The following is a 144,179-nucleotide window of genomic DNA, read 5'->3' as shown; positions in this document are numbered from 1 at the left end:
ACTTTTTGGACTAAACCAAAATCTACAACTAATTGGACTCTCATAACATAGAACTATAAATAGCATTGTAGACGCAATGAAGCATTCAGACTTATTTGGATAAAAGATGCTTAATCATAAGTCTATTTCACCTATTTTAGTTACCAAAGAGCTATAGTAGGTAGCCAATATAATAATAATTTAACTTACAGTTTGACATAATATTCAGTGGAAAACAATGCACTGTCACTGTGCATCAGGATATCTGATTTTGACAGTGTAAAGCCTTGAGTTCTAGTCTTTATTACAATTTTTGAGAGATTGCAAACATCTGCCTGAGAATGTCTATGCATAAATCACTTTAATACATTCAATCCATCCGGTTCCAAATAGAATTTGGTGTCTCCAGCCAAAGGAGATACACAGTGGCACTCATAAGAGCTCTTTTTTAGAGACATATCAAGCTTGTACAAAAAACAAACTTTCTGTATATTCAGTCTTTCCCAATTATACAGAAGTGCACTACAGTGGATTAAATTAGCTTTTAAGCAGTATGTTATGCTATAAAAGGGAATGGGGAATGATCTTCCCAATGACCTTCCAATTTTCCCTTGCATATTTTATTAAAAGAATGGTCTACCATGAATCAAATGCAAGAAAACATTTGCCTGGCAAGCCAGACCTACATCAAGATGTTGAGTCTGGGAACTCACCATTGGCATGCCTCAATCCGAGGGGCGGGATAAGCGGTTGTCTTTCAAATTCCCTCTGCATGCAATAGGATAGCGCTACAACCAACCAGAGCAACGAATAGTTGTGGCTGAGTGAGTCCCATGCATTTTCCCACCATGGGAGCTAGTTGATATATTAAACTTTTGCCGTATCCGGTCGGCAAAACTCCGAACACATCTTCCTTTTTTGAGGATGACTTAAGTGCAGTTATTTGTTCTTTTCCTCCAAGTCGCGGCCAAAGATAATTCGAAAGACCGCTCTTCGCCAGCAGCAGCAGCATCTTCTTTGTTTTCAAGTAGCAGGGTTGTTCTATCTAATCAAAAAGTGTTTTTTAAACCGTTGCTAAATTGCAGTAGACCCTGGCATTTCTGCTGTAACATGACAAAAACACTGCTTGTTGTGGTCATTTTAATTAATAATTTACATATATATTATATAATTAAAATTAAATAATTTTAAATCATTCTGTGTCCCCTTTGGAAGGTTCCCAGGTTGAACATCACTGCCATGGCATAAGTATGATAGGTTATTAGACTGACTTTAGCAGTATGCTATGATATTGGGCTAACCGCAAACTAAAAACACAAAGAATGAGAAATATTTAAAGGTGCAGTATGTAAGAATGACATATACTGCAGTCGAATTCAAAATATCAGAGATCGTCGTTTCTCCCGCCACCTGCTCCTCTGACTTGACGGCACTCACTCGGGTTGCCAGTTTGAGCACACGCAACAGGAACGAGCACAATGGACAATGAAAATTGCCAAATTGACAAGGTGCAGTATCACAGACAAAACAAAAACAAACAATCCAGCCTGGAAACACACATTTCAAAGTAAAATAACTGGCTTTAAAAGTGTTTTTCAGAGAAACGAGAATGTGAACTTAGCATGTTTCCTAAATATCTACAAACATATTATGGTATTTTTATGCTTTAGTAGAGTGAAAAAGTTGCATACAGCACCTTTAAGTTGAGAATTTATAGCTTTAGTTCAGCCATGAAAACACTGTAATGGGTATGGCCATGCTGATATATTTGGTCTTGGCAGAAGAGATCTGCTATGCTGATGCTGCGGAGCAAGTACAGGACTTGCTACTGCCAATAAATGCACGACAAGCTGGTGCTGTACAATATAGCGTTCATGAATTACCCATAGCGAATTTATAGAGGTGTATGTGGGGAAAGAGAGGGTTTCTGAAGCGCGCTGCACTGCTAAGACAAATGCTAATCAAGTATTTGAAGGTTGAGCACACAAGCTCATTGGCTACTGATACAGCAGGACTCAATCAGCTGTGGCCTAGAATGATGTGATTGCAAGCAGCTTGAGTTAAGGATCTATTAGCCTGCACCATCTAGAGTTTTATGACAGAACCTACTATTTATATAATGTGATATGTGTATGATCTAAAAGATATTAACCCTCATGTGGTGTTCAAAACCCTATAACACCTGTGTTGTTCCCGGTCAAAAATGACCGGACCATAAAAAAAACTTATAAATCACTCATTATACCATATTTTCACCCAATCTTGGATTCAATCTTTTTGTCAACATGTTCTCTTTCAATTAGGACTGGTTTTATATTTTGATTGGCATCTGAATAATCATAGGCCTCATTTATTTGAGAGTAGGCATTTCATTTTTTGAGTAATTTAAAAAACAAATTTGAATAATTTTGGAAATATTAAATAAAATCTGAAAAAAATTAGTATTGTTGATCACACTAGTCAACTTAAAATTTTCACCAGGAATTTTGTTTTGAAACTTTTTTTTTGTAAAAAATATGGCACATAGTCACACTTGTGGTGTTCCCGGTCAAAAATGACCGGCCTATAAAAAATAGCTTATAAATCACTCATTATACCATATTTTCACCCAATCTTGGATTCAATCTTTTTGTCAACATGTTCTCTTTCAATTAGGACTGGTTTTATATTTTGAGTTGCATCTGAATAATCATAGGCCTCATTTATTTGAGAGTAGGCATTTCATTTTTTGAGTAATTTTTTTTTTTTTTAATTTAAATTTTGGAAATATTAAATAAAATCTGACATTGGCTTTTAGAACATTTACTGAGGTGCAACTCAGGAAGAAATGAGAAATAAACAGCATTTTCCCAAGGTTTTTGTAAACATTTGCTGTCAGGCATGACGTGTGTCTCACATAAGTGCACACAATCAAGAAAAAACGATGGGTGAAAGTCCACTTAGTCAGGAATGATTATGAAATATCAATTTATCTATTAACAACACACTTTCGAACATTAACAAAAACTAGTATGGCCTTGCAGTGTGGTATCAGTAAAAGTCAAAAGATCACACGATAAGTCAAGCTCACTGGAAGTGATTTAAACTAAACACATAACATCCATTGTATTTGAAAGATAGGTTTTCCATTATAATACTTTAAGAAGAGACAAACAGAGTTTCAAGGCAGAACTTACAGACTTTTGATCTTGTTCCAAACCTGAGACACATTGGACACAGGAAGCTCCCAGGAGCCAAAACAAACACAGAGACTGACAGTGTGGAGGCTGTTGCCCGAATAACAGAGATCTCCTCCAAAACCTATGTGATTATCCTTCAAAAAAAAGACAAGTCAATTTAAAGAGTAAGCATCAACTTGTTGATACACTTAGAATCAACAATGTTTTATAAATGTTTCTGTAAAAATTCATATTAATTGTGCAAAATAAAATGATGCCAATCACCTTTAAAAGGTTGTGTAATATCGCCTCTGATTGTCCAGCTTGGTGATGCATTTAGTAGTAACAGCAAAGAGAATTTCAAAGAAAACTAATTATAGCACAGAGTAAACTCTGGTAATGGTAGATCCACTGATTTTCAGATTAAGCAATGGGAAATGAGTGCTTTTTAGAAAGAGGGATAATGAGAAATTAACCATTGAATTGCTTCTGTCTTATCTCTTTTATTTCTCTGTTTTTATTGTATATTGTAAGAACCACGCATTGGCCCAACAACAAAATGCACTGGTATGGGAGAAGGTATAATACCTGTAGTTCTTTTATTTGCGGTTCTGTAAAGTTCACTTAATTTATTCATTTCAATTTCATTCTAGCCCTTAATCTGACTCCAATTTCAATTTTTTTAAACCTTAAATTAAGTGTTGCTTTAATTAGGATATTCTATTATTCTAGTATCCCCTTACTCTTCAATTATTCGTTCATGAGGGACCCGATGACACACGCCGGCCGGCCGATTTGGGATCTCACAGTCACAAACTCGCCAGTCTGATCTTAGTCAAGGGATGTAAGGTTGACTAATATGTTTAAGTCGACCACCACATGGCTGTTCATAACAAAAAGTTAAATTGTCTTAGTCACGCTCATACAACTTGCAACAGAATCAGTTCAGAAACCGAAAGGTCCAGATGATGTGCCACATGCTCCATTAATTCATGGCCTTCATTTTGATCTATCCAGGACACAGATTTGCTACTCCAGACTCCACTTGATCTACTAGACATAACAATTTTTGAATAGTGCAAAGTGAAATTGAGACAATTTTACCAATCCCTCTGAGACATTTGAAATGATACCAAACAATGAATTCACAAGATACATCATCTTTAGGTATTCTTAGTGAACTTTCAGTGAATAGTTTAAGACAATGGGAGGGAATAGGGAGATGAGTCGCATAGATGGGCGAGGAGAGTAATGGCTTGGCTTTGGGCATGGCTTTTGTCCAGTGCTTTTCTTTCCAAATTAGTCAGTTTAATGTGTTATTGCATGCTGTCTGTTCTTGTAAAATGATTGTATTATCATTTTATCAGGAACTGTCTTATCAGGAACTTCAGCCTTACAATATCTTTCTCAGAATCAGTTTTGAAAGTTTGCCGGTTGCAGCCAAAGAATCACTTGAAAGATGGTGGGAATGTATTTCACCAAGTCCACCACTAGCATCAGAGGAACAATCAATCCAAAATGATGGTCTTTTCTTAGGAGATTTGAACAAAGTGGAATGGCAATCACTTTTGTTATCAGATATTTAAATCACATTGCATGTCATTACATAATCATCTTCAAACATCAGCAAATGTGATGCAAGATCACAGGGTTTATTTCCCCATGTGAAAAAAATCCATCAACATCTGTGACAAGAGCAACATTGAAGGAAAACAAACAAAGAACTGGCTGGAGTCTGGATGTCATGGACCACAGTTGTTGTTGTTGATTGGTTTAGATGATATCGTAACCCTTTTAGGCCGAAAGAACCAACAGAGACACACAACAGAGAAAGCACAGAAAATACATTCTCTTCTCACTCCATAAAACTCTACCTGCAAATTTTTTCCTTGAATTATGGAAGTAACTTTTTTCCAAATTATGGAAGCAACTTCTGTTAAACTGAAAATAATAATCATATATATCAACATAAATCTATGTTCTGTTAAATTACCCCTATTATGCTATTTTTGAAGGTTCCTCATTTTGTTTTGGAGGTCTCCTACAACAGCTTTACATGCATCAAAGGTCAAAAAACACTTTCATTTTCTCATAATATACAGTACATTGCACATCACCACATTTCTTCAATGATTCTCAAACAACTCGTCGGATGAAACAGTCTCTCTAAATCCCTCCTTTCCCCGAGCCTATTCTGCTATGATTAGCCTGATTAGCTTACAGCGCTTGTCGGAAGCAAAACGCCCATTACCATAACTGAACCTCAGTTCAGGCTAAGATGAAACAAACAAAAAAAAAGCTTTTTTGGCAGCAAACACTTCAGATGTGTTTGGTTTACACAGGGATAAAAAAGCACCCCATGTGTAAAATTAAATACTCTGCTGTATCTTTAATGCAGTGGGCCTAATTTTCTGCCAAAGGTCCTGGACATCTTGTTCAGTTACATGGCATCATGGATTCTACAGATAAAAAATCACAACCTGACAACCCCTGCTAGAAATCTTATAATAGGCAATGTTTGGATCTTCCAACAGGACAGTGATCCAAAATCAAACATCAAAATTAAAACAAAAATGGGTCACTGAGCAAAAAACCAAGCATTTGCAAAGGCCATCCCAGTCCCCAGACCTGAACCCAATAGAAAAAGAGTGGGCTGATCGAAGAGAAGAAGCGTTAACATAGATCTGGGAATCTCAAGAGATTCTGTATAAAGGAATCTGATCTCTTGTCATGTGTTCTCCAAACTCATCAGGCATTATAGGAGAAAACTCAGAGCTGTTTTCTTGGAAAAGGGAGGTTGCAAAAAGTATTTAATAAAAGGGGGCAAATAATTGTTCCCAACATGTTTTGGAGAAAAACATTTATTTCATAATGTGATTAACAATGCAGATTTATTTTTCACAGCAATCTTTGATCATATTTACCAAGGGGGCAAATAATTCTGACCAGCACTGTATATTTGTTTTTTGTGCAAAAAAAAAAAAATCTTTATTAGCATTATAAGTTAACCTCAAGGAACATATTAAAAAATGTTCATGCTTACTTTAACGGCGATGTCCACTTGTGATTAGGGGGCGAATCCTAATACCTGGTGTAAACATAGCCTTTGAGTCAGTCACTCCTCTCTCTTTTTCTAAAAGTATTTCTTTGTTGAGAGCTTACAGCTCACTTGACACTAAAGTAAGTCCTAGTACAGAGAAAATACACAGACTGACTGTTTCACTGTCATGTTTAGTCACAGCAGTCTTATGGAGACAGACGACCCAAATGCAGAATGACAAAGGGATGGAATTAATATGAAGACACAATAATCAAGGTCAAGGTGTCTTTATTAGTACCCGAGGGTAAAATTTTTGTGCAGACAGGAGAACTTCGGCAATCCATACATAAAAACATCAAACAAAAAGCATAAAAGATAATAAAGTATCCACAGCCTAAAACTTCTAGAAGGAACATGGCAGTGTACCACCACCCCCTCTCCCTACCCACCCACCCACCCACCCGACCCCCCCTGGTTAAAACACATAAGGTGCCATACATAGCAAAGAGTGTCATCTACTGCTATTTTTATTCATTAATTAATGAATAAAATATTTCCCCATCCCCAATAGGGATGGTAAAAGTGAGGATGATCCAAACAGTAGGACAGGACAGACAACAGGTGAAAGGGAAGACAGATGAGATCCGACCCAGGCAAGGCAATGCTGGAGAATCGAGGAGATGGAGAAGCACCAGATAAATGATTGGAGATCAGGCAGTAGCTTGAGGAACCAGAGGCTGGAAACTTTGAGCTGCAACCAAAGCTGTATCAGTCACACTTCCAGGTCTTGAAAGCAGCAGCCAAGGTGGATCAGGATGGAGGACAGGACAGACACAACAACACAAGAGAGAACAAGAAAAAGCAAAATAGAAATAAAAACTGACTCAGCACAGCGACTACAGGAAAGAAATAAACTAATGTAACTGAAAATAAAAAAAACCAAACGTAATACTAGAAATGAATAACTGAAGCTACAAACAAAAAACATCAAAAATAGAAAGCAAAAATAAGGCTTGAGAAACCTTGAGCAAAAGACAGGAACTAGACTAAAGTTAATTCAAAAGAATAAAATGCAAAAACTACAACTGGCAGGAAATAGTCTAAAGGAACAATAGACAAGCAAGAATCTCATACGCATGCAACAAGCCAGTAGAGACATGAGGGAAAGGAGCACAATATAAAGGGACCAGAGCACATGAGGATCAGGTGAGCACAATTAGTGAAACAAGGACCAGGCAAGGACTAAACAAGGGGGCGTGGTACAAGAGGAGCAAATGGCCAACACAAACAAAGACAAAGCCATGTGCTCAGGCACAAGACAAACAAAGAAACATTGAACAGAAACGAGACTGTCAGTGCAGAACCCTGACATTCACAAGGACAATACCTTGAAATTTACATTATTTGTAAATGTATTATCGTGTGTAGCTTATTTATTTCTAAATAAATTAACCATTAAAATGAAACATTTCTACCTAATATTGCAGACATTATAATGTAAACACACAGAGCCCCGTCAAGGCATATACACGAGCACATCAAGTAGTTAATACAGCATCTGAGAGACATCTCTTTAGTCCTTCATTATAAGTTTATTCCTGCTGGATGGTCATTTAAGAAACTCTAATACTGCTCTCATGCTTACGGTGGTCTGGTAGTCTGCGTGAAAGGGAACTCTGCAGCTACCAGATTTATTTTAGTTTTATTTGGCTCTCAGTCAAAAACACTCTGTCAGTGATAGTGGCCGTTCAGATGGTAATCAATTATAGGGCTGCAAATTCCTAGGGCCTTAGGGTGCCATTGAAAAGGATTTCTTGACTTTGAATTACTTTAGGACACATAAAGCTGCAGGTGAAGCTGGGCTGGATGTAAAAGGGCATCAGGTGACTGAGTGATATCGGAATCTGATAAATGGGAAATGTTTGTCACTTTTGTAAGAGTAACTGATGAACAAGCATGTCCTTTTGGCCAGACAGTTCTTCACTGTCAAATCAACAGGCCGTATCAACATGCCATATAAAAAAGCAGCAGTGTCTGATTCTGTTAGTTTTTGTGGTTGAGAGCCAAAGTGTTCATCTTCATCTTAAAATGTTGTGTAATTGCTCTTCTCTGCTCCTGTCTGCCTTGCTACCCCTGGGAGATATCATTAGGAAGCATGGGATTAGTTTTCACTGTTATGCCGATATTACTCATCTCTATATTTCTTTGGACCCCGACAAAACTTGCCAATTCAAGAAATTAACAAAGTGCATAGCTGATATAAAACTTTGGATGACTAGTATTTTCCTAATACTTTATTCTGAAAAAAACAGAGTTTCTAATGATTGGACCAAAAAACCTCTGCACTAGAGATGTGCGGCTAGCGGTTATAGCCGCGGACTCCGCGGATAAACCGCGGATCGGGCAGATGACGTGACGAAAAAAAATATTTTAATTAAATTCGGGAGGGTGGCGGGCGGTTTCTAGTCTCGCGGCTGTCATCAGCAGCGCCTTGTATTAGCGGATGGCGGGCGGGTGTGGTTTTGAAAATTGGTCAAAAACGTTGGTGTGGATGGATGGCGGACGGATGATGAGTTTTGTGATGCGGTTGGGGATGAAATAATAGCCCATCGCGCATCTCTACTCTGCACGTACTAACCTAGAATACTGTCTAACACTTGATGGCTGCTCTGTCAAGTCTTTGTCATCGGCTAGGAACCTGGGTGCACTCTTTGATACCAACCTTTCATTTGAAAGCCACGTTTCTAGCATCTGTAAAACCGCATTCTTCCATCTTAAAAATATATCTAAATTACGACATATGCTTTCAATGAAAAATGCGGAACACTTAGTTCATGCGTTCATGACCTTAAGGCTAGATTATTGTAATGCTCTTATGGGTGGTTGCCCTGCACGCAAAATAAACAAACTACAGCTGGTCCAGAACGCAGCAGCTAGAGTGCTTACTAGAACCAGGAAGTATGACCATATTAGCCCGATTCTGTCAACACTGCATTGGCTCCCTATTAAACATCATATTAATATTTAAATATTGTTGATTACTTACAAAGTACTAAATGGTTTAGCTCCCCAGTACTTGAGCGAGTCTTAACGCATTATAGTCCAGAGCAGACACACTCTGTCAGTTTAAATCTAGACTAAAAACACATCTCTTTAAAGGGTAACTAAACCCCTGGTCAGAGCCTGACTCCACCCACTGGCAATATTTGAAAAATGCTGGAAAAGTGGGCAGAGCACAGCGGAGGGGGGCATGCAACTGAGACGCATCTCTCTGTAGGCAAGGGTGTGGTTAGCTGGTACCCTCTGACGTCAGAGGGTACCACAACTTCCAATAGGAAAATTTAACTGCAGTAGCCACCGTTCAACCTGAAGAGGGCAGCACTCACACGTTTTTACTCCATATATTGTAGAATTAAAACACTTTAAACCCAAATGTCAAAAAATTTACACAAATCAATGAACAGCATTTATGAAGCTCCATTCTTACAGATCATTAATTAAAAAAAGTTGTTTTAATGTTTAGTTAACCTTTAACCTGGCATACACATAAAAAAGTATACATTCCTATTATTCAAATCATTTAAGTGATTATTAGGCTGCATAAATTAGGTCTGCCGGAACCGGGAACACTTCCTATAACACCCGATGTACTCGTTACATCATAAGAATAATGGCATCTACGCTAATGTTAGTCTTTCTGCTTATTCCGAGGTTTACTGTAATCAGTTGGATCCGGGCCGTATCCAGACCAGATGGAGGACCTGAAAATGCACCTGCACCTGGACACAACCACAACGCATCCCTGAAGTGTCAGCAGGCATTGTGTCAACTAGACTCTCATCAAAGGCCTTATCGACACAACAGCCATCAACACTGATCATCAACAAACCCGTCTCCATCCCGGCGTGATGACTCTGATCTTAAACCAGATGAAACTGGATAATATTCTGATTGTTCCAAACCAATCTGACTTCTGACGCTACCTGAATCATAATCATACATTGTTCGTTCATTGGCCAGAGGAGAACTGGCCCCCGACTGAGCCTGTGTTCCCTCAAGGTTTTTTTTCTCCATTCTGTCACGTGATGGAGTTTTGGTTCCTTGCCACTGTCGCATTTTTCCACCTTTGTTGCCATTGGCTTGGCTTGTTTAGTTGGGGACATTCAATTTAACGTTTCATTTAATATTCAACAATAATATTGATCTGTCTGCATTGACACTATCATACAAGAACTGAACTGAGCTGGACGATGACATCACGGTTTAGGCCTACTCCAGAGCGGCTATAATTAATCACTTTTTTTAAAACAAAAATGAAACATCACTGAACTTACTTAACTTGGACTGTGACGCTATCCAGCTAACAGTTACGTTGAAGTGAAGACGTAACCGGACCAAATTCGTTGTAGCGACGTATCACATAACGTACCAGCGATGTAACTTTGTGATTCCCATAATCGTCGTGGCGACGTAATAGTGGTATGTCGCAAGAACGTGATGAGTAGGATACGTCTTAATGACCAAACTGGCATGTTGCGAGTACGTAACATCAAAGGACCATATTAGACGGTGCGAAGTCCCAAATAACGTTCCAGCAACGTAACTTTGTGATTCCTGTATTCGTTGTAGCGACGTTATAGTGGTAAGTTGCTGGAGCGTGGATGGTCCTCCGCATTTGTTTTTAATATAATTCTCACCTTTAGTCCTGGGAATTAAGATGTGCTTGATCCATAACCTTGAAATCAGCATAGAACTGATAAACTCAAACATTTCAATCTCTGCTGTGAAACCTTATAATTTCTAATAGGGAATTGTGTATTGTTTTCAGTTAATACATTTAGGGATTAATATGTAATGGAAACCAATACAAACCCCTATTAAATTCTAAATACAAAATGGCCCAAAACCATACTGCATTCATTTATTAAATCATCATTTATTCAGTGTTACTTCGTACAATTACTAAGCCAATACATTTTAAACATTGACGATTTTTACCCATTTAAAGTGTTAACAAGTTATGAATACATAAATTTAACACGTCAATTAATTAATCAAAATACCATTCAATGAATAATGTTACTAAATATTTTTATTGAAAAAAAGTGTCTTGTTAGGGATGGGTGTAATTAAATAATGATTTTTGTAACTGATACTTAATACTCTTATAGACATTACTCTCTTTAATTTGGCGCAAAAACAAAGACATAAAAAAATAGATAAATAGATAAAAAAGATTCAGCAGTTTCTTTATTATTCATTTTATTTGAAGAAATAGGTTAAATTGTTTCCTGAGTGTCCTGTGAGGCTCCTGATGTCTGGTGTTGATGTGCTTGATTGATTCACTACCAGTAGCAAAACCTGAACAATCTGACAATTACCAAAGATCTATAGTCCTTGAGATTCTCTGATGCTAACAAATAAAAAGAAAATCATCCATAAAGAGTAGAGATATGTAAAAAAACGAAGTAAATAAATAAATAAATAAATAAAATCTTTCTCAGAGAATCTGAGATGTCTCATTCCTGACTGTGTCCCAGCTGTGGGAAACACTCTTTCAGAAAGTGTTGAGGAGGTAGAAGGAGATGATGAAGAGCTGTGAGAGAAGAGGAAGAGTCTCTCTTACCCCACCAGCGGAGAGCAGGGTCTTCTGAGGCAAGACTAGGTTGGAGGGTCTCAATCTATATATTCACTGGAAGCTGAAATATAAATTGTACCATACTATTGTAATCAGGTTTATATCTTTTTGTTATAAATGTATAAAAAAATTGTCAAACTTACGCGTTCATCCTCCTCTTCCTTATCCCGAATTGCACTGTCACTTCATCGTCCTTTTTAGGCAGCTAAAACAGAGGAGTACTTTATTAATGTTTTGAAAGTCATTTATGCTCACCAAGGCTGCATTTATTTGATTGATTTGAAATACAGTAAAAACTGTAATATTGTGAAATTGTATTACAATTTAAAATAACTGTTTTCTATGTGAGTATGTTAAAATGTAACTTATTCCTGTGATCAAAGCTAAATTTGCAGCATGATTGCTTCAGTCTTCAGTGACACGATCCTTTAGAAATCATTCTATGATGATTTGAGGCACAAAAACATTTCTGATTCAGTGTTGAAAACAGTTAAATGCTGCTTCAGATTTTTGTCTAAACCATGATGCCTTTATACAAATACACACAAAATACAAAGTTAAAAGAAAAGTTTGAAAGTTAAAAAATCGTATATCATTATAAAAGTCTTTACTGTCACTTTTGATAAATTTTATACATTCTTGCTATTAATGTCTTCCAAAAAAAGCTTACTGACCCCTAATGTTTGAATTGTAGTTTACACAAAAACATGAAGCAGCACAACTGTTTTCAACATTGATAATAATCAGAAAAGTTTCTTGAGCATCATATTAGAATGATTTTTGAAGTATCGTGTTACACTGAAGACTGGAGCAATGATGCTAAAAATCCAGCAAATTTGATTACAGGAATAAATTGTATTTTACAGTATATTCATATAGAAAACAGTTATTTTAAATTTTAATATTATTTCACAATATTATCGCTTTATACTGTATTTTTAATCAAATAAATGCAGTCTTGGTGAGCATTAGAGACTTTTTTCAAAGACATAAAAAATTGTACCAACACCAAACTTTTGAACATTAGTGTATGTTTGAGGTTTTCCTTACTAACTTAGTACTTACTAACAAAATTAGCCAACTTCAATCACCCGTTCAACTGCCAGCAAAACATTAAACTTACAAAAAATCTAATCTACACATAAATATGTGATTAAAAGCCCCAGCTTTTATAAACAAGAGCTTAGGTTAGCCTAAAGCTGCTTAAAAAAAATCCTGTGCACACATGCTCGGTTTAAAACAAATCTCTCAAGCGCTGTCGACATAGACATAATAAATACATAGACGCCCTATTGGCCACTGGAGCTTACGTTAGCGGCACCACCATATTGCGGAGGGCAACTTTCCCATACCTCTCATTACGGGAATTGAGAAAAATGCCTGTTTAGTGTGCTGCTTGGAGCTGTACAAATCGCCACACAATTGAAAATAGGTCTCGGGGAATTACCTTTCACAAACAAGACTGAACATTTTTTTCTGGGAGTATTTGGTCATTATATAATTAGTAATAGTATCGTAAACCACGTACAAACCACTGAAATCAGTTGATAAATGTAAACGTTTTTATTGTTTTTATCCAGGAAAACGTATCGATTACCTAACGTAACCTCGGTTCTCTCTAGAAGAGGGAACGAGTATTGCGTAAGTTAGCTTACGCTACGGGAAAGATTAATCTTTTCGAGATATTGAAGCCAAAAAATTATCCTTAATCTTTGTATCCATTGTCAATGCAGTGCAGCAGCTAGCAGACCTAGAGCAGGCTGTCTAGCGTGCTCATAGGCTGCCCTGCGGGAACTGCAGCAGCCTACCACTGAACCCGACGTGAAGTCATGTCCAATGAAGGGCGCTCGCGCCTTCACAGCGTCAAAGTCCGCCAGTATGGGCGTGGCTTAGCGTATATAAGCAGAGCTCGTAGGCTGTATTTTCTGGTTTTCATCGACTGAAGCGAAAGACGCTTGTGGCGCGAGCACGGCAGGTTACGCAAAACTTGTTCCCTCTTCTAGAGAGAACCGAGGTTACGTTAGGTAACCGATACATTCTCTTGCGAGAGGTTCTCTCGTATTGCGTAAGTTAGCTTACACTACGGGAACCCTTTGTCAACGGCGTGCGCGCCAAGCATCCACACATGAGTCCCAGGGTTTTCCGGGGAACTCAAATAAGTGGGAAAATAAGGCGGCCAGCAACGCGGACCAGCACTTGTACATAAGCACTCATAGGGAATGCAGAGCGGCGCCGCCGGTCTGCATAAGCATATAGCACATACCCATTAGTGCAGCTCAACCAGAAGAGCTAGTATACGTGAGAGTAGCCTGCGCACAAACATATCTGGACAGAAAGTATATCTCACTTAGACTGACAGAAGTTTTGCCTGCAGAGCAGGAACTCCTAGGTTATAAAACCTTACAAAGGTTCACGGGGAGGCCCGCCGCCACACATATGTCGTGAATAGAAATTCCGCTGGACCATGCCCACGATGAGGCCATGCCTCTGGTAGAATGAGCCCTGATGCCCAAGGGGCATTGCAGACCTGTCGACCCGTAAGCGGCTGCTATAGCGTCCACAATCCATCTGGATAGGCTTTGTTTCGAGGCGGCGACACCCTTGGTGCGCCCACCAAACGAAACGAAAAGCTGCTCCGAGCACCTGAAAGGGGCGGAGCACCTAATGTAAACCCTCAGCGCCCTGACTGGGCAGAGGAGATTAACGTCGCTCTCGTTATCGTATGAAGGCAGAGCCGATAGAGAAATGACCTGCGCTCTGAAGGGAGTGCCAATCACTTTAGGAACATAGCCGAGTCTAGGTTTGAGGATGACATTTGAGTCATTTTGCCTGAATTCAAAACACGGGGCGCTGACAGACAGCGTGTGTAAGTCCCCCACACGTTTCACTGATGACAGGGCTGTCAGGAAAACGGTTTTGAGTGATAGGTACTTTAACACGGAATCTAGTGGTTCAAAGGGGAAAGCTTTCAGGGCCTCGAGGACCAATGAAAGATCCCACATAGGAACCGACGGGGGCACGGAGGGTTCATCCTTCTGGCTCCTCTAGGGAAGCGGTTGACAAGCTCGTTTCTCCCTAGTGACCGGCCGCACGTCGACTCAGCGAACGCTGCAACGGCCGCCACATAGACTTTAAGCGTGGATGGGGACCTTCCCTTATCCAACAGCTCCTGTAGGAAACTGAGCAGCCGCGAGACCCCACACGTCCGTGGGTCCAGGTTTTTGTCGGTGCACCATTTGGAGAACACAGACCATTTTGACGCGTAAAGTTTTCTGGTAGAGGGAGCTCTAGACTGCGTGATCGTGTTCATCACTCCTTCTGGCAGGGCAACGGGTACCCGTTGATTAACCATGCATGCAGAGACCAGCGCTCTGGATGGGGATGCCAGATTGAGCCGCGAGCTAGCGAGAGGAGATCCATTCTCACCGGAATCGGCCACGGGGCTGTTAGTGACAGCCGCGTCAGCTCCGGGAACCAAATCTGAGAGATGACATTTCGGTACGAGACCGCTCCCATCATCACACCCCGCTGATACCAGTCGGCTGTTAACCAGGGCTGCACCAGAGTCACTCTGATTCGTTTGCAGCAAGTGGCCCAAGCTCGCCGAGACGCTCGAGCATTGAGCCAGCGTTGTAGCGGGCGCATGCGCATTAAGTACAGGTGAAGCACCGCTGCAGCTGAAGCCATACAGCCCAGCATCCTCTGGAATGTCTTTAGAGGGATGATGCTGCCCTTCTGGAAAGACGTGGCTAGGTGTCGAACACGGCGCGCGCTGTGATGATAAACGAGCCGTCATAGCCACAGAGTTCTATCCAGTTCTATTCCTAGAAAAGGAAATTGACTGACTGGGCAGTACTGAGCACTTGGTCCAGTTGACCGTGAGACCCAAGCTTTCCATGTGACTGAGGAGCACAGTTCTGTGAGATAGCAGTTCTGCCTCTGACTGTGCCAAAATCAGCCAGTCGTCCAGATAGTTCACGATTCGCAAACCCTGATTTCTCAAGGCAGGGAACTACACTAACATTTTCCACTGGTGGCACTTGCGCTACTAACTTTTTCAGTTACTAGCGCAAAACATGATTTGGTCGCACAAATTATTTATATAGTAAGCCGATGTGCTTTTTATTTTACTCTCCATCTTTTAAAACACATGCCTTCTTGTTTTCTTTAAAAATGGTTGGGATAGATTTACTGCAATAGAAAATACAGTAGCCTACACAATAAAGTGCTAAATTAATTTCTTTTGGATTTCACCATGCTATGGTTGGCACAGATGGGCAGACTTCTGAAATCTTAAGGAAAAGTAAAATAAATATAATATGTCATTGTGAAGCTTCAATGATTCGTGTTTGAATTGTTTTGACGCAGTTACAAATTTGGACAGTCCTGCAATTGAAGGCCCACAGAATTTACAGTAGGGCTGCACGATATTGGTAAAAAAATGACATTGCGATATTTGATTTTTCTGCGATATATATTGCGATATAAAAACAATTTCACCAGATGACTTGAATAGCTCTACTTGGAAAGAATGAATCATTCTAGAATGACTCTTGAGTTCAGTGTTGGACAGATCAGTTGTTATTTTAACCATTCATTAAAGTGAATCGGTTCAAATGAGTCAGTTCGCGAATCGGACGTGTCATTAACGGACCACGGCACACGTTGTGTGATTATCCAGGCAGTTTAGGACATCGCACAAGATTTGTCTCAACACAGAAAACATTTCATCACCAGATAGATTTTTTGTTTTGTTTATTGAAAGAGTGGTTTATGCCATCTGAATGTGTGGAAAGCTTTTCAGAGAAGATGAGGCAACGTTATTTTAGCACAATTCACAACCAGTGGTAGTTCAGAAAAAAAAAAACTTCGGTCTTCCGACCTTTTACCATCGTGTATTCTCAAAGATATTCAGTCAACTCAATTCATTATTATGAGCGAGGGAGGGAGAGAGAGCGCGCGCGCGACTGGGGCTTTCACTCTCTCTGCTCGTTCTCTCAGTTAAACAAGCGCGAATCCGCGAAGCACATTTGATGTGTTGAATGCTCAGAGCGCGTTATAAAACGTATTCTTAAAATACACATTTCTGTTTTAATAAATGCTCATAGTAAATCATAGCATATTGCCTAAAACATTAGGTAGGTACAAAAATAATCAAACGGTGATACATTTGCGACCCATTAAAAATTAGGGTCGCAATGGCATTTCAAAAGGTCGCATATGCGACCATTTTGGTCGCAGTGTAGTTCCCTGCAAGGGGGCGAGAGCCGCGTCCATGCACTTCATAAATGTACGGGGTGCTAGAGACAGGCCGAACGGCAGGACGGCGCACCTTTCAAATCGAGAGAGATAAACCAGTCCCTCTGGCGAACGTGCGCAAGGAATGTCCTGGTAGTAAGCATTTTGAACAGTCTTTTCATAAGCACTTCGTTCAAATGTCTCAGATCTAAGATTGGCCCGAGGCCTCCGTCCTTCTTGGGCACGAGAAAATAACGGCTGTAAAAGCCTTTCTCGTTCAGAGAAGGCGGTACCAGATCTATAGCCCTTTTGCACAGCAGCTTTGCTATTTCTGCGCGGAGTAGATGTGCTACCTCCGCATTCACTGTAGTCGCGGTCCGTGCTCGAAGCGCGGGGATCGGGAACGAACTGTAGCGAATAGCCCTGCCCTATTGTGCTTAGCACCCATTCTGAAACCCCTGGGAAAGCTTCCGATGCTTTATATATGTACAGCTAGGGGCCACCGGGTTCTGATCGCCACACTGCGTGGGCTCGAGAAACTGAACCGGAGCTTTGGGCGCGAAGCCTGCGCCCTCTGTGCTTGAATACGGCGGCTCGCTGACAGCGGTGACAGGCTGTTTCATATATGACGTCCCGATTGCCATGAATGGGGAGCGTCTTGTGATCACTTTATGATGCGCGAGCAGCGCCTTGGGCGAAGCGTTTACTAGTAAGCCTGAGTACTTGTGAGCAGGTACGAGACTTATATATTCGACACCCCGATCGTTTAGATGGCGAGCGTTTTACGATAGCCCTGTGACGCGCGCACGGCGCTTTGGGCAAAAATGTTTATTAGTAAGTGTGAGCGCTTGTGAGCGGGCACGAGACTTGTATACGTATTTGACGTCCCGATCGCTTTGGATGGGGAGCGTTTTATGATAGCCCTGAGACGCGCGCAAGGCGCTTTGGGCAAAGTGTTTATTAGTAAGCGTGAACGCTTGTGAGCGAGCACGAGACTTACATACATATTTGACGTCCCGATCGCTTGGATGGGGAGCGTTTTATGATATCTCTGTGTCGCTTGGGGAGAGATGTGTGTTAGTAAGCGTGAGCGCTCGTGGGCGGGCACGGGACTTACGTTTATATTCTGACTGATATGAGTCTTAATGGCCGTGTGATAGAGCGGGCAGAAAGTAGGCGTGGGCACGGACTCGTGGAACCATTTCCTACGTTTAACACTCAAGTGGCTATTTTCCGCTTTATGGGAGTGGGCTCTGTGAGTGAAACAGGGATTGCTGTGCTTGTGTGTAGGGGTGAACACTGAGATGTGGGCACCTTTTCTACACTAAAAACACCACCGGCGTGAGCCGGATATGAATACGGCAGCTCGCTGAGGAGAGCCGCATAAATTTTATCTGCTGCGAGAGCCGGGATCTTCACGGGTCTTTGGCGCGAAAGCCCTGGGTTTCACCACTCGCATTTGTTTGCAGGCGTGCATGTTATATAACAGGCTCCTTGCTGCAATATTGACATTTCCAGCCGCTCGAACTAAGAGGACCTGAGAGATGTTTGAGGAATGGGGGATAGTCCGGCCTCGGCGGGACTAACACACTCTTTCCTCATTTTGCCGGCGACGCATGCGCACGGGATGGGGTAGCTTTCTTGTAACGTAAAGAAAGCTAGCCGTGGTTATAACAGCTGTCAGCGGCACGTCCTCATCCATATCAAGCGCCTCGTCCCCTGAGGCGGTGGCAGCACGGGCGGGAGCCCGCAGGAAGTGTGAGGCATCTTGAAAAAGATGCTCGCTGCTCTTTTAGACAGTAAGTTTTGCAAGAAAGGATATGTCGCCGGATAGCGTAGCTCGCACGGATGGCTGAAGGTGGCGAAGACGGCCGGCTTCTTCAGGCGCTGTCCTAAGCTGGCTTGTCGGTTCCTCGACGGCAGCGACGACTTCTCTCTAGATCCAGCGATGCGGAGAGCTCGCTGAAGAGATGAAAATCAGAGAATACAGCCTACGAGCCCTGCTTATATACACTAAGCCACGCCCATACTGGCGGGCTTTGACGCTGTGACGCTTCATTAGACGTGACGTCACGTCGGGCTCAATGGTAGGCTGCTGCAGTTCCCGCAGGGCAGCCTATGAGCCAGCTAGACAGCCTGCTCTAGGTCTGCTAGCTGCTGCAATGTAACACCTAGGCACAGAAAGCGTTTTCTGTGCCTAGGTGTATCTCTCCGAGAACCCCTTCACCGCCGGGCCGAAGAGGCCGGAGTTGGATACTGGGGCGTCGAGGAACCTCGTTCTCTCCGCGTCCTTAATGTCAGTGAGGGTAAACCAGAGGTGGCACTCGAGCACGACCAAACTCGCCATATTCCTCCCGATAGCCTGCGCTGTGGCCTTGGTAGCTCTCAAGGCCAGGTCCGTGGCGCTTCGAAGGTCCCGAAAGGCCTCAGGGTCTGGGCCAGCCTCCTCCATAGACCGGAGAAGTTTGGCCTGGTAAACCTGCAGCACGGCCATCGTGTGCAGGGCCGATGCAGCCTGACCGGAGGCGGAATACGCACGTCCAGCGAGGGCTGAAATCTACGTCATGGCTTGTTGGGATGAACAGCTCTAGCTCGCCAACTAGCAGCTGTGTTCGGGCAGATATGAGCGGCCAACGCCTCTTCGAGGGGCGGCAACATCTCCATCGAACAGGACCGGAGATGAACGAGCTGGAGAGAGTGAGGCACGCAGGGACGTGGCCGGCATGCGTTCACAAACATCAATGCTCTCCGGTTGCCGTTGGCTGCGGCGCTTCTTCCTCGGCTGAAGTAGGGCCGGAGAGGGAAGCGCGGGAGAGGCGGCGTCACCGTCACGGGAGAGGGCTAGCCGAGTTCGCAGGACGGAGATAGGCATGCTCTCGCAGGCCGCACATCCGCCGGCAGACAGTGCATTCTCTGCGTGGTGAAGTCCCAGGAATGGAATGCAGCTAGCGTGTTCGTCCGCCTCGTGCAGCTTGCATCCGCACGTGGCGCAGGTCTTGACACGAGGAATTTGAAACAATGCTCGTACAGATTTAATACACAGAAATACAATGAATAATGAAAAGGATATCGCCGGATAGCCACAGGAGAGACGGCGTCAGGAGAAACACGGTTGAAATGTGTCGTCTGCTGAACTGTAGCTTGCTCAGGCTGAAGGCTTGTTCGACGGCGAAGGCTCAATAAATGGTCAGAGACGTGAAGTTTGTTGCTGAAGGAGTAAAATCTGCTATAATGGAGAATTCGGGGACTATTATAGAGTGAGGTCACGACCCCCTTGGCGCCCGCGCCGTTGGATGTGCAGTTGCCGCAGCGCAGACTATGAGCGAGCCAGACGCTCATGTTCTATCTGTGCAGCTGCAAATGCGCTTTACATAAAGGCTTCAGTAAATCGAGGAAAAGGAGTTTCCCCACTGCGTATTCATACTTTGCACGTGGCGTCAGAAGTACTGGCTGGCGGGCAAGAATGTCGTTCTCTAGCAAGGAAACCCAGTAAACTAATCAAGGATCTTGCCAGGACGTCGCCAGTTTTAATATACAAAAGTTGGTGTTTTGAGGTGTAAACGACATGCCAGATAGTTGTTGTGCGATTGGATGCACTATTATTCAGCATAATCGGGTTCTCAGAGACGACGATGGATTATAACGATATAGCGACGACTATCTTAATTTACCGGCTTAATATTTCTCTTGTGGACCTACATTAATGACAGTAAAAAATTAGAAGAATATTTCTTTTTAAACAAGTTTTTGAAGCGGCTTTTGTTTTTCACAAATGGCAGAGTTGTGCTGTTCGTGAACTAAAGACTGTTTTTAAGCCTATACCATTTTAGTGATATTATTCATATTTAGTAATTGTATTGTTTTTAGTGTTATTAGTGTCATTAAACATTTTGTTAATGTGTTATGGAAACAAAATAGCCTCACTATATAATTGATTGTAGAATTGGCCATTTTGGTAGTCACATGACTGCAAAGTATGAATAGCTGAGCAATACGAAGTGACCGTTCGAAAGGGAACAACGGTGCGTCTCTCAGGTGCTGCGTTTATCACTCCGCCCAACTAGCAGTGCTTCACCTTCTGAGAATATAGTTCCCAGTATTTATACGGTTAAAAGATGTCTGTGTCTCATATGACCTTGTTATTTGTACACTCTGTGACTGTACAAATCACAACATGTAAATAGGAAAATGTTTGCGTTATTTTGTCACTTATTGGGATTAGTATGCTAGCTGTAGCCATTTATATCCAGTCTTTGTGCTAAGCTAGGCTAGCGGTGGGTGCTCAAACAGAGTTACAGCACGCACGGAGATGAAAAGGGTATGGACTTATCTAACTCTGGGGGATACGGTGAATAAGCTAAAGTCCAAAAAAGTTGTCGTGTTCCTTTAACCAGTCAAAATCCATTCATGCCATGTAGCCTACATCCAAGTTCACTCAACTATATAGCCTACTCATGGCGTCATACACATAATCACACTACAGTGAAACAGCACGAAATAAACTCATAACACAGCACCCGCGCGCGTGCGCTAATCGCGGCACGTTTGCTACCATGTCTACAGCACTAAACAGAGTTTACAGACAACAGTCTCATATGCATCTAGAAACAATTAATGCAGTGAACAGTCCTTGAGGCTATAAGAACAACAATGGTGTGCATTTTATGCATTTGATACCTGTAAAGGATAATATTAACACACGTCCAAGCGGTGCTTCGTCAGCGTTGCTTGAAGCGTATCGTGAGAAGAACTCCTACAAATACACTCGTATAACCAATCAAACCCGTGCACCTATAAACAGAGAATGTCTTATATGGGGAGAACGTTCACTCAGTAAACTTCCGGCTTCTGAACATGGTTGCAGTTCCACTTTGGCTCCATATGAGGGCGCTCACAGAACGAGTGCAGAATGAATGGATGTCAATGGAGCTATACCCCTAAAAATCCACTTTTCTCAGGATATAATTTTTTGTCTAGTAATTTGAATGTTGTATTCGAAAGAGGATGCAAAGAAATTACTCATTGCTGGGTGTTAGATTTTTTAGAGTCACTCATTTGCTTTAAAAAGTATTTTAAAATGTCAATGACGACATACACAACGTTCCACCAGAGATACTGCTTTATGGCAATCCTTCAGTCACTTTGGTGCTTTCGCGCTCTGCACTTTCTATTCATCAACAACACCGCTGACACAGGTAAATACACACACTAGAAGAGTTTTTGTGTTGTTGTTTTAAAAGACCACGCCGAAAATACACACAAACATTCTGGTCCTGCTTAGGATGCCACGATGCCATCAAGCGGACCAATCACCATTCATTAGCAGAATGCTAGCGTGTAATGGGCAACAAGAACTCAACTGTAAGAAATCGAAAGGACATAAGTACTCGTTCATTCAACTTTCGACCTATAAACCATGTTGAACTTGCAAAATCTACAATCAAATCTGAGATTTCTCAATGGCAATCGGTTGAAAGAGCCAAATTTAGCCGTCTAGCTCCATAGACTCCCATTCATTTTGCACTCAGGGCGATCGCCCCCCAGTGGAACTCTGGTGGAACTACAACCAAAATTCGGTACAATAGGGCTTAATAGGGAGTGAACAGGCTTTCCGTATTCTGGCTTTGACTATAACAATATATTGAATTAATTCGAAGCAATTGTGCTTAGGCTATTATAGAACCCAAAATATTTGCAACAAGTATTTAAATGAAAACAATAATGATGATAATAATATAAATCGAATATAAATCTGTAAATAGTCACTTAGCAGAAACAAATGAAAATACATTAGAAAGCTGATAGTGATATTAATTATGCACTTATCATCAGGAAAAAAAATATAAAGAAATAAGCTGTTAATTATAGTGAGGTTTATTATATTATTATTCAGTATACCACAAAAACAACAGCGAGAGAGGGAGTTTTGCTGCTTGTCAGTTGCAGTGGTGATACGTCGTTTCCATGGCAACTCTGCACCGCTCCAGTGTTTGAAAGCGACTCGCATGTGTACGCGCACGCCCATAGTCAGTCAAGCAGCATTTACATCAATAAACATCTAGAATTAACACATTATGCAACATGAATAAAAATCTCATGAATTTAAAACTCACTTTGAAGTTCTTCCACCCGCTCATTATGTGAAAAATGCCACTCCTCCACGTGAAGTGGCACTTTTATAATTTAAGATTTTGTTTTGTATACGAACACTTAACCTCCTTAATAATAATATTACTATATATTTTTGGGGGGGGGGGGGGGGGCTATACCGTTCCAGAAACGTTGTGTGCACGTCCCAAAGACGTTGCACGTTTATTCCAAGGAGAACACTTTAGAGACATGGTCCACTGGTCTCTTGATAAATTTGATGAATTAAGTAGCCTAAATGTCCAATATAATATCCAAATGGCATATAGGCCTATCACTAGGATAATAGGCCTACTTGTAATGCAATTTTCTGGAAAGTTACGACCACCGACCACATCGCTACAACGTTCTCCATTGGATAAACTAGCGCAGTATTTTGAGGACGGGCCCACAACGTTTCTGGAACGTTAGCCAGCCCAAGATAAAAAAAAAAATTGGAACTTTATCAGGACATCCTCACAAAGTAATGTCACACTGACCAAATGACGACTAGTGAATACGTTGTCACTGTTAGCAGGGTATTTTCTTCTGGAAACAAACTTTTTTGCATTATTTTCCTGTTATCTCTGTAAAGCTGCTTTTAAACAAATGTGACTTGACTTGACTCCGCGTTGCAAGAATGCTGTCCCGACGAAGCCTCAATTCCCGCTAATACTGCATTATAAATGATATACCATTTTAATTAAATATATTAATTAGTCAGAGCGTGAATCGAGTGTTTGCGTCAGCTGTCACGACAGAGATAAAGCCACAGTAAGCCCGCTTGCATAAACACATTTTTGTACGCTTTGAAATGTTAACTTGTGAAACCAAAACGAACCAAGAAAGTGCAACATTGTAACAAATTAAGTCCCTGTTTCGGAACAAAGCAAACGATCTATTAGTCTGAAAACGGCAGACAACACGTGGGCCTACTTCCTGATAATATGGACTTTATAAAATCAGCCTCAAAAATGAATTAGGTCCAGTAGGAGACTAACAAAATGTTCCAATAAAGAAGACATATGATTTCATCTATTGTGAAATAATAAGAGTGTTACATTTGCGTGAATGCTTCAAAGTTTACGGTACGATATACACCACTGAGCAAACAACGCCCTCTTGTGGTTGCTGGAAGAAGTAAGCAATAGTCAAAGTGTTGACTTTAATAGAAGAACATTAGCGACATCTACAGTGCAGTAGATTAAATTACATTGATCTACGTTTAACAATGCTGCATTGCATTTAGATTTAATATTATTGATATACAAGTGTAACCCAGTAGAATACAATTCTTCAGGTAATGGGTTATTTCAATTTATTTGTTTTTGTTTGGTTCTAATCCAGAGCTAAAATGTGAATGACATATACATCTCAATATATTGATGTATAAATTTGTTTGTGTTCCTTTAAGAATGTCGATCAAGTTTGATTGATATAGGCTTATACATGTGAAAAACGTGGTATTAACAAACAAGTTAAGTGTTTCTATATTTTATTGGTTTATGAGGGTCGGGCCCTCATGAGGTTTTGTGTAAGGTGGTTGTTCTGAAGGAGACGAGAGAGATTGAAGTTCAGCTGATCGGAAAGAGACGCTGCGAGATTGCGGTAGCCTAACGAAAAGTTGTTTAATGGATAATTCATAGAATCAAAACACTGCTGTGCACAGTAACATAAGGCACACAAGTTTAGAACGAGTGTTAATTTGTTTTGTGTGTATGTTCGCTCGCGGCCTTTCTTCATTCTTTTGCGGTTCAGATACACAGACAGTGTTTCAAGTTATTAGATAACTGTGGACAGTCTCAAATACTGAATAAACTCACTTTATTGGCGGTTTGTTGATATGTGTGAGGACTGGGTATCGGGAGTTTGCTATCTGCAAGAGAGCGCGCACTGCAGAAAGTTTCGCCGGAGACCTACTATTGCTGCAGGTAGGCCTACCTTCATTTGAGTTTATTTTCCTCGCTCAGGAGAGTAAAGAGGCCAGTTTACCGTTTCCCTGGCCACTACCCAAGCAACGTATCAGGCCTACAACTGTGGGCCCACAGCTTTTCATGGTTGTTATGCACTTAAAACTGTGTGATTTTTTTGATCAGATTTTGATATGAAAAATTTGGTACAAATTCATTGTTTTGTCATTGATTTATTGCACTACCTAGCCTATATGTGATATTGTCCCGTTTTGTGATTTAAATGAAATGTGACAGTGTGAATTATTTCATATAAGCTACTGATCAGTTGTTTATTGGAAATAATTTTACTTTTTATCTTATCTTATTTTATACAAATTGAAATCTTTACATTTGTTGTTACTTTTAAAGAGTTCAGAAAACATTTGTATATATGGCAACTCTGTACCACAATGGTAAATGGTCAAAAAAGTAGTTTTTCTTTTCCATTTAAATGCATATTTATTTTAGAAATTGATAGATTTATATAGTTGGAAACTCATGCAAACCAAAAATAAGTAGATCCCTATCATTCCCTATCATTTGGCTAACTCATCCTTACTCTCATTACATGGAAGAGCTAACTCTGCACTCTTCCTATTGCCCTTTCTGTAAAATATTGCTGTTGCCTACATTTTCTGAAAAAAAGTCATTTTGTTATTTATACATCTACAACTTTACTACAATAAACACGTCAAATGAATAAATAACTGCAATCATATTGTTGATGCTACATCTATAAAAAATCCCAATGGGGAAATGCATTACTGAAATTCCACTGTGGTACATAGCGTTGCCATACGGCAACATACTGTAGGCCTACCTGTTTTTCCATAGTGGTACAGCGTTGCCATATGGAAACATTGATATTTTCTCAATTTACAGTAAACCTATGTTAGGCTGCATAAACTACAGTAGGTCAGCCGGAACCGGGAACACTTCCTATAATGGTGCATTCACACCGGACGCGAATAGAGCGTCTAGCGCAAGTGATTTCAATGTTAAGTAGGGATGAAACGATCCATCGATTAACTCGATTACAAAAATTCCTAGAGGCAAAAACTCTGCCTCGAATCCTCGTTAAATTCCTATGATGTGCACTATACGCGCAGGGATCACACCATAGCACGTGATACATTTTGAATTTAGTTGGCGCGATGGCGGAGAGTAAAGATGTTAAACTTACAAACTTAAAAAGGACAACAAGGTGCAATGTGTCTACTGCAAAGTAGACCTGACATACCACAACAGTTCGACTTCAATGATTCAGCATCTGAAACGAAAACATCCATTCCTTGCTGTTTCACCAAGCGTCGCTGAAACAAGGTAGCTAACGTAGCCAAAGCGATACATTGATGTTCGCTGGCGATGTCGTGATGCGGTTTTACTAGATATGATGTTTAGCTTTGATGTTTTTAAGTAGTAAACGTATTCACATTCAATTGCAAGAGAGTAGGCTATAGCCTAAAAAAAAGAACCCCTTCACACACACACACACATGCACCCTCGTCTCTCTCACGCGCCAGTCAGACCAATTGCGGCAATGCATCACATATGCTTAAACTTTTATGTAGCCACGCAACAATCCTTTCAGCATGCATTCACTGTATACACCGGGACGTGATGGAGGAACAAATATTGTATTGCAGTCTTTGCGAAACCTTGTTTGTATGTCACGTCTGCCAAATAGTTACAGACAACAACAAAAAATGAAACTGCCCAGCCTGCTTCTCCAAATCCACTTATACTTTTGAGGAGTTTGTATTCATAGTTTTACATGTTATACATGTTTTACAGTAAGTTGACTTAACTGTATTGTTATATAATTGTTGGCACTGGCACTTATTAACACTAAATGGGTAAAAATTGCAATAAATAGGCTTAGTTTAAGAGCCAAATGTTGGAGTTGGTATAAATACCTGTTTTTTGTGAGAAATAAAAGCCAAATATTTGATCATTTTACAGCCACTTCATTTTTGTTATCCATTATTTGTTTTGGTTGTTTAAAAACACACAAACATTTTTATCCGATTAATCGATTAATCAAGTGCTAGATTAATCGATTACAAAAAGTATCGATAGCTGCAGCCCTAATTATATAACAGCAAAATGTATATAATTATATAACAATTATATAACAACAAAAAACAGGTATTTATTCCAATACATATACATACATACATATTTTAGCTGAAAGCGGCTGTCATCCAGGCGCAGCTCCTGGAGCAAATGGTGAAACTCCCCAAACTGGGTTCACCTCCGAAGGGTCTGGTGGACCCAAATACGGCGATGATTATCCCTACGCCGCTGTTCTGCTCTCCAGAGCAAATACAGAGCGGTGACTCTCTCGATGAATGCTAGATCAACATTAGCCGTCTTGTAAAAAGATGGCCGCCAGCAGATTTCGCCTCCGACCCACGTAAATTTCGCTTCAAACTAATGTTTTTTACGGGCGTCAATTTCGCTCTTGACGCGCGAATGGATTCAAAGTGTACACGCGTATAACTAGACGCGGCAGGCGTGAATTTGATGCTCAATTCGCGTCTGGTGTGAACGCACAGTCACACCTGATATACTTGTTACATCATAAGAAGAATGGCATCTACGCTAATTTTAGTCAATGCTTATTCCAAGGTTTACTGAAGTGAGCTGGATCTGGGTCGTATCCACATCAGACGGTGTAACTGCGCCTAGACACGACAATTACACATTACGTAGTCAGCCGGATCCAGGCCGTATCCAGATCAGATGGAGGACCTTTACCTAGACACGACCACAACGCATCCCTGAAGTGTCAGCAGAGATTGTGTCAACTAGACTCTTCCCTTTGAAGGCGTCTTCGACACAACAGCCATCGGTACTGATCCTCAACAAACCTGTCTCCATACCTGCGTGATGACTCCGATCTTCAACCAGATGGAACTAGATAAATATTCTGAATGTTCTGATCCAATCTGACTTCTGACCTATAATGTTGCCTGAATCATAATCATACACCGTTCGTTCGTTGGCCAGAGGATAACTGGCCCCCTGGCTGAGCCTGGTTTCTTCCAAGTTTTTTTTCTCCATTCTGTCACCTGATGGAGTTTTGGTTCATTGCCACTTTCGCCTTTGGCTTTTGGCTTGCTTAGTTGGGGACATTTAACATTTATTCAACAAATATTCCAGAAAATATTATTGATCAGCCTGCAGCGGCTATATATAATATTGAAGTAAATTAATAACAAAAATGAACCATCACTGAACTTACTTAAGCTGGACTATGATGCTATTTTCTTCTAGATCTGCTGTACAGTAGAAACAAACTTTGTTGCATTATTTTCCTGTTATCGCTGTAATGCATGATTTGAAACAATCTCAGAATCAGAAAGAGCTTTGTTGCCAAGTGTGCTTGCACACGCAAGGAATTTGTTTTGGTACTGAGGCTTCCAGTGGACATATACAAATACAAATACAACAAGAAACACAATACTACAAATTCTAAGATTAAAAAATAAAAATATAAATATATGAGAATAAAAGTATCACAGTTGTCACAAGTATCACATATATTACAGTGTTTTGAATATTATGAATAAATAAATCTACATATAAGTATCCCTGAGTTGTAGGATATTGCACTAAACACTGGGAGTATTGCACTTACAGGCATATGCCTTGGGAGGAGTGTTAACTGTTCAGGAGGGAAATGGCCTGTGGGAAGAAACTGTTCCTGTGCCCGAGATGTTCTAGTGGCCAGTGATCTGAGTCGCCGTCTTGACGGTAACAGTTCAAACAGGTGGTGTCCGGGGTGAGTGGAGTCTGTGATTATTTTACCTGCTCTCTTCCTCACTCTGGAAGAGTACAGGTCCTGGAGGTTTGGCAGGGGGGCACCAATAATCCTCTCCGCAGTCCGGACTGTCCGTTGTAGTCTCCTGATGTCTGATTTGGTAGCTGAACCAAACCAGACAGTGATGGAAGTGCATAAGACAGACTCAATGACGGCTGAGTAGAACTGAATCAGCAGCTCCTGTGGCAAGTTGAACTTCCTCAGCTGGCGAAGGAAGTACAGTCTCTGCTGGGCCTTTTTCACAGTGGAGTCAATGTGATTGTCCCACTTCAGGTCCTGAGAGATGATAGTGCCCAGGAACCTGAATGACTCCACTGCTTCCACAGTGCTGTTCATGATGGTGAGTGGGGGGAGTGCTGGGCTGTTCCTCCTGAAGTCCACGATCATCTCCACTGTTTTGAGCGTGTTCAGCTCAAGGTTGTTATAACTGCACCAGACAGCCAGCTGTTCAACCTCCAGTCTGTAGGCAGACTCGTCACCGTTTCGGATGAGACCGATGACAGTGGTGTCGTCGGCAAATTTCAGGAGCTTGACAGTGGGGTCTTTAGAAGTGCAGTCATTAGTGTACAACGAGAAGAGCAGTGGGGAGAGAACGCACCCTTGGGGAGCGCCAGTGCTGGTGGTGAGAGTCCTGGATGTGAGTTTCCCCAGTCTCACTCGCTGCTGCCGGTCCGTCAGGAAGCTGGTGATCCACTGACAGATCGAGGATGGTATGGAGAGCTGGGTCAGTTTGGCTGTGAGAAGATCAGGCATGATGGTATTGAAGGCCGAACTGAAGTCCACAAAGAGGATCCTTGCATAAGTCCCAGGTCTGTCGAGATGTTGCAGGATATAATGCAGTCCCATGTTGACTGCATCATCCACAGACCTGTTTGCTCTGTAAGCAAACTGAAAGGGATCCAGCAGGGGTCCAGTGATGTCCTTCAGGTGGGCCAACACCAGTCTTTCAAACGACTTCATGACCACAGACGTGAGAGCGACAGGTCTGTAGTCATTAAGTCCAGTGATTTTGGGTTTTTTGGGGACAGGAATGATAGTGGAGCGTTTGAAGCAGCAGGGAACTTCAGACTGCTCCAATGATCTGTTGAAGATCTGCGTGAAGACCGGGGCCAGTTGGTCAGCGCAGGCTTTTAAACAAGCAGATGAGATGCCGTCTGGGCCTGAGGCTTTCCTAGTCTTCTGTTTTTTGAAGACTCTGCTCACGTCCTCCACACAGACCTTAAGCTCAGGTTGGATGGCAGGAGGGGGGAGTGGGAGTGCAGGAGGTGATGGTGAATGTGTGAAGTGCAGATCAGACCGGGTGTGTGGTGTGAATGAGGGCTTTTCAAACCTGCAATAAAATGAGTTTAAATCATCAGCCAGGTGTTGATAGTCCACAGATCGGGGGGATGGTGACTTGTAGTTGGTGATGTTCCTCAGGCCATTCCAGACTGATGATGGGTCGTTGGCTGAAAACTGTTTTTTCAGTTTATCAGAGTAGCTTCTTTTAGCAACTCTGATCTCCTTTGTCAGTCTGTTTCTGGCCTGGTTATACAAGATTTTATCCCCACTTCTGTAGGTATCCTCTTTGGCATGACGAAGGTGTTTGAGTTTCCCAGTAAACCATGGTTTATCATTAGTGAATGATAAGAATGTCCTGGTAGGAATGCATGTATCCTCACAGAAACTTATATATGATGTTACAGTATCTGTGAGCTCATCCAGATCGTTGGTAGCAGCTTCAAAAACAGTCCAATCAGTGCAATCAAAACAGGCCTGTAGATTCTGCTCTGCTTCATTAGTCCATCTTTTTGCAGTCCTTATTACAGGTTTAGCTGATTTCAGTTTCTGGCTGTAGGTCGGTATGAGATGAACCAAACAGTGATCAGAGAGCCCTAAAGCTGCCTTTGAGACGGAGTGATACGCATTTTTTATTGTGGTGTAACAGTGGTCCAGTATATTACTGTCTCTGGTGGGACATGTAACGTGCTGTCTGTATTTTGGTAGTTCACGGGAAAGATTTGCTTTATTAAAATCCCCAAGAATTATTAAAAGAGAGTCTGGGTACCTTTGTTCCGTTTCAGCTATCTGTTCAGCCAGCTGTTGTAGCGCCGCGCTCACGCACGCGTCTGGAGGGATGTAAACATTCACGAGAATGAAAGAGGAAAACTCCCGAGGCGAGTAGAACGGTTTACAGTTTATGAAATGTGCCTCTAAATTAGAAGAGCACATCTTCTTCAGTGTTGTTACATCTGAACACCAACTTTCGTTAATGTAGAAACACAATCCACCTCCTCTTGTTTTCCCCGTTAGCTCTGCGATGCGATCCGCTCGGAACAGCTGGAAGCCCGGCAGATGTATTGCGTTGTCCGGTATGGCTTCACTCAGCCAGGTTTCAGTGAAGCACAGAGCAGCAGAGTTTAAAAAGTCCTTGTTAGTGTGGGTGAGGAGAAGAAGTTCATCCGTTTTGTTAGGAAGGGATCGGAGATTCGCGAGATGAATACTGGGGAGTGCAGTGCGCAGGCCGCGCTTGCGGAGTTTAACCAGCGCGCCGGCGCGCTTCCCGCGTTTGCGTCTGAACGCGCGTTTGAACAACAACGCTGCCCCTCCGACGAGAATGTCCTGCAAGACGTCCGAATAATCAAAAACTGTAGAAAAGTTATCTGGTGTGTGTTTCCTAATGTCCAGTAGTTCGTCTTCGGTGAAACTGATAGGAAAAGAATGACTAAACGCAGAACAAACGAACAAAAACAACACATCTATAATGTAAAAAGCGTTATATACATTAAGGTGACGACTTGACAAAGTTGATTGGTAAATAAAAAAATCTAATTTACTTAACAAATGCTGAAAAAAAATCCCCCTTGAGAAAAGATCTTTAGAAATTAGGTTAATAGAGCAATTTCTGGAGCACTTAAACGGGTGTCTTCTGCGTGAGGGTGATATTGGGAAAGAGAGTTTTGGAGGGACATTCAAATGTCATTTGACTTAAAAACAGTACATTTGGCTACCTTAAGACCTGCCCTTTTAATTCCCATAGTACAATATATTGTATTTTTTTTTTCTGAATAACAAGGAAATGATTAGAAATTAATTGTTGCCATATGGCATGTCCATACCATAAAGGGTTAGCAATTATTTATGTCTCTTCCTACACTACATACACTCACCTAAAGGATTATTAGAAACACCTGTTCAATTTCTCATTAATGCAATTATCTAATCAACCAATCACATGGCAGTTGGTTCAATGCATTTAGGGGTGTGGTCCTGGTCAAGACAATCTCCTGAACTCCAAACTGAATGTCAGAATGGGAAAGAAAGGTGATTTAAGCAATTTTGAGCGTGGCATGGTTTATGGTGCCAGACGGGCCGCTCTGAGTATTTCACAATCTGCTCAGTTACTGGGATTTTCACGCACAACCATTTGGGTTTACAAAGAATGGTGTGAAAAGGGAAAAACATCCAGTATGCGGCAGCCCTGTGGGCGAAAATGCCTTGTTGATGCTAGAGGTCAGAGGAGAATAGGCTGACTGATTCAAGCTGATACAAGAGCAACTTTGACTGAAATAACCACTCGTTACAACCGAGGTATGCAGCAAAGCATTTGTGAAGCCACAACACGCACAACCTTGAGGCGGATGGGCTACAACAGCAGAAGACCCCACCGTGTACCACTCATCTCCATTACAAATAGGAAAAAGAGGCTACAATTTGCAAGAGCTCTGGAAGACTGGAAAAATGTTGCCTGGTCTGATGAGTCTCGATTTCTGTTGAGACATTCAGATGGTAGAGTCAGAATTTGGCGTAAGCAGAATGAGAACATGGATCCATCATGCCTTGTTACCACTGCTTAGGCTGGTGGTGGTGGTGTAATGGTGTGGGGATGTTTTCCTGGCACACTTTAGGTCCCTTAGTGCCAATTGGGCATTGTTTAAATGCCACGGCCTACCTGAGCATTGTTTCTGACCATGTCCATCCCTTTATGGCCACCATGTACCCATCCTCTGATGGCTACTTCCAGCAGGATAATGCAATAATAACAATAAAGTGACAGATTACTGTATATATATATATATATATATATATATATTAGGGCTGTGCAATTAATCGAATTTCGATTTCAATTTCGATTTTGGCTCCAAACGATCTCCAAAATGGTACAATCGAGTAAAAACGATTATTTTGCCATGTTCTGTTTTGCAAGAACACTCTTATTTTGTCTTGTTTTCTGAATGACTCGCGCAAGCGCACATCCGTCCCTCCCAAAGCCATAAACTCTCTCAGCCTATACAGTCATAAATTGCAAGCACAATAAACTTCACAATAACAATTGGCTAATTTAATATAGACTGGAGTGAGACCAAAGACGTCTCTCGAGCTGTCGCGATCTCTTTCTGATCGATCACTGTAGCGCCTCAGTTCAAGCGAACGGTAGCGCGCGCACATGACCTGATCATCTGATCTGTTCCGCTTTACAGCACGAAACAAATAGAGGATGAACACAAGGAGCGACATTAACGCTAGTCCGGGAATAGGGGATTTTTAAGTTACAAGTGAAAGAGAGTTTTACTTGCCCGACCGATCGAAACGCGAGATTGTTTTGATCTTACACAGTCAGTGTAAACAGAGATCGGTAATGGATAGTTTCTGGAAGCTGCCCTGTCTATTTGTGAGAGAGACATTAGTGGAGAAATCAAAACAAATGAGCTTAACAGCTCACACAAAAACTCACAGAAGAAACATACTGAGGTAGAAATGTTGAGTTTTTTTAATTTATAATATATGATACATATATTATACATAACATATAACATACATAACATAACACGACTAAGAGCTGTTCTATAATATCACGATTGCGAATGTTACATTGAATTTATAGTTTAATAAACAAGTAGCCTAGTTTATATGTAGTAACTTACATTATAGACGCAGTATTGACTGGTTTTGTTCTATTTCACCGACGAAAATAGTTACAAAAGAAAAGCAACACTAAGCGCTGTGTTTTGTTACTGAATGATTCATTATTTTGAACGAATCGTTTTAATGAATGACTCGATTCATTTATTAAGACGGTCACTTGTCGCCACCTATTGATTTATTGTTTAAAGGTATCATTTATTTTATTTTTTATTTCATTATTTGTTTAAACATTAATCTCATAATATTTTTACAGTTGTAATTTTGCAGTGTAAATTAATTTAATGGATAACAGCCCTTTTTATTAAAACTGAATTTGATCAAATGTAAGAATTTGACATAAAACATATGTAGTAAGGTTTAATAAATTGTCCTTTATTAAGGTAAATAATGCCCTGGTGACCCCCTACAACAAATTACTTTGTAAAAAGGTAACCTTTTTCAGGTTACCTGAAAGGTGTCTTTTAATAAACACGTTCCCAAAGTCATGTGAAATAATCGTGTTACATAATCGCGATTTCAATACTGACCAAAATAATCGTGATTATGATTTTTTCTATAATCGAGCAGCCCTAATATATATATATATATATATATATATATATATATATATATATATATACACTCAACTAAAGGATTATTAGGAACACCTGTTCAATTTCTCATTAATGCAATTATCTAATCAACCAATCACATGGCAGTTAAAGCACACTCTAGACAAAAAAAATCAAGAATTCATGGTAAATAAGTTAGAGGACAAGCACGCCAAACTAACTCCTCCTCTCAAAGAGAATGAGGAATCCTGGTATCTACCAACCTTTGGAGTCTACCATCCACAAAAACTAGACCAGATAAGGATAGTCTTTGATTCCAGTACCATGGTATCTTTTTGAACAACATCATTCTCACAGGACCTGCCATTACAATTCCCTCCTTGGAGTGTTGTTACGCTTCCGAAAAGAACGATAGCCATGACTGCCGACATTCAGCAATTGTTCTATTGCTTTGTGGTACAGGGTAATCACAGGAAGTACCTGAGGTTCTTGTGGCACAGAGACAATGACATGTCAAAAGAGGTCATGGAATACCAGATGCATGTTCATGTCTTTGGAAACAGCTCTTCCCCTGCCTTTGCAATCTACTGTATGGTCTGAGTCGCGCTGCACAGGAAGGTGAATATGAAAATGGGTCAGACACTAGCCAATTTGTTGAGCAACATTTTTATGTAGATGATGATCTGATATATCTCCCAAACGAAGAGGATGCCATTAGTTTACTGAAGCGTACCCAGAAAGCTCTTGCACAGTCAAACATAAAACTCCACAAAATACCTTCAAATTCAACCACAGTGATGAAAGTCTTTCCTCCATAGGATCTAGCCAAAGGCCTAAAAGACCTGTATCTTACCAAAGAAACTCTTCCAAGCCAAAGGAGTCTTAGGCCCTGTCCCATTTCTCCCCCCTTAAATCTTTCACTTGGTTTTGAGTGCCCTCGAAAGTAAAGTCCCCTCAACAAGGGAAGTGGAGTTGAAGATCTTTCCCTATGAAATGGGACACCACTATATGCAAATTAGCGCGGCAAACCTCACCACGTCACGCGCAGCGTCAACGTATCTACTACTACTACTGTTATTTTCATTCAGAAAATGTTCCAGCTGTTGTGTTGCCTGTTGTGTGGGCTGTGTTCGTTTATCTACGTATGATGAATCAACAGAGAAGACATGTGGAATATAGAAGACGCATTCGCTTATTAAAGCTAAAGTTACTCATTCAAGAGCTGCGAGGAATTTTCTCTTTGCCTTTAGTTGTTTTATTCACATTAATGCTGCAATCATCATCAGCAGGTTTATACGCTGCCACTATAAGACCGAATGCAGTATCTAATAATACACATATTTTCTCCCAAATGTTAATTTCCCATTTAAGACATCAACTGTATTTAATTGAATCTCTAAACTGGTCATTTTGCCATATACTTGTGTGTATCTGATCAGTTAGAAGCGCACACAAAACCCAAAGTATAGTTTGCTTGTCTATTTGCAATCCGTTTCCGAACACGCGCACGCCGCCATGGGAACTGGGGCAACGTCTCTTGCGCGGATCATTGTGCTTTTAGTAGCTGTTTTTACCACCAACAACGTCCCGCAAATTAGAATCAGCAGACACTGCACTTTACAACAATCACCGATTGTGCTCAGTGCTGATACTGACATTAAGTTTGGGTTTAGAGAGAAATGACAGCGCGGTGTGAAGGGAAAGATGATGCGCTAGGCTAGACGAACGCGGCTAGTTTTTAATAATTTTACCTCGCACATCTTCTTTTTATAATTGGAAGCCAAAATTGAAAATAAAATTAGATTAACTACCCAGATCAGATGTATATTTGATTGGCAGACTCTTTTGAAGCACTCGGCAGATATAGCTTCGTGAAATATTTTCTAACATTATTGTTGAAAACTCAACAGTCCATTGGATGTGCATCAAACTAACATATTCCAACATATTTCGAAATTTTAACATGTTTATTTGCGAAAATATACTTACAATTCGATTGTTGCTTTCCAGCGGTGTCCGCCATCTTGGTTGAAAATTTTGACCGGCTCGCTGAGTTCGCAAGGTATCCTGGGTAATTTAATTTCCCACTTCGTTTAAAGCCTGCATCGGACCTCACTTTGTTTTGAGGGTTGATTTTAAGGGAAGACTAGCACTACCCCTAAAGTTTTGGGACACCCAACCCCTACACGAGAACGCGCAAAAACGAGGGTTAGGGCAAAAATATAGGGGAAGGGGAGGTATTGGGACAGGCCCTTAGACTATGCTGGGAAATGGAATCAGATTCATGCACCTTTCAAGTCACAATAGCTGAGAGGCCTTTCACTCATTGTGGAGTATTGTCTGTCATCGACAGTCTTTATGTCCCTTTCAGTTTCATGACACCAGTGACTATAAAAGGAAGAGCTTTACTGCGAGAAAAGGCCAAACAAGAGAAAAGGGAAGTATGGGAAAATTCCTTACAAATCTCCATATACCTCGTACTTGCATGCCACTCTCACCTTCCAGTTTAAAGTACATGGGACTATGTCTGTTCTCAGATTCATCCAACACGGCTATAGCTGCTATAGCATTCCATGCCTTGAATAGTGTGCAGCAGTATTGTAGCTGTAGAAATTGCAGAAATAATCCTTGTGGAGATTGATTTTGAACCAGATGCAGTTCTACTGTGACAGTAAGGTAGTTTTCGGCTACATTTTCAAAGACGCCATGTTTTTATTTGTGGATGTACACAACAGAATTCATTGGTTACAAATCCTGACGATGCATATGCATCGATCTTGAAACATGTATTTTTTAATCGTGAATCGTTGATTTCGGTCAATAATTGATCTAAAACGGTAAGAATCTAATTAATTTGATAGCGATTCAGTGCTTTAAAATATATAAACATTAAATTACTACATGCACAAAATAATGAAGACGCTGTCGTAGTCATTCGCGCCCTCACAGCTCTCCTTCACAGATACGTGCTGCCAGGACCGTAGCTAGGGAATTCTGGGCCCCCTGAAAAAGAATTGATGTGGGCCCCACCACCCTCGACTCATATCATATACAGTATAAGATATGGGCATAGAGGCACATATCCGGTACCTTAACCTAATAGGGATTTCTTACAAAATAACAAAACAGATAAATAAATAAATGGAAGTAAAGGTTTTTACTGGACATCAGCAAAAGCAATATGAGTATTGCTTTTGCTTATTTTATATAAATGTATATACAAAGTTAATATAAACATTACATCAGAATGGCATTAAACAATTAATAGAAGATTAATCAATCAAATCAAAATTAATAAAAAAGTAGGCCTACAATCAATGCAATATAATGTATTTCCAGTCAGTCGTGTATAACAACTGTGGTAAACAGTCAAAAATGTAAAATAAAGTAGCTTAAATGTTTCGTGGTCTTTGCTTTTGATGAAGATAATAAAAAAGTGCGTTAAAGTAAACCGGGCAGCAATATGATCCATCCACGGCATCCCATCACATTGATTCCTACCCTGACTGCACTAACCTGTCTTGATGAACATTTTGATACACTGGTTGAGTGGTTATCCTGGCCTCCCTCTCCTTCTTTTCATGACGTTACTGGTACCCATATTTTTTCACAACATTTCCAGTCAGTCTCACTCCCACTACTACTTCACTTTTAACTTCAACTGTTCTCAGAGCAGCATCAACTCTGGCTGGTTCTGGTCACTAGCTGGGGTGGGACTTGCGATTTAAATTGGATCCCTCTGCTGTGCTGACTGAGCTGAAATAATTAATAACCATTAAACCATTTTAAAGGAGGCGAGAAATAGGAGATATTTGGAAAACTTCTTCAACTAATTGCATGTTTTTGTGATTTTCATTAAACTCTCAGGCATACAAGCTGAAGATGTAGTTATACTATATTGATTCATAGAGTGGGGGAATATATTGCAAAACTACTCAATTTAGTGGGCCTCCTGGGCAGTAGGGCTGGGACGATATCTATCTCCCAATTTAATACTATCACAATAGTTGGGTGCCGATATACGGAGTCCCCCCTTCCTCCCACTTTGTCAAAAAAAATTATTATAACTATTTTGTGGCCTCAAGATAGTAACTTGTGGCCTCAAGATAGTATCTCGTGGCCTCAAGATAGTATCTCGTGGCCTCAAGATAGTATCTCGTGGCCTCAAGATAGTAACTCGTGGCCTCAAGATAGTTACTCGTGGCCTCAAGATAGTTACTCGTGGCCTCAAGATAGTAACTCGTGGCCTCAAGATAGTAACGTAACTCGTGGCCTCAAGATAGTATCTCGTGGCCTCAAGATAGTAACGTAACTCGTGGTCTCAAGATAGTATCTCGTGGCCTCAAGATAGTAACTTGTGACCTCAACATAGTAATTTGTGGCCTCAAGATAGTATCTCGTGGCCTCAAGTTACTATCTCGTGGCCTCAAGATAGTAACTCTTGGCCTCAAGATAGTAACTCGTGGCCTCAAGATAGTAACTTGTGGCCTCAAGATAGTATCTCGTGGCCTGAAGATAGTAAAGTGTCTGACACATGGACCCTTTGTTATTAAACTGGACCCTGTAGTACAATACTTCACATTCTGTGCAATATTCTCTGTTTTAATATTCAGTGTGCAATATAGTTTGCTGCAGCTCTGCTTCTATTTATTTACTAGTACTGTTTGTAGCACCTCTAACCTAAATTAGAATGATAGCTTTATATCTATTACCTAGGCTCTGAGCAGTAATTGACAAGACTCACAAGGAGACTTAACATTTTTTGGGAAACAGAACAGCTGGCAGGTTTATTACACAGTCACTGTGCAACACACTATTCACATAATTATTTTCTCTTACATTAGAAAATACCCCAAAATAAAATAGAGCTCTTTCATTTGGAAAAATAGGAAAACAAAATAAATTGTCCTTGGTAAAATAGAAAATCACTCTACCCGGGTAGTAAACCAAAACACATTCAAGTTTCCTTATCTGAAATCCATGGAATCTAATATCCGAGGTCTGGATACGAATCAGTTCTGTCACCCCGCAGAAGAGAATCCGACACAGCTGGCCACACTGTGTCCAAACGTTCCTTCTGTAGAATGTCACTCACTGGGACAGTCTTGCCATCGAAGTCGGTATGGTTTGAAACCAAACTGAATCCAGGATAAAAACCAATCGGAGGTTTCGGCAGAAAACACTGTAAAAAACAACAGAAAAAAATGTCTCCCACAATGCAGTCCTCGGGTTACTAGTAAAAGATTATCTTATCCACACAGCTCCTGATTAGAATTGACTAGATGTTACTGTTTTTCGATCTATTTTCGCCACGTGAACTAGAGTTTTTTTCTGATGCAACTTGATACAAAGGAGAATCCCCAATGACGAATGTAAAAAAAGTGCTTGCGCGCCCTCTACTGGCATCATGTAATTTGACACTCGACTAGTTAACCCTTTAGTGACAGCATATTCTATATGGGTTACACACTCCCCTCCTAAATCAGTCCCTTCATGTGCTATAATATTCTGGCTCAAACACTTACAAGTTCTTTACTTTCATATTCACTAAATATACTGAGTGTATCGTTGAAACTGTCTAAAAGGTTTTGAGCAAATGAGATGAGGGGTTTTCCCAACTGTGGGTAATGGAATCGGCCCGGTGCTTGCCTTGACCTTTCAGATCGACGTATAGACGCGTCTTCCACAACTTTTCCAAGTACTTCCTCATATTGTTGATCACAACCATCAGGTATTTCAATGTCAGTTTTCTGTACTCCTCTTTTATTATTTCCATCTTCTGGATCACCAAAATCCAACAAGGGAACATCATCATCTTCCAGAGTGATAGCTGGCATCACATTGCCTGGCTCAGCCAAGATCTCCACATCCTCAGTAGAAAGTTGTTTAACAGTAGTCTCTGGCTGGAATTCTCCAGCCTCTTCAAGACATGCCTCTGATTCTTTTGCCGGCAATGCCATCTCATTACCTGCCATGCACTCCCCTGGAGATTGGGGTGGTAATGTCTTGCTCAAATCACTCTTTCCGGGAAAATGGGCAGATGTATCCAGCTTTCTTTGGATGTCATATACCTTTGTGAACCTTTCCTCAGTAAAGACTCAGGATTTCACAGGAAAGACGGTGTAGTCATCTCCAGACTCACAATCTTCCTCTTCTAGCCGCTGAGGAGAATTTTTCCGTGTCCTGGGACGATGTGTGGCCCTTGGCTGATCTGGTTCATCTTCTTCAGCTTCATACAACTGTCCACATGGTAACAGAAGATCCCTGTGCAGAGTGCGGATTGGACCATCTTGATTTACTGGCTGAACCATGTAAACGGGTAAATCTCCCGTCTGTTTTCGGACACGGTACACAGCAGACTCCCACTTGTCAGCAAGTTTGTGCTTGTTCCGCAGCCGGACGTTCCTCAGCAGGACTCTATCCCCCACTTCAAGGGTAGATTCTCGGACCTTCTTATCAAAACAGCGTTTGTTTCTGTCAGCAACTTTATGTGAGTTTTCAATGGCTGTTTGATAACTCTCCTCTAGCCTAGACTTGAGATTCCGCACATATTGTGAGTGAGATGCTTGTTTCCCCTCTCTAACAGGTAAACTGAATGCAATATCTGTAGGCAACCTTGGTTTTCTCCCAAACATCAGCTCATAGTGGCTAAACCCTGTAACCTCATTTCTGGTACAGTTGTAGGCATGCGTGAGTGGTTTTACAAAGTCCCGCCAGTGACTCTTCTCCTTATCCTTTAGGGTACCCAACATGCCAAGAAGCGTGCGGTTGAACCGCTCAACCTGATTTCCTCGCGGGTGATAGGGACTTGTCCGCACTTTCTTGATACCAGCTATGGCACAGAGCTCTTTAATAGTACGAGACTCAAAGTTCCTGCCCTGATCACTATGCAGGCGTTCAGGAAACCCATAATGCACTAGGAATTGCTCCCACAGGCACTTTGCAACAGTAGTAGCCTTTTGGTCTTTAGTAGGTATGGCTACTGCGTACTTTGTAAAGTGGTCTGTGATGACCAGGATGTCTTTAGTGTTGTGGGTGTCAGGCTCAAGCGATAAGAAGTCCATGCAAACCAATTGCATTGCCCTAGATGTCTGGATACTGACAAGAAGTGCTGCTTTTTCAGGCAGAGTCTTTCTTCTAACACATCGTCCACATGTTTTAACCTTGTGCTCGACGTCGGCAGCCATTCGTGGCCAATAGAATCTTGATCTTACTAAGTCAGTCGTACGCTCTATCCCCATATGCCCCATGTCGTCATGAAGACAAGTGAGTACCGTTGCCCTGAGTGACTCTGGAAGTATGAGCTGATAGGATGTTTTCTCTTCACACTGACGTTTCCTGTACAGAAGACAATCTCGCATTTCAAGACGCTTCCACTCTTTAAGCATCAGCTTGAGTTCAGGGGAGTCAGGACTGATGTCACTGGGTACTTTGTCTCCAGCTTTTAACCAGTTAATGACATGCTTGATGATGGGGTCAGCTTCCTGTCGATCTCTAAGTTCCACTTCACTAAAGGTGGGTACAGTTGCATGTCCTATTAAGTATTCTTCACCATAGATGTCTGGTACAGCCTCGGCTCCGAGAGCCAGAGATTCAACCAACGTAAGGGAAGGTAAGTAGTTGTCTGGCTCTCTTAGAAGGCTTCTGTGACATACAGCTGTAACCCCATCTGCAGGTAAGTTTAAAAGGTTAGCTGATGATGCCAAATAATGTGATGTGAACTGTTTTATCCTTTGTTTCTATTCCAGTTGCGTCATCATCAACCAACATACCATGGGGTCGCCTAGAGAGGTCGCCTAGAGAGGCAGTGTAAATGCTAGACCGAGGCTCTTTCCAGCCCTATACTTGATGTTGAAAGTGAATTTGGATAGGGCTGCAAGCCAACGATGACTGGCGGCATCTAATTTAGCTGAGGTGAGTATGTAGGTTTATGGATTGTTATCCGTTACGACAGTGAAGGTATTACCATAGAGATAATCTTGGAACTTCTCTAGAACTGACCATTTTAAAGCTAGGAACTCCAGCTTGTGTGCTGGATACCTCGCCTCGCTACTTGAAAGGCCCCTACTAGCATAGGCAATGACCCGTGTTTGTCCATCCTGCTCCTGATATAAAGCATTCCCTAAACCAGTAGTGCTAGCATCTGTGTGCAAAGTATATGGTAGCTTTGGATTTGCAAAACCCAGGATTGGAGAGGTCGTCAGCTTTTCTATTATGCACTCAAAAGCTTCCTGACAAGCAGGTGTCCATCTTTCTGCAAACGGCTCTTTTGGGTTGTAATACTTCCCTTTAAATGTCGTCATCTTCCAACCTTTTTTAAAAGTTGGGTATCCGGAAGTGAGATTGTTTAGTGGCTTAACTATTTTGGAATAGTCCTTCACAAAACGACGATAATAGCCGGAAAAGCCTAAAAAGGACTTCAGTTCTTTAAGAGTCTGGGGCTTTGGCCAAGTTTTCAGTGCACTGACTTTCCCAGGGTCAGTCTCCACACCATTTCTTGAGACTACATGTCCGAGGTAATGCACAGAGGTTTGAAAGAATTTGCATTTCTCGGGAGAGAGTTTGAGACCATTTTCTCTTAGCCTTTGCAGTACATGCAGAAGTCTGGCTTCGTGTTCCTCCTGGGAGTCTGAGAACACGATTAGATCATCAAGGAACACTAGCACCTCCTTCAAGTTAATGTCACCCATAATTTTCTCCATTAACCGCTGGAAGGTGCTAGGCGCATTGGTTATTCCCTGTGGCATTCGATTGAACTCCCAAAAACCCAGGGGGCACACAAAAGCAGTCTTGGCTTTGTCACACTCCTCCATGTCGATTTGGTAATAGCCTGACTTGAGGTCCATCACCGAAAACCATTTTGACCTGGTAAGGGCGGAGAATGTTTCTTCCAGGTTTGGTAATGCATAAGCGTCCTTTATGGTCTGCAGGTTAAGCTTACGGTAATCGACACAAAGGCGGACATCACCATTCTTCTTCCTTACAACAACGATGGGTGAGGAGTAAGGGGACTCTGACTCCCGTATCACACCAGCTTCCAGCAGTGATTGCAAGTGTTTCCTCACAGCTTCATAATCATTAGGATGGATGGGCCGTGCTCGTTGCTTGAAAGGAGTCTCATCTTTTAGTTTGATATGGTGTTTGACTTTGGTGGCATGGCCAAAATCAAGGTCATTGTGTGCGAAAACGTCAGCATAACCATTGAGCTTCTCAGTGATTCTGCTTTTCCACTCCTCTGGCAGAGGGGACTGCCCAAAGTCAAACGTCAGGTTGCTTAGGGTGGTTTGACACGATGGAGAAACAGTGGCACTACAGAAGTTCACAACAGCAGAGTTTTTGTCAAATAAGTGAACGTTTTCAAGGATCTGTTCGGGAGCATGTAGTTCTGCAATAACACAGTTTGCCGGGATTTTTATATCATGGTCTGTTTCATTCCTGATCCAAACAGGCAACTTCTGTTTGTGCTGCTGTGGCAGAGTGATGAGACAACAATCAATGAAAATCCCACCAGGTAAGGCAGAGGGTGTTGGTTGCTCCAGGACTGCCCATTTCTCAGTATTAGCATAACTGATATTGGCATAACCTTCCACAGCAACTTTCTCATGTGCAGGAATGACTTGCTGTGCCTTTCCTTTAAGTGTCATGAGGCCAATTTCTCCAGTTGTGTTCAGCCTTTTTCGGAGCTCAAGTGCCCTGAGGATTTGTGTCTAAGCATAGACAGTTGAAGTGTTTTTCCGAGAGTGGTTCAGGCAGTGTTCATCATAGAGCACATCAAGTAAGTTAGTCCCTATCAGAACAGGTAAGTCAATGTTGGAGCGTAGATAAGGGACAACTAATGCTAATGTGGATACTTCAGGTGCAGTGTCAATGAAGTCTTTTGGGAAACCAATATTGACTTCTACGTACCCTAAGTATGGAACAAACTCACCATTAGCACCCTCAACATCAAGTAGATTAAAAGGCTGGATTGGCTGCTTTGATAAGTGTTCTTTGTAGAATGCAGTTGATACTGTGGTCACCTGAGATCCGGTGTCAAGGAGACAGTTACAGTTTACTCCTGACACAGTAACATTGCTGGTGCATTTCTCCCCTATTAACCCTTTTGGTATTTTAGACCGGTGCTTTGTGCTCAGCGAGTAACTTGCAGTATTCTGTTTAGCATTTGGTTTGGGACAAGTATGGTTAGTCCTTGTTCCTGTTTGCCCCTCCACAGGAACAGAACCTAGTTTAACTCTGGCTGAGCTTGGGCTTCCCACAACCACTGCTTCTCTCTGAGTTCTTTTCATTTAGCCTCAACAACGACTGGGTTGGGTTCATTGCTGCAGGATGGGGCTATATGTCCATCTTCACCACAGTTAAAGTAGTACCATGGGCGAGGTTTCTTGCTGGATTTTCCCACATTGTGCTGTGGTGATTTCTCTGCAGGCTCTTTCGGCTTAAATTCCTTTGACTTGAATGTCTTGGAGGTAGCCTTTGCTGAGGACTCATCCATCGATGCTTTCAGGGTTGCCAACTGGGCTTGAAGTTGTGCTATTTGTTTTTTCAATTTCTTTGTGCCCGCATCTGGGGTTTCTTCTGCAGCAGCAGCTGCTATGTCTTTCTCATCAGTGTCAAAATCATACACATTCGGTTAGTTGGACTGGACTTTAGTTTTGGGACATCCAAGATGCTGCTTCATGCGGCAGGACTTCGCAGTTTGCTTGTCTTCTTCAGTTCGTAATAAGAGCAACAACTCAGGAAATGAGGGTGGATTTTTTTTTTTTTGTTCCAGCTGGAGATTTGTGATGAAGCTGTTGTTCCAGCATCCCCTGCAGAACTGTTTCAGCAGTTGGCGGTCTGAGTCTCCAGCAGCAATACCATTTCTTTTCACTACATTGCTCAATGTAGCCTGTAGTCTATGTAAGTAAGCAGAAGGTTTTTCACCTGCGTTTTGGTTGGTGTTTAGGAATGCTGCAAAGAGTTCATCACCATCATCCACAGTACCATAAGCTGAGTCAAGAACAATCAGATATTCACGGGAACTGGACTGAGGGCCTAGATGTTTCACAACATTGGCAGCTGGAGGAAGCAGGCTTTCTGAAATCTTTCTGACCACTTGTTTGTCGGAGACTGTGGTATCTGTGAGGTAAAACTGCATTGCTACGCCAGGTGTCATAATCAACTTCTAGGCTTGGACATGGGGTTTTTCCAGAGAAAGGCCTCCACTTGGAAAAGCCGTAAGGTGTTGACGACATATCATTGCTCTTTACGATGTGTTCTACCACCACTCTTTGGACTTCAGGTGTAGTAAGTTGTTCAGGTGTTAGCTGGTAGGTTGCTCTACTACCACTACGTGGAACCTCATAAGCCTGTTTGAGTGGAGACGGAATGCTATCCATATTCATCGCCACTTTGGACTGAGTAGTTGGCTCAGTTGGGGCCTGGTCAGTTACCGGGGCTGCCACCGTATTTGTATCAGGGGTATACAGTGGGGATATGTTGACCAAGGGGTCTTCATGCTCAAATGGCCGGTCCTGCTTTGCAGAGTGTTGAATTCTAGCCAACTCCTCTAGCAGTACTTTCTCAAAATCTGTACCACTCATTTTTGCTACATCTTTTAACTCAGAAAGATAGGACTGGGTTAAGCTCGATCCTACATTAGCAGTGTAAATGCTAGACAAAAGCTGGACGTGATGAATAATGTTAGGATCAGAAGAGGGTCTGTGACATGGTAAGCCACTCTGGAGTGTTTGAATAGCTGCGCCAAATTGAAACTCAACAACAGCTGTGTTCTTGAAATCAGGATCAGAACTTTCTATCTTAACTACTCTATCAATGGACCCATATTTCTCCAAAAAATCGACCACCTCATCATCTACATCAGTACCAGAAAGCCCACTGATTAGGACTGAATTGGGCACCTTAATGTTCTTAGACTGAATAACATCCATGTTGCAGTAAGTAAAATTGCAAAACAACCCCAAAAAATAAAACACATCCATTTACAGTCTGCAAGATTATGATGAATTGTGAACAAATGTGCCAAAGCTGTTCTGTATAAGTATAGATATAACCACAAACTGCTCCTGGCTGGGCTCGCCAAGTTTTATGTAGCACCTCTAACCTAAATTAGAATGATAGCTATATATCTATTACCTAGGCTCTGAGAAGTAATTGACAAGACTCACAAGGAGACTTAACATTTTTTGGGAAACAGAACAGCTGGCAGGTTTATTACACAATCACTGTGCAACACACTATTCACATAATTATTTTCTCTTACATTAGAAAATACCCCAAAATAAAATAGAGCTCTTTCATTTGGAAAAATAGGAAAACAAAATAAATTGTCCTTGGTAAAATACAAAATTACTCTACCCGGGTAGTAAACCAAAACACATTCAAGTTTCCTTATCTGAAATCCATGGAATCTAATATCCGAGGTCTGGATACGAATCAGTTCAGTCACCCCGCAGAAGAGAATCCGACACAGCTGGCCACACTGTGTCCAAACGTTCCTTCTGTAGAATGTCACTCACTGGGACAGGCTCGCCATCGAAGTCGGTATGGTTTGAAACCAAACTGAATCCAGGATAAAAACCAATCGGAGGTTTCGGCAGAAAACACTGTAAAAAAACAACAGAAAAAAATGTCTCCCACAATGCAGTCCTCGGGTTACTAGTAAAAGATTATCTTATCCACACAACTCCTGATTAGAATTGACTAGATTGTACTGTTTTTCGATCTATTTTCGCCACGTGAACTAGAGTTTTTTTCTGATGCAACTTGATACAAAAGAGAATCCCCAATGACTAATGTAAAAAACAGTGCTTGCGCGCCCTCTACTGGCATCATGTAATTTGTCACTCGACTAGTTAACCCTTTAGTGACAGCATATTCTATATGGGTTACATGTTCATCACAATTCTGTACAGTAATGTAAATCTTGTAGACTGCATATCCACTCCAATAATTCTTCGTCATAATTTATAGCCTATATTTATACTTTTTACATGTATATACTTGTTTATTTACCAACTTCTATTATTATTTATATTCCTTTAAATGTCTTGATGTGCACATCAACTGTGACACAAGAATTGTCCCCCGGGTTATCAATAGCATTAATAAAGATCAATAAAGTATTTGTGATTCCGATTTTAAGTTAGCCTATAGTGGAGTGTGCAGACTGGTTCATTAATTGTTGAAGTGTTTCACGTTTTGGTAGTCTTGAATGTAAGAAAATCATGTGTCCGTGTAGCCACGAAAAAACGTCAGCAGAGGGCGTTCTATGCTTAGGTCATGGTACCTCCGTCTGGCTGTATTTCCATATGTGTATTTCCCGGTATTTCCTAGTTGACTGCAAGGAGCTATAGAAGAACAGATGGTCATATGAATCATTGTGACGGCTTTACAGAGGTAAGAGTGTTTTTATTAGCACGGTGAACATTTAGTTAGATGGCAAACTACTGAGTTAAGATAACTGCAAGACTAGCTAGGTGTTCGAGCTGGAAGCATTAGCGATTAGCATAGCAGCTATAAGTTTAGCAGCATATGAGTAGCGCGAGTGCTTTTCAGTGCTTTCAGTCTCACGTCTCTTCCAAGCGTCCACTTGGGCTTATTACGTCACTCAACACTCATACCGACACATTTCATCCTCTGTAAAAACAAACAAACAAAAAAACAAAACATTTCATCCTTTGTTGGAAAGAAAGTTGTTAACTTCTGTCAACCTCATCTACAAACATGGACAAAAATAAAGCAAAAATTTGAATTATCGATTCTGGAATCAAAAAATTGAATTTAGAATCGTAATTTGTCTTTTAAAAAATCCCAAAAAAATCGCAGTAGCTAGGTGAATCCATGTTTTCTACCAGCCCTACTGGGCAGTGGGGGCCCCTGTAATTGACCTATGGCTAAGGTAAAGGTCAATTGTCACCACCTTTCACCCCACTATAGCAACGGCCCTGCATGCTGCACTCTTTATCGCCTTTCACTGGATTGCGCTCCCGCTACGTCCCCAGCTCACTCACATTGACACATTTTTGAGCAGCCCATATTTGTGGTCTCCTCAGGACGTCCACTGCTATTCACATGAGCAGGTGACTGCTCTCGATCGATACAGCAATAGTCCTGACTCATGGGTCACATTCCTTTTTTAATAATACTGAACCTGTTTGTGTGCAAGTGAGATAAAAAAAAATGCTTGTTTACATTTAAGTCTAGGGGCCCAATCATACACCCACGCAATGCAGCGCCAAGCACGACGCAAGTGTTTTTTACTAGTTTCAGCCTTATGCAGTTATCATTTTCACGTCCATGCATTTGCGCCTATGTGTGCGCTCATGGGCGTGCTGATCTGAAAACGAGGTGTGTTCAGGCGCGTTGTTGGTGTGTTGCTATTTTGAGGCTACTGAAATATGCACAGTATTCTTTTTGTTATTTAAAGAGCGCATTAGTAATGTGCGCCAGGCGGTCCACAACGCGCCTACACTCTGCTTATTACACACACAGGGCACACGCACACTTGTGTGCGTGTCCCTTGTGTGCACACGCAGCAGCACACAAACCAGCCAAATATTAAAAATTAAAGGATTACAGTGTAAAAGATTAATATTGTGTACATAAAGATATGGCGGAAACCGGCTTGTCCCGTAGATGGTCTGCTTGCACGCTTTATCATCGCGCACGAGCAGATCCGTTTGCGCTCTGGAGACGCCTTCAGTCTTTCCGCTTGCAAATTCCTTCATGTAAATAGCGAATCTGCCATGGTGCCAGCGCAACTGGCTTTTAAAGGCAATGGGAGATGCCAAAAACACACCCTTTAATCATTAAAATAATAGGGACAACCCTATGGAAGTAAAATAATGACAAATGTTTTCAAAACAAAAAGCCCGTTGAATTGCACTACTTGAAAAAAAATATGCATTGCATTAACCATGCTTGCATTTTAATGCATTGTATTTTTAGGACTTGGATTTTTTATTGGCTTAAATTTGACATGGTTGAATATTTAAGCTGTGAATATTTCAATTCAAAACATTTCAAACACATTTTCATTATTAAAAAATCAATAATCTTTATTCACCCTTAATGTTTCACTTCCAAAATATTCAAACTTTTTAAAAAATACAACCTATAATATTCAACAGGCAATTTCCGGTCCATTTTATTTCGCTTTACAAATTCAGTGGTTCAAATTCGACAGTAAATTCAAAATTGACATCCAGGAACTGCAGGAAAAGCAGTAGATTACCGATCATAATCTCCATCTGCTGTTAGTCGACCTCACCAGCAGGGGGTGCAAGCGCGTGTTGTTGACGAAGACCGAACAACAGTTAGAGCAAGCCTCGTGGAGCATTTATTTTACGGTCTACGATAAAAACTAATTTATAGAAATGTAAGTGTATTTGTTAACTTTATATTGCAGCGATGTGCTTCAGTAGGGTTTCCCTCAATACTTCAGGATTGCTGGAATATAAAGTTCTTAACATAGCTTAATGTAGGCCTACTAATACAGTGATATGAAAAACTCGCACCTTATTGAGAAGGCTGCAGGCTACTATATTGCTACAGGCAAGCAGATGGACTCAGAATATGAACTTAACGCACAAAATTTCACGCAGCGTTTCCCTGTGATATAAGTTGATCAGTGGCATAGTGGTTGGGACAGGTGTGTGTGTGTGTGTGTGTGTGTGTGTGTGTGTGTGTGTGTGTGTGTGTGCGTGTGCGTGTGTGTTGCTAATACAATGTTAAATCATAAATCAGGCGTAGGCTATGTACAATAACATTACGATGTCCAGCAATCGATTTAAATAGTACATTGGGCTTCATCTGTCGTGTTTAATGAGATCTAATATTTAGAGAATTTAGATTTATGTATGTACTGTAATGGTCGAGTGGCAGATCTTTCGCCAAGCATGTCAATGGTTTCTGGTTCTACTCCGCACCCGTATAGTTTTTTTTTTTCTGCTCATCAAAATCGAATTTATTTATCAGTGGTTGTATATCAAGCAGGGACACGTTTGTGTGCAGTTTGTTTTGTGATTTCACCGGAACGAATAGAGAAGAGAGTCTCCGCAACCGATTGAAGCGCGCCAGAGCTGTATCCGCACCACTGACCACAGTGGCAACGAGCACTTGATTTCATAAACGACACATTTCAGCATTAGATCGCCTCTTATTTATCAAACGAACAAAATGAATGCTCTGCTAGTTAACTGGAGATGTTTTATTTAAGCTATTTGTACATCTGTGCTGCGAGAAGTGGTTTTGAAAAGTGGTGGGGACAATATCGACCATGGCAAAAATTGGTGGGGACATGTCCCACCCGCAAATTACGCCTATGGATATACTGGCATACGTCTCTAAAGTTACATACGACATCAAACACGTTTCTACCTTCAATAGCAAACTTCAATTTATTTGAATACATATCAAAAATATAAAAGGTGTGCATCATGCCTGACACCTACCACTTTTCTGTAAGTCATTATCTCCCAATGCTATTGAAGTTAGAAACGTTTGTACCAATGTATACGTAACTTTAGAGACGGTCCCTAAATTTGTGAATGTCCAATGTCAAGCCAACTTTATGCCAAGTATCACTGGGAAACGCGTAGTGTGAAACTTTGCGCATTATGTTCATATTCTGAGTCCATCTTCTTGCCTATAGCCATATAGTAGCCTACAGCCTTCTCAACAAGGTGCGAGTTTGGTCTTTTATATCACTGCATTAGTTAAGCTACGTTACTTAGGCGTTTTATATGTCCAGCAATGCTGAAGTATTGAGGGAAACCCTAGTAGGCAGCACATCGCCGCAATATAAAGTTAAGGCAACTAAACAACCAAGAGAAATATGTCCTACCTACCATTTGATCTGTACATCAGCATCGGGGAAATAACATTATAATCTCGTTCACGGTAGAGAATAGATGCATGTAGGCTACACAGGGACCATGAAGACAGGGAATTAAACATAAAAACAGCCCTCATAATAATCACAAATACACTTACATTTCTATAAATGGTTTTTATGAATGAATGGTTTGCTCTAACTGTTGTTCGGTCTTCGTCAACAACACGCGCTTGCACCCCCTGCTGGTGAGGTCGACTAACAGCAGATGGAGATTATGATCGGTAATCTACTGCTTTTCCCGCAGTTCCTTAATGCCAATGTTGAATTTACTGTCGAATTTTAACCACTGAATTTGTGGAAGCGAATTTGTAAAGCGAAATAAAATGGACCGAAAATTGCCTGTTGAATATTATGGGTTGTATTTTTTAAAAAATTGAATATTTTGGAGGTGAAATATGAAGGGTGAATATGGATTATTGATTTTTTAATAATGAAAATGTGTTTGAAATGTTTTGAATTGAAATATTCACAGCTTAAATATTCAACCGTGTCAAATTTGAGCCAATAAAAAATGCAAGTCCTAAAAATACAATGCATTAAAATGCAAGCATGGTTAATGCAATGCATATTTTTTAAAGTAGTGCAATTCAACAGGCTTTTTGTTTCAAAAACAATTGTCATTATTTTACTTCCATACAACCCTTTTAGACAATGCACTGCGCACGCCTTCCATTTTTCCCGTCAATAAACTAGCAAAAGTGGATTCGGACACGCCCTAAGTGCACTTGCGGCTTGCGCTTTAGACAATGCGCTTAGACGGTTAAAATCGGGCCCAACAATTACAATAACTTACACAGCACACACGATACATGTGCACCTCACTCACGATTTCTCTCAACATGGGGACAGGAAAAAGGTAATCTGATTACATAACTCGCGTTACTTGTAATATGTTACCCCAACACTCATGTCTATGACCTTCTGTGCCTCTCCCAAAAAGGAATGAAACTGAGTGTCTGACCGTGTCTACACCGGGAACGACAGTTGTCAGATTGTGCCAAATAAATAAGCAAATAATCAAATAAATTAAGCCTTGGTGAGCATAAGATACTTCTTTCAAAAACAACCTTTTGAACGATAGTGTATCATTATTATTCAGTATACCCCTTATAAGTGTTTGCCGACTGTAAGAGCAAAAAAAAAAAAAATCCAATTGCATTTACAATTTTGCTTTAGGCAGGGCTAAAAAACGACCTGACCTTAAAATAGAAAGAAAATGGAAAGCTTACAGTAATTACAGACTACTTCAACGGTCCCACATCTTTTGTGGCCTTGTTGCATGCAGTTCCTTGAAAGGAAATGTTTAAACTGACAGACAGACATCAACACCCTGTTATATCACTTAAAGATGAGAATCTCAAAAGAAAAGACTTCCATACTCTAGTTTGCACATATGCTGACGATGTCTAAAATGGGATTTGTACATTTTGCTGCACCAAAATGAGCTGTTACCTATTAACTTGATGGAACAGGCTGCTGTTTGTACACTCATGTCTTGTCAAGATATTCACCATTTCCTGCAGACAACATCCATGAAAGGTTTTGAAAACAGAGATTTTTGCATATAAACGGTATAATGTTTTACTTTAAGCCGTTGTATGCAAAGACTGTAATGGGTCTGGATTTTAATAACAGTTATTTTCCTCATCAACATTGTAATTCACATATAAACGGGAAACATTAGTGAGAGTGAGAGCATGGGGAATCTGTGAGACAGGCCAAAGTTTCAGAGCCTTTCTATTTGTCCGAACAGGAGGAGGGACTAGGAGAAGAAGGTGGAGACTATGCTAAAAGATTGAGAGGAAGTGAGGGAAGAGTAGAGGAATGTGTTGGAGATTTCAGGGAGAGTTCAGCTGGCCGGGAACGTGCTATCTGCCAAAAGAAGAGAAAGAGAGGGACAGATACTCACACTGAACGGGTGAAAACATGCCCCATTTCACTGTGGTACCAGTGCAGGATAACTCACCGTCCAACTATGACAGTCTGGAGGGTATAAACTGGGTGGATTACAGAGACACAGGACAGGGAGGATACCCTGGACATGGAGACACAGTTAGCTCAGATGGTAAGTTTTCTTTTCATGTATCACTTTGTGGAAAATCATCCCTCTAAGCATAAAACTTTTGGTTAAACTACATCAGGAGCTAGGATTAAACATTTATTCAGTTTAAAAGTTAAATTTAACCCTAGTATACATGACAGACATCCTTAAAGCATCAGCTATTGAGTTATCATGGCAATGGTTTAGTCGCTAAATTCATAGAACCCTCTGATTACTTACATCCCAGTTGTTGGAAATTTTTGAGGGACCTTTATCATGTTGGAAAAGTTGCATCTGTATAAATGACGTATATGTGATGTAAGGGGAGGGATATAAAAGTAACTCAAGCTGAGACTCTTGGCACAGTGCTGACATGCCAGACACCACTGTGGTGACAAAGGAAAACAATCAAGAGCCAAAGCAGAGGCGGGACCGGGGGGTCTGCAATAATGGGACAGGCCTCAAGTATTCATGGACACAAAAGATGTAGACCTCTCTTTGTGCCAAGACAGCAGCTGAGGGTTTAACTGGCATTTATTTCCTCCATATTTTCCATTTTATTCTCTAGCGCATTTTAAAAGAGAGAAACGAATTTGTACTTTTATGTTGAAATGAACGAACAAAGTGAATCATTGAATGAATCACTGCAGGGGAAAAAAAGAAAATTGTATGTGCAGATTCTTCCCTTACAGCAGACCATAAGAAAAAATTATAAAGCTTATTATAAATTAATCATTGCAAAAGCAGTAAAAAAATAATAATATCATACATAATGGACAGCAAAGAATTAATAGCGTGCAATGCATATTTAATACATACACCAAAAGAACATTTTATCTCTATATTTTTTATAGAAAAAAATCAAATATACTATATATACAAAAACTGATTTTCACCTCAAATATTTCCCATGTATTTTTGATTTCCCATGTACTTTATATTCTCTCTCGCTCACTTTCTTTCTAAATATGGAAATGACAGGCTGGAAAACTCACAGAAGTTCAATTTTAATCCAATTCCTTAGATTAAAATTTCTTAGTAAAAGATGTATTTGTTTTACATTCAGCATCACTTCAGCCTTTTGATCACCACATAGACATGAGAAAAGAGATATTTTGGGTGGTCACTGAGGTTGTAGATCTCTAAATACAAAAGTACCAATAAGATTTTCAATGCATAAGCATAGATTGATGAAGAAGAGTCTTATGTGACAGTCACACTGGTGGGTCATTTAAAATTAGGAGGGGCAAAGCAGAAGGAGGGTGTTCACACTGCTAACTTATGTTTAAAGCAGTACACACTGCGGTCATTGTGCTGAAACAGGCCTGTAATGGAAAAGCATCAGCTCTCAGTCAAACCCATACACCAGTCATGCCTTACTTCCATGTTACTAAGAGGAAAAGAGATGAAGAGAGGGAAGAAGATGGATAAAGGGCATTTTTTTCCTAAATATATGACATAAATGCCACAAAAGTGCTCAGTTCTGTTTTATGTGTCCAACAAGCTTTCTGAGTTTATTAGCAATAGCATAAGCTAAGGAGTGGCAACTTAAATCTAACAGAGGTGTTATTCTAGCTGTTTGTCTTTGACAAAGTATTTTCTAACACAACTGAAAAAAGTTTTTTTTTTGTTCATGAGTGGTATAGCAAAAACCTGATGTGTTCTACTGTTCCTCAACTGGCTCCTGACAACCAATACTTCTTGATAACCTGAAGGAGTAGTTATTTGACACACACAAAAACAAGCAACATCATGCTGTTTTCGAGTGGGAGCTGCCTGGCAGTCCTTAACACCAAGAATGTCTCTGACTTTAAGGTAACAATAGATCCTCTTCCACAAAGAGGGCCTGTATTACTTCTTGTTGAGAGACAGCTGAGTGCAGCACAGCTACCTGCAGCACAGAATGTCTTAAACTGACTTCTCTTACTAATCTCAAATATAAAATTGTTTTGTTGACTTCATCAAGATCAGGAACAGAGCTAAAAAAAAAAAAAGGTATAAAAGCAGACATTGGTCTGATTTGAAGCATTCCGAGGGGTCATCTAAAGCTTGTGCTGAATAGGGACATACGTCAAGCTCTCAAAATTAATACTTTTATTTTATTTTTTTTTAGCAAGAAAGCATTAATTGATCAAAAGTAACAGTAAAGACATTTACAAGGTTAATATTTCTATTTTAAACAAATGTTGTTCGTTTAAACTTTCTATTCATCAAAGAATCGTGAAAAAAGGTGTCGGGTTTCCACAACAATATTAATAAGCACAAATGTTTTCAACATTGATAATAATAAGAAAGGACCAAATCAGCATATTATTATGATTTCTGAAAGATTAATTGACACCGACGACTGAAGTGGCTGATGCTGTCATAGGAATAAATTACATTTTAAAATATAATGAAATAGTAAAACGGTTATTTTACATTGTAATAATATTTCTGTAGTGTATTTTTTTTTATCAAGACACTTCTGTCAAAAACATTTTAAAAAAACTTACCGAACCCAAACCTTTTAAACGGTTGTGTACCTGTTTAGATCAAGTAACTGTAGATGTTGTAAGCTGTATGAACCTACCTGTACATAAAAGAGTTAAATAGAAATTGTTCAAAATATAAATTGTAAATTGGGCAATATTTGAATACAATCATCTCATGTTTACAAAGAGAAATAATATGCATGGGGTCAGGGAATCAATTGAAACACCACACACACACACCTCAACAGTTGGAACATGAAACATGACATGGGTAATATATCAGCTAAATAATAGTTTAGGTAGAGGAGCAAACTCATGAAATCCCAACAGGTTACTAAACACAACAACAAATTGAGCAATGTAAATAAAAACTGGCATTATTTGCATGTTTTAATTGGCATTATTTACTTGGTTTTTTTTTACAGTGTTGTTTTCATAGTACTTTTGAGTAAGTTTAGTATATATGTTTTGCCTTTTGCTAATGTTTTTAATTACTGGAGCTTCATACAGTACAGCTTCTTCTCCCTCATTAACGCACATCAAAGCCTTCGTGCGCTCTGCTCTCCCAGCAGGGTCCAATTCCACAGGCTTATTCAACTGTACTCATCTAATTCAGTCTACCAGTGATGGGCTAATTGTGTAACAAACTTCTCTTCTCAGGAAAAACACTTAAAAAAGTTTGGAATCTTATAGTTTGTAAAGGTTAAAAGAAACACTCTTGTAAAAGTTTGGCTGTGTTGACATCAATATAATTAATATATTCATAATTATTATATTAATATTATTATTAACACATCCCCCGCCCCATTCACTCCCATTATAAAACAAGGATATTTTTAAATATATCTCCGATTGTGTTCGTCTGAAAGGATGAAGGTGAGTAAATAACAGGAAAATGTTCATTTTTGGGTGAACATCACTGGAGCTGGTTGACTTGTAATGAAGGATCAGGCAAGAGTGGTTTATGCAATTATGTAGGTAAAGGCTAAATCATACTAAACAGCATGACTTTGACTCATAATGAAGGCTTTAAATGTGTAATAAATGCGATGTTTTGCAAATTTCATACATAAGCTCCTTACCAGCTGGTTAATTTCTTCCTGAGGTTAATCAGCTTTTGCATTTTCTAGCATAAAAATAAAAAGATATGCATTTTGTCTCTTCAATATGTTCCACTTTGGAGGCTGTTTGCACTGAAGCTGGTCTGCCTTTAGGCTATTGTCTGAGCAACAATATGCAGATGTTTTTGAACTAAACTTTTCTGCAGCTGGTTGCCAAATGTGCCTGAGTCTTCCCACGTACATGTGGAACAAAAGCTTGTGTGTGTGATGTTTAAAGATTGTTGAAAACAACTGACTGTGTAGCATGTAAAACATTAACTATACAATCTTCAATGTGAACAAGTAATGTTCGTGTTCTCTAGATTGGATAAATGTTGTTATAGTAAGCATGTTAAGACTCTCAGACTTCAGCTCACACTAAACACTACATTCGTGTGGTTATAGCTTTGGCTTTGATTAACAGCTTTTGGCATATTCCTGTTAACGTGTTCAGACCCGCTGCCATAAAGCTCTTGCTTCCCCCTCCTGCAGACACACAGCAAGAGACATTCTGGGTGTGGGGCTGTCAAGTCATTTCTGTTAGGCTTTTCTTAGAAATAATTCGGTAAAACGCTCAGGATATAAATTGTAAACATCTTTGTAGTGTTTAAAATCAACCCACATATTATCATTACTATAATACAGATTAAGGAAAGAACAGTTGTCAACGTATAACCCCTAGATGGCAGCATTTTACAATTCTCATTTTCTCATTTAATAAATAACATGTTCCAATATAATAAATCAGTCGATGTTCTCTCTGTGTGTGTGTGTGTGTGTGTGTGTGTGTGTGTGTGTGTGTGTGTGTGTGTGTGTGTGTGTGTGTGTGTGTGTGTGTGTGTGTGTGTGTGTGTGTGAATACTGATCCCCCTCGCTCTCTCAGTAACAGTTAATAGATCACATTGACCTGGATATAGACTATGACCACTGCTCAGAGTGCTGGCTGCCTTGTTGTACATAGACAAACATGCTGATCCACCACAACAATGCTAATGCAAACTCTACCTATAATGGCACATTAACCCTGGACACAGGTGAGTGAGACTTATAGGAAACAAACAGAGACACAATCTTGTCCTCAGACCATGCTCTTTTTTCTTATTATTTGTCTTGCTTTTAGATATTTTTGAGAAAGTATATTTGGTGAAAATCTTTTCTGAGCTTATGAACTGATTAATTGCAAATGATAAAATGTATAAATTCTTCTTTCCCCCCTCTTAAATGAGGCTCATGTCAATCCAAACCACTTAAAACAGTTAGATGGACAGGCTAATGTACTAAAATAAGTCTAAGTAGGGCGATACTGACTAAACTGCTTAATTGTTATGAAGCTGACAAATTTAGCAGTGATATCTATCACAGAAAGCGTATTAAGACTGACACTGTATTTGGGTGCCTCACTTGTGTTTGTATTGACATTTGTTGTGAAAGCAGAGAGTATGAGGACAAACAACTGTTTAGGTGTTCTGATTCAGTGACCTGATTAAAGAACATAATGAAATAATGAAATGTGTAAAAGATTGGGTGCAAAAAAAGGATAAACTGCTTTTTCCTTTGAAGAATTTTAATGTGGTTTTCTCTGTATCTTTACCGTATGCTTCAAAATGCCATTTTTTTTATTGAATGTCTTTGAAGGTTGGGAAGATCAGCCTAATAAATCTAAACAAAATCAAGATCTCCACACACTCACAATTTTTTTTTACATATGTGAAGATTCCAAAAATATATAATTACAATGATTTCATTTCACTCAATTGTTGCACAATGGCACAATGTAAGAACGTAAAGAATGGTCATAGTGACAGTAACTTAGTAGAAGTAGGACAGGAAATTACATAATTGTGGGTGAAAAAAGTTATTCTGAGAAAAGAAACTCTAAACCCTAAAAGTGTCTGGATATAAACAAGTGAAAAGAAATCTTTGGTGAAAAAAATCATTCATCAGTTGAGGGGAAATACATTTAAAAAAATGAGATCATATGTGTGATGATACAATGGAAAAGGATAATAAAAACAGTAAAGCAAATTAAGGATTGAGGGTAAAAAAAGAAATCTAAACTCTAATAGACACCATACACATATACACAAAGAAGATTATTTTCAATAACTCAAACTAGATATCAATAACTCAAACTACATATCGTATGTCTGTTAAATCCAGTAAATAAGTTGTAAATGCCCTTCCCCTGCAGGTCATCATAAAGAAGACAGTCCCTTTCTCAGCAGTTCAGACTCAGCATCTAAGAGGAATGACTTCTACGACAGAAACCTGGCTCTGTTTGAGGTTCATTTTTAATTTTCCTTTCCTTCTTTTGCAGTACTTAGTTCCCACTAAATGTATGATCTAAAATCTCAGTAACCTTAACATTAATATCAATAACAACACATGAATAGTGGAAAAATGCTTTCTGTAGAATTCTGCTATATATCTTAGTGTGGGGTATGTTTCCTTAGGAAGAGCTGGATATCCGGCCGAAGGTCTCGTCTCTCCTCAGCCGGCTGGTCAATTACACAAATGTTACTCAGGGAGCCAAAGAACATGAAGAGGCAGAAAGTGCTGATGCATCCAGAAGACAAGTGCCCAAGGTTATTTAAAAAGTGAAAATGATATTTTCACTCTAACCAAAATAAAAAATTCTGAGAGACTTTTCTCTTTCCTTCTTTTTTCTCTGTAGTCTCCGAATATGGGCACGCTGATGGGAGTGTACCTGCCATGTCTGCAGAACATATTTGGTGTGATTCTTTTTCTGCGTCTCACCTGGATTGTGGGAACAGCAGGGGTCGTCCAGTCCTTCCTCATCGTTCTCATGTGTTGTTCATGCGTGAGTTACTGCAGACACACCCTAATAAGTACACTATCAGTTTGTGTTTATCATGGCTTTTCTGCCACACTTTTGCCTGTGTATCTGTCCTGTAAAAAAACAGCCTGCATTGCATTTAAGCAGTTTGACACTGGCAATGGACAATTGTGCAAAACGAGACACGGACAGTAAATAATATATGTTGCAGCGTAAAATAATATGTCTTCTGAAACTAAAAAAATGATATGCTGTGGTTACGTAACAGGAAGGGACTAGGGAAAGAACTTGATACAATTTTTGGTATTTCTCTTTGTACCCTGATTTCTAAGAAAGACAACTTCGCAAACACTATACATATGTTCAGATCAAATACATATATTCAGATCAGATAAAGAAATTGTCAAATGTACCGCTCTATGCTTTGACTGCTTGGTACTACATCCCGCAAGAGTGGTTTTCACACTTTCATCATGTCTAGAGACCTTATAATATTATTCTTTGTACTGTGATTCCAAGTAGGACAATGACTTTATGCGAACACATTTGATTTGAGGCAAGATACCAGATGGAGATAAGAAAGATATAAGTCTGTCTCAACTTTTGGAGATGTGGCAACACTATTTAGACATGTAGGCCTACATCTTCAGGACAAAGGTTAACTATGTTTGAATAGGATAAATTAACTATGAGTATATGATATCAAAAGATATATTGAACAAAAAGAACATTCATAAATAATTATATTTGAATAAATTCACATATGAAAGATTTTGCATAGACCAGTCTGGTTGTGCATGACTGAATACTTTAGTAACTTCTGCAGCTTCACTAGTTGAGTGCAGTCCTTTATGCTTTTCTATGACAGCGTCTCTGATAAGAAGTATTTTAAAGCATTCAAGTTTCAAAATACTACGTTTACATGCTACATTTTGACACCTGGAACAAAATGTATATCAGATGTTACTCAGCTAACAAAAATATTTTCTAAGAATGTTCTAAAAATGAGAGAACGTTCTCATTAAATTATAAAAACATTATATTTTAATGTTCTCTGAACGTTTAAAACGTCCAGTTTTTTAAATGTTTTTTCTTGGTTATGCAGACATTAAGGGAACATTCCATTTGATCATTTTGCAAATACTATGAGAACATATCAGAATGTTTAGAGAACATTAAAAAGTTTTAAGTATAACATTTTCATTAAAAACAACATAGATAAACATCCAACTAAAATGTCTCAAAAAAGTTCCATGAATAATGTTTTTTTGTTAATGTTTTGAGAACATTATTAAATACCAGTTAACTTTAAAAGAACGTTCTGTTATTAGATAAGAGAATAAGAAAATGTTATCCTAAGTTCTGAAAACGTTCCCTGTTAGCTGGGTAGGTGTTTTAGCCTGGGATATTTTTTAATTTTATTATTATTTTGAGGTTTCTTGAATCAACTGGATTACATTATTAGATTAAGTTTCTACTTTCACTGCAGAAAACCCCCTCAAACCCCTATACCCCTCAAATGGAGCTGTTATTGATGAGTCAGGCAGGCAGTATAGTATGTGAGATCTGTAACGGCAATCATTGCACAGTGAGTTTGATATACAGAAAGCAGAAGAGGGTAAATATTCCTTTAGGGTAATATGTTTAAATGTATGATTTAATCTTATTTTTAACAGACAATGTTAACAGCAATCTCGATGAGTGCCATAGCCACCAATGGTGTAGTTCCAGGTAATTTGTAGTGATTATACTCTTTTGTATAATATAATATTTAACAGTAAAAACACACACAAATGTATTTATCTATTTATTTTTAATTGGCAGCTGGTGGGGCCTATTTCATGATATCTCGGTCTCTGGGCCCTGAGTTCGGTGGTGCAGTTGGTCTCTGTTTTTATTTAGGCACAACCTTCGCTGCTGCCATGTACATACTGGGAGCAATTGAAATATTTCTGGTCAGTCTCCTTATATTATTATGTGACACACACAATGATCCAAAACCTAAAATGATCCAGCTCCGAAAATAATCACTCATCAACTCTTTTTGTCTACAGAAATATCTGATTCCCCAGGCTGCCATATTCCATCCCGCAGATATTCATGCAGGGAGTGGTGCAATGCTGAATAACATGCGAGTGTATGGCACAATGTGTTTGAGCCTTATGGCAATAGTTGTCTTTGTGGGGGTCAAGTACGTCAACAAATTTGCCTCCCTGTTCTTGGCCTGTGTCATAATCTCCATTGTTTCTATCTATGCTGGAGCTGTCAAATCCATCTTCCACCCTCCTGAGTTTCCGTATGTCTTTATGTTGCTAGACAAAACAAAATACAAAATGTAATATTTAAATGAAAATGTAAATAGATAAAATAATAAATCTTTTTTTTTTTTTTTTTTACCATGTGTAGGATCTGTATGTTAGGAAACCGGACATTGGTTCGTGATTTGTTTGATGTTTGTGGGAAGACAGTAGTTGTCGGTAATGAGACGGTTACCACCAAGCTTTGGAAGAACTTCTGCAGCTCTGAGAATTCCAGCAGTGCTCATTGTGACGAGTACTTCTTTCAGAACAATGTTACAGAGATCCCAGGCATTCCTGGGCTGGCCAGTGGGATCATTAAAGGTGAAGAAACACTTGTCGGGTCCACAGCATGTCATCTTGGTAAAAAAAGGAAAGAAAAAGAAAACAGATTTGACAATTATAACATATATTTGAAGATGATGAAAAAAGGCTCTTCTTTCCAGGCACTTGCTCCTTGTCCTTGACATGCATTGCTGTATTTGTGGCTTTGTATATGTATTTATTTATTTTATTTTTATGCATGTATGTGCAGAAAACATGTGGGGGGATTACATGGAGAAAGGGCAGATTCTCGAAAAGGCAAGTCTGCCCTCTGTCGATGTCCATGGCTCCATGGAGACCTTTGGCTTCTATGTGTCAGCTGACATTGCCACTTCCTTCACCCTCTTGGTCGGAATATTTTTTCCTTCTGCCACAGGTAAAACTCATATGTCCTCTTTGGTTAAGAAACACATGTATTTATTATTTATTACACCCTCAAATACTTAATTCTGATTGGTTAATTGAGGAATCAAGCAGTGTAATATTATTAGTGTTTGCTACCTGTAAAATAATTTTAAATTCTGTATGTGAGGGCCACTATGGGAAGGAGGCAGAGTTACCAATCCAGATACTGTAAGCAACTTTGGGATTGTTTTTTCAATAACTTGTTTATAGATTTGGTCAGTGGCGGGTTGTGTTTCTTTTTTTGGGCTTATTTCCAGAATACATTTGCGTATTTGTCTTGTTTTTGTTGGCACCCATAACAGGGGCATCACTTGGTCCATTTTAGGAAGGCCTAACCCCCATCAATTTCCACTCAGCCCCCCTAAAAATTTGCGATTTACAATTATGATGCTATTTTCATTTGAAAATTACATTTTTTACATTTTTAAATTGGCAATTAAAGAAAAAATATACATTTCTAGAGGATCTTTGAGAGTCTTTTGCTATACTTAATACTTCAGTACAATAAAATAGTAAAATCTTGTCATAATATTCATTTGATAATAAAACACTAAGAACTATACAAGGGAGTATAAATGGCTAATGAGTGGTCCTCTCCAGCCATCTACTGGTTATTTTGGTAATTTCATGTCATTTTCATGTTAAAAGTTTGTTTTCCACCAGGTGACAGAAATCCTCCAATAAAGCACGGCACATTTTCCATGTTATCTCCATGAATGAAAATGAGAAATGTAGATCTTCTTTTAAGTTAAGTTTACTGTACAAATATAGAGTAAAAAAATAGTGTTTAAAACATTGTGTTGAGAAAAATATACAATAATATATATTACCCTTTTCACCCCTGATGCTTTTGCATCTCTGCATTTAAACTGCTTGAGTGAATGACAGTGATAGAGAAACAGCATGTGGATATATTTTGTTCTGCTAAATAATGACCCAGCAGCTGACTGTGACATACATTTATTAGCATTAGAGTGGTGGAGAGCATTTGTGGTTTCTGATGCAACTCTGAATTATAGATTAATGTGCTGTTATTTTTTTAATACATAGAAATCAAAAAAGGGAATGATTTAATATGGGACAGATTAAAAATTTTGCCAATCTAGACAATTACAGTAATATAAGGTTTGTCTTTTTGTTGGTTATATAAAATTATTTGAAATGAAATCAATATTCATGGATCAACTTTATAGGTAGTGCAGAACCTACTGTATTGTTCATACCTAACCTAGTATACAAACAATATATTAAATTATTATTATTATTATTTTTAAATCATACCATCATTGGGGGCTGAGCCCCCCAAATAGTGAATTCCTAGAATCGTCCCTGACCCATGGAACAAAACAAATGACTGCTTTATGGTTATGTGTGTGATAATGTTTCTGTCTGTCAATGCCATGACAACTGGACTGCAAGCAGCAACATTTTGCCAATCTGTAAAGGCGCAGTTGATGTAAACAGCTATTTCATAGTGTCAGTGACAATGCTGTAACATGTTAATCCACTCTGTTACATGTTATAATACACTATTTTTTCTAAGTGAAAGGTTAAAAAGCTTAGCCGAAACTAAGTCCAATCATTATTTAATGTCCACTCATTTATTTGGCGAGTACCTGTGTAATAAGCTGGATAATATATAGTCAGCTGACTGCACTATCCTTTAAGTTTTTAAGTATTATGACTTGATGGAAAATTACTTTAATTTCACTATTTTTGTCCCTCTCTGTCTCTGCGACAGGCATTATGGCGGGATCGAACAGATCTGGAGATCTAAGAGATGCACAGAAGTCTATACCAATAGGGACGATTCTGGCCATTACAACTACCTCTCTTGTCTGTATCCTTTATTGCTGTTGGTACTGATATTATCTAACTAACCTATAGTCTTATCAACGGTATATTTTTTCCCCCAAACAAACTGTTATAAAAAGTGTGAGCATTCCAATTTTGCATTCAAAGTTACATAGAATTCCATGACTCATTTGACAGATTTCAGCTCTGTGGTTCTGTTTGGGGCTTGTATTGAAGGTGCGGTGCTGAGAGATAAGTAAGTTATCTATCTAGAGCGTACAAATACAAACTTTTAAATGGAAACAAGCATGTTGTGTCTTATGTGTTCTTGTGTATGTCTTTTTAGATTTGGAGATGCAGTCAGAAAAAACTTGGTGGTTGGCACACTGTCTTGGCCCTCTCCTTGGGTCATTGTGATTGGCTCATTCTTCTCCACAGTGGGTGCAGGTCTTCAGTCCCTGACCGGAGCTCCCCGCCTCCTGCAAGCCATTGCTAAAGATAACATCATCCCTTTCCTTAGAGTGAGAGATCTTCTGATTTATGATCACAAAATATCTAAATAACACGCTTTTTCATCATGTTGATGTTATTCATTACAATAACAAGTACACAGAATAAAATTGCAGCATTTTTTGTGTTTTAAAACTTAAAACAAGACTGATAAACTTGATGTGTGTATACATGTGCGTATTGTGAGTTTCTGGATTATGGTTACTTCCTTTTTGAGCCAAACCACAAATGCTATAAAAGCAAACATTTGCATGTCATATGTAAAATGTTGTTCCTAAAATGTAAATATGTGATGCTAGCAGCTGACTGTTACTTTCCATCCCTGTGTGTTCATGTGTTTGCACATGCACAGGTCTTTGGACACGGAAAAGCTAATGGAGAGCCCACGTGGGCTCTGCTGCTGACGGGACTCATAGCAGAGCTCGGCATCCTCATTGCATCACTGGATATGGTCGCTCCTATTCTCTCCATGTGAGGATACACCACAAATATACACACACAGATTCAATTCACACAAAATAAATTATTTAAACAGCGTTTTAAGATCTCCTTTTTATATTTGAAAATCAAATGTTAATGGGTTCTTATTCATTTATTTAATTTTGTTGTCTTTTTTGATACATTTAAAGCATATTTTGAAATGTGTATTGAATTCTTTTGAAAATAGATCTTATTTGTAAAATGAAGGCTAGATCAATTTATAGTTGCTTCTTATCAAGTTGTCACCTTTTTATTCATATAGCACTTTATATAATAATACAGATTGTTTCAAAGGAACTTCACAGTAATAAACAGAAAATTAACTATTACTGATGCAAACTTCATCAAATATGAGACTAATCCAAATTATGCTTTAACGGTGCTCTACAGAAGACAATAGTATAATTATTCTGCTTGTGTCAGTTCAGTTCAATAGCTGGGTAAAGTTCATTAATAATGAAATGAGTTTAATTCAGCTATAAGCAGTTCTATGAAAGTCAATTGTGTCATTATTCAGCTCGAGTCAGTTGTGTTTATTCAATTCTGTTCAATAACGGTGTTGATGTTGCAACTATGTAAATTTAAAACAAAGTTGAATAAGAAGAGTTGTGTCATCATCCAGCTCAATTCTGTCAAAGTTTTGTTCTTATCCAATAGTGTCAGTGCAGTCAAATCGATAATTTTAATGAATATTAAATGTCTTTTAAACAGAGGACCCCCCCCCCCCCCCCCATTTAATTTCATACCATAATGTTTTTTACCTGGATTGCCATTACATGTATTACATGTAACTAATTCTAATATGTATAAATGCTTGTTCACTTGACAGGTTTTTCCTGATGTGTTATCTTTTTGTAAACTTGGCTTGTGCAGTACAAACACTTTTAAGAACGCCAAACTGGAGACCACGGTTTAGATACTACCACTGGTAAGTTTGCATTTCGATTGTGTGTGCATTCATTTATGTGATGATCATATTTGTAAATGTTTTGAGAACTTCTCTTGTAGTGACATTTAAATTCAACTCAAACTTCTGATCACAAAACTCACTGGAACTCAGCCCTTGATACCTGTTATTCACTTCCTGTAATTATTTAAAAATGACCTTTAATAAAACAGGTCACGCTTTTGAAGTGTAGAGTAAAATAATAAGTTTTTTAAAAAATATATTTTTCTCTTTCAGGGCTCTGTCTTTTCTGGGCATGAGTATGTGTTTAGCTCTTATGTTTATCTCCTCTTGGTACTATGCCATTGTAGCAATGGGCATTGCTGGTATGATCTACAAGTACATTGAGTACCAGGGGTAAGTGATTCCTAATTACATCCGTTAACCTGAGATCTGAAATTAAACTGCAATCACCAATTATTCATCTTTACTTTACAAATCTCAGTCTTGTATATTTTTCTCTCTTTTAGAGCAGAGAAGGAGTGGGGGGATGGGATCCGCGGGTTGTCTCTTAGTGCCGCCCGTTACTCACTTCTTCGCCTAGAAGCTGGACCCCCCCACACCAAAAACTGGAGGTGGTGAAGCTAATTTAAAATATTATCAGCTGATAATTTAAAAAAAAAACACACTTTCAAATAATTTATTTAAATAATGTTTAAGAAGCAGGAGGATATTGTTTGAATAATATACTCCTGCATACTTCAAACAGTGATTGTACTGACAGTAACACTGCAGTTCAAAAGTTTGGGGTTGGTCAGTTTCTCGTGTTCACCAAGGCTATTACCAAAAAGTTAAATTATTCCTGTGATTGCAATTGCAAAGCTGAATTGTCAGCAGCCATCACTACAGTCTTCAGGCTAATATGCTGATTTGGTGTTCAAGCATTTTTTTTTTCTTATTTATTTTGGAAAAAGTTGTGCTGCTTAGTATTTTTGTGGAAACCATGATGCACTTTTTCAGCATTCTTTGATGAATAGAATGTTCAAAAGAAATCAGCCTTTATTTTACTTAGAAATATTTTTATAACAATATAAACTTCATCACAGTCACTTTTTTTAAATGTATTGCTTTTTCATATAAATAATTACACTACAATCACATTAAAATAAAATATTTTTAATAGGCCACAGCTGCTGGTTCTGCTGAAGTTGGATGAGGATCTACATGTAAAGTATCCCAGAATGCTTACCTTTGCCTCACAGCTGAAGGCAGGAAAAGGCCTAACCATCGTAGGTTCTGTGATACAGGGAAACTTCCTGGAATGCTATGGGGAAACACAAGCATCAGAACAGGTGACGATTCCTGATTTACATGCACTTTTATCATCACCTTGTGCACTGTGCTTTTAAATTACAGATGCAAATACAGTAGTGGTCAAAAGTGATGTCCAGCTTAGGAAAATTGACATTTTGTTCTTCCCTAATATTTAAAAAAATAATAAATATTTTCTTCATATTTTAATGGTTTAATCAAACTTGTAGAGTCATTACAAACAATTATCCCTTCCAGACATCACTTTTCACCACTACCTATATATATATATATGTGTGTACTTTATAACTTTGCAGCCATATTCAAAATTTGTAGTTGGCAAGAAATTTGGTCTAGTGTTTTTTTCAAGAAATAATAAGAGGCAACATTTATATATTAGAGGCAATGAATATTGATTTTATAGTAGGTTTCCATAGTTGTGCTGTGTTTGTACCCTTCACCAGGCAATAAAGAACATGATGGAGATTGAGCGGGTGAAGGGCTTCTGTCAGGTGGTGGTAGCCTCCAAAGTGAGAGAGGGGATTGCACATTTGATCCAGTCCTGCGGTCTAGGGGGCATGAAGCACAACACAGTTGTTATGGGTTGGCCATATGGCTGGAGACAAAGTGAAGACCCACGGGCTTGGAAAACCTTTATTAGTAAGAACACGATTTATATGAATGATGTGCACTTGTTATTGTCTTCACTGAAACACAACAGGCTGATGTTAATCTACTCCCCTTTCATATTCTCTCAACTGTAGATACAGTACGCTGTACTACAGCTGCCCACCTGGCTCTGATGGTCCCAAAAAATGTGTCATTCTATCCCAGCAACCATGAGCGCTTTACTGATGGATATATTGACGTCTGGTGGATTGTACATGATGGTGGAATGCTCATGCTCCTGCCTTTCCTTCTCAAACAACATAAGGTGTATTATTAGCAATTTAAAATAAGCCATTAACATTCAAATGTATCATAAAATTGCTCACAGTTTGTATTTTAAAAACAATACTGTTGATAAGAGTAATATTCATATTGTTTTAAGCATTATATCTGTACCAACATAAAAAATACAACATAAAGAAAATATCTCACAAACAAAAGGATGCTCCAGAAGGGGAACAAAATATAAAAAATGCTAGGTATGTCCTGTTGAAGAACAAGGAAATCCACGTCCAGACACTCATATTAGTTAGAAAGGTAAAATGCTTTTATTGTAAGACAGGGCTACATCTTAAAAAACACTAATGTATCAGCCCAAACAACCCTTTGTTAGGGTTTTCTTATTCTATAACAGGATCCACCTACCATTTTGATATAGAAAATACTTAATTAAACCCCCCTAATGAACCTGAAATGTATTATGCCTTCTGTAATGATAGATTTTGGAATGTGAAGTTTACATATTCAACTTTATATGTTGTACAAGCTCTTAAAAGTGCATAACTGTATACTTGTAATTATGCAATTATGCAGTTATCCCCCGTTTGTATTATTGTTTGACAATTATTGTGGGTGTGGTATAAGTACGTTGTGGTTTTGCTATGTTTATATATATATTTGTTTTTCTTCTTGTACTTCAGGTCTGGCGTAAATGTAAGATGCGGATCTTCACTGTGGCTCAAATGGACGATAACAGTATTCAGATGAAGAAGGACCTGGCAACCTTCCTGTACCAGCTGAGATTAGAAGCAGAGGTGGAAGTGGTTGAGATGGTATACAGAACACTTTCTTAACTATTTATACATCCTACACATCACAAACATTTATGCAATTATAATTTCATTCTTTCAAATGTTTTTATTTGCAGCACGACAGCGACATCTCAGCATATACGTATGAACGGACACTGATGATGGAACAAAGGTCACAGATGCTAAAACAAATGAGGCTTTCCTGTGCAGAGAGAGACAGAGAAGTACAGCAACCTTCACATTTATTATGTCTGTTCTGTACTAACATTGTCTTTTACCAACTGAAGAATACAGAAGTTATTAAAGGTCCCCTATTATTTTAAAGTTTTCTAATGTTGTTTTGGAGTCTCCTACAACAGGTTTACATGCATCAAAGGTCAAAAAACTGTTTAATTTTCTCATAATATACATTTGCACATCACCACATTTTCAATGATTCTCAAATGACTCTTCAGATGAATCAATATCTCTAAATCCCTCCTTTCCGCAAGCTATACTGCTCTGATTGGCGAGACAGCTCAGTCTGTTGTGATTGGGCACTGCGTACAGCGCGCGTCAAAAACAAAAATGCCCATAGCCATAACAACGTCAGCTCTGCTCAGCTCCTACACCGTAAACTCATGTGCAAACCAAGGGGGTAATCCATCAGCCGGAAACTAAAGCCTCCCGGGGGCCCCCATTGTAGCAGACCATCACCTGCTGTTAGCATTCCATTGACTCCAATTCATTTTGGCGTCACTTTGACAATGAATAACTTTACATCTGAGGCGTCCAAAGACGAAAAGGGACTGGCGGATTAATGCGAGCAAAGAAAACGGGCTTAATTTTGGATACATGAAAGACGGGGTGAATCCTCCTGTACACTGGAGGAAGATTGAGGCGGACTGTCACCGGACTAATGATTTTAGTGACAGAGAATGGGCCAATGAATTTAGGCGCCAGCTTATTTGAAACAGAGCGGAGAGGAATGTCCTTGGTAGAAAGTCACACTTTGGAACCGACGACGTATACGGGAGGCCTACACCGGTGGCGATCGGCTTGGGCCTTGGTGCTCGCCTCACTTGGAGTAGAGTCTCACGGGCTCTAGTCCAAGTGCGGCGACACCTCTGGACGAAGGCATGTGCGGAGGGGACCGCGACTTCGAACTCCAGACTAGGAAAAATAGGTGGCTGGTATCCTACACTACACTCAAACGGTGATAGGCCCGTGGATGACATTGGCAACGTGTTGTGGGCGTACTCCACCATAGACAGTTGCTGACTCCAAGAGGAAGGATTCTTGGACACTAAACATCGCAACGTTCTTTCCAAATCCTGGTTGGCTCGCTCAGTTTGACCATTGCTCTGGGGATGGAACCCGGACGACAGACTGACAGTCGCAGCCAGGAATTTACAAAACTCACCAAAATTTGGACACAAATTGGGGTCCTCTGTCAGAAACCACGTCTGTCGGGAGGCCATGTAGCCGAAAGACGTGGTTAACGACAATCAACGCTGTCTCCTTGGCTGAGGGTAATTTGGGTAAGGGAATGAAATGGGCCGCCTTCGAGAATCGGTCCACCACGGTCAGAACTACAGTGTGACCCAGGGAGGGTGGGAGGGCGGTGATGAAGTCTAGAGCGATATGGGACCAGGGTCTCGAAGGCCCCGGCAGCGGTTGAAGTAACCCATCTGGGGCCCGATTGGAAGTCTTACCTGTGGCGCAAACTGAGCAAGCCAAAACAAAACTGTGAACATCGCGAGCCATGAGAGGCCACCAGAATTGTTGCTTGACTAAAAACTTAGTGCGATTGACCCCAGGATGGCAAGCCACATTTGAACAATGTCCCCACTGAATGACGCAGGACCGTAAACCCTCAGGCACAAATAAACGATTTGGTGGACAACGGATCGGAGGCGTTACCCCTTCTAAGGCCTTCTTGACCTTCGACTCGATCTCTCATGTGAGTGTAGAGATGAATAGATTCTCTGGTAAAATGCACTCGGGAGTAGATGGGCGTTCGGAACGGTCAAAAATACGTGATAAAGAATCGGGTTTGATGTTCTTGGAACCCGGGCGGTACGAGAGAGTAAAATCAAAATGACCGAAAAAAAGAGCCCACCTAGCCTGTCTGGAGTTTAGTCTTTTAGCAGTCCGAATGTATTCTAAGTTATTGTGGTCGGTCCAGACGATAAAAGGTACCCCCGACGCTTCTAACCATTGGCGCCACTCCTCCAATGCTAACTTGACTGCCAACAACTCTCTGTTGCCAATGTCATTATTACGTTCGGCAAGGGATAAACGATGAGACAAAAACGCGCAAGGATGCATCTTATAGTCTGAAGGACAACGCTGGGATAGCACTGCACCTACCCCCACCTCTGACGCGTCGACCTCCACCATGAACTGACGTGATGGATCAGGGGTTATCAGGATGGGGGCTGAAACGAAGCAACCCTTCAGTTTAGCAAACGCCGCCTCGGCTGCGTCTGACCACCTGAACGTCGTTCTGGGGGAGGTCAAGGCGGTCAGAGGTGCGGCTAGTTGGCTGAAATTGCGAATGAAACGCCGGTAGAAATTGGCGAATCCCAGGAACCTCAATAGGGCCTTACGGGAATCTGGACTTGGCCAATCCACCACAGCCATAACCTTTTCAGGATCCATGCGCATTCCCTCAACCGAGATTATGTAGCTTAGAAAAGGAACAGACTGTGCATGAAAAACGCATTTCTCCACCTTGACAAAAAGCCCATTCTCTAGCAACCTCTGAAGCATTTGTCGGACTTGCTGCACGTGTTCCTGGAGAGACGATGAAAAAATCAATATGTCCTCCAGGTAGACATATATGAACTGATCGACCATGTCTCGCAATACGTCATTGACAAGTGCCTGGAAGACCGCTGGGGAGTTGGAAAGGCCGAACGGCATAACCAAGTATTCAAAGTGCCCCCTGGGGGTGTTAAACGCGGTCTTTCACTCATCCCCCTCCCTGATGCGGACCAAATGATAAGCATTCCTTAAATCCAATTTCGTGAAGATAGATGCTCCTTGCAACCTCTCGAAGGCTGAAGACATCAACGGCAAAGGATAAGTATTCTTTACCGTGATGTTATTCAACCCCCGGTAATCAATACAAGGTCGCAATGATCCATCCTTCTTCCCCACAAAAATGAACCCCGCCCCCGCTGGAGAAAAGGAAGGACTGATGAATCCCGTTGCTAGAGAATCAGAAATGTATTTCTCCATGACCTCTCTCTCTGGGACAGAGAGTGAATATAATTTGCCCTTAGGCGGAGACGTACCTGGCGGTAACTCTATAGCACAGTCATAGGGACGATGCGGGGGAAGAGAAGCAGCCCGAGACTTATTGAAAACCTCCTTCAGGTCCAGGTACTCTGTGGGCACGTTAGATAAATCCACTGCGTCCTCCTGAAACACAGGGACAGAAACAGACGGACAAGCAGAGACAAGACAAGACTTATGACAATAACTGCTCCACGTGACACAGACTTGAGCTGCCAGTCCACCTTGGAGTTGTGACTGGTGAGCCAGGGGTGACCAAGAACGATGGGTGCAAGAGGAGTGTCCAGAATGTAAAAGGAGATGTCTCGGTATGGTTGCCAGATGTGATAAGGGTGATGTCTTTGGTGGCCAGTGAGATGGTGGGGAGTCTTTGACCATTGAGAGCGTGTACTGCAATCGGGTGCGAAAGGTGTCTGAGGGGAACTTGAAATGTGCGCGCAAAGTTGTGGTCCAGGAAATTACCTTCTGCCCCTGAGTCCAGAAGTGCCCGACAGTCGTGGAGGTGAGTAGACCATCGGAGCCTTACCGGTAGGAGAGTAGATGTGGATGAGGTCTTCTCGGCAGAGATCCCACCCGACTGTCGGGCTGGGCCTTTTAACGGACAACTGTAAACGAAATGTCTAGCTACTCCACAGTACATGCAAAGGCCCAGGGATCTCCGCCTCTCCTTCTGCTCCCGGGAAAGCCGGGCTCGACCCACCTGCATGGGCTCAGGATCGTAAACGGGGCTGACCGCGCCCCCGCCTCCAGAACGCTGTCCCTCGATCCTTCCAGAAGGACGGTTAGGTTGAATTCGTTGATCCATTCGTGAAAGACGTGCGTCTACTCTCAGGGCCAGAGCAATGAGATCATTGAGCTTGGTGGGAAGATCCATGGCGTAGATTTTCTTCTGGACGCGGTCAGCCAGCCCATGCAGGAACATGTCCCACTGCGCCTCCTCGTTCCATTGGGTCTCTGCTGCCAGGGTTCGAAACTCAATCGAAAAGTCAGATATGGATCTCTCACTTTGCCGTAGATCCGCCAGCACCCTGGCAGCTTCTCTTCCCACAGCGGATCGATCGAGAGAGCCGCTGGAACGAGGAGCAGCATTCATCGTGATTTTCCCACACTGCCGTTCCCCATAGCGCCACCCTCCCAGACAGCAATGTCAGGACAAACGTGACTTTGGTTCGCTCTTCCTGCAATGTCCTGGGTTGAAGAGAGAAATGCATTTCACATCGCGTTAAGAAAGCCCGACAGTAGTTTGATTCACCTGAATAGGACTCAGGAACCGGCAGACGAGGCTCTGACTGGGAGGGTTCCGCTGGTGGTGTTGGGGGAATCGGTGGTGCGGGTGGCGCAGTGGGAATCCGAAGTTGTTGGATCTGTTGGGTGAGCCGGGACACCTGCAACACTAAAGCCTGAACGGCGCGAGCTGTATCATTGAGATTTTTCTCCTGCTTGTCCATTCTGTATGCTGCTGTTCACGAATGCGTCTAGTGAACTTGAACCACTCGCTGCTTCCATGATGGTAAGATCATTCTGTCAGGGATAATGAGAACAGGAAGCAAGATGCAAGTGAAACATTTATTGTAAATGAAGTAGTTGGTAGTAAGTCCAGAGAAGACAGGTTAGTGGTGCAGGGACCCCGATGGTCAGATGGATCTGGTGAAGAGAGTGCAGCGGTGCGGTGAATGAGTCCAGTGACGAGAAGTATCCAAACGTTATCCACAGGAACATGAACAGGAACAAGGAAGGCACAAGACTCGAGACGTAGACTGGAACAGCACCGGGAAACCACAAACAACGATCTGACAAGGTAGATGAGAAAGTGATGAGTATATATACACATGATGAGATGAGCTGCAGCGGTTGACTGGAGTGATGAGTGATTGCTGATGATGCTAATGAGCGGGCACGCCCACCTAATCAACATACACACACACACACAACAACAGAAACACGAGACAAGGAGGAGACATAGGATTAATGAACCGTGACAGACAATTTATAAAAGGCTCCGTTACTTTGTATCTTACGTTATGGCCCCGCAGAAGCAGTTTTTGTAAAAATAGGCTAACGATTGCGTCATAACCACGCGACTCTCGTCGCACAATAGAGAAATTACCGTATAGACAGGAGGAGAAGCTCGCAGGCAATCTTTTAATGTCTATGAGGCAATCAGTGGGACATGGAGAAATAAAGTCAAGGGAGAAGCCCATAGATAGAGAGTCCATAAAAGCAATGGGACAAAATATTTCAACAACGTTTTTGAGGAATTGGAAATATTTCGGTGTGTGGCACAGAAGATAGAAGGCTACTAGAAGATTTACAACTGTCAGACAGGTTGCTCACATCACATCTACGTCGTCAAGCTCAGTTTGAGCCTGCGCAGTACGCTCAGCCATCAGGAAGTGAGTGCTTCTAACTGGGCTTCACGTTTCTCCATTGAAATCAAAGGGTTGCTGTGTCCATTTCTTGTACTGTCTATGGTGCAAACTAGTAAACACAGTTACGAACAATGACGTTGATTTTACCATATAAATCCGAGCGAAACATTGGAAGAACTATTCATTTAACCCGAACCTCCATCGCAAGGACGACTCGAGCAGGACGTTTCTTAGTGCTACATTATGCAACTGTAATTCCTTACAATAAACATTAACAAGGGCATGTCCATCAATAAACTGATTATTTTACTTGTACATATTTACCGAGTATTTTTCTAATTTATTGCATTGAACGTGAAAACTGTATCAATAACAGTGCATACATTAGCTGAGCTCTAGCGTGAATGACTGATGTTCGTTAACATAAAAGTTGGTAAAACAAATCTTGCTCCATGCTTAAAGGCCATGGTGCAGGTTAAACACCACTGTCGATTAATGGGTAGATAAAGCAGTCAAGATATGTATATAAAGTTAGAAATGTCTCCAAAATGGTGTTAAAGTCTATTTATTGTAGTTTTTGGTTAGTAACGGTTATTTGTTACGCAACTCATCGATGACGTCACAAGAGGTAGACGCGGTGGAATGTAGCCTCAGCCGTTCTCAGCTACTTGAACTAATTCTAGCAGACTGGCACTGACTACTATGGCGTCTAACTGGGATGAGGAAGAGGTGGCAAGACCCACAGATAACATTTATGATGGCCCACAGCCATACAATTTCGAACCGTTTAGACGTGAGAGGGCGAATGAGGAAATACCGAGAGCCGATGGCCGTCAAAGACAAATAAATGCGTGGTCAGAGGAGAATGAATGGAGAGTTGGTGTAGGTCCTGGTCCTGACCTGGTGAGTTGCTACCATTTAGAAACGCAGCAATGACCGCTGGAGCTAGTAGTCAATGAACAGCAGTGCATACAATAACTTTTTTTTTTTTACTGTCAGTGAATAGCATCGAGTGAAAGTCAACGTTTTCTTTTTATCCAGTGACAGTGATTATGTCGTTGGCTCAGAAAAGTAACGTTACCCTAAACTTAGTCAGAAGATCTATAAATATAATGCAAGCTTGACAGTCCCACCTGTGAGTGTTTATTTTTAAACTTTTACCTCTTTCTCCGGTGATAATGTTGTTTCACCGTAGCCGACGCCGAGTAGGCTGGTCATGTCTTCAGTGTGATTATTGTTGATAGTGCCAACTCGTTTTGCTCGCGATTGATTGTCATTGACACAGTCAGGCTTACCGGGAGAGGGAGTGAGTAGTAAGCGTCTGTGTCGGCAGGTGTCTGTGTGGGCGGTGTCGTCCCATGGAAACTGTGGTGGAGAGCTTGTGTTGTAGGAGTGGTGAGCGCGTTTTGGTCGCTGGTCGAGGATCTCACCCCGCGGCCAGCAGATGTAACGTGCCTAACGCAGCATCCTGGATTTGAGGCATGCTGCCTGAATCCGTTTGTGCTACAAATAGCTTATTCACACTTCAGGCAGGATCATGGCCCCCTTCAAGCCAGCACGCACGAGTATGTTCATGGTTTATGTTTACTTTACCAATCTTTTTTACAGGGAGTCCTTTGAACAACAGCTATAGGTGACAAGAGATGTGTTGCATGCACAAACATGCATAAGAGACAGGCTTCAAATGACGTTTCTAACCTACTTACAGAGTTTAAAACTTACAAATCTTTCCTACTTATCCCTAGGCAATACCGGTACACTGCGTACAGGCAAGCTATACGCTGGGCTTATGGAGTTTTAGGGAGGAGTATAAGGATGCCTCTACCCTCTTGTGTGGTTTCAACCATAAGGCAAAACTTCCAAAGCGGTGACCAGACCTATCAGGGCTTTCAATGGCCTCGTTTGAATGAGAATGAATAAAAATAATTCTGTAAATAAATATTAATAAATAAATATTCTTTTGTGATCGCCCAATTGCCCTTAAAATTTTATAAAGTACACAGAACACATGAATTTTAATAAGTAAAAACAGTTTATTGGCATTGCTTGTAAGGGTTACTACATTTATTTGTATAGCACTTTTCATACATGGAATGCAACGCTTTAATTTCATTAGTACTCTGGCAGAAGCATTATGTATCAATTGTAGCGTCGCTAAAGAACTCTTCGAAAGGCCAGTGTACATAGCATTGCAGTAATCAAGATGAGAGAAAATTAAAAATATGTATGAGTTGCTTAGCATCATCCAAGGATAAAAATGTATTTCTCAGATGCCTGCAAAAGTGTGGTCTTACCTGAGGGTCAACTGATGGGTCTCGTACTCACTCACACTCACTTACACACACGCACGCACACACATTCACACACACACACTCTTTCATGAATGCATATGCAGTGTTACATGCAAAAGCACATCAAGCTGACACACAGTGAGCCCAGACAACACCGCACACAGACGTTGACAAGGCACAGGTAAAATGATTGGTAAATTATTTTGAATTACATACAACAAATTTCATGCAAATAACAGACAGAGGAGCAGACATGCAGCATGCAGGACCCCATGAATGGGGTACAGCGACAATTATTGCCACTTACAAAGACGAAAAAATGTAATGATTTAGTGGAAAGTAAAACCAAAGCAACAGCACACAAAGAAAAAACAAAACATGCAGAATACAGGAAACCACCACCAAATGAGATGACAGGGACAGAAGAAGGAAAGAAGATAACTAAATAAATACTTACTAAAATAAATTAAAATAAAATAAATACTTACTACTAAATCATTGGAATTGTCTGTGGAAATTTTTTTTTTTAAATAATGTGCATTTAGGTTCTCTTGTAGCGTGACTGCCAGGCTAGGAAGAGGCTGACGGCCTCCTCCTTAGGAACCTGTTCAAAGGATTTTGCGATGGGGGCGGGTGCATCGGAGGACAAATTAGCGCTAACCTCTCGAAGAGCTGCAGGTGAATGGGTGTAGCTTTCCTGAAGGGCCTTCATCAATGATGTTGCATAACCTGCAGACATAATAATAATAAAATTTAATAAAGATCATTGCCAGTGATCACAGATGTCTCGTGAGCAATCTCAAAATATGATAGAACTGCATGACACTGCTTATCGTATGAGGCTGCCTCTTTGATGGGACGCACCACATGGGCACCTTTTCTGAAGCGCGGATACCGCACGCAGTACTTCTCCGTCCCATCACTTCTCCTTGCTGTCTCCCGGTTGCCATTGTGATTATAATGCAGCGCCGCTAAGAGAAGCCTACAAAATAACACATTTACAGGCTATGTATTAATTTAATCAATGTGTTTGGAAATGTTCTGATTGCATAGATACTGGCAATGTTTTAGACTATATGATAATATCTACCCCTTAAAATACCCAAGTTTTACCGTGAGACCATCGGGGGGGCTTCAAAGAACACTGTGTCCCAGCATCAGAAGTGGAGGAGGGCAAGGGCTGATCCCCAGTATAGACACTCTCCACAGTGTCTACACTGTCCACAGTCTCCTGCTGTGAGGCGTCTATCAACATCTTGCAAAAATAAATATGAAAAAGGGTCAGCAAAATGCAAGGGTGTAGTGGTGAAATAAGAGGTGGGTAAACTATGAATACTTAGAAGTGATTCACAAGCACATTGGGTCCACAAGCACATTGCAGGAGCACATTAAATTAATCATTTATTTTCAACTTGGAAGTACTGAGAATTATTTACTTATCTTTGAAATTCCAAGACGATAAGTAAATATTCCCAGTCATTTCATAAGTCCATCAATAAAATGGGACGTGTGTGCTACAACTAACGTTAGTTTCCCAGTGGAAACAATAACCTATGGCACAGCCGTACCAAAATCAAAACAGTGCGAGTGGGTGAGAAAAATGCTAAGAGGGTAGGTGCTACACAAGAGAAAAAAGGTTGGGAACCACTGACTTAGATTACAGTACTGTGGACCCAGATATGCGATACTAAATGTTTTAGACATGGTCACGGTCAAATATATGCTAAAGAGAACCGTAGCAGTCAAAAAACAAAACGCGAACACACCATTGCGAAAGCCGCTTGATCTGATCCAAACACTCATGATGATATGGACTTTTACCTCAGGGCAATTTTGTTATTATTCTAATTTTTATTTGTGAATCACGAAATATGCTCTTCTAATGTCAGAGTGATCGTGCTTGTAAATTAGTGGAGGCTGTGTCAAAGGGAGCACGGTATACAAAATACACACAGAGCTAGCTAACACGCAGCTTGTAAACATTAACGTTAACATGATGCTTACCGTGGCAATTTCTCGCTTGCGGCAGACGGTGTCTCTCGACCTCGGGACAGGGCAAGCAGAGAGGTTTGCGTTCACAGACGGCACGGCGGTAGGAAGTAATTTAGCACTTCTCTCACTCTTTAAACCAAGTGAGACCATCTTGGCGTCCCCTGAGTTATAATCCTCCTCTTTGAAATGCGCGCTGCATATTCTCGAGTAGGCGGTGACAGAGCTAGCTGAAAAATCTGCCCGCCTAATCTTCACAAACTGCACCCAGCTTCGGAAGATCCTTTTGTCCTTGGGGAAGGAATGGACCCTATGTCCAGTTTTGCTGGAGTTCTTGCACCCGCCACAAACCCAGTAATAAACCATTTTGACTAACGTTATTTATGATCTACTCTTTATCTATCTCTAAGCTATCTGTTATGCTATGCTATCTCTCACTATATATGCTATGCTTATTTATCTATCTTTATATCTATCTATATATCTATCGTTATCTATTCTATCTATCGTTATCTATTCTATCTATCGTTATCTATCTATCTATCGTTATCTATCTATCTTTACTTATAAATCTGTCACTGTCACTCTTTCAGTAGCTAGCTACTCCTCGTATCACTCTCCCTCAATGGTAAGGCGGGCCACGGGCTTCCGTCTGTCGTCCAACAGTCAGCGAGTACCTCATGTGACGTCATGAAATGCATTGTGGGAGAAATAAGAATCATCGCTAAGCTGTAGCTAAATGCTAACATATCACCTACTTTTCCGTATTATATTTTAATTTTTGAGTACCCTACAACATCAAATACAATGGATAACTGTTTAAATGTTTATTACGAACTAGAGAATTGCAAAAAAAAAAAAAAAAAACTGCACCATGGCCTTTAATCTTTCAGACAATCTGCATTAATAGGTCAGTTTTAGGTTATAGTGGCCCACAACTGATTAGCAGAAGTATTTCAGTAAGACAGTGATTTCAGTAAGACAGTGAACATGAGTTAGCCAGTTAGCAGGAGACCTACACAATATAAAACTCAAAACAAAGTATTTTGACCACCATCTTTCAAGAGCAAGCGGTTTGCGAACCCTGCACTGAACTCCGAGATTTGAGAAGCAGTCGCCAGTAAAATAATGGGAACACAGCAAAAGTTTAGGATTATACTGCTGTGACATTGTGGTAAAGATTAATTTTAACCACTGATTCTTCACATGCTCGTCCTTGGGCAGTGAAAAAATACTGGATTTAGCCTACCTTCACACTGTAGAGCACAGCGTCTTCTCGACATGATGTGTGAGAGGCAAAATAATAATAATAGTAATTGTGAACAAAAAATGAAACAGTCCACAATAAGAAGGTGAATTGGTAATAGGTGAGGGTATCATGTTTGGGTGTAAAAGAGCTTCTCAGTCTTTGCCAGCAAAGATAGGTCATGGCTCATCACTTTGTGCCAAACATAAAGGTTGCAACGAATTTAGGTCTTTCATCTTTTACCATACATACTATTATGAAAAGATTCAGGGAATCCAGAGAAATCTCATTCTGTGAAGGGCAAGGCAGGATACCCCTTTTGTATGACCTTTGAGCCCTCAGATGGCATTGCATGAGAAACCATCATGCTACTGTGTTAAATACAGCCACATGGGCTCGGGAGTACTTTGGAAAACTGATTTCACTTAACACAGTCTGCTGCTGCACCAAGGAATGCCACTTCAATCTCTATATCTCTATTATGTGAGGAGAAAGCTATACATCTGTTCCAAGGCAGAGATGGCGCTGAGTTCTCGGGTCCCAAACTCATCTCAGATGATCCAAAAGATGGAAATCTGTATTGTGGTCAGATGAGTCCACATTTCAGCTTGTTTTGGGGAAAAGCAGACATCGAGTTCTCAATCCCAAAGACTAAAGGGACCATACAGACTTTCATCAGCGACAGGAACAAAAAGCAAACATCTGCCATGGTATGGGTGTGCATCAGTACAAACAGGTGACTTGCATGTGTGTGAAGGTACCACTGACGTGGAGGCATATGTTAAGATTGTACAGAGACAATGCCTGGCCTCATTCTGCAGAATCTGCACATGCTTAAACAGAGTGGTTTCTAGACACTCTACACCGTAGTAGGGATGTGCTTGACTGCCTGCCTGCAGTCCAAATCTGTCTCTTATTGAAAATGTGTGGCCCATCACGAAAAGGAGAATCAGACAACGATGACCACAGATTGTTTACCAGCTATCTTTTATCAGGCGAGATTGGGCAAAAATTCCTCTAGCAAAACTTCAACAATTAGTATCCTAAAAACCCATTAAAAAACATTTAAAAAGTGTAATTAAAAGGAAAGGTGATGTGACACAGTGGTAAACATGCCTCTGTCCTAACGTTTTTGGAGTGTGTTGCAGCTGTCAATATCAAAATTTGTTTATATTTACAAAATACACTTAAGTTGGTCAGTGAAACCTTTGAAAATCTTTTCTTTGTCCTTGTCAGTTAAATAAAGGTTAAAGGGTTAGTTCACCCAAAAATGAAAATTCTGTCAGTATTTACTCACCCTCATGTTGTTCCAACCCTGTAAGACCTTCGTTCATCTTCGGAACACGAATTAAGATATTTTTGATGAAATCTGAGAGCTGGATCACTCCTCACTAGTCCATGGGCTTCTTCAGGGATTGAAACTTGCCAGCCCCGAAAAGTTATTAAAAACAACGTTAAAATAGTCCAAGTGACTACAGTGGCTCAATCTTAAGTTTATCAAGCGACGAGAATACTTTTTGTGCGCAAAAACAAACAAAAATAACGACTTTATTTCAACTATTCATTTCCTTCTCTTTGGGCCTCTAGTCACTCAATACACTTTTCTTTTTAGTCCCCTTGAATTGCATACACTTGAACTTAATTCAATCGTTTTACTTTAGTAGGGGTTTTGGCCCTACTATAGGCATGAGTTGACCAACTATACTTCGCTTATAATACTGTAGTTTGGATTGGCCAAGCCCGTGATTTATCACGTTCACTTATCTGAAGTAACATTAAATTAAGACAGAGGTAGAATAGACGTACCCAAATTTAGGTTGGTCAAGTAGTGCATTTGCTGCCCAACATGGAAAAACCAGTCTCTGCTAAACAAGTTCACTTGAACTAGTGCCAAAGTATTAGCCGTTGCTAATCTGACGCAAATTTGCGGGAGCATACAAATCCAGTTAATCTACTTGGGAGAACAAATCCAGTTAATCTACTTGGGAGAACAAATTTAGAGTCAGTCAGAATAAAAATCAAACGTTTACAATTTATTGACCAGGTAATGAAGCAATAATTCAAAATCCAATTCATGAGAATAAAATCATCAGTTAATCATATCATGACAACAATTCAGAAATCGAGGAATTTATAGAAATTATTACCTGGCAACGAAAATTACACACAACGGTTGTGTGGCTAGTCAACCTTCAGACTCTGTGAACCTTTTTCCTCATTTTCCTTATAAACCCAGATAATTCAATTTGCGTAATTAGATTTGGTCCCCAAGTGAGGGGCTCACAACTGTGAGATCAGAATGGAGGATCTGGTGGAGGGAACACCTTTGAGGGACACATCACTTTTCTCATATTTTGTAACTTCTTTTAGCTTTTCATTATGGTTGGGAGAATGAGACTATCTTATCAGGTGCACTGAGACACTTTAAATAATACCAAACATGTATAGTTACTTTTTTGTACACATTTAACATTTCATGGGTTTTCAGTGAGTTTCAGGTGAGGAGGAGAAGGGGGAGATTGTCAAAGCGAGGAGTGAGGTTTGAGTTGCACTGTGTGCTGCATCTCAGATGTTGCCGTTACATAATTATGCAAGGGAGGGTTTAAATGTTAATTCTCAGTAGAGCCTTTTGCTTCCTCGAGGGGTAGCCCAGACTTTCTGGCACCCGCCTTACACATTATTTTTAAGATCCATATTGTTTTGTGGACACAGTGCATATTTAATACAGTACAAATTTACTAATTTGTGGACAAAAGACATTTTGTGACATGTTGGGTGTATTTTGTTTTCTGTTATCCACAAAATTCAAAATGCATTCACCATTATGTCCATGGAAATCAGTTTGTAATTTAGAATTTTGTTCACCAAATGTGATGACTACATTTCGGCTGAAAAACCACTGGCTTTTGTTGTTTGCATTTAAGTGTAACCAAATTTCATGAAATGCAGCATTTCGTGTCACAGGATTAGGCAAGTCATACTTGGTGACCCATACTACTAACACATTAAATGTCTTGTAGACTGTAAAAGCCAAATGTATGCAGTAGCAGCTCTTTAACATGTGGTCTAATTTGCTCTTCAATGTAGGCCCAACTAGTGAAGGATAGACACTCATTGATCAGAATGGGCAGTTTATACTCAGATGAAGAAGAGGAAACCATTGAAGAATTACCAGAGAAAAACCAGATGACCTGGACAAGTGAAAAAATAGAAGCAGAAAGACGAAACCGAAGCAATGCACCAGAAAACTTCAGAGAACTAATCAGCATTAAACCGTGAGTAGGCAAGCAGGAACAAGAACTGGAATACACCACTGCACAGTATCTGAAATAAAGTTTATATGTTTTACTTTATCTTTGAACAGTAGACCTATTTGTTTTTTATTAGTAAGCGTATAGAGGATCACTGAAACATGTTCCTTGTTTTGCTTTCAATGTAGCATTGCCTATTTTCCTCAAAAGCAAACTAGAGCCATAGAACTTTTATTTTATACATTTGCAAAAGATATTGATCTACCTTAGTTTTAATCAAAACTGTGTGTGTGTGTGTGTGTGTGTTACAGAGACCAATCAAATGTTCGGCGGATGCACACAGCTGTGAAGCTGAATGAGGTTATTGTTAATAAATCCCATGATGCTAGACTCGTGCTACTGAACATGCCAGGACCTCCACGTAACACAGAGGGAGATGAAAACTGTATCCTTTCACAGAGAATTATATGCTCTAAGTAATATATTACAGTTTTTTTTATAATCGCTAGGACACATTTCTTAATACTTGGGTCATTTAATTTAAACACACAAAGTTATCTTTCAAAGTGGAACTCAACGCTGCTTTTGAGTTAAAACTATGGGAACACTTTGCATGATCTGGTGTTTTAAGCACTTGTGAATATATGCCAATTTTAATTGGTTACCGGACTCAGATGACGTCACAAATCAGTTACAAAATGCCGCCTAGAGAAAACATCAGCTTCTTTGACTTCAGGTTGCGGTTTGAGTGTGTTTGTGAATATGTCGGAATAAAATAAATAATAACTGGCATATTTATGAGATGTATAACGCTGTGTGTGGTTTATCACACCAGATGATACACATGATTTGTGTGTCATCCGTTTAGAAGTGGAGAGACTGTGCTCACTGTGATACCATGTTGGTGCTGCAGGTCAACCAGACTGATCTTTTAAAGGATTCTGACCATGCTGGAACAGGGCGGATAGTGTGGACAGTGGTAGAAGGTGGACATCGTCACCATTGTGACCCACTCTCTATCTTCTCTGCCTATACTTTGGCCAGCGGTAATCTAAAGTCTCCTTGCTGGAACCATAGAAATGGGTGACCATTAGCAAGTCTTTCAGTAATGGAGCAATTGTAGAAAGGAATGGTTTTTATCGTCATATAAGTACTTCTTTCTGGGGAAGTGAAGTGAAAGTGACATATAAAGGCCAAGTATGGTAACCCATACTTGGAAAATGTCCTCTGCATTTAACCCATCCAAGTTAGTGCACACACATTAGGAGGAGTAGTGAACACACTGAAAATCGTGGACATACACACTGTGTCTGATGGTCGCTGATTGAGAGCAGGACGATGTGGAAGATGCTTTTGACACTCCATTTTCAGTTCTCTCTCAGCAGACTTTCAGAAAGCATTTTGTGGTTTTTCGTAGGTAGAGCAGCAGTTGAGAGAGAGCACAGATCTCTTATGAAGAGACAGGATGCTAAAAGGTTTTTCCCAGTGAATTCTGAGAAAGATCAGCTTGTTGGAGACACCCCCTACAGCTACTTAAACACAACAAAAGAGAATACCTCTAGAGTATGAAAGAGTGGGGGTTCAAGAAGACTCATTGGCTGACAATAAGGTAATTGGTTCTGGACTAGAAATGACAGAATATTAGCAGCACGGTACAAGATAATATGGCAGAGACTGGCACAGCAACAAAAGAGATGGGCCATAAATTACAGGTATGTGCATGTGCGTGGAAAGAAAAACAATCTCAGCTTTGGTTGAGGATTCACCAGGGAAGGATAAAGTGCTTAGGAGAAGAAAGTCAGAGGCCCCATATTGGCAACTTTCTACATAAAGTATCAAATCAGTCAACTGAAGTACAGCAACTGGACACAAACCATAGCTTGCAGCGCATCAATACAACAGTAACAGGGAAGGAGGACCCAAGCACAGAGTTGGCAATGGCAGAACCCAACCAGCTTTATAAACCCACAGTGGAGAGAATGATAAGTGGGGCACAGACTGCAGGTGAAGTGGCCAGGTTTGGTGGATAAGAAAGTCTGGGAAACGATTAATATTGACTTGATCAGGATCTTAGAGCAAGTGCAGGGGCCAGTGGAAAGAAATTGGTGGTAATAGGGGATATCATCTGTCAGTATGGTGTAGAGCGTTTTGGTGTGCAAGTAAAGAAAGGTGCAAAGAACATTCAAAATGCAATTCAGGAAAGGAGACAGTTCAGGAAGAAGTGGAAAAGGTAGAGAGGTAGAGGGAGAAGACATTAATGTATTCCAAGCTGACATTAAGACCCGACATGCTTTCCTTCACAGAGGAGAGGCTTTAAGGAAGGAACAAACTAGAACTCAATTCTACAAAGATCCTTTTTACACTCATAAAGGTGCCCTTTGAAGGGGGAAAAAGTGGAGATTTGAAAGCTACAAAGTTTTGGAGAACATCTGAAGTACATCCACTCTGATCCAAGACATTATGAGCCCCTTACATTCCATTGGACATTCCACCAATTAAACACCCAGAACATAATTTAGAGAATGGCCAGGCAAGAACAGCTTCAGCTCCAGGGCCTAATGGAGATTTACAAGAATGCACCAGATGTCTTAAGCCTTTTATGAAGACTCATGAGAACAGCACGGCAGAAGAGAATAGAACCCAAAGCATGGCGCAGGGCAGGTGAGGTCCTAATACCAAAGGGAAATTATGCTGTAAACATCAGTCAGTTCATACCAATCTCTCTGCTGAATGTGGAAGGTAAAGTCTCCTTTGGCATTATTGCAAGGAGGGTGTCTGAATAGATACAGAGGAATTGATACATTGGTACATCTGTACAGAAGGCAGATATATCAGGCTTCCCAGGATGCCTAGAACATACAAGCATGATTTGGCAACAAATCCAAATGGCGAAAGCAGGGAAGAGGGATCTCCATGTAGTCTTTTTGGATCTCACCAATGCCTTTGGTTTAGTACCTCACAATCTTCTCTGGGCTGCCTTCAGCTTCTTCCACATTCCAGTTACCATCACAGGCCTGGTAAAAGATACTTTCCAATATGTGTAGTTCTGTTTTACCACTAAAGATTTTACTACCACTTGGCAGCACCTGGAAGTATGTATAATGGCAGGATGTATGATCTCACCTCTGGCATTCACCATGGCCATGGGGTTCATAATTCAAGCCTCAAAATGGGTTGCGGGAGGCCAGAGAGTACCGTATTTTCCGCACTATAAGGCGCACCGGATTATAAGGCGCACCTTCAATTAATGACCTATTTTAGAACATTAACTGTATATAGGGCGCACCGGATTATAATGCGCATAAGATACTGCAGTCAAAAGTTTGACTGGGTTTGTGTTATGCATCCACTAGATGTGCTAAAGGGAATCTAGCGAGTGCGCGGTGCCGGAGGCGAGGCGTTTATTAGTAAGCGTGAGCGCGCTGGGGCGGGCACGTAACTTACATTCGCAGCCTGACTCATACGAGTATTCATGTGCGGCGGCTCGCTGACAGCAACAGCTGGCTGTTTTGAATGAGACGACCCGGTTACTGTGAACGGGGAACGCTTTATGAACATTCTGTGACGCGCGAGCAGCGCCGGGGACAGTGTGTCTGTTCGTATGTCTGTTAGTAAGAGTGAGCGCTCGTGAGCGGGCACGTGACTTACACACATAACCTGATTTATACGAAGTTGAACTGGCCGTGTGACAGAGCGGGCATAAGATGGACACGAGCGCGAGTTCGCGGGTGAATTTAATAACGCGTAGCGTTATTAACCAATTGATCCAATTAACCAATTGATCCATATATAAGGCGCTCCGGATTATAAGGCGCACTGTCGTTTTTTGAGAAAATTAAAGGCTTTTAAGTGCGCCTTATAGTGCCGAAAATACGGTAGATAAGCTGCGCCTTCCTCTTCCCAGAGCTTTCATGGATGTCATCTGAACTCTTGACTACCACTGTTCCATGTCCTAGGAGATTACTTGGAAAACTGCAAGAGACCATCAAGTGGGCTTGTATAAGGGTAAAACCATACAAATCACATAGCATCTCTATTGTCAATGGGGTGCTTACGGACCTTAGGTTCTTCATCAGGGGTGACCCAACAGTTTCTGAGCAACCAGTCAAAAGTCTTGGAAGGTAGTATGACGCAAGCCTGGAGGACAAAGTTGAGGTATAACAACTGCAGAGGGAGATCAACAGTGGTTTACAAAAAATTGATAACACTTTATTGCCTGGATAACGAAAGAACTGGTGTGTACAGTTTGGGCTGCTACGCCGAGTGCTATGGCTCCTTTCAATCTATGAGGTTCCAAGCTCAGCAGTGGAGAAGATGGAAAGAAGGGTTACACGTTATATTAAGAAGTGGATTGGAGTCCAACAGTGTCTCACCAGAATTGGTCTGAATGGGCTACTTTTTACCAGTCTAAAAGAGGAATTCAAGTGTGTGAAAGTAAGATTACAAATGATTTTAAAGGAATCCAGAGATGGGGTAGTAAGCAGCAACGCACTAACCTTGAGAACTGGGCACAAGTGGGTTCCAGCAAAAGCAATAGTAGGGGCAATGGCATCCTTAAAACATACAGACATTGTGGGACATGTCCGATAAGGAAGGGGAAGCTTTGGGCTTGTAACAGCTTAGCCAGCTGGAGTAAGTCCACAGCCTTGGGGCGAAGGAAAATGGTGGTGGAGGAAGTACGCTATCAGGAAGAGGCTTTATGGTGGGCCAAGTCAGTCTCTCTTGGCAAGCAGGGGCAGTGGAGGAAGTGGGAAAGTGTTGAGAAGAGAAAGTTTACTCGGAAGGATCTGTGGGTGATGGAAGCAAGTCGGTTGACTTTTACCATCAGAGCTACATATGACGTCCTTTTAACACCCTTCAATCTTCATCAGTGGCTGGGTGACGATCCAGAGTTCCCCTTTGTTACTTGCCAGCTTCCCTCAAACATATACTTATAGCCTATAAGGCGAGTCTCACTCAGGGACGATATACCTGGCAGTGGCAGCACAACAAAGTCCTTAAGAGCCTCGTATAAAAAAAATATAAAAACTTTATCAGGGCATCCAACATTGAACTGAAGTCGCATTGCATAGAGTCCCTATCTAAAAAGTGCAGCTGTGGGGGGTGGAGGGGCAGAATTGTTCAGTTCTGTGATGGCCCTGAGGATAAAACTGTTCTGCAGCCTGGAGGTGCGTGCTCCCATAGCCCGATACCGCCTACCAGTTGGTAGCAGGGAGAAAAGATGGTTTGAGGGGTGTGTCTCATCCTGCAAAATATTTTGCGCTCGGCGTAGGCAACGAATCTTAAAGATGTCATCCAGTGGATGTAGTGGGAGTCCAATGATTTTTTCTGCAGATCTTATAAGTCGATTGAGGGATTTCCTGTCCTTCTTCGAGCAGTTGGCATACCATGCAGTCATACAGTATGTTATGACACTCTCAATGGAACATTGATAGAAGATCTTAAGCAGCTCAGCAGACAGGTTGTTCCTTTTTAGTATTCGTAAAAAGTAGAGCCGCTGTTGCGCCTGTAAAGACATCTGCAAGTTGGTGGGCACATTCTCTGTACACACTTCCTGGAATCGCGTCAGGTCCCTCTGCCTTCCCCTAGTGTTCACAGACCTAAAGGTACGTCTCACTTCCTCTGTTGTTACCGTAAGTGTGTGGTCTGTATCAGCAAGGGGAGGAGTGGCTCTGTTATCTGGTCCAGGTGTTTCAAAGCAGGCGTAGAAACGGTTGAGCTCCTCAACCAAGGAGGCGTTGATGTTTGTAGATGGTTCACGGCTGCCCCTGTAATTGGTTATTTGTTGTATCCCTTGCCACACAGGTGTTGGATCTTTGTTGGTGAAGTAGCCCTCAATCTTTTCCTTCTACACAGCTTTAGCCTGCTTGATGCCCCTTTTCAAGTTGTGCCTGGCTGTGTTATATAATGATCTGTCCCTGGATTTAAAAGCTATGTTGCGCTCCCTTAGAAGGGCATGTGCCTCCGCAGTCATCCAAGGTTTCTTGTTAGGGTAAGTCCTGATGCGTGTATTAATAGTAATGTTTTCAACACAGGTTCTAATGTAACAAAGAACAGAAAAAGGCATATTCATTCACATCCTGATTTAAAAAAAAACAAGGTCCAGTTTGTTAGTTCAAAGCAGTCTTGTAGCTGTAAAGATGCATCATCAGGCCACCTCTTAATAGTTCTGTCAATAGGTTTCTGCTTTTTAATAACAGGGCAGTACTCTGGAAGCAGGGACAGGTGATCAGACTGGCCCAGGTGTGCTAGGGGAGAGGCTCTATACACAGTCCAGTATATTATTCCCTCGTGTTGCACACTTGACATGCTGATCAAAGCTGGGTAGCACAGTTTTAAGCTTAACATGGTTAAAATCACCATCCATGATAAAAAAGCCTTCTGGGTAATTGTTTTGCTGTTTGTCTATAACGGCTAGTATATGGCCCAGTGCTAAATTAGCATTGACGTCTGGTGGAATGTAGACCGCTGTTACCACAGCAACAGTAAATTCCTGTGGCAGATAAAAAGGTCTACACTTAACTACTAGCAGCTCCAGGTCTGGTGAACAATGCTTATCAGTAATAGTAGAATTTGTACACCAGTCCTCATTCACATATATGCAAAGTCCACCTCCGCGGCTCTTACCAGAGTCCTTTGTTCTGTCGCTTCGATGTAGTGAGCGACCCGCTAGCTCAACTGCTGCGTCTGGGATCCCCGGGTGTAGCCAGCTTTCAGTGATAATTATCACGGAGCTATCTCGTATGGTTGACCGGCTTGCTATATCTAGATGTAGTTCCTCCATCTTATTCCCAAGGGATCGGGCATTCGCGACGAAAAGACTAGGCAATGGTGGTCTGTTTGGAGCCCTCTTTAGCCTAGCCAAGACTCCTGACCTGCAGCCCCGCTTTTGTTTACGTTCCCTCCTTCGTCTCTGGCGCTTTCCGCTCGGTGAAGCAATCCATGGAGACGCCGGTGCTCTGGCTATTCCTGGTGGAATGCTGTGCGAGTGTTGGAAGGCGCTCGTTATAGGTGCTTTGCATGTTCTCCCGATATATATTAATTCCTCTCTGTTGTAAGAAGATATATGGTTTACCCCAGCAGGTCTTAACAACAAAAAATAATACAAACAGAGCACTGAGCCGCTGCGACTATGTACGCCGCCATTTTGGCCTAATAGGCCAATACCTACTGGTATTTCCTTTAGAGATTGCTGATACCACCTTAAGACCTAATTTCGTACTTTGGTCCTCGTCACCCAAGAAGGCTTACATTGCCCTGGGAGGATGGAGTGGAGGAGTCATTTGAACAAACATTTGCACTATGCTGAGCTAGCAGCTCAGGCACAGCATGGCAGCTGGAGTACCAAAGTGTACCCTGTGAAAGTGGGATGTAGAGGCTTTGTGGCAGCATCAACTACCAGACTCCTCAGGGTCATGCGGATTAGAGGGCGGAGTTTACACCTTGTCATCAAAGCCTTGTCAGAGGTAGCAGAAAGAAGTAGCCAGTGGCTATGGATGAAAAAGCAAGATCCTAGCTGGGCCCCAAAATAATTTAGTGGTAAGGAAGGAAACAGAGGGGGTGATTCTGAGATGCCAGAACTCGCCATTGAGCCCTCTGAAGGCGTAGTGGGCTTATCAATGAAACGTTGAAGGAGGGTGCTCACTTGAGAACTCCTCTGTCATACTTTCCTCACTAACTGGTTTCCGTGGAGCTACTTCAACCACCCACAGCAGTTATCAGGTACATGCTAGCACAAAGTATAGGAACATCTTATCCTGTGTATGTTAAACTTGTTCCAAAGCAATGATAAATGATCCAGAGTTTAGCCCACATACACAGCTGTTGTGATCACTGTGTGAAGAGTTTTGAAAAAGTGACCTACATATTGAGAAATGTGTCCTAGTGATAGTTAAAAAAAAAAAAACTGTAAAGCTGTCTATTGCTAGTGTGCTTAGTTTTGGCTGAATATAGATAAATCGGCCATGAAAGAAACCTCATTTGGGAAAAACTGCCCCATTATCTATTGTATTAATTCATCGATACTTCTCAGGCTGTTTCTTTGACTCACAGGTTTCAGATATGGAATTTCTTGAGGTGTTGACTGAGGGTCTAGAAAGAGTGTTGCTTGTGAGAGGTGGAGGTCGTGAGGTCATCACTATCTATTCGTGAAAGGCCAAAGATCAATTCATAGACCACTGTTACTGTAAACTATTTTTAGTGCAAGTCCAAAAAATTGGTATATGCATACTGAACATCTTATGCCAGCCTAAATATATAATCAATGATAAACTGAATGGCACTATTCAATACATTAATTTCACTTTCAATATTTCAATTTCACTTTAAATATTTTGAACTCTTTCCACAATTATGCCATAACATTGGAATGTAGGCCATGTTTGCTACATAAAATAACAGATGATTCCCGGAACAACAATCCTTACATAAAACATTAAATCCCTTTAAAACATTTGAGCTTTTTCCACTACACTTCATATCTCTGGTGTAGCAACATGCACTTTCAAGCAAGCTAACAATCAATTAGAGAAAATCGTGGTTTGGGCGAGAACCAAGAAACATATTTCACATCCTTTAATGGTGACTAATAAAAAAAAATTAAAAAAACACACAAACAAACCAAAAAAAAAACCTTTACATATCCTTATGCGTGTGTGTATATATATATATATATATATATATATATATATATATATATAAAATTACATGCATAAATTTACATGCATAAATTTTTTTTAATATATAGGACGGAATACACGCAATTATCATGACTTTCACTGGCCATGTAACTAGTGTTTTCTAGTACATTCAAGACTGCCATTCTATTGCTGAGCTTAAATTATAGCAAGTGCTGAACTTAAATATCCATTTGAGTGCTTCTATTTTTTATTTATTTTGTCTTTATTATTTATTTGTAGAAACTCCCCATTGTATTGAATGTATTTGCTTTAGAAAATAACCAAAGGAGCTGGAATGGGATAAATATTGGATATGAATAGCTCTGTAGATTTTGTAATTTATAACTGAATTTTAAGAGATTGTAAATGAACAGTTTTGTTATTTTCAATGTACTGAATTTTAGTACACAACTCGCATTGAGGAGACATTTTGGATACTGATACAAAGTCTTTATTCTTTTTTTAGGGCATGATAACTGTACAGACAACATACATTTGTAATACAAATAGAAGAAAATATGAAAGAATTTACTAACAACATTTATATCTGAAATATATCAAAAATATAATGATCTTTTACCAGTTGTATAGCGTTACATCTGTATAGTGTTCCATGCTCAAGAGACAGATTAAACACTTTTTGCAGTTGACGTATGTATAGTATTAAGATAAATATATTTTAAAAACTATAAAAATATGAAAGTTACAATAAAGTGCACTATGAATTGCAGAATATGCTATTTGTATTATTTAATCTTATTTTTGACTGGGGAAAAAAATATTTATCATTTGCAGATAAATATAAGCATGCACTATGGCTCTCTGGTGCTTCCAAAAGATTAATTTCTAAGTTTGAGCAGTTCAACATGTCAACTTGCTCAGTGGTGTTTACTTATTGGTCCAAGGTAATAGGTGAAATGAGTGTTTGAGAAATGTATTCGGAAACAAATAATAACAATAATTACTGTTATAATAATACATTTGTTTATTAATAATAATAATAATAAATAAATAAAATCCTATTTAATGCTACTAATGCCACAAAAAAGAAACAGAACGAAAGAAACAAGTGCCTCTTACTGATATGCTATGGCAGTACAAGATAATGCAACAATGCAGATTGTTTGTTACTTAATTTTGTTATCTCATGAGCTGAACACAAAACTCCATTTTTTATTCATTACAGAAATGTCATCCGTACACTATAATAGTTTATTATTTTGCATAGCTAAAGTATGGTCGTCTTCAGAAACTGTTACCAAACAAGTTTCCAAAATTCCAAAGTCTCTTTGGACTTCAACTACTTGTCTTAAGATTTAAATCAAGTGTTAGAAAGGCAAACTCAAGGCAGTGTGTCGTAGAACATTTGATTTGTATACTGTCTCTGGAAGATTCATTGTCTTAATGTAGATTACAGTAACTGGATAAAAAGTATGAGAACCAAGGCGATAGCTCTTACAGGCATCAATGAAGCTTTTCCATTTCGATAGCTACTGTCGACCCTGACTGGTTTAGTCAGTATCACACGACAGCTGTTGTTTGCTTCCAAAAATGGGATTTCAACTTCGTTGGGTAAAGTGTATTGCATATCATCACGTACCTGGAGGGCAGGGGAAGAGAGAGAAAGAAAGAAAGAAAAGAAAGATGATTGATTTATTATTATTTATTTTTTTAAAGGTGTTTTGAAACTTCCAAATATATAAAAAGATACAAATCTACAACCAAGTAAATATAAGTTATGAGAAGACAGGGTTTTTTTTAGCTTGTGGAAGTGATATGTAAGGCTAATGGAGAAAACAGTTTGCATTGGTTGCGGTTCAAACTAAGTGCAGCTAGATTACATCTCTTCAGACTGAATGTGCAGAACCATTGCAGTGACATTTGGAGGAAGCTTATCACACCTTATCTAGAAGAGCATGGTAAGGTGTGATATGTATATGTATATTATTTCTGTCATGGTATATGATCTGTTTTGGAACGGTTCACTAATAACCAGGGATAGGGGGTAATAGGAGAGACAGATTTGAGATGTAATGCTCTTTTGAAGAGGAAGTTGCAATAACAACTTTAATTTCACAGAAGGGGTCAGCTGACAGTGGATGATGAGAAAATATAGTTGTTGTTTCTTTGTACGTGGCTGTAATGAGTGTAGGTCTTAAGTTCGCAGTGTTTAGATAAATTAATGGGAATCATTGTGTGTAGGAGTTACACTAGGAGTGTAAAGATCACCATTGTAGTAGAAGGAAGGAAGAGGCAGAGGAATAAGATAATTAAGAATGCGTACAAAAAAAGCTCAGGCAGTGATTTGGCAGGACTGTCTTTTGAAGTTGCCTAGTGCCAAAAAAAAGAAGTAGTCAAGAAGAGAAAACCTTTAAAGAGTTAAAAGCTTTGCTATATTCACAGAAAACCAAAAAGAGATTGACAAGTGCTGACTGTGACCAAATATAAAATAATTAGAAGTCAGGAAGGCCTGTTACATCATACATATATTTATTAGTACATAAGTACACTACGCTCTTAAAAATAAAGTTTCTTTACTGGCATTGATGGTTCCATTAACAACCTTTTACATTCATGGCAAAACTTTTCATTTCACAAAAGGTTCGTTATAGTGGAAAAGGGTTCTTAAGATAATTAAAATGTTCTTCACACTAAGGAAAAAAAAAGTTTTTTAAGAGCTGTTCACTAAAAGGTTCTTAAGGGGAAATTAGAGAAATGATTTCCTGACCTTCTCAACCTTTTGGAACACTCTAAGGAAGTTCAGTCTTAGCACTCCTGCCAGCTCTTCCTCACTCCAGTTCCTTGATATCAGCTCCTCAATTAGTGCTGGATATTTGGAGACATCCTCAAGCCCTTGAGGGAATCTGTGAAAACACAGGCACACTTTAATACAATCAAACATTTATTTAAGGGGCACAAGCCACGCGGAATCAGTATGCTTTTCTTTGTGATTCTTAGGGATATGCGTGGAAATCTTTGGAATGAATTTAAATATTGTAAAATGTGTTTAATGGTGCTGAGAGTACTACAGTCTTATTGGTAGATGAAAACATTATCGAATCAGTCAAATATCTATAAATGGGCATGCAAGGGGTGTAGCATATGTAAAACAGTTTTGTTTAAATTCGGCAGAAATCTGATGTTTTCTGAAGAATACTGCAAGCATGGACTCCGTAGAGGCACGTTAGCAAAGAAGTGTGCATTTAATGCAGAAGATTTCTGTAGCGTAAATATAGATGAAATGTTTACTTGCCCTTGTGCTCCATCAAAATCTGCTCCAATCCCAATGCTTTCAGTGCCAATCACATGTTTTATATGATCAAAATGATCTAAAAAAAAAAAAAGTTTATAATTAATAAATTTTTTATTAAAAAAAAATAAAAAATTGTGTCTGTCGTCTTACCAGCCACAACAGACACGTTTGTGGTATTTGAACATGCTACAAAACTTCTGTAGAAATTCACCATGATAAGCCCGCCATTCTCTTTCTAGAAAGAAAGCAAAGTTTGTCCTTTTCATAATATACAGGTTTATAAAAGTAGAAAGAGTACAATTTACACTATTGTCTTTTTTAGTAAGTAAAATTTTGAGATTTGGAAACTGGAAAAAGCCCTAATCGGACAGGACTAGTTTTTTAAATGACATTCGAGTAACAATTCTTATCACCTGATGTCGGAATTCGCAAACTGATTCGGCGGAACTAACATCTCGGTTCATTTCTAGATGTGGGCATTACATAAGTTCATCTGCTGTGCTTGGCTGTATCACGCATGACATTTGTCTTTTAATGAATTATTTATTGATATAATTTCCATTTATTATGAAAACCCAATATAAATAAACTTCACATAAGTTTATAGAAGTGGCTGTTTATAATAAACACATACTGTAAGTGAGCAGGGAAATCTCGATTTATCAATTTTGTAATTTATTTTTTTGTTGGAATATATTGCAATGAAACCACGCGGAAGACTGGTGCGGAAACAGTTTCTCAGGAAGGTAAAAAACAAAACAAAGGAGAATTAAAATTATTAAAATTGCAAAGTATGCCTGTAAAAAAAAATTATCTAACATCCTCAAGGAAATCTAGTCCTGTCCACATAGAGCTTAAAGGAGTATTTCACTTTAAAATGAAAATTACCCCATGATTTACTCATCCTCAAGCCATCCTACTGTAGGTGTATATGACTTTCTTCTTTCAGACGAATACAATCAGAGAAAAAAAAAATCTCCTGGCTCTTCCAAGCTTGATAATAGCAGTGAATTGCTTGAAGCTCAAGAAAGTGAATCCATGCATCATAAATGAACTCCACACGGTTCCGGGGGGTTAATAAAGGCCTTCCGAAGCAAAGCGATGAGTTTATGTAAGAAAGATATTCATATTTAAAACTTTGTATAGTAAAATAAATAACCTCCGGCCAAACGAACATACAAATTGGACTTAAGTGTAAAGCACAACTTGTGCAAGTAATGCAATGTACTGCTGATATTTATACTACGCCATGACGCACTACGCTACTTCTGACGTCACAAGTTGCGCAAGTTGCGCTTTATACGCAAGTAGATTGCTATAGCAAAGTTCAGGGAAGGAGGCGGGAACCGGCGAACAATCAAAATATACTTTATTTAAGATTAAAACAAACAAACCAAAATACCGCCAGCAGCCCCTCACGGATGACTGCTGGCTAAAGTAAAATACAAATACAAAGACAAAACAACTAAAATACAGGCCTGTTCCTCTCTCGATCATCAACGTCGTCGCTCCTCCTTTATGCTTCCGCTCCTCCGTGAGAGATGCGAGACCGGTGTGCTTCACAGGTGTTGCTCATTAGCAATCGCACCACCGGCCTCGCGCCGTTCTCTCATGTCCCTCGGACGTCCCTCGCCACAACTGCGTATGGCCGCTAGGCCAGAAGCTAGAAGTTTAATTTGTAACGTTAAATATGCATATTTTTCTTACTCAAGCTCATCGCTTTGCTTCAGAAGGACTTTATTAAAGCCGTGTGGAGTTAGTTTATGATGGATGGATTCACTTTTTTGAGCTTCAAATTGTTGGTTGCAATTCACTGCCATTATCAAGCTTGGAAGAGCCAGGATATTGTTTAATATTACTCAGATTGTATTTGTCTGAAAGTAGTAAGTCACATACACCTAGGTTGGCTTGAGGGTGAGTAAATCATGGGCTAATTTTAAAGTGAACTACTCCTTTAATGTAGCAAACCAAACAACAGTCTCACCAGACGGAGTAGCAGGTCATCTGGTACATTGCGAGTATTGTTACAGATAGCATAGGCTGACGAGTGGCTGAAAATAACTGGAGCGGTAGAATGGTTTAACACTGCTCTGGCTGTCTCCCAGGAGCTATGGGACAGATCAACCAGCATTCCCAACCGGTTCATCTCATTCACCACTGCCTGGGGTGAGTAGGTAAAGATAGACATTAGGAAATGGTTAAATTCATTAATTACTATTGCAAAGCAGTCGATTCTGATCCATTAAGTTCAATTCAAGTCAGTGTAAATTTGTATGATGTACATCAAACTTAATCAGTGCCAAAGTGAATTTCACTGCAAAATATGTAGTGATAATTCTTGTTACACTTCAAGAACAAGTATATGCATCATAATTATGAAAACAGTAGATTCAGATTTTGAAGAGCTTGCTGAAGTTTTTCTAATGTACTTGATTAATATGACACAATAGGTTAATTGTCCACAACAACATAATGATGTTTTAGTCTTTCATATAGCCTAGGTAAAAAAAAGAAGCAGCAATTTTAGTATACATATGCTCACAATATTTTTTTAAGAACAATGAACTACTGCACAAACAGGATATAAAAATCATGATAGTGAATATTTTCTGCAAGATCTAAGGCATTTTTTAGCCAAAAAAAAAACAAAACAAAAAACGTTGAGCTTCTACTATTTTTTGTCTCTAGTCTTTGGGTTCAAAAAGAGGACACAAAGCGATTTCCAAATATAGAAGTCAAAAGAGGCATATAATACAGGGTCATATTCCCCACTAAATACTCAACTGTCTGTAACTATTTCAAATTAAACGTCATCTTCTAAAATTACCTTGATCCACATCAATTTCATTTTATATTGATTCATTGACTCATATCCATCAATAAGAAAACCTTACCTTGCCAAATTCTGTCAAGCTGTTGCTCTTCCGCTGGTAAAATTGGTAAAAACTAGATGAGCTCTCAGCCCTACAAGTGACATTATAGAAGAAAGTTGAATAATTTAACTATATGAAACAGACCAAAAATAAAAAATAAATTAAATTAAATTCTGGGACAGTATCTAAAAGTATGCAGAACGTGTTACATTTGTGTTCCTCTCTCAATTCACTATTAATAAACTTGTTTTATGACTGTACACATTATTATTATTAGCATGTGTTGTACATGTATGGTGATTATTTACCATGGCGTGTTGCAGGTGTGTGTGAGGGCCATGGATCTTACTCCAAGCTGGTAGAACATGCGTAGTGCTGGTAAACTGCTGTCGATGGAGTGGCCTCCCTCCACACTGATGAGACATGTTATTTTTGTACTATTCCTCATTCCTTAAAACATGCACAAAAAATAACAATTGAAAAACACAAATATTTAAAACCATGTGTAATCCTTTTATTTTTATCTTCTCTCCAAATCAATAATAATCTGAGCTCAATGGACAGGAGTGTCCATTGTATAAAGAGGTGAACAGATTATGTACTGCGATCATGGCTGAGTACAGCTATAGCTGTTGCTAAAACAAGCACTTGCCATTTAGCTCAAGTCATCTGATGCAATTCAGTCTTCAAAAAACTATGTCCATTATCATGATGTCATGGTCGTAGGTCTTACTACAATATATTAAACAACATCTATTAATCCATATGGCTTTTTAATATAGTACTAGTTTTGGTGTGTGTGGCCTAAGTATTTCCTACATTGTGGAGAACAAAAGTCTTCACAAGGATTGTAAAACCTGAAATTATTGACATTGTGGGGACAAAATTTCAGTCCCCATTCCCCATGAGGAAAACCATTTACAAACCATACTAAATTGTATTTTTCCCCTGAAAATTTCTGTAAGGGTTAGCGTATAGAATGTAAAGTTGGTAGAGTATAAAAATCATGTCTATGGATAAAACAAGTCTTCATAAAAAATAAAAAAAAACGTGTGTGTGTCTTGAATTGATGATTGTTTGAAAGGTTAACCTCAGGAGTCCATTTTTGTTACAGTATATTTTGACTAACAGACATTGAGGAGTAAGTAGTAACTCATTCTTAATTTAACCCCATCATGTATAAACATTAAGAATATACATTTTCTGAAACTAACTCTTGCAGACACTTCTATATACTACCGTTCAAAAGTTTAGAGTCAGTAGAAATTAATACTTTTATTCAGAAATTATGCACTGAATAAATCAAAAGTGACAGTAAATCTTTTGTATTTTTTTTTTAAATTGAGTAATCCATGCTGAAAATTCAGCTTTGGAATAAAGGAAAATTCAGCAAAGGGAATAAATTACATTTTAAAATATATTTAAATAGAAAACAGTTGTTTAGACTGTAATCATATTTCCCAATATTATTGTTTTTACTGCATTTGATCAAATAAATGCAGCCTTTGTGAGCATGAGACTTTTTTCAAAAAAACGGTTTTAATATTTTACTGACCGCAAACCTTTGAACAGTAGTGTATGTGAAATGCAGTCCAGATGTTATACAGTGTTACATATGGCATGCATTGGTCCAGTCATGTTGAGTGAGGATATCCTCAGGCAGGTAGCTGTGAGTTCATGTAAAACGTGTTGCAGCAGCATGCAGACATAGGCAAGACACCTTGCGTGCCTATTGGCTGACCTGCGGCAACAGCAGCAGCCTATCGAGAGAGGCCCTGCGTGACGCCATATCCAATGGGGGCGTTTCACGCCCACTACGTCACATCCCGCCGAAATAGGCGTGACCTTGACCTATAAATATAGCTCGACAGGCTGATACAAACTGGTTTTTCCATCGCCGAAGTGAACCAGAGCATGTTGTAAACACGGCAAGATACGCAGTACTTGTTCCCTCTTCTAGAGAGAACTGAGGTTACGTTGGTAACAGAGTACGTTCTCTTACGAGAGGTTCTCTCGTACTGTGTAATATCTTACGCTATGGGGAACACAGTGTAAAACGCTGTGCCAACTGGGATCCGACACCAAAGTCCCAAGGGCAGTAGCCCGGGGCTCATATAGTGTATAATCACCATAGGCTCAGAGAGAGTCAGGGAAGAGAGGCTAGAAGCGTCATTCCCCATAAAAAGCATCCCACGGGAGCGAACCATATTAACAGTGTACCACGCAGTCAGGGTGAAAAACGTTCAGCCTGAATTGGGTAGCAGTACGGGTCTATCAATACCCGTGGGGTTGTTCTATCGATCAGTGAGCGATGCAAAAGCAAAATTCAGCATTCTGAGCCGGCACAACGAGGCAGACAGTGCTGATTCCTAGACCGACAGAAGCTTAGCCTGTAAGGCGGGAACCTCTAGGTTATAAAAGCTTATGAATATAGACGGCGAGGCCCAGCCTGCCGCCGTACAGATATCCTGCAGGGTAATCCCGCTATACCACGCCCACAACAAGGCCACGCCTCTCGTGGACCAAGCAGGGCCAGACGTGGGCCAGCACATCCCTGCTTTTGGAGAAAGACTTCGGACGGTGAGCGTTTTCTTGGGACGCGAACAGGTCCACCTGCGCTCTGCCGAATGTCTCCCACAGCAGTTGGATCGTCTGCGGGTGCAGCGACCATTCTCCTGCTGGAACATTGTTTCTGGACAGTCTGTCCGGCCCCAGATTCAGGTGACCAAGCACATGCACTGCTTTCAACGAAAGAGTGTACCAGAAAATACACTCTTTTTGAGATTTATCAGGGTCACCGTAAAAATGGCGTTTGTGTGCAGGCAAGTGGGCTGTGGTACCCGCCTGTTTACTGCTAAATACACTGGAACAGTCGCATTGTTTGGAACTGAACAAGCAAGAAGTTTTGGTGAAAATCCGGCCGCAGCGGGATTTGAACACCGTCGTTTTCCTAGGGAGGCTAGGAAGTTTTTGAGACCTCGGGCTTTATCTCAATCCTTGGGCGCGGCCCGCGGCCAGCAGAGCGTGGTCTCTGGTCCCGGGCCTGGCGGCGCTGAGAAGCGGTGGCGGGGGGCGGAGGCTGCTGCTGGGAGCTCCGAGCAGAAGGCTGTTTTGAGCGACCTGGTGCGGAACTAGGGCGCTTCGGCAAGAAGTGCTTCATTGCCTCTGACGTCTTCTGAACCTCGACGAATTTGTCCACGAAATCCTTGACGGCAGATCCAAAGAGGCCAGCTGAGGAGATGGGCGCGTCGAGGAATGCAGAGCGCTCCGAGTCCGTCATCTCCGATAACGTCAGCCATAGATGTCTCTCAGCCACGCTGAGAGAAGCCATGTTTCGCCCAATGGCCTTTGCAGCAGATTTCGCAGCGCGTAGAGCCAGGTCTGTAGCGCTTCTTAAATCCGGCACGCTGATAGCTTCTGGTCCTTCCTCGTCCATGTTACGGAGAAGGTCGGCCTGGAAGATCTGCAGTATGGCCATAGTGTGCAGTGCTGATACAGCCTGCCCAGCGGCGGTGTAAGCGCGACTGTGCATGGCGGAAGTCACGCGGCAGGCTTTACAGGGTAGCACCGTCTGAGCACGCCGTCCAGTAGAGGGCGGGCAAAGATGGGCTGCTACAGCTGCTTCCACTGGAGGAAGAGAGAGGTATCCTCTGTCTTTCGCACCGTCCACCGTGGAGAATGCTGCAGAGACAGAGGTACGCATTCTGGCCGAGAAGGGGGTGTTCCAGGACTTCGCGACGACTTCGTGAAGCTCAGGAAGAAAAGGTGCGGGCCTAGACTGTGATGGGGCGCGGTCCTTTTGCAGGAAGCATTCGTCCAGTTGGTTGCGCGCAGGCTGCGCGGGAGCCTCCCACTCGAGGCCGAGGTTGTCGATGGCCTGTGAGAGCAGACGCATCAGCTCTGATTCCATGCCGGCCTGTTTTCCTTAAGGCTCGCGGGCAGAGGGGAGGAGGTCCACAGAGCTCGCTCATTCGTCACTGTCCGAAGCCAGGATAGAGCAGCAGGCCTCGGCTGTCTCGTCGATCTCAATGGCGGAGGCGGCAGTGGACGGCGGCCGTTGTCCGTCGGTGAGCGACTCGAGCGATGTCGTTGAAGCTGGTGGGCAAACCAGCGAGCTTTGGCGGCCAGGAGAAGGGTTGGGGGCGCGTTGAGCACGCCGCTTCTTGTGGCGCGGCACTACAGCTGGCAGAAGTGCAGGCTCCGAGAAAGATGCCAGGCGAGTCCTCAGAGTCACCATAGGCATCAGCTCGCAATGAGGCCATCCGCCGTCAGCGAGCGCAAGAGTCACGTGATCCTCACCAGGCAGGAAACGCAGATGACATGGCGGTCCCCGTCGTTGAGTGCGGCTCGGCACGAGCCACAGGAATTAGGCATCTTGAAAAAGATGCTAGCTCTTTAAGAGAGAGAGAGAGAGAGAGAGAGAGAGAGAGAGAAAATGTGAGTCACGGCAGCGAACACACACTCTCAGCAGAGGTAAAAGGATAGAACGCCGGAAAGCGTAGCAGGTACGACAGCTGAAGGCGGCGAGGTGAAGGACAGCGGCTTCAGACTCAGAGGCTCGTCCCGCAGAAGGTTTGTTCTCAAACGGCGCAGCTTCTCACTCTGGATCCAGCGATGCGTGAGCTTCGCTGAAGAGATGAAAAATCAGTTTGTATCAGCCTATATTTATAGGTCAAGGCTACGCCTATTTCGGCGGGACGTGACGTAGTGGGCGCGAAGCGCCCCCATTGGATATGGCGTCACGCATGGCCTCTCTCGATAGGCTGCTGCTGTTGCCACAGGTCAGCCAATAGGCACGCAAGCCGTCTTGCCTATGTCTGAATGCTGTTGCAAGTTGCAACACGTTTTACATTAATTCAAAATTAAGGATAATTTTTGGCTTCAATATCTCATGGAAAAGAGGTTTTCCCCATAGCATAAGATATTACGCAGTACGAGAGAACCTCTCGTAAGAGAACTTCAGAATGTTCAGTCACAGCAAAGTGAAAAAAATATTTTTTGTCAGGTCGAAGGTGGTAGTACCTTCAGCTGTAGTAACCAGTTCCAGCTCTGGGTTTTCAGTACATACACGATGAATTACATCAATCTGTTCCAAGGTCAGTCTGACAGCATCCTTATCCTGAGCCGTGCACAACACGTACGCTGCAAAAACCTGACAAATATCAAGGGCTTATTTCTCTGGAACAAAGTTGCAAAAAAAAGGCAATCTGGACACTCACTTGTGGGCCCAAACTGTTCAAGGAATCATTAAGTTTAAGAAAGAGTAGTGTAACAACACTTTTTTGAACAATTGGTGGTTCAGTGAAAATAATAACATATTAAAGAAATGTACATTGTGCGTACATCTACGCACCCCTATTAAAAACAGCTGTTTTTTGTGATGTAAAAAAAAAAAAAGATAAATCATATCACAACTTTTGCTCCTTTAATATAAAAATGACATCTGGAATGCCAATGATAACAAAAGTGGCACATTTCAGAGTAAAATAACTAACTGCATAGGTATGCACACCCCTGAACAAATACTAAGTTGAAGCACCCTTTGACTATTATTCTGTAGCACTTATTCTGTTAGGATAGATGTCTATGAGCTTTGCTCATCTTGACTTTGAAATATTTTCGTACTCTTACTGTTAATTTGCTTCAGGTCCCCCCAGAGAGATTCTATAGGACTCAGGTCTGGGCTCTGGCTGGGCCATTCCAAAACATTAAATCTTTGCTGAAGCCATTCTATTGTTGATTTACATGAGTTTCAGAGTAGAGTGGAGTTTAAGACAATATAATGTCTATTAGTGTGAGGGGAACTAAATTATAGGTGTAAGGAGTAGTTCAATAACAAATTATTTAGTATACAGTTAGTGTGAAATTCTACAAACCTAATAATTATATATTTCTTATAAAACTGTACAATTTAGAAGCTGTGTGTGAATTTGGGGAGTTTGTGGAAGAACGACTTTGAGCATCAGGCTCAGCACTTGATCGGTGTCTATAACTAGGCAATACACACAAACACCCACAAATTGCAGTGGGTAGCAAATCTAAGTACAGGATATTTAAATATATAAATTAAAGTCGGGATCAGAAATTACCTGCCCTCCAACATGACCAGCAGTGAGGCGACTGATATCTGTAGCCACATGAGGAATGTTGTGCATATTGATCAGGCTGAGTTTGTTTCTATAAATTATTCTTAGACGTAGTGCAAGGTCATTATGTCTGAGTAAAGAGAAAGAGAAGCAGTGTGAAATAAAAAGACATTACAGCACCATTTTAATAGCAGGGGTTGTACTTGTTTGTTTGATAATTACATCTCTCTCTGTGATAATAATTTGCCATTCAGGGGCGTCACCAGGCCCAATTTGGGAGGGCTTTGGCCTCCCTAAATTTCCATCAATCAAAATTTGCTATCAACTCCATAATATGTACACTCATTATTGATTGCCTCAGCCCCCTTTAAACTAATAGGAAAAAAGATGGTTTTCCAACCACTGCGTTAACCCCACATCACACTGTTGTTTTCCTCCAGCAAAAATGGAGCACACCCATGAAGGCATACTTTAAAAATGTATCATGATGCCATTTTCATTTGAAAATTAAGTTCACGTTTTTTCAATTGGCAAATTTAAAAAAATAAAATAAAAAAAGCCTTTTTAGGGGACCTACAAGACTTTGTGACTTTTCCTACTCTTGCTATACTTCAGCACAATGAAATTGTAAAAATTGTTATAATATTCATTTGATAAATTCAAAAGCAAATTATAAAGAACTATAAAAGGGAGTGGAAATGGCCAATGAGTGGTCCTCTGCAGCCATCTACTGGCTATATTGGTAATTCATGTCATTTTCATATAAAAAGTGTTTGTTTTCCACCAGGTTACAAATATCTCCACTAAGGGTACATTTACAAGGCAACGGTGTGATAAAAAAAGGTAGCGTTTCTTCTTTGTACAGATGACAACCTTATCAAAATGATCCCCATTCGCACGGATCCGCAAAAACAACTAATAACGCTGTATTATGCATGACAGACAAGTGGTTGGTGATGTCACTTTGTAAAGAAAGACTACGCACCTGTGCATTCTTTTACTAAAGTGCACTCAAGCCGAACGAACATGCCTATAGAGTCAAATTACATAATTATCATTTTTTTGTTCGATTTTCATTCTAAAGATATTAATCTTGATAATACTGTATTATTACTTTTTCTTCTATGTAAATTTCATTTTCACAAAGCCAGTCAGAAACATTTACTGTGTTATACATTTCTTATATTTTCTAGATAAATACAAGAGAGGCAGGAGAAATCATAAACCAGTGCTTGCAGTTTTATTTTAACGAATGTTACACTCAAACTCTACAGCAGGGGTCTCCAACCTTTTTTCATTTGAGAGCTACTTTTTAAAAAAGATAGTGGCCGAGAGCTACTCATGTAGGCTAATACAATACTTAAATCTCTTAAATAATGTCTCATAACTCTCATATTAACAACTAGTTTTTGTAGAACGATATGTCACCCTTAAATGTCAGAGAAAAGAACAGAATCAGAGATTAATTTTTTTAAATAAAATTGTACTTTGCATATTATACTGTAAAAACACATAATTATAGGCTAGTTGATTTTACAGTGCATCTTAACTAGAGATGAAATGGCATGAAAATTTCATGATTATAGTGACCAAATTGATCACGGTTATCACAGAATCCTGTTCAAAAAGTACTAATACTACACAATAAAATCAATTCACCAAGGTTTATGTCGAAAAACAGCAAATAACAAATATAATTAGAATTCATTTGCACTTTTTGTTTACATAAACAAAATAATAACATTAAAAATGATGGTCAGATTTTAAAGGAGTGTCTTGCGACATGTTATCTACTAACATGTAGCCTACAAGTTAAAATAAAGTTTTGACAAAAAAAAGATTTATAAAAAGCTTGCATATTTCAGCCTTAAGATCATTTTTATAAAAAGAATGAGTCAAAAAAGATAAATTACTGACGTTCACAATGCACATTAGCTTATCTTTCATCATTAATAGAAAAATTCAGTCCGATTTTCCCGTGGCGTCTGTCGTTGCTATGCAACCATGCACTACGCTCTCCACAATGACAAAGAAGTTTTAGTAGCTAATGGATTTTTCATCTCGCTGCGCCTGGAAAAAATGAGCGCGTCGCTTCAATTATGAGCTTCCTACATTTGAAATAACAAACTTGAGCACAATCAGGCCACGAGCTACTGGTAGCTCGCGAGCGACGTGTTGGAGACCCCTGCCATAGACCATTGGCAACCGCAATGCTAGCTCCACAGATGAGGCATACAGCTTTATCTTTAACGTTAGTGAAGAGGAATTCTGTTTCCCACTCCTGGTTAAAATAATAAGTCGTATTCTTTTTTGCATGACCTGCATCATCAGCCATAATTAATCTTTTTTTCTTTTTTATAGTTCAATTTATCTTATGCATGTACCGTCTGCCCGCGACCGCCTCAACTCACAGAAGTTACGTTGCGTTTTTTTTTTTTTAAACCTCCTCGACGTGCAGATTCTAAATATTTCAAATTATTTTATTATGTTTTAATGGTATATGAAATGTTACCATTAGTAATTTTCTCATTTTATGCCATCATAAATAATAATAAAAAAAAAGCAAAATGAAAGATTACAATTCAGGCTATTTATAGAACGTGCTCGGCGGGCGACTCAGAGACTCCATGCGGGCTACCATGTGCCCGCGGGCACCATGTTGGAGACCAGTGTTTGTGTAAAACAATCACATAACATAGAAGGGTAAAAGTAAACACTGAAAGGTAAAATTGCATTTCGTAAATACACAACATATTCCTCCCTCCTAAATTTGTAGTTGGAAAAAAAAAACATTACTTCAACAGTAACATTTTCTTTTAGCTTCAGATGCATACAATATCCAGAAGATAACAAATCTTTTTAATATATTTTATTACTAACTAGGGAAAGAGGGTAGATTACCTCTATTCCCGGACATAACCCAGGGGATTATTCTGCCCCATTGTTGTGGGTTTGTCACTAACTAGAGTGCCAGTCTATTTGGAGGTCGACGTTCTATTTTAGGATATGGCCGAACAGTAGGTACATCACAGTTACAGTCTCTTTCGCAGGGGTTTGGGTTGCCGGGCACTGACTGACTTGTATCTGGAATGGTCTCTTTCGCCTCACTTGGTAGAGTCTCAGTCTGTGCATTCTCGAGGGTTGGTGTGAAAGAATTCTCAGACCGATCATGGTATTCTGGAGCAAGGATCTATTGACACCTGTTATCTAAAGTTGTCACATGAATTTGCAGCTAATAACTGGTCTACATGCCTTTTCCAGATGAGATGACCATCAGCCAGTTCAACCATGTAAGACACTGGCCCTGTTTGTGCAATCACTACTGCTGGTAGCCATTTGACACCTTTCCCATAGTTACGAGCTAGCACTTTGTCTCCAGGTCTTACTTTTAGATGTCGTTCCATCTGAAGATGTTGTTGCGCTTGAACAGTCTGTTTTGTTTTCAGGGGTTTCAACTAATCCAAACGTGTGCGAAGTTGTCTTTTGAACAGTGGCGGCAGGAGACACTTTGGTGGTGGCATGGGGGGGGGGGGGGGGGGGGGGGGGGGTTGGTGGGGGTTCTGTAAGAAAGTAGAAAAGTGTTGAGGCATTGATTCAGTGATCCTTTACCCTGTGTCTACTCAAGAGCTTGCTTCATTGTCTGGACAAACCACTCAGCAATTCAGTTAGTGGACGGGTGATAAGGTGCTGATCAAATGTGTTGAATCCCGTTGGCCTTCATAAAAGTCTCAAACTCCTCTGAGACCAGCTGAGGCCCAATGTCACTGACAAGTTGCTGTGGCAAGCCAAACCGGCAAAAAATTAAAGGGCTTCCAGAGTTTTCATTGATGACGTGCATTTCATTACCTCAACCTCTGGCCATTTGCTGTGGGCATCAAGAAGAACTAAAAACATATGGTCTTCCAATGGCCCTGCAAAATCAGTATGGACTCTCATCCACGGTTCCTCGGGCCATTGCCTGGGGTGTAACGGGGCTGGTTGAGGGGAATTTTTCAGCTTTTGATATGCACTGCACATTTTTTGCTTTTTCTTCAATCTCAGAGTCCACACCTGGCCACCAAAGGTAGCTTCGGGCAATTTCCATCCGAACAACTCTACAGTGTCCAGAATGAAGTTCCTCCAGTACTCGTTGTCTCAATGGTGGTGGAATAATGACCCTTGAGCCCCACAGTAGACATCTAGATTCAACTGTAAGCTCATTTCTCCTGATCACATAAGGCCTTAGGAACGGAGACATTTCTCCCACTTCCCCTCTGAACACAAGATCCAAAACCTTGGACATCACTGGGTCAGTACGCGTGTGCTTTTTTTTTAACGGAGCTGCTGTTACAGGGGAATTGTCTACCTCTTTTAAATTGAAAATTTCTGCCTTTGCTGGTTCTGGATGTGTAGTGGGCAATGGCAGTCAGGAGAGCCTTGTCAGCATTAACATGAGGTTCCGATCTTCTGTACTTGATATCATACTGATGTTCAGACAGAAGGGGGGCCCAACACTGCATTCTTGCGGCAGCAAGTGAAGGAATAACTGAATGTGGGCCAAAGATGGAGGTGAGAGGTCTGTGATCAGTTAGGAGCGTAAATCTTCTACCAAACAAGAATTGATGAGATTTATTCACCTCAAAGACAATAGCAAGTGCCTCACATTCAATTTGGGCATAGTTACTTTCTGCCTTGCTCAAAGTTTGTGAAACAAAAGCAATGGGTTTTTCCTCACCCGATGGCATAATGTGTGACACCACAGCCCCGATGCCATAGGGCAATGAGTCACATGCCAGCTGCACAGGCAGAGCGGGGATGAAATGAGTAAGAGTTTCAGACTGGGCTAAGGCTGTTTTCACCTCATTAAAAGATTCTTCACATTGTTTAGTCCATTCCCACTTTTTGGATTCGTTCAGTAGCTCGTGCAACGGTTTCAGCCTGTTAGCTAGATTTGGCACACATTTCGTATAAGTCAACAACCCCCCAAAAAACAGAAGCTGACTGTGGAGCTGACGCTTCCCCTATTGCCTTTACTTTCGAGGGTTCCTTATGAAGTCCCGAACTATCAATCACATGGCCCAAATACTCAACAGAAGGGCAGAAAAAAAACACACTTGTCCTTCCTGACTTTCGGTCCAAAACTTTGCAGTCTCTGCAAGGTGGCTTCTAGGTTACTCAAATATTCCGTCTCATCCTTTCTGGTGATTAGCAAATCATTAAGGTAACACTGCACCCCGGTCAGCCCAATAAGAATCTGGTCCAATGCTCTTTGGAACAGTGCCGGCACCGAGGTAATCCCAAAGGGAAGCCGCTGATATTGGCACATCCCCTTATGGGTCTCAATGGTAAGAAGTTCTTTTGAGATCTTACGGGTTTACGGCATCTGCAAGTATGCCTGACACAAGTCAGTTTTACTGAACCGTTGGCCCCCAGCGAGACCAGAAAAAAGATCCTCAATACGAGGTAGGGGATACTGCTATGGGGTCAGAACCGGATTCACAGTCACCTTAAAATCTCCACATAGTCGAAGGGACCAGTCTTTTTTTATGACCGGCACAATTGGCGTGGCCCACGCAATACTTTTTTTTAGAATCCCTTGGAGTTTTTTGTTTTCACTGACCGGATGGACCTCTTGCCAATCCAACTTAATCCTCTCCAGCCAAGTCCTTCCTAGCAAAGGTGGGTGATTGCCTGCAATAATGTCCAGTGGTAGTTTCCTTTTTTGCATATTTAGCCTAGTTCAACCGTCACCTCGATTACCCCTTTAACAGGAACTCTCTCATCTGTGTAGGTCTTCAGTGTAATGTTTGATGGCTGAGGTGCGAGATGTGGCAGCTTTTCTTTGAATGTTCACTGACACCAGTGATACCACAGCTCCTGTGTCCACCTGCATCCATACTGGTTTACCATCTAGAAGAGTCACCCAATAGCCCTGTTCATCTCCTGAAACAGATAAAACACACAAGGCATCTTCTTCCTCAGATCCAGAATCACTCTGTGTGTGTCGGGCATTTTCCATTTGGTTCACATGCTTGTTTAAATTTCTGGTAATTTTTCTTTTTAGGTCCAGCATTTTTGCTTGGTTGTGCCTTTTTGTTTTTGCAGGCACGTTCAATGTGGCCTTTTTGTTTTTGCAGGCACGTTCAATGTGGCCTTTCTTGCCTCAATTTCTACAGTTCATGTCCTTGCATCAACAATCGTCAGGCTGGTGCCCAACTTTTCCACAGCGATAACATGGTTTATCGGAGTTAGACTTGTTCTTTGAATCAGCATACACTTTGTGCACATGGGTCGATGCACTTAGTTGTTGTGCCTCTTTTGCGGCCATTTCCATTGAAGTGCTTATCTCTATGGCCTTCTGTAAAGTTAAGTTACCTTCAGTTAGTAGTCATTTTTGTATAGCTTCACTTCGAAGACCACAGACAAACCTATCACGTATGGTGTCGCTCAACGATTGGCCAAACTCACAATGCTCGGATAATCGTTTCAACACAGCCACGAATTGAGATGGATTCACCATCTTGCTGATTTCTTTTATTAAAACGAAATCTCTCTGCGATAATCAGTGGTTAGGGTGAATAGTGGTCCTTGAGTAAGCCCACTATTTCCTCATATGATTTGTCGCCTGGTTTCTGTGGCTGAGTTAAACTGCGCAGCAGATTAAACGTTTTCACACCCATGACACTTAGAAATGTTAGCACAATTGTTTCATCTTTTATTTCGTTTGCCAGCACAAAGTAGTCAAAACGTTCAGTTTAAGCAATCCACTGCTCTACTGATTTATCAAATGGTCCAATACAACCAATTAATCCAGCCTTTTTTTTTTTAACTCACTCCTCTTTGTTTCAGTTTGTCAGCTGTTGTGATTCCTCCCTTTTTCTTGATCCGCGTTCCTTCATCAATTTTTTCTGTCTTTCACTCCATTTCCTTCCACCGAAGACAACTCGTTCGGTTCCAACTGTCGCAGCTGTTTACGGATTCGGCGTGCATCCACACTTACTCTCCCTCATGGAGAATGCCGTGGTCGGGGTCTGTAATCCACGCCGCGAACGTCTTTAGCCTTGAAACATCGACTAACGTTCAAAAACAACAAAACTTAGTGTAAATTGCAGGTTAAATTTTTCATGAAGATAATGCAATGTGCTTATTAAAAATAAAGATAAGAACCGCCCACCATTGTTTTGTATGTTTTTTTATACCAAAATGCTGAATATAATATGAAAAGTTGGTACTTTTTACACTCCCTCTCCCTTCCACTAGGCTGGGCGTGACGTCATAAAAGGGACTCCAAGCCTAGAGTTACCGTTAGTTTAACGGCAAGTAGGCTAGCAGTTATATTGGAGACCTAACTCAGCAAGCAAAAATGGTGTTGATGAATGAAATAACCCAATTGTAAACATACTCGTGTGTGCTGGCTATGAGATTACCGTGATTCTGCCTGAAATTAGTGTATACTATTCGCAAAACAAACAGGTTCTGGCAGCATGCGTCAAAACCAGGATGCTACGTGAGGCACGTCAGATTAATGGATTATTTGATGATCATTTTTACTTTGCACACCGTCTTAAAAATAAAAACCGACAGTACAGTATACAGTACTCATAACTTCGAATTTTTATTATAATTGTATTTCATATAATATACGATAATGTCATTTTTACTTGTTATATCAAATGTGATAATTGCTAGTACATTTAAAATATCAAAATATGCTCCCAATACAAATTTTAAATGAAATAACGATGTCATAATATTGTGAGATTTACACCATTATGGAAACAATAGAGAATGAATCGACATTCTCTGTGATCGATTCGCGCTTGGGTAGCATTTTTGGACAAGGCAGCACAAATTGTCTAAACACCGGTCGCGGCGCGGGTCGAGCTGTTTCCACTAAACTCCAAAACGCGTAAACCTCACGGCAGCACATACTCTCCACTGCTGATTCCATTGGGTGGCATAGTCCACACAAACACCTGTCAAACACAGCGATAGGGATATCGATCTCTTTTTTTCTTTCTGACAATGAGCATCGCTATTTAGTTGCGATTTAGCACACGCAATATCGCATTCTGTCTGCTGATGCCAGCAAAAGCGCCATTGTGCCAGTGCAGTGTGTGCATCTCTACAGCTCTGATTAGGACTACTAACACCATGTAATAAGTAAATAATGTCTTCAGTCGTTGTCCCTCCTTGCTATTCTACATGACGACAAGATTTTGAAAAGACTTTGGCTTGTTCCCTAATATTATCCGGGTTAGCACCAGGTTAACCTAGGCTAGCTCTAGCTACTCACCATGACACCTGGCCAACCCTCCAATCATTTTCCTCACACCAAGCATTGATAACTCTTTGAGGGCCATGATTTCTGGCAATTTCCTCCCCTCTCTCACGCCTGACTGGTTCAAAATTGTCCATAGTCAAGCCACAAACAGTAGGAATCTAGCAGAGTATGGGTTGCTACCACTGATCTATATAGAATTCTATATAGATCAGTGGTTGCTACTCCCTTTTATGACGTCAACACCCAGTTACGGTAAAAAACATGCTACCTTTGAAGAAACCCCAATAAATGTTACTTTAACGCATTTTAATACAGAAATTTTTAAATATTTACATATTGAGCACTATAATCTACAGATTAATTGGTTGTGGTGGTTAACCTGCAATTTACACTTTAACGTGGTACGAAGGGTCCTCGTCACCAACTTTGTTATATATTTCTTATATTTTCTAGATAAATACACGAGAGGACAGAGTAAGTATAAACAAGTGTTTGCCGTTTTATTTCAACGAATGATACTCAAACTCTACGGTGTTAACTTAGAACAATCACGTAACATAGGAGGGTATAAGGAAACACAGAAAGGTCAATTTGCATTTCGTAAATACACAACACACTGTAATTCCAATTTTAGGATGTTCTCTGATATAAAGTCCCTTTTCACTTCCTTTAAGAAAATGTCAAAACCTTCAAAACCTTCAAAACACAAAGGCTTCAATGGGTTTGTTGTAAGGAACCTTTAATTTTTCATGATGACAAAATGTTATAGTGTTAATTCATTCTTATAACCACTTGTGATGATGTCTTTTCTTTTTACAACATTATGTGCTTATTTTAACGAAATGCGTAAATGTCAAGTCATCTTCATAACAGAAGATACAATATAATACAACCATCTTCAAGATACAGTACAATCTTCACATGTATAAAGGATTGTCACCTTAACAACAGTCCTTTGTGTGGTGGAACAAGCAATGCTATATATACATATATGGTTAGCATCTTAATTTAATCTTTATTTTAACATTTTATTAGTATTATTGTCTAACCTGTATTATGACTGACATTTGAAGAATTGCTTGGTTCCTTTTTTGTAAGTCGTTTTGGATAAAAACGTCTTCTAAATATGTAGCTTAAATGCCTAAATCGTTTTTTTAGAAAATTTAGGAAATTATCCATTTTGACAAAATAAAGTTTAAACAATGCAATGGTTGAATCAGCCGACACAGACTGGGGGAGGGACCACAAATCTGTGAGTACAGTTTACAAACCTGTGGGAACGGATTGCGAAAGCGTGGGCACAGTTTATGAATTTGTAGATTGCCAAAACTGAAGGCACGGTTTACAAATCAGAGCACGGATTAGGAACTCCTGGGTACGGTTTATTAATCCGGGAGCACAATTTGTTAAACCGAGTGAACAGTTTAGGAATTTGTGAGTACGGTAACGGTTTATAAACTGAGGGGAAGGATTGCAAAACCGTTGCCACGGATTGTTTGTTTTTTTCTACAGGTGATCCTTTCATTTGCCAAAAAAACAAAAAAAACTATAGACTAAACACATAATAGCTTATGCATGTCCATGACATCACTGTTCTCACAGACTGCGTTTTTTTTTAGTTTACATGGAGATAAGAGTGTCGTTTTCAAAAGGTTGCATTTTCAGGCCACCAAAACGTCGTTGTCGTGTAAATGAATAGCCAAAAAACATAAAAGTCTTTAGTCTTTAACCGTTTTTAGTCAAAAACAGTGTCGTGTAATGTCGTGCATGGCACATTTTCCATGTTATCTATATGAATCAAAATGAGAAATGTAGATCTTCATTTAAGGTAATTATACTGCACAAATGTATTTAAAATAGTGTTTAAAACTACATATGTTTTTACAAGATTTTACCTTTTTCACCCGGTGATTTTGGACCTGTACATTTTAACTGATTGAGTGAATAATAGAGACAGAGAAACATCATGTGGAGTTATTTCGTTCTACTAAATAATGACCCAGCAGCTGATTGTGACATACATTTATTACCATTAGAGTAAGGCATTTGTGGGTTCTGATGAAACTTTGAATAATAGATTCATGTGCTGTTATTTTTTTATATAAATAGAAAACAAAAGGGAATGATTTAACATAGGACAGATTAATTATATTGCCAATCTAGACTATTAAATAAGGGTTGTCTATATTCTTAATAAATATAAATGAATAGGCTACTAGCTGGTCATTTAAAAAAATGTAAATCAATATCAACTTGATAGGTAGCGCAGGACCTACTGTATTGTTCATCTACACTACAAAAAAAATACACATACACACATATATATATATATATATATATATATATATATATATCATAAATCAGTTATGTTTAAAGTGCAGATTAAAAATACAAGTGAGTGAAAAATTGAAAAGTGAGTCCTACCCATCAATTAGTGGATATTTTGTCATTATATCCAGTGCTCTAGTGGTTTCGGATATTACTCCATGAAGAAGTGAGAGAAGGCTGCATATGAACCACTGTTTCCATGCGCCTCTGATGCCTCCTTTATACATTAACATCCTATGGTGCTGATAATAAAAAGTCAAATGATTTGCTACATTAAAAAAAAAAAAATCAGAATTTGCAAACTGACATGCACAAGTGTCAAAACTGTTCAAAAGAGCATGCGTTTATAAAAATTCCTAAAAGAAATACGTAAAGGGGAGACCTGGGCTAGTTGTCACATAGGGAGTTTGTCAAACTTCAGCTAGATTATAAAATCCATTATAAAGCTTTTTTTCTAGTTGCTCGTGCCAATTTCAAATGTGTCATTTAATTATTTTCATTGTTTTATTTATTTAAAGTTTTATCTTTATGAAAACATATTGTAACTTTCAGACTCCTGGAATCGATACACGTTAATATTAGACTCCTCCCCGGATCATAGGCTAATTACAACAAAAAAAAAGACTCAACTTTCCCCAGCAAACCCGCAGGCCAAATACTCAATTATCCATTTACATATAAATCCATATAAAAAAACGAAATAATAATAATAAAAACAATTATTAAAAAGGTGAGAGACTTTACAATTCCGATTACGAATTGTCATTTTATACAATTCACTGATAACATGTATAGCCCGAACAACGTGCTTTTCATGTTTCTAGCATTGAAACATGTTATGGAACATAAGTTATAGCTTACAAAAACTTGGTAGTAGTCTATAGCCTACTTTGTCAAACGTTTGTCAAGCCTAATGTAGGCTACTGCGATAACACGCCTCGCTACGAGTAGGCTAATGAACTATATTTACCTGCTAAACGGTGAAGATGTTCAACAGCTCTGTAATCTTCAATTTTGGGGTGAACCCTAAAAGCAGTGGACGCTAAAAGGTCAAACGGCTCAGTTATCCCCTACTCCGTTATGTCAAACTGAATTAAACACGCCTGAAATGTCCATTCGTAAAATACACAGTATATTATAAATACCACTAGCTACTCACCGAGTCAGGAGGCTTGCTTAAATGTAGCCTACTCATGGACGTGAAGGGATGTTAAATGTTGAGTGGTGTAATCTGTTTTTTTTCTTTTTTTTTTCTTTTTTTTTTTTTGCGGAACTTGCACGTGTTTCCCGCAGGGTTGCCAGGTTTGCGTAACAAAACCAGCCCAATTTATATTCAACACCAGCCCAATTTATATCCAAAACCAGCCCAATCATGTTCCGGGGGTACCCCGAAAAAACTTAAGTAGAAATCTTTGTGCTTTGGCCATTATGCAATGTCGTCCCATTTCTTAGTTGGCACACAAACACTGACATAATACACTAGCCTTATTTGTCAAAACAATAAAACTAGTTATAGTATGCAGGCAATGTAGGAAGTAGGCTATACAAAAACTTAACAGTCATTACTGATCTCAAAAACAAATAATATCGTCAAATGTAGCCTACAATGTCGTAATAGGATACTAAAACGTTTGAGAGGAAAATGTCTGATTTATTCTAAAATTTTAAAATAAAATAAACACACACACACACACACACACACACACACACACACACACACACACACACACACACACACACACACACACACATATACATATACACAAATACACACACACACACACACACACACACACACACACACACACACACACACACACACACACCTCTTTAGCCTATATAAAGAAATATAATAAACCGTGCGTTACATTTTACTTTTCAGAGTAGCATTCTCTTCTTAGCACTTAGAACTGTTAACCTTGCACTTGTTTTTTACAGTACCATCAAGCAATTTGAAGGGATAGGCAGAATATGCCCATTAGTGTTGAACAAGCACTTATTTCTACGTCTATATGCACATTTCCACAGTTGCTCTGTACTTTCACTGACTTCCTTCTAATTTATCCATTTTTAATATTTTTTTATTCTTTGCTTTTATTGTTGGTTTATTTCTTACACATTTGTTGTGATTATTTTATGTTTATGATTTAAAATCATTTTTATGTAAAGCACTTTGAATTACTATTGTGTATGAAATGTGCTATACAAATAAACATGCCTTGCCTAATATAGGTGTCATCAATCAACTCAATGTTTAATTATGTTTACATCTGCTCAGGAGAGCAATTAACATCTGTCAAGAGAGGCACAGAGAAATGCAGTCAGTGGCACATTCTTCTTAATTTGTTGGTTTCGAAACCTCTATAAATGGTCACTCAGGTAGCTCTACCTGCAGATGAAACATTTATTCCTCCTGGTGTGCCTGCAAAGCAGTAAATGAATAACGGTTATGAGATAAAAATTTAACTATTTAAACAGAAAATAACTATATACTGACAATGTTATATTCATTGAGGATATTTCAATAAATACCCAAAACAATCCTAAAATATTATTTTATTTATATTTTAAATATTAATAAATATAAATTTATTTATATTTTATTTATCTGAGTGACTGCAGATAAAAAGTCTAAGATTCTTTGAAGCAATAAACAAACTCTGTTAAAAAGCATAATAAAAAGCAAATGTGACCCTGCTGTGTACATTAACAACCCATTGAGTCAGCAGTTAGGAGTTTAAAGCTGACCCAGTTTGGAGGGTTCACTTTTGAGTCTTAAGATAGGCCAATATGAGCAATTACTTTGAAAAGTGTATATTTTTTCAATGTTTAAAACAATTATTAGCTTTAGGCCTACCATCAAAAAGGAAGAGGTGACTTTGTAATTGTCTGAGCTCTGTTTGGGTTTGCCACAGCCACTGGGCCCAAACTGACTGACAATGATGCCCCCTCCTGTTCATTTCTGGTATGACAGCCACTCATATTTACAGACATTCTACATGTGGGACATGACATATCCTGCTCTAGCCAGGAACGCAAGCATGACCTGAGAACACACACAGATACCAGTATCTTAGAGACAATGTAAAAAGGTTTCCTAGCAAATTGTCTATTTATTTCCAAATACTGAATACTTCATTGTCGCTCATTCAACTTAGTGCTGCATGGGAGATTACATTCACATTCAGGTGGATGAATAATAAACCTTTCTCAATCTTAATTGTGGTAATTTTCATACTTGTGGAAAAGGTGCCCGCAGGGCAGTTTGTATGCTGTGTACATCTTTTCCCAGCAAACAGCACATCTGTCATCATGAGATGCCAGCTCTTCCGTTGTAGCCATAGAAAACCTGCCAAGAGATATTATGATTTAGAAGGGCTGTCTTTTCTCTCTTCATTACAGCAAATTACCAAAACAGAGTGCACATACAACAGCTGTTATCTTACTTATGTACAAAAATAAACCAGCATACAGCATAATAATACATTAGAGGGAAAAACGGAGTTTGAGAAACTTCCATGTCACTAGCATTAAGTAGAAATATTAACTATTATTCAAACATTTTCACAGACAGTGACAACATTCCCACAGTAATTAACATAGTAAATCTAGCAATGTTTTTAATAATTACATTTAAATTTACATTTATAACACTATACTTTTGAGTTATAATACCTTGGCACCAAATTATGAAAAAAAAGTAAAAAATAAAATAAAATTATTTTTTCATCTTTTGGAAAGTTCTGAAAATGCTATAAAAAATTATCTTGCTGTTGTTTATTATCTAAGTCTGTCAATATAATCAAATCAGCCACAGAGAACCAAATATTCCCATAGAGCTGGAAAAGGCAAAAGACAAGAAAATATGTAAATTATTCTATTATTTAATAGTAGGCTAATAATAATAAAAAAAACTTGTTTAAATGGTTCGTTAAATTAATTGTTTTTAACATAAAAGTGAAAAAAAAAGGATGATTGTCTCACCAGCATGTGGATATGATGCATCATATCTGTAAAAGAATACCCATCTCCATGACAAAGGCTGTGCAATAAATACAGACCTCTTTATCTTCCCAGGAATCTTCACAGATCAGGTCATGCAGGTGAATTGTGTACCTGAACAAAATGAGATTTCAATTCACATATCCTAAAGACTTTAAAGGATATATCTCCGATAAATGCATGACAAGAGAATTCAAAATCACGTCTTATGGGTTATACATTTACCAGAGGTGTAAAGTACTTGAGTAATTCTCCACTGTTATACTTAATTATTTTGGGGAATTTGTACTTTACTTCAGTTCTGATAAAACCGAATATATATATATATATATATATATATATATATATATATATGTATGTATGTGGCGAGGGGGGCGTGGTCTCGCGAAGTCTGTAGCGAGAGACGAGTCAGCGAGCTGTGCGGTGAGTAAGTAGGTAAAGTGCAGATGATGAACACCTTTGTCTGATTGCAGTGACTGGCGTGGAGACTGCATATAAGCTGCCAGAAATGAGTGAGCAGCGAGAGAGAAGGGCTTGGGACTCGCATAGAGCGTGAGCTGGTACAGCGGGGAGAGTATTTCTTATATGTTTGCTGTAGTATTGCACTACAGTGAAGGCGCATGAGCGCACCTTTTTGTTTCTTTTATTTACTGAATAAAGTGCGAGTCCCAATTCCGCCGACCCTGTCTTCTTCTTCCTCCACCCACAAACTCTTAGGTTGACTACAATATATATATATATATTTTTTTCTCCTATTATTCTTTACCCTAATGTGACTAATCAGCCAAACCCATCATACAAGTTTAATTTTCCTTTAATTTAAACAGCCACATTTTTTTGTTGAGAAAATGCTGATAAAGCAGCATTTTTATTATCAGAAGAATAGCGCACCAAAAAACAAATGTCATAATTTTCCCACCATCATTATATAAGAACCTGACAATGGAACCAAATAGGAAAAGTTCTGAAGAAGTTTCATGCTTTTCCCGACCACCATGTAAATGAAGTTCACAGATGTGTATACATTTGTATATGTGTAATATATATACAAGCACTGGCTACTTTATTAGGTACACCTTGATAGTACCGGTTGGACTCACTTTTGCCCCCTGAACTGCCTTAATTCTTTGTGCCATACATTCAACAAGGTACTATAAACATTCCTCAGAGATTTTGGTCCATATTGACATGATAGCATCACGCAGTTGCTGTAGATTTGTCGGCTATAGATTTGTCGGATATCTTCATTAAGCCAGGTTGAGATGTATTGAGCTTTGTGACACACATGTTATCCTGCTGAAAATAGCCATCAGAATATGTCACTGTGGTCATAAAGGGATGGACATGGTCAGCAGCAATACTAAGGAAGGCTGTGGCGTTTAAATTATGCTCAACTAAGGAGCCCAAAGTGTGCCAAGAAAATACCCTCCACACCATTACACTACCACCACCAGCCTGAACCGTTGATACAAGGCATAATGGATCCATGCTTTCATGTTGTTTACTCCAAATTCTAACCCTATTTATTTCATTTTTTTATTTTACCTTTATTTTACCAGGTAGGCCGATTGAGAACAAATTCTAATTTACAACGGCGACCTGGCCAAGAAAAAGGCGAAAAATGTGCAAGACAACAGGGAGTTACATGATAAGTACACAAAACACAGGAGTGCAAATTACAGATTACAGTAAAACACAATAAGAGGATAAGGTATATGTGGTTCTGTTGAACAGCATAGCTAAAACACTAGCGAATATATTGTAAAATACTTAAAAAATATAACAGTACATGGTAAATGGACTGCATTTATATAGCGCTCTCACAGACCCAACTGAGCCACTGCCGCCCCGCGTACAAAAAAACAAAACCTGAAAAAACTAAACAAAAAATCTGGATCCATTTTACTGGATATACAAGGATTAAAGTGTGTCTAGCAGGTAAATCATTTGGGTGCATGGATTGTATAACAGCAATTATGGGAAAGAGCATTTGAGAAATATATGAGCAACGAAAGTAAATACAAGAAAGTCAGCAGATATAATAGTGCAGGTGAAAGAGGTCCACTGTGCAATGTGGGCATAACATAAAAGAGAGAAGTTGAAGATAGCTAGCAGGTACATAGATCAGACAGGTGTCCAGAAAGGAGTAGTTTAAAGGCAACTGGTGATATGAATGTTTCAAGTTTTAGGTTTTTTTGTAGTTCATTCCAGTAGTTGGCAGCTGCAAACTGGAAGGATTGGCGGCCAAATGTTGTGCAAGCTTTCGGAGTGACTAAGGCTATATACCTACTAGATCGTAGACTATGAGTAGGTAGAGCAAAGGTAATAAGACAGCTTAAGTAAGCGGGACTTTGCAAGAGCAGAGTTTGCAGAGGCAGTTCTATAAATGACATTGCCAAAGTCGAACATTTGAATGATAGTCATTTTCGCCAAAACAAGTTTGGCAGCATGAGTGAAGGAGGTCCTATTGCGGAAGAGGAAGCCGATTCTAGATTTAATTTCAGATCTTAGTTTGTTAATGTGTGGCTGGAAGGAGAGAGAGCTGTCTAACAAGACACCCAGATATTTATATGTATCAACATATTCTAGATCAGACCCATCCAGCGTGGTGATGCTAGGTAGACAGGCAGGTGTTGGCAGTGATCGATTGAAAAGCATGCACTTAGTTTTACCAGAATTTAGTAATAACTGAAGGTTTCGAAAGAAATGTTTAATGGCAATGAAGCTCTCTTGGAGATTTTTGAGCACAGTATCTAACGAAGGACCTGACGTGTACAGGATGGAATCATCTGCATAAAGATGGATCTGAGAATCACCAGCAGCAAGAGCCACATCATTGATGTAGAGGGAAAATAAAGTCGGCCCGAGAATCGAGCCCTGTAGCACCCCCATAGAGACAGGCATGGGTCCCGACAAGATGCCCTCCGATTTAACACGTTGGACCCTGTCGGCAAGATAGTTGGAGAACCAGGCGAGGCAGTCATGGGAAAAGCCCAGGCTATTAAGTCGGCTGATGAGAACACGGTGATTTACCGAATCAAAAGCCTTGGACAGATCGATGTAGACGGCTGCACAGTATTGCTTTTTATCAATGGCTATGATGTCGTTCAGGACCTTCAGGGTAGCCGTGGTGCAGCCATGACCAGCACGAAGACCAGACTGCATAGTGGAAAGAATGCGGTGGGATTCGAGATGACTGACAATTTGTTTGTTGACAAGTTTTTCGAAAACTTTGGAAAGACAGGGTAGGATGGATATTGGTCTGTAGCAGTTGGGGTCGAGGGTGTCTCCCCCTTTGAACAGGGGAATGACTGCGGCGGATTTCCAATCTTTCGGGATTTCAGAAAATAAGAGAGAGAGGTTAAATAGACTGGTGATGGAGGCAGCAATAATATTTGCAGATAATTTTAGAAAAGATGGGTCCAAATTATCCAGCCCAGCTGATTTGTATGGGTCCAGCTTTTGCAATTCTTTCAGTACATCGGCTGTCTGGTTAGGGGTAAAGGAAAAGTGTGTGGAGGGGGCTGAGCACAGGAGTGTTCTGGTTTTAGGGCAGCTAGCTTGAGGGGGAGTATTTAGATAAAAGGCGTGGTTGGCTTCAGCGAAATGCTTATTAAATTTCTCTAATATCTTAACCTTATCTGTAGTAACAGTATTATCTATTTTTAGGGCTGTAGGAAGTTTAAAGGAGGTGACTTTGTTCTCCAAACTTTAAACAGTGTCCCAAAACTTTTTGGAGTTAGTGTAGCAGGAAGCAAATTTCTGTTTAAAGAAGTGGGCCTTTGCTTCCCTAACTGCCTGAGTATATCTGTTTCTGGCTTCTTTAAAAAGTTGCATATCTTGGGGCTTATTTGAGGCTAGCGCGGTATGCCACAGAGTGTTTTTGTGTTGATTAAGGGGGGTCAGTTCTGTGGTGAACCAAGGACTGTATCTATCTTTCGTTCTAAACTTTTTAAAAGGGGCATGCATATTCAGAACATAGAGAAATTCACTTTTGAAGTACAGCCAAGCGCCCTCTACTGACGGGATGAGATTAATTTTTAACCAAGATATAGTGTTCAGGTCATTTTAAAAAGCCTGTTCGCTGAAGTGATTTAGACAGCGTTTGACGGAGATGAGGGGTGGTCGTTTGACCCCAGTCCCATTACGGACGCAGGCAATAAGGAAGTGATCGCTAAGATCCTGGTTGTAAACAGCAGAGGTATATTTACAAGGCAAGTTAGTCAGGGCAACGTCTATGAGGGTTCCCTTCGTCACTGATTTGTGGTTGAACCTGGTAGGTTCATTTATAATCTGTGTAAGGTTGAGTGCATCAAGCTTAGAAAGTAAAGTGACTGGGGGGTTGAGCATATCCCAGTTTAAGTCACCAAGCAATAAAAACTCAGAGGATAGGTGTGGGGCAATGAGTTCACATATGGAGTCAAGGGCACCGCACAGGGCTGAGGGGGGTCTGTAGCAGGCAGCAACAGTAATAGCCTTGTTTTGAGATAGCTGGATTTTTAAAAGTAGAAGCTCAAACTGTTTAGGTACAGATCTGGACAAGATGACTGAGCTCTGTAGCTTATCTCTGCAATAGATTGCTACTCCACCACCTTTCGTAACTCGATCTTGCCGAAAGATATTATAGTTGGGGATTGTTATTTCAATGGTGTTAACAGACTTCCTAAGCCAGGATTCAGATATGGCTAGTATATAAGGATTAGCTGAATGTGCAAGAGCTGTAAGTAAGTCTAGCTTTGGGAGTAGACTGTAGATGTTGATGTGCATGAAACCCAAGGCTTTTACGATCACATACCTATCTGAATGTCGCAGCAGAAATCGAGACTCATCAGACCAGCCAACGTTTTTCCAATCTTCTATTGACCAGTTTTGGTGAGCCTGTGTGAATTGTAGGCTTAATTTTCTGTTCTTAGCTGATAGGAGTCGCACCTGGTGTGATCTTCTGCTAGTGTGTAGTCCATTTGCTTCAAGGTTTGACGTGTTGTGCGTTCTGATGTGCTCCTCTGCAGACCTTGCTTTTAACAAGTGGTTATTTTAGTAACTGTTGCCTTTCTAGCAGCGTGAACCAGTCTGGCCGTTCTCCTCTGACCCCTGGCATCAAAAAGGCATTGTCGCATACAGAACTGCAGCTCACTGGAAATTTTCTTTTTTTCGGACCATTCACTGTAATCCCTAGAGATGCTTGTGCATGAAAGTTCCAGTAGATCAGTGGTTTCTGAAATACTCAGACCAGCCCGTATGGCGCCAACAAACATGGCAAGCTCAAAGTCACTTATATCACCTTTCTTCCCTATTCTGATGCTCAGTTTGAACTTCAGCAAATCATCTTGACCATGTCTACCTAAATTCATTGATTGTGATTGAATGATTAGATATTTGCATTCTCAAGCAGTTCAACAGGTGTAATAAAGTGACAGATGACTGTATATATATATATATATATATATATATATATATATATATATATATATATTAGTGGTGGGCCGTTATCGGCGTTAACGTGCTGCGTTAATATGGAGCTAATAATATGACAAAATGATTTGAATTTGAATTGTGTAAATTTGAATTATTTGCAAGTGTAATCTAACAAAATTGAATTTTAGGTGGTAGTTTAAATAGTTCTGAATTTGATTTTTTTTAAACGAATATTGAAGATTTGAAATTTAACAAATTTAAACGTTTTTATGGCTGAATTTTATAGACATGTATTTTCAAACAGGTAGTTTTTTTGTTCTGAATTCTTATACTACAAATATTCAGTTTAAAAAAATTCAGATTCAAGTTTTCAAGATGAAGAAATTCGGAACTTCAAATTCAGTTTTCTAAAATTCAATCTCAAAAATTCAAACTCAAAAATTCAGATCTTACAGAAAGTAGGTCACAGGCCATCCACAGGGAAGAGTAGATGATCTCAGAAAAATCGAACAGAGCATTTTGGCCAATATATTCGCCTGCCTCTCGTCCTTACACAAGGTGTTTTTGAACAAAATCGTATCCCTAGTCAGTGGAAGCCAGAACGCAACGCCCAATATGTCAATATTCACCATTTAATGAACACGTTTCAACTGGCTTACAGCTACTAGATACTCCGACTGATGCATGATCAAATAGACATGCATTCCGCGTCATCTTGTCTTATTCGCTCTTTTTGCCCGTGATGGAGCGCGTCACCAGCCACAAGATCTCTCACTGTTTTCATCTACCAGACACTCGGATTGATACACGAAAACACATCTTATCTATTATTTTATTTGCTCTTTTTGCCCGTGACGGAACGCGTCTCATGGCTCGTCGCGTCAGCCACTTGCGTCGCACCTGCCACAAGATCTCTCACTGTTTTCGTTTACCAGACACTTGGATTGATACACGAAAACACACAAACAGTGCAATCCTTGTTAAAGTTTGTGATGTGTGCCCTCATACTGCTCACGTGTGTCACGTGTATGTGATCATCCATAAATATGCTAATAAAAGGATGTTCCGGTCCAACAGAATGCCGAGTGATGTCTGTGTGTTTTTCCTCCGTATAATTTACTAAAATAACCGGTTATAATTCACGAAAATGGCTGCGCCAACAGGTTATGGGCCCAGGAGAGAAGTAGGTAACCGATGGAGCAGATTGTATTTCGACGGAGATGAAAAGAGTTACGAACTTTGGGAGACAAAATTTCTAGGCCACCTGCGTTTGCAAGGCCTAAAGGAAACCATTTTATCAGAGCCTCCCGCGAGTGATGAAGAGGATGAAGACGATAAAAACGAGGAAGCATATGCTGAGCTTATTCAATACTTGGATGACAAAAGTTTGTCTCTTGTAATGAGAGATGCAGCGGACGACGGTAGGAAAGCTCTACAGATTTTGAGAGGTTATTATGCTGGTAAAGGAAAACCGCGAATAATCAGCCTGTACACAGAGTTAACGTCGCTGCAGAAAATGGCAAATGAGAGCGTCACGGATTATATTATTCGAGCAGAAACCGCAATCACAGCTCTGAGAAATGCCGAAGAGAGTCTCAGTGATGGACTGTTAATTGCGATGATTTTGAAAGGTTTGCCAGACTCGTTTAAACCGTTCGCCATCCATATCACACAAATGATGAAAACATAACGTTTGGAGAGTTCAAAACCAAGCCGAGAAGTTTTGAAAGTAGGCTACTGAAAAGTTTCACACCAGCGCGAGTGATGATAACGTGATGAGAGCGAGTGCCTCAGCTCCGCAACAGAGGGGAAGAGAACGGCTAACGTCAGCAGACTCGGACTTTACGTGCTATAACTGCGGTCAAAAGGGACACAAAGCCCGTGCTTGCCCGAACCAAAGTCACAAAAGACTGTGGTGCAATTACTGTAAGAGCTTGACGCACAAAGATGAAAATTGCAGACGCAAAAAGAGAGACAATGTTAAACAAGCCGCTGACAAAGAGGACAACGACGAACACACATTTGTCTTTAGAGCGAGTGACTGCCAATTCTACAGTGTGCAACGAAAGGGACTAATGGTTGACACTGGTGCGACATCGCACATTATTACAGACATTGAAAAATTCAAAAAGTTCGATGACAAATTCCAGCCGGAGAAACACTACATTGAGTTGGCTGACGGGACCAGAGCGAGTGGAGTGGCGCTGAAAAGAGGAGATGCGGAGCTGTGTCTGATTGACAAAGAGGGACAACAGGTGAAGACGACGCTGAGGAGCGCGTTGTACATCCCATCGTACCCGCAGGACATCTTCTCTGTTAAAGCTGCAACGACGAATGGAGCCTCGATCAACTTTCAACATGGACGTGATGAACTCATTCACAAGAGTGGTACGAAATTTCACATTCAAGAATACAACAGACTGTACTATCTGAACACTGTCAACGAGGACAATGATAGTTGTAACGGATGTTATGACATTCAAACCTGGCATCAGATCCTCGGCCACTGCAATTATGATGATGTTTCCAAATTGCAAGATGTAGTTGAGGGAATGAAGATCAAGGGAAAGAGTAAGATTGATAAATCTAACCTAAACTGTGAGGTTTGCACACAAGGTAAATTTGTTCAGGGTAGAAACAGGGAACCTGACACACGAGCTAAGGCTGCACTTGAACTAGTGCACACAGATATAGCTGGTCCTATTGACCCAGTAGCTAAAGACGGTTTCAAGTATGCACTTGCATTTACTGATGACTACTCAGGTTCAGTGTTTGTGTATTTTCTAAAAGCTAAGAGTGACACTGTGAAAGCTACTGAAAAATTTATCGCAGATACAGCCCCTTATGGGACTATAAAGTGTGTTAGATCAGACAACGGCACAGAATTTATGGCAAAAGAGTTTCAGTCTCTATTAAGTAAGAACTGTATTCGACATGAGACCTCAGCACCTTACTCACCCCATCAAAATGGGACTGCTGAGAGAAATTGGAGAACGCTATTTGAAATGGCAAGATGTATGCTCTTAGAGAGCAATCTACCCAAGATGTTGTGGACATATGCCGTAATGACTGCTGCAGTAATTCGCAACAGGTGCTACAATGGCAGAATACGGCAAACCCCATACTATGCACTGACAGGGAGAAAACCAGATCTTTCAAAATTGAGAGTTTTTGGTTCAGCATGTTATGCATATAAGCAGGACAAAAAGAAGTTAGATGCACGATGTGAAAAAGGGATCTTTGTAGGGTATGACAAAAACAGCCCTGCATACCTGGTCTATTATCCAGACACAGGAAAAGTTCTCAAGCACAGGCTTGTGAGATTTGTAACAAAGTGTGTTACTGAACACCAAACACAGACTGACATTTCAATGTCAGATGATGATTTCCATGGGGAAAGACATGTATCCTCCCAGTCAAAAGAAAATGTGACTGATCGGATCCCAGAAGAGACTCATAAATCTCAAAATGAGACTGAAAATCAGCAATGCGCTCAGACAGAGGTAGTTGATCACAGTATGCGTTATCCTCAGAGAAACAGGAGACCTCCTCAATATTTGTCTGATTATTTTTCTGACGTGGAATGTGATGATCATATTCTGACTAATGTGGACTTCTGTTACAGAGTGTGTGGTGTACCACAAACATTCAAGGATGCTATGAGTTCAAGTGAGTCACAGATGTGGGCTAGGGCCATGAAAGAGGAAATTAATTCCCTTGAGGAAAATGACACATTTACTCTAACTACGCTACCTGAGGGTAAACATGCAGTGGGGGGTAGATGGGTCTATGCCGTCAAAAACAATGCAGATGAGACTGAGACATACAAGGCCAGATATGTTGCAAAAGGCTATAGTCAAGTGATGGGGGTGGATTATAAAGAGACTTTCTCACCAACAGCAAATATCACTTCAGTACTTGCCTTAATGCAAATGGCAGCACAATATGATCTTGAACTTCACCAGATGGATGTAAAAACGGCCTATTTGCATGCTCCAATTGACTGTGAGATTTACATGGAACAGCCAGAAGGATTTGAAGTGAAGTCAGATATAGGTGAGAAACTAGTCTGTAAACTGAACAAGTCACTGTATGGGTTAAAACAGTCAGGTAGAAATTGGAACAAAATATTGCACGACTACCTCAGTGAAAACGATTTTGTTCAGAATTCAGCTGACCACTGTGTGTACAGCAAACAAACTGGAAAAGAGAGAGTGATTGTTGTAATCTGGGTTGATGATCTGATCATTGCTGCTAGTAACAATGATTCATTGAATTGTGTGAAAAAGATGCTGACAGCGAGATTCAAAATGAAAGATCTGGGAAAACTAAAATATTTTCTAGGAATTGATTTTCATCAGAATGAAGGGTACGTGAAAATGAGTCAGAAAAGGTACATTTTAAAGGTACTAGAGAGATTCAATATGTCAGACTGTAAACCCAGGTCAACACCATGTGAGCAAAAACTTGACTACAACAGTGATGATGATCCTGTTGATCCTAAAAGGTATCGTGAGGCAGTGGGTAGTTTGATCTGACATGTACCAGACCTGATCTAAGTTGGATTGTCAGTAAATTGTCGCAATATCTGTCTGATCCAAATGAACAACACTGGTCTACAGTGAAACATGTGATGAGGTACTTGAAAGGTACAATTGATTATGAACTATGTTACAAGAAAAGAGAGGAAAATCTCAAACTTGTGGCATACAGTGATGCTGATTGGGCATCAGATCTAAATGACAGGCGGAGTACGACAGGATACTGTTTTAGTCTTACTCAAAATGGTCCTTTAATTTCCTGGAAGTCAAAGAAACAGTCCACAGTTGCTTTGTCTACATGTGAAGCTGAGTACATGGCACTGGCAGCAGCCACACAGGAAAGCATGTATCTGGTACAGTTGTTGAATGACATGGAAAATGGTTGTCTGTTTGAGCCAGTACAAATCTTTGAAGATAATCAAGGTGCCATTGCTCTGTCAAAGAACCCAGTGTGTCGACAAAGATGCAAGCATGTAGATATAAAGTATCATTTCATTCGATCAGCACTCAGTGATGGTAAAGTGACAATTGAGTATTGCCCCACTGAAGAAATGGTGGCTGATGTTATGACTAAACCAGTAACAAAGTTTAAACTTGAAAAGTTCAAAAGTCTTATGTTTGGCATGTAAATGCATCACCAGAGAAATACAAGACTGTTCATGTGTTATGTTGTTATAATGGTAATCTACACAGTATGAGAACAAGTGGGGGTGTTAAAGTTTGTGATGTGTGCCCTCATACTGCTCACGTGTGTCACGTGTATGTGATCATCCATAAATGGGTATATGCTAATAAAAGGATGTTCCGGTCCAACAGAATGCCGAGTGATGTCTGTGTGTTTTTCCTCCGTATAATTTACTAAAATAACCGGTTATAATTCACGAAAATGGCTGCGCCAACAATCCTGCTCTTATTTTCCTTTATGTCATCTTATCTTATATTTTATTCGCTCTTTTTGCCCTTGATAGAGCGCGTCTCGTGACTCTTACTAAGGTCACACCAGCCACAATCTCTCACTGTTTTCATATACCAGACACTCCGATTGATACATGAAAACACACAGACAGTGCAATCCTGCTCTTATTTACCCTTTTGTCATCATATCTAATATTTTATATGCTCTTTTTGCCCGTGATGGAGCGCATCTCGTGGCTCGTCGCGTTAGCTACTAGCGTCTGCCACAAGATCTCTCACTGTTTTACAGCCTGTCATCCAGGAATGGTGCATGAGAACAAACTGTCTGTCACAGAACATGCCAAAGTCAAGTGAGTAAACTGAATATTTAAAAATCACATTGTGGTTTATGAAATATTGTTTAAGTACCCTTTTAAGTAGTTAGGCTACATGTATTCACTCTCGAGTGGGGGTAGCTGATTTCAAATAATGAAAATTTTCTGCAACCAATTTAGGCTACCTGATGTAACTCAACATTTTCTTAGCTTCATCTATCGTGTAATTAATAAGAAGATAGGTTCTTTAGGGAGCGTGTGGGTGGCACGGGGTGACACAACCACCACTAAAGTGTTTTCTGTGGCAGTGTTGGCTACAAAGATGAAGTTGGACCCGCCATCTTCTTAGTAGTGAACTAGAAATGCTCATTTCATACGGATTACATAATCTGAGAGTAACCTATTTATTTTCGTTTTGAATTGTTTCGTTTAAAACTAGGCTAGACATTTCTACCTTCCTAGATATATTTCTCATGCATGTGAGGAACGTGCAATGCAAAAATGTCATGATTTTATTGTTATAGGCCTATGTCTGCTATATTTATTAAATCCAGGAAATTGGTTGATCAAACATTGATTAAAATTAAGATACAATTTATACAAAACGAAATTCACTTCAAGGAAATGCTTTATACAAAACAAAACTTAATGGAGTCGTCAAAAACATTCTCCTTCAGAATATGTCAATCAGAGTATCAGGCGCTGTAACGTGAGAGATCTTGTGGCTGGCGCGCCACGAGATGCGCTCCATATTACGGGACAAAGGAGCTAATAAAAATAAGATAAGATGTCAAATAGGTAAATAAGAGCAGGATTGCACTGTTTGTGTGCTCTCATGTATCAATCCGAGTGTCTGGTAGATGAAAACAGTGAGAGATTGTGGCTGGTGTGACGCTTAGTAAGAGTCACGAGACGCGCTCTATCAAGGGCAAAAAGAGCGAATAAAATAATAAGATACGATGACAAAAGGGTAAAAGAGCAGGATTGCACTGTTTGTTTGTTTTTGTGTATCAATCCGAGTGTCTGGTAGATGAAAACAGTGAGAGATCTTGTGGCTGGTGACGAGTAAGAGCCACGAGACGCGCTCCATCACGGGCAAAAAGAGCAAATAAAATATTAGATAAGATGACATAAAGGTAAATAAGAGCAGGATTGCACTGTTTGTGTGTTTTCGTGTATCAATCCGAGTGTCTGGTAAATGAAAACAGTGAGAGATCTTGTGGCAGGTGCGACGCTGGCTGACGCGACGAGCCATGAGACGCGTTCCGTCACGGGCAAAAAGAGCAAATAAAATATTAGATAAGATGTGTTTTCGTGTATCAATCCGAGTGTCTGGTAGATGAAAACAGTGAGAGATCTTGTGGCTGGTGACGCTTAGTAAGAGCCACGAGACGCGCTCCATCACGGGCAAAAAGAGCGAATAAGACAAGATGACGCGGAATGCATGTCTATTTGATCATGCATCAGTCGGAGTATCTAGTAGCTGTAGGCCTAAGCCAGTTGAAACGCGTTCATTAAATGGTGAATATTGACATATTGGGCGTTGCGTTCTGGCTTCCACTGACTAGGGATACGATTTTGTTCAAAAACACCTTGTGTAAGGACGAGAGGCAGGCGAATATATTGGCCAAAATGCTCTGTTCGATTTTTCTGAGATCATCTACTCTTCCCTGTGGATGGCCTGCGACCTACTTTCTGTAAGATCTGAATTTTTGAGTTTGAATTTTTGAGATTGAATTTTAGAAAACTGAATTTGAAGTTCCGAATTTCTTCATCTTGAAAACTTGAATCTGAATTTTTTTTAAACTGAATATTTGCAGTATAAGAATTCAGAACAAAAAAACTACCTGATTGAAAATACATGTCTATAAAATTCAGCCATAAAAACGTTTAAATTTGTTAAATTTCAAATCTTCAATATTCGTTTAAAAAAAATCAAATTCAGAACTATTTAAACTACCACCTAAAATTCAATTTTGTTAGATTACACTTACAAATAATTCAAATTTACACAATTCAAATTCAAATCATTTTGTCATATTATTAGCTCCATAGGTAACTAAACCCCTGGTCAGAGCCTGACTTCACCCACTGGCAATATTTGAAAAATGCTGGAAAAGTGGTAGAGCCAGCGGAGGGGGGGCGTGCATCTGAGACGCGTCTTTCTTTAGGCAAGGGTGTGGTTAACTGGTGGTTGCTTACGTCACGAACCACCGCAACATCCAATAGGAAAATTCAACTGCAGTAGCCACCGTACAACCTGAAGAGGGCAGCACTCAGACGTTTTTACAACATATATTGTAGAATTAAAACACTTTAAACCCAAATGTCAAAAAATTGCTTGAATCAATGAAAAGCAATAATAAAGCCCCCATCTTACAGATCATTAACTAAAAAAAGTAGGTTTAGGGTTTGGTTACACTTTAATATTATTTTATAAAGTATGTAATGTAAGATAAAAGGAGTAACTTACGTCTGACGAAGCATTTTCCAGTGTAAACGTCAGCGTCCGATTTCACTCACTTCATTTTGTTCACTCCTTGCAGATATTGTGCACTCAAATGCCATACACTATATAGGGATTAGTGAATGAGTGAACGAGTGAACGAGTTAGCGGTTTCGGACACAGCTACTGTGTCGCAACAGTCTATGTTCGCAACTCTCATTATAACGGTTCTGGTTCGCACTTAGTAGATAGCGCCAATTAAAGTTCAAAACAAAGCGCGTGCGCTTCATTGGTGGCTCATTTGACCAGTTACATTTTTATTAGTGGTGGGCAGTTATTGGCGTTAACGTGCTGCGTTAACGTGAGACTCTTATCAGGCGATAAAAAAAATATCGCCGTTAATCTATTCTCAAAGTTGGGTTGGGATCATAAAATAGCTTTTTCGAATATCGTTATATTTTCGCGCAATTCCATGTGTAGCCTATATTTGACATAATTGACACCGCGCCTACTGTCACAGATCGTGCAGCAGGGTGTTTTCCTGTCAGGAACACAAAGTTCCTCTCGTTAATTTATTTTAATGCAATTACATGTTAAATGAGTTTATTCCAAGCGCGCTGCATCTTTTTATGGGCATGAGCGATGATCAATTTACAAATGAATTACTCTTTTGAGTCGATTCTGTTCAGACTTCATCAAACAAGTTGGCAGATCTGTCTAAATCGGTTCGCGAATCAGACTGAATGATCTGTCCAGTTCCTCACACACTGAATCGTCTGAAGCACGTTCAATCACACTCGAAACGGAGTCGTAACAGGAAGATTTTAGAACATCATGAGCGTTGAGTGGCCGTGGATCTACAGTTTAGTCTAGTGAAAGCATATCTGCAAATGCATCATATTTTTGTCAGCGATGAAGATCTTTATTAGTTGAACATCTTCGCAAGCTGTCTGTGAATGAATGATTCCACAGGACGATACATTCGATTTCATTTCATTCAGGTAATACATTTTACAACCAAACAGATTATTACGCCACGATAGCACTACTAAAAAGTTTGACATTATCCGTTTTTTGGACATAGGCCTACACATTAATTTATAGGCTACAAAAAAAACGCTTCAGAGCGTCGGCGCACTGGCAAAGGTTAACAGGTTAATTAAGCTACCATTGTGTACAGTTTATGAAATGGACACCCGCCACCCCGCGGTTATGTGTGTGTGTATAGAGATTGCTAGGACATGTGACCAACTGGGCGGCAACGTCATCAGAACGCAAAGAATTATGGGTATGTTTGGCCCGTTTACATGGGCTGGCATGGCATGCTAGTGTTCTAGGTCGGTGGGTAGCTGAACGCGAAGATGGCGTTTGGCAACACTGGACTGTGACTGGAGCACTGATGGCAGGAAATGACGGTAGCTCTGGTAGCGACCCGGAAATGGAGGATGAATCATGTAGCGGGAGTGTTGGAGGGAATGAATGGAGTAGAATAGCAAAGCGGAAAAGAAAGAAAACCTATAGCCAAGGATCATTTACGGATAGTGGAAAGGAGGAACACGTGAGTAGGATTGAGGTGGAAGAATTTAAAGTAATGATGACATTCGGGGAAACCGGAGTGACATTAAATCCAATTAAACTGACTAAAGCTTTGAAAAGAGTGTTAGGAGAAATAAAGAATGCAAAGACCCTGAAAGATGGAAAGGTGATTATTATGTGTAAAGACGAAAAACAACAAAAGAAGGCGCTGGATATTAATTCAATGCTTGGATATTCGGTATCAAGCACAATGATGACTAGGAAACCATGGTTAAGAGGTGTCATTTATGGAATCCCAACTGATGTTCCTGTTAATAAAATTAAAAGCGCCATTGAAGGGAGCAAGGTCGTTGGAGCAAAAAGGCTCCAATATGGTAAAAACAAAGAAAGGAAGGATAGTCTGTCGGTGATGCTTCAGTTTGATGAAGAAAGAATGCCAGAGAGGATTAAAATAGGATATGTAAGTTATCTGCCTGGCCATTAAGATAATGTGAAGGTATCGGTGCAGAGTCTGGCTGATTGGATTAGGATATTTACATTACACTGTTATGCTGATTGGATTAGGATTGGTAACACTCTCAGTCTAGGGCACATTCCTTAACCGGTATGCCTCATTTACATGCTATTGTTTCAGAGTGCCTCCACCTTTAGGTAACTCCTCCCCCTGAAAGGGTATATGAACTAAATGTATACTGCCTTAGTTAGACTTGATTGAGATGACTACAGCGACGCAATAAAGTACTTATACCTCAACAATCTCCTGGTCTGCAACTCTATCTTTTCTACACTTGAGAAGAAAAAGTTCACAACAGTAAGGAGGGCAATGGAATTGATATGGTTCAGGTAAAGACAAATGAGGATAAATTGCTGATTGGAAAAATGGAATTCGTGTCATTTATGGTAGAAGTGATAAATTGTTCGGCTCAAACGGAAAGTAGAACAGAAAGAATTAAAATCATAATAAGGGCAGCAGAGAGATACTTGAATGTAGCCGGAGTAACTTCGGAAAAAAAAAATTACACGCTTATGGCTAAATCAAGTGTTCAAACTTCATGTGGAAGTACATAATAATTATGGTTTTAACGGTTTTGCAATGGAATGCTAGAAGTATTATTGCAAATGGACCAGAATTTAAGAGGTATGTAGATCAACAAGATAAGAAACCTAATATAATTTGCATTCAAGAAACGTGGTTAAAACCTCACCTAAATTTTGTATTGCAAGGATATAATATAGTAAGGAGAGATAGAGGGGCAGGAAATGGAGGTGGTGTGGCCACTTTTATTAAAAATGATATAGAATATAGAGTCATTAATGAGATCGAAGCATATGAGTTGGTGGTGATAGAAGTATTTGCAGGGAATCAAACTATTCGAATAATAAATTATTATAATCCTTGTAGTAAACTTAGTAAAGAGTTAGAGAAGGTTATTGGGTCAGGGAATCATAAAGTAATTTGGTTTGGAGATTTTAATGCACATAGCACTTTATGGGGAAGTAGTAGTGATGATTATAATGGGGGGGGGGGGGGGGTAGTAGAAGAAATTTTAGACAGTAATGGGTTAGTATGTTTAAATGACGGGAGAAACACAAGAATAGATTTGGTTCGTGGAGTTGGGTCAGCAATTGATTTAACATTGGTTTCTGAAGAGATAGCAAATAAATGTATATGGGATGTGTGGGAAGAAAATATTATGGGTAATGATCACTATATAATTTTAAGTAAGGTAGGGATGAGTGTATTGGAGAATAATGTGTCTTTAGCACCAAGATGGAGATTTAAAAAAGCAAATTGGGAAGTGTATGAGTATTTAAGCGAGGTAGAAATAACAGCATTAGATCTAAATGCGATAGAGGATATAGAGGAGTATAATGAGAAAATATGTAAAGTATTGTTTGAGGTAACAGATAAAGTAATAGGTAAACAGGGATCATATAAAAAAAGAAAAGCAGTTCCGTGGTGGACAGAAGAATGTAGTACAGCAGTTAAAAATTGGAATAAAGCATTTAGGAAAATTAAAAAAACTAATTTATTTGTAGATTTTATCTATTATTAGAGAGCACTAGCTGAGGTGAAAAGAAAAGTAAGAATAGCTAAAAAGAAGTACTGGAGAGATTGGTGTTCAATTCAATAGGAGGAGATGTTAACATAAGTGAAATGTGGGGATCAATTAGAAAAATGGGAGGAATATATAGAAATCAAGTTATACCAGTTTTAAAAAATGATGTAGGAAAAATGGCTGTGGCAGATAAAGAAAAGGCTGAAATGCTGGCTAAAGTATTTGTTAAAGTCCATAGTGACGATAATGTAACAGAGGATATTAAAAAGAATAGAAATAGAATAAGAGTCAGCATTCAGACGTGTTGATGAAAAGGAACCCTACTGGAGACACCTTAGATGCAGATTTTAGTATTTATGAATTAAAGATGGCTTTAGGAGGAGTCAAACATACATCTCCTGGAAGAGTCGATATATGTTATGTAATGATTCAACATTTGTCAGATAGATCATTGAAAGTGATTCTAAATTTATTCAATAACATCTGGAATGCAGGAAAGCTTCCTTCTTCATGGAAACATGGAATAATAATACCCATAGGCAAACCTGGAAAAGATAAATCCAATCCAATTAATTATAGGCCAATTGCACTAACCGCTAATTTATGTAAATTGATGGAAAAAATGATTGTACGTAGATTAAATTATATATTGGAAGTTAAATGACTTATGTCACCATATCAAAGTGGATTTAGGGCAGGTCGAAATTCTATGGATGCTGTGGTAAGCCTGGAAGCAGATATCAGGAAAGCTCAAGTTAATAAAGAAGTAATGGTAGGGGTGTTATTCGACATCGAGAAAGCTTATTATATGCTTTGGAAAGAGGGACTTTTAATAAAAATTAAATGTATGGGAATTGGAGGAAAGATGTATAATTGGATTATGGACTTTCTTCTTGAAAGAACAATTCAAGTTAGGATAGGAGTAGAGTATTCAGAGATATATAAGATAGAGAACGGAACTCCTCAAGGAAGTGTATGCAGCCCCAGGATGACTGGGCAATTTGGAAAAGAGGTCGTAATATTGCTTGTATAACACAAAGTATTCAAAAAGCAGTGGATGAAGTAGAGAGGTGGGCAAATAATTGGAGCTTTAGATTATCTGTGGCTAAAACTCAGGTTATATGTTTTAGTAATAGGAAAAAAATACCAGAGGTTAAATTAAAGTTGTATAAGCAGGAAATGGAGCAAGTGCCTGTAGTCAAATATCTTGGGTGTATGGATGGATTCCAGGATGACTTTTGCTATACATGCTAAAAATCTGATTAAGAAATGTAAAAAAGGAATAAATATATGAAGATGTTTAACAGGGGTGGAATGGGGAGCTTGTAGGTTATCATTGAAAAGATTATATAATTCTTTAATTAGATCAAGTTTAGATTACGGAAGTATAGTTTACGGATTTGCAAAATGAGGCCACACTCAAAAAGATTGAAGCAATACAAAATCAAGCTCTAAGAATATGTTGTGGTGCAGTCAGAACATCCCCCATAGCAGCTCTACAGGTAGAAGTTGGTGTTGCTCCGTTAAAACTCTGAAGACATAAAATAAGACTGAATTATTGGGTTAATATAAAAAGTCATAAAAAGAATCATCCAGTGAAGGGGGTACTAGAAGAATCCAGGGAACATGGGAACAAAAACATTAAAAGTTTGGGATGGAGTGTTCAAAAAGAAGCACAAGAAGCGGGTATTGAAGATTGTGATGTAAGCCCTACCGTGATATTATCCAGTATACCACCATGGTTGTTTCCAAGGCCAATAATTGACCTTCAAATTCAAATGAAAATTAAAAATAAGAAAGACATCCTGAAGAATATTATAGCACAGCAGTATTTAGATCAGACATACTCATCATGGGTGCAAATATTTACTGTTGGGTCTAAGGATCCTATCTCTGGAAGAACAGCAGCTGCTGTATATATTCCTAAGTTTCAAATAAGTATTAAGAAAAGAATAACTGACCATATCTCTGTATTTGCAGCAGAATTAGTTGCCATAATGGTTGCACTCCATTGGGTAGAGGACGTAAAACCGAGAGTAATAGCTATATGCTCTGATTCGTTTACATCAATCACAAGTCTCGTAAGTGGAAAAAAAGGATTAAGGCAAGACATTATATATGAGATACTTGCTAGTTTGCTAAGAATTAGTAGTGTAAGCTTAATAGTGTTTGTATGTGTTCCTGCTCATGTGGGACTGGAGCCAAATGAAGTGGTAGATAGATTAGCAAAGCAAGCAGTAAAACATAATGAGGTAAATGTGCAAATGAGGTAAATGTGCAAGTGACGTTGAGCAAAAATGAAGTTAAAAGTAAAATAAAAGAATTCATAAAAATAAATGGCAAGAACAATGGAATAATGAGGGGAAGGGAAGAAAGTTGTATAGTATTCAGAAGCAAGTAGGAAATGAAAGAAGTGTTTTTGGGAATAGGAAAGAGGATACAATTGTGTCTTATATTAGAATAGGGCACACACGATTAAATAATTCCTTGTTAAAGATAGGAAAACATGGTACGGGGAAATGTAAGTATTGTGATCAGGCAGAAACAATTGAACATGTATTAATAAAATGTGTAAAATATAGAAAAGAAAGGTTATCACTCAAAAAAAGTATTCAAGCCCTTCTTAGAGGTGACACATTTAAATCTAATTTGCTTTATTTAAATATATCTATTTAAGATCATATGTGTAAATATATTTAATTGGTTTAACTAATAAATTATTAATAGCTCCACTCAAAAAAAATATTCATTGGATGAACTCAATTAAGTTGTGGGCAGGATTTCCATCCAATAAATATATGTAGCCCCAACTCAATCTGAGTACATCCATTCAACAGAATGTAAATCAGTTAGCCTAACTCATTTGTAATAAATAGATGCAAAAGAATATAAACGAGAGAGGCTAGCTTATTTTTAACAAATACTTATTACTAAGCAGAATGACTTTATTTCTGTCAGACGTCTACAAAAGTTTTATTGAGAATTAACAGGGGTTTAACTCTATGTTTTCCATTTGAAGTAACCGTAACAGTGATCAATGATTCCATTAGTTGGGCTCTTAACTCGTATTATATCTATTGTCTTTTTTTGCTGCTGTGACAGTGTGTTTGTTAAACACATTTGGAGCAGCAAAGAAAGCTAAAGTGAAATGAGATCAGCTGATGATGGTTAATGGTTGATGGTTTTATAGACTGATTCACTGAGGTATTTTAATCTAACAATTATGTTTTTTTCACAACAAACCTTGTTACTGCAGCATGAGATCAAGCATTATTATAACAATAAGTTTTAAAACTTGAACGAACATGAGCACAAAAAATCAGTTTCTGATGACACACACAGACATCAACAATCAGCGTATGAATCTCAACAATGGTGACAATCACAAATATTTAGATAAACAGATTAATTCAGAACATCACTGAAAAGCTACTAATTCACAACAAACACAACAGCAAAAGATAAAAGCAAATATTTAGAATCAAAAAAAATTATAGGACAGTTCAGCTGCATAATTTATTCATGTTGCAATGCATGCTGGGAGTTTTGTACTATGGTGGTACCCAGCATGCATTGCAGCAAAGTACTTTTGATTGTCACCATTGTTGAGATTCATACGCTGATTGTTGATGTCTGTGTGTGTCATCAGAAACAGACTTTTTTGTGCTCATGTTCGTTAAAGACTTCAAACTTAGTGTTATAATATTCCTTGATCTCATGCTGCAGTAACACAAGGTATGTGTTGTGGAAAAAAACGTGAAAACATAATGGTTAGATTATAAAAACCTCAGTAAATCATTCTGTTTCATAATGATTATAAAACCATCAACAGGTAACCATCATCAGCTGATCTCATTTCACTTTAGCTTACTTTGCTGCTCCAAATGTGTTTAACAAACACACTGTCACAGCAGCCTAAAAAGACAACAGATATAATAAGAGTTAAGAGGCCAACTAATGGAAACACTAATCACTGTTATGGTAACTTTAAATGGAAAACATAGTTATAAACCCCTGTTAATTTTCAATAAAACATCTGTAGACATCTGACAGAAATAAAGTTAATCAAGTCACTCATTTATATCCTTTTGCATCTATTTGATACAAATGAGTTAGGTTAACTAATTTACATTCTGTTGAATGGATGTACTCAGTTTGAGTTGGGGCTACATATATTTATTGGATGGAAATCCTGCCCACAACTTAATTGAGTTCATCCAATGAATTATTTTTTTGAGTGATACTAAGGAAAGTGGGTGTGGTAGTGTTCAGTATGGAAAGTTTATTGGGAAAGCAAGTAGAACAAGTTAAAATATATAGTGCGATAATGAAGTATATCAAAGAAATAGGAATAGATCAGAGAATTTGAAGTATAGGGGAGTTTTTTTGTTGTTGTTTTTTTAAGTTGATTATTGTTTTCATTTTTAAGTGCTTAACACTCCAGTCCAGTTGGTGGCGGTAATGCACCGAAAGTTGGTTTGCCAACCGCCATAAAACACTAAACGAAGAAGAAGCTAGTGTTCTGGCATGAAAAAAAATAGCGTGAAAAACAGAATATAATCCTACAAAATGCTATGCTAATGTTTAAGCACCACACTCCTCGCTCTCTCTCTCATATCTGCTACAGTCAGAATTCATGTCAAGATTGCAATGCTGGAGTGTGTGTGTGTGTGTGTGAGAGAGAGAGAGAGAGAGAGAGAGAGAGAGAGAGAGAGAGAGAGAGAGAGAGAGATGCGATCGAACTGTGTGTGTCCGTGTGTGTGTGTGTGTGTGTGTGTGTGTGAGAGAGAGAGAGAGAGAGAGAGAGAGAGAGAGAGAGAGAGAGTCGCGGGCGCGATCGAACAGTGGAAACATGAAAACATACTCCGTCATTTTGTTCATAGAGTTTATCATTCAAACGCAAAGTGTTTACTTATATTTGTGTAACTTACACTCGCAATAAAACACAACATTGTGCTTTTGTCACACTCTAAACTCTTGTCAAGCTGTAACCTACAACTGTCACCCAACCAAACACACACGAGCAACATCCAACCCCATTTCAAAACAGTCTGTGGGTTACATCTTTTGGACATTAATCAAATCACATTGGTTTTCATTTCTTTTCTTCAGAGCAGTTACATATTCTACATTGATTAAAAAACAAAATCAAATGTGTTTTTAATGGTAGTATTATTTTATACGAAAATCAATTATTTACCATTCAGATGAGAATAAAGTTAGGGTTAATTAAAATTAAGGAAAACAAATATATTGATCCGTTCTTAAAGGATAATTCAGGTATTTAGCACTTTGAGTCTATTTTCTAGTTTGTTTTGGATGAACTAAGCTAGAGTGGTGGGTAGAATTTTGACGATAGGTCCTGTCTCGACTTTTTGAATCTTTTAGAATTGCCTCTGACCGCTTCAGAGTGGCTTTCTACGAGCATACACAAACATGTCCTTAAAACAACCCTTAACATTCGTTTTCAAAACTGTGCAAGAAGGACTATTGCAGTTTATAACACAGCAGGTAGATGGCATCTTGAACACTGCGTTCTTCCCTCCATGCAATCAAGTCTGGCGCCTTCTGTTGTTTGTGCCGCGGATTCCCAAAATGCTTTGCGTTCACCACTGGTAATACGTCACGATGACGTCACATTAGCAATCTCTATTGCCCAGGGGCATAGTCACACAAATAGTTTACATTGATTGAAAACTAATTTGTTTAAAAATAGGAGGCTATTGCTGGTAAAGGCAGATTCACGTAAAATCATTATGACATTATTTTTTTATTTAACGAGCATCTGGGTTGGCGATGCAAAAACGGACTGTAGATACATCATGCTTATTGTTTTTTTCTTCTTCCAATTAGTAAAAAAAAATGACGAAAACATGTTACTTGTTCAATTAATAAACAGTTTGTTTGATGACAAATCGCTAAAGATGAAATTGGCCCCCCTTTCTGTCATTGTGAGTGTGCGTTTTTTTTTTGTTCCGAATGATATTCGACTTTTGCTCCTCTATTGTCGAATGGCATTTTTGGCAGAAATTCACATCCCTACGCAAGGCGAACTATTCTCAAAGACTTACTTTTAGTCATTATTTTGGTTGCACACATATTCTGAATGCCTTCGGCAGAATTCAAATGAGCCATTTTAATCTAGATTAATCTAGATTAATTTCAAGATTACAGTGAAATTAATATAGATTAAAAAAATTAATCTATGCCCACCTCTAGTTTTTATTCACTCATAAATAAAAAGCAACGACTGATTTTGAAAATGTAGTAGAGAAAAAAGTAAGATATTTCACTTTGAAATGTAGTGGAGTTAGAGTAAAATTCTCCCCAAATTTAAAAACTTCAGTAAAGTACAGATACGCAAAAAAGCTACTTAAGTACAGTAACGAATTACATTTACTTCGTTACTGTCCACCAATGGTATTGGATCTAATAAACATGCTGTTGGTTTAGATGCAATGATAAGTTTATTTAGCTCTTCCTGTCCTATAGTTGTAAAGTGGTGTAGTTGTTCTGGGGGGATAATTGAGGCTGAATCATAAGACACCATAAAAAATTGTACATTTACAATTGTGTTTCTGATGCTTTCTATTTTCTCAGTGAAGAAATTCATAAAATCATTACTACTATACTGTAACGGAATATTTTGCTCTGGTGATGTCTGTTTATTTGTTAGTCTAGCCACAGTGTTAAATAAAAACCTTGGATTATATAGGTTATTTTCTATTAGTTTGTGGAGATGCTCAGCCCTGGCTGCTTTTAGAGCCTTTTTATAACGTGACGCACTGTCTTTCCACGCGATTCTAAAGACGTCTAAATTAGTTTGTTTCCATTTACGCCCACAACAACAAAGTCCTTTTCATCAATTTTATTCAAAAGTTCTTAACACGACACAATTTACTTAGAGAGTAAATTTGGAAGGAAACAAAAACTTCAGGAGGGGGCAATGCCAAAATAACAAACAAAAGTTTAGTCTGCCTGGGGGAGTCAATTTCTTACTAAACCTCTTAAAGAAAATACAAATAAATAACAGAAATATACACTCTCTCTCTACCTGACCACAAACTAGGAGAAAACAGGGGATAATAAAATTAAAATGGCACCCACCTCCCTACAGTTCCCAGACAATGAACAAAGCAAATAATCAGATAAATAACAGCTTAGATGATAAAGCAAAAGGTATGGACTGGGACGTCTCACAAAGAAGCAACAGAGCATGGGCTCCAGCAGTTAACAATAAGCAACACTAAAGCAACAGTTCTCTAGGCCAAAACAACAGAAAGAGGCACAGTGTTGCACAGTGTTGCGCAGGTCCACGACAAGGAACACAACAGCTCTCAACAACTGGGCCAGGTAGGACACAGACCATTCTCTGGAGAAAGGTTCTCTCTGAATGATAGTTCTGCTGGCTTTTATGCTGCGTCCCTCCTGGATAATGAGCAGGTTCAGCTGGAGTCGTAATCAGCTACCTGCCAGAGTGAAAAAGTTGGAGGAGCCAAAAGCAGCAAGAGACACCAAAACAACAAAGAAAGCACACACAGACCACAGTACCATGCACTTCACAAAAATATACGCCCTTGGACGTAACACAGTGAAGAGTCACTGTTTACAG

The 144,179-nt window shown here is 39.9% G+C and overlaps 2 protein-coding genes and 1 long non-coding RNA gene across 7 annotated transcripts; 1 reads left to right on the top strand and 2 right to left on the bottom strand.

Moving 5' to 3' along the window:
- Nucleotides 1-53,103: 53,103 nt before the first annotated feature.
- slc12a4 (solute carrier family 12 member 4) lies at nt 53,104-92,488 on the top strand. 2 transcript variants are annotated; one of them, XM_077228848.1, is made up of 25 exons: nt 53,104-53,375; nt 57,809-57,959; nt 59,117-59,208; nt 59,379-59,510; nt 59,600-59,746; nt 61,399-61,453; nt 61,547-61,677; nt 61,777-62,018; nt 62,129-62,343; nt 62,555-62,719; nt 64,490-64,588; nt 64,741-64,798; nt 64,889-65,063; nt 65,405-65,523; nt 66,362-66,460; nt 66,716-66,835; nt 66,949-67,053; nt 67,602-67,770; nt 68,194-68,389; nt 68,494-68,663; nt 69,319-69,450; nt 69,546-69,653; nt 83,694-83,881; nt 84,169-84,302; nt 91,917-92,488. In XM_077228848.1, the coding sequence occupies exons 2-25, from the start codon at nt 57,893-57,895 to the stop codon at nt 92,006-92,008; spliced, it is 3,210 nt and encodes a 1,069-aa protein (XP_077084963.1). In that variant the 5' UTR covers nt 53,104-53,375; nt 57,809-57,892; the 3' UTR covers nt 92,009-92,488. The 2 variants fall into 2 exon arrangements, with proteins under 2 accessions (XP_077084963.1, XP_077084962.1); XM_077228847.1 differs by lacking the exon at nt 57,809-57,959.
- An 825-nt stretch (nt 92,489-93,313) lies between these two features.
- dpep2 (dipeptidase 2) lies at nt 93,314-116,682 on the bottom strand. Of its 4 annotated transcripts, XM_077228843.1 has the most exons (12): nt 116,498-116,682; nt 116,309-116,364; nt 115,435-115,580; nt 104,751-104,877; nt 103,684-103,813; nt 98,970-99,111; nt 98,683-98,752; nt 97,773-97,949; nt 95,939-96,023; nt 95,789-95,864; nt 95,264-95,399; nt 93,314-94,135 (listed from the first exon to the last, which is right to left on the bottom strand). In XM_077228843.1, exons 3-12 carry the CDS (start codon nt 115,569-115,571, stop codon nt 93,947-93,949), a joined length of 1,269 nt encoding a protein of 422 aa, XP_077084958.1. In that variant the 5' UTR covers nt 115,572-115,580; nt 116,309-116,364; nt 116,498-116,682; the 3' UTR covers nt 93,314-93,946. The 4 variants fall into 4 exon arrangements, with proteins under 4 accessions (XP_077084958.1, XP_077084957.1, XP_077084960.1 ...); XM_077228842.1 differs by lacking the exon at nt 116,309-116,364; XM_077228845.1 differs by lacking the exon at nt 116,498-116,682 and having other exon boundaries at nt 116,309-116,457.
- A 429-nt stretch (nt 116,683-117,111) lies between these two features.
- Nucleotides 117,112-119,449, bottom strand: LOC143736609 (uncharacterized). Its single transcript, XR_013203501.1, has 4 exons — nt 119,323-119,449; nt 118,577-118,687; nt 118,196-118,384; nt 117,112-117,760 (listed from the first exon to the last, which is right to left on the bottom strand). It is a non-coding gene; the product is annotated as an uncharacterized LOC143736609 (long non-coding RNA).
- Nucleotides 119,450-144,179: the final 24,730 nt, after the last annotated feature.

The sequence above is a fragment of the Siphateles boraxobius genome, unplaced genomic scaffold (assembly GCF_051911475.1).
Source record: "Siphateles boraxobius isolate OS27281-9 unplaced genomic scaffold, OSU_SipBor_1 130, whole genome shotgun sequence".
NCBI lineage: Eukaryota > Metazoa > Chordata > Actinopteri > Cypriniformes > Leuciscidae > Siphateles > Siphateles boraxobius.
This window is presented reverse-complemented; position numbering and strand designations above follow the sequence as displayed.

Excerpts from the sequence above, each read along its gene's own strand:
- slc12a4 (XM_077228847.1), top strand. The coding sequence starts at position 53,237 with ATGCCCCATTTCACTGTGGTACCAGTGCAGGATAACTCACCGTCCAAC. Across the intron at positions 69,451-69,545 it reads AGGTGGAAGTGGTTGAGATG|CACGACAGCGACATCTCAGC; the intron begins GTATACAGAACA and ends TTTTATTTGCAG. Across the intron at positions 69,654-83,693 it reads GTGCAGAGAGAGACAGAGAA|GCCCAACTAGTGAAGGATAG; the intron begins GTACAGCAACCT and ends TCTTCAATGTAG.
- dpep2 (XM_077228842.1), bottom strand. The coding sequence starts at position 116,533 with ATGAGTAGGCTACATTTAAGCAAGCCTCCTGACTCG. Across the intron at positions 99,112-103,683 it reads ACTGGTTACTACAGCTGAAG|GAATGAGGAATAGTACAAAA; the intron begins GTACTACCACCT and ends GCATGTTTTAAG. Across the intron at positions 94,136-95,263 it reads TGTTCCAAAAGGTTGAGAAG|GTACGTGATGATATGCAATA; the intron begins GTCAGGAAATCA and ends CCTGCCCTCCAG.